The following is a 136,080-nucleotide window of genomic DNA, read 5'->3' on the forward strand; positions in this document are numbered from 1 at the left end:
TTTTGGCAGACATTCACAAATCTATTAAAACACTAATCTGGTTCAGAATTACATAATAAAACAATTATATTCACATATTATGTCCAATTTTCATTCATAAATTGAATAATCTATTTTCTTTTTTACTTTTTCTTTGGATTTAGAAAAAAAGAGTACTTCTGATTTCACACACAGGACTGTTTATTGTGAAAAGTTTTCAACCAAAGTGTAATTTTTGACATTCTGTTTTCTGAAAAAGTTATGCAAAAAAACATTAAAACAGAGTTAAAGCACCATGCCTCCAGATTTATGCAAATTTTGAAAAAGTATTATTTTAAAAGTAAAAATATCATGAAGCGAACAAAGAAAGTAATTTCCACATTGCAAAAAACGACACTTACATTCCACATAAATTACCAAAATGTTGCCAAAATATGCAAAAATAGCAAAACTAACTATGTTAGTAACGCAATAGAAATATGGTACTGAAAATAAGGCAAAATCAATAATTAATTGTATAATAAACATGTAAACAATTACTTCTATCTTAAATCTTTTCATTTTTCTTAATAGTACGTTTTTCACAAGTTTGATTTTCTTGAAATATTTTTGGCTTATCTGGCGGCTTGCGGCTTAAGATTTTATATGCACAGCAAATTTCTGCACATTTCTACAGAGAAAAAAAACTCGACTTATTTTATTTATTTACATACACTACAATAACAATTTCTGCACATTTCTATAGAGAAGGGAAAAACAAACTTTCCTTATGTTATTTATTTACATAGCATATGTTGAAATAGAGGAGCTAGTCTAGGAGAAAGTCCAAATGGGAGACAAACAAGCTAGTCTATGAGAAAATGGATTGCAATGTCCCATTGGGAGACAAACGATAGGTCAGATGCGTAATCTGTTTGTCTTGCTGTAACAACATGATGTTGTTACAGCAGGAAAGAATGTAATGGACTTTCTCTTTGTACTGGTATCACATTTTCATTACACTGATGTCAAAACTAAAAGCAGATTCTCCAAAAGCTCTTTTATTCGCATTGCTATATCTATTTCATTTAAAAGCTTTGTTGTCGCAAAAAGATGTGTATTTAAGAAAACTGATTTAAAGCCATTCAAAAGGGTGAGATTTGCCATTCAAAGGTCAGGTGGCATGAAGAAAACATATGTGTAATGATCCCAGGTGGCCAGTGGTGGTACTAAAATAATTAAAAATTTTAGAATCCCATCCTTAAGTGTTATTTGGAACCAGCAATATGCTAGTGAAAGTCATGGTAAACCTTTTTAAGGGTACATTATGCCACAGAAACAAATAAGTTTTTCATTCTTTAGAAAGGGCATGTACGAGTTTTTATTAAACGTTTAATGGTTTTAGAGCATTTTAGATGCTTATCACCTGAGGAAAGTAGCACTGAATGAGAAATTATTTGTTATAAAGTAGCAAAATTAAGAATCAGCAATCTTAATCAGGCATCAAAAAAATATTTTCAGAGTCACTTGTACTAGTAGCTTCTAAATACAATGTGAAGGCAACGTTTTCTCCATGTCCTGCATCAAATTCTCTCAAATTCTACCCGTAATTACTAGCGGAGGAGTGGAAATTTTCGATCTCTGTTATTCCAGTTTATAATCTAAGTAATGAAACTATTATTGTATTGTTATAATATATCACAGACCTATCTGTATCAGCAATTAATTATCCCACACTAAGTTCACATTTTTCATGAGATTTCCAGAAACCATATTCCGCCATCTTGAATTTGAATGATAATTAAGAAATTTTCTTTAAAGAAAAAAAAAGCAAAAAACAAATTAACAGATCTATACTACTATAATTAGTGTTTGCAAATAAGCTAAATTCAGATCAACTAATAATAAAATGGAAACTGATCGAGACTTAATAAACAACATAAACATTCTGTACCATAAAACAAAATGGCGGAAATCAACCAACTTCAAGGGCCAAAGGATTGTAGGTCTGGATAGAAGAATATTCTATTTTTAGAGCTTCTTATCCCTCTGTATTATGTGTCCGAAATACATATGAAATCTATTTCTGGCAACAAGGAAACTATTTCATAAATTCATCAATATTCTGACTGTAAGTAGTTCATTGTAAATAATCATGCAGCCAAAAAAAAATTGACTGACAAAAACCTCTTAAATTGAAACTCAGTACTGTATGTCTGAGAAAATGTCAGTCAATCAAGTGGTAAAACCCTACTGGATTTCATTAAAAGCTCTCCAGTCACACATGGGATTCAATTTCACCCCTCCTAATTGAAGAGTACAGACTTCTTTCCTTCCTGTTTGAAGACTACAATACTAGCCTTCCTGATAGAAGAGTTTCATGTACATTAGTAAAGGGATGTGTCATTATTATTGGATTAATGACTAGTCCCCTGAAAAATAATGAGCATAAGGCATGTAAGAAAAACTCGTCAATAAAACTCCTCAGATGATGGATAGAAATTTCAAAAATTATCACAGCCTTTATACCTAGTAACAAGAATTTAAAGAAGTTTCCTTATAACAGCTGAGAGCAAAAGAGTTGCCAAATAAGCAATCACAAACATTAGGGTCATCAGTCAGAAACCTCGCAAAAATTGATTATACAATGATCAATTGGACTTCTTGACATAACTATCTTTGATCTTTGATGTTTAGGTAGTTTCTGTTTGCCAAAAAAACGTTGACTTGACAATGGCTTGGGCTGACGATCGACAAACACAGGACAAACAGAATAGCTTACCTTGACACTTTTCTTAAGCAGAAAATCAAGCACTTGATAATTCTGAAAAATTACATGTGTTTTAAAGTTGAGTTACAATCCAGCAATGCCAATTTTTACGAAAATATATTTTGCTATAAGTTTGCACAGCAAGAGTGATTCAAGTTTAAATAGCAAGTGTTGCTCAAATATGCAGAATCAAGGAGAATGCCTTTATCAAAGAAGCTGGAGTACCTTTACATTTAATGAATGGCTTTAACCATGTACAAATCAAACAGAAAAGGTCTAAAAGACATATTACCAGGATCATCTTTGATGTTTTCTATCATAAATGCTTGTAATGATCAGAGACATGATTAAATGACAAATGATCTTGCATATCAACCACAGTGTCATGGTCAATCAGAATGCCACAATTTAACAATATTTTCTAGCCTTAATTTACCATAAGAACTTCAAACGAAATTTTTCATTTCATTTCAACCAGAATTGCAGAAGCATGTGCATTAATTTGTTGTTCTCTCTTCTCTTATACTGGAATTTCCTCTGTGTCGTGGAATAATACAACACCCGCAGGAATTATCGGAATCACTTAATATGACTGCCGGAAGTCTTTTTCTATTGCTTTTATGCACTTTTGTGGTGATGTCAAATTGGAATTTGAAACATTAATGCACAGATAGGACAGCACTGCAAGTTTTATGACCCTGCCGATAATGGAAATTTTGTTACTCAATATGCAAGCTAAAAGGATGACACCAACAATAAAACTGAAGACAAGAGACAAAATAACATTTCTATCAGAAGTAGCTGTTCTGTTAAAGTTTCTAGGTATTTATTGTACAGTACGTAAAAAACAACATAACATTTCTATCACAAATGGCCTTTCTATTAAGCCTTCAGAGTATTTATTATACTGTATCAAGCAAATCAAGGATTCCATTATAAAAATTTCCCAAATTAAAAGTCATGCTTCGCTCTGAAGAAATCCTGCCTCTTCTGAAACTTCTGCAAAACTATATTATCAAAATATTATCTACAAAGCAACTATCAAATATTATCTACACAGAAACCAGCACCTTGTGCTGAACATATGAGCCCAAGTTTTATGCTGTAAAAAGAGAAGTTCGTAAGACAGCATTGGCTCGACTATTATAAGACTTAAGTACTTGATGGTAGAATAAAAACAGATCCTTAAAATCTCCATTGGATAGGGTAATAAGAGAAAGCCTTTATAAATGGTCCTTGAATGTGGAAAAAGGCAGTTCTATTGATTAAGTCAGGTGAATATGTTGGAATTAAAAAGGACCATGAGGTTAAATGTTACAAAGCACCAACACAAAAGATGTCATACGGCAACTTTCCAGCTTTACTGGTGGAGGAAGGCCTCAACTGGTGGAGGAAGGCCTCAGGTGCCCCTAAATGAATTAATTCAGGCACATAAGTAGAACCATTGGAATAAAAATCCACAGTTTTGAGGGGCAAGTGGTTTGAAGTCAAAGACTTTAACCACTCAGTCACGGATTTTGTAAAAACTTTGAAGCCTATACTCTATATTATTAAATGTAGAAACCATTCTCATACAATGCAATGTCACAAGCAAATAAGCCCATCTATTTTAATATCCATTTCCTTTAATTTCAAGATTCTGAACATGTTTAAAACATGCTTAGAAGAGAATTGCAGTATCTGGAAACTGCATGTACAAGAATTAGCCTGATCAGACCATACTCGTAAAACATTTATAATCAATGAACTGGTCATAAATTCCTGTTAGAAGTTTCTACTGTTCAAGATCAAACCATTTAATATCCTCATTACAATACTCATGTTACACTCTTTTATTATTTTTTTTCCAGTGATACATTGGGGCATTATAAAATGTTACATCACACCACCATAACATATAAAATTAATGAGTACTGATCGGTAGCGTTTAAAAGGTCATGATCAGACCATATTTCATATGGTAAAGGAGTGTCGAGTTGGATACCTATATGTAGTCAACAAAATAAATAAGTTCAATTAACATTCACCATACAGTGGAGGATATAATAAGTGGTTATTAACTTCTGTATTTAAAATAAAGAAAATCAGAAACTCCAAAGAACGCCCAAAACAACAAATTTGAAAAGGTTGCAGGCGAGGTTTGACTGAGCCTGTTCATGGACGGTACTGGAAAGTTCAAGCTACCGTCCACGCCACCTAGCACTGATTTATGCAGAATCCAACATTAAACCATGAAAATCGTGAAATTTTGAAACATCCTTGATCAATGATGTTTCACTGAGGCCTCAGAAATTAACTCTGCTAGCATCAGAGCAACAAAAACCAAGAGTTAACAAGAGGGCCATGATGACCCTTATACTGCTCACCTAACTATTAAGGCTCTAAAAGACAAAGGACTATAAAAGTGGATAGGACTGGTCTTCACTTATAGACCAATTCACTTTAATATCGGTAACTACACATAAAAAGCATATATTTGGTCAAAATTTAGGTCAGCTGATACATAGTATCAAAGTTCAATTATCTGCATCTAAAAATTGTGCAATAAGTTTTAATTTCCTGTCATAATCAACAAAACCAGCTTGTCCAAATAATTATATCAGTTTATAATTTTCCTGTAAGTTTTGCAAAGGACCTGTGACATAAGGGTCATTCCATACAAGTTTTGGAAAAAAATACCTATTTACAATGAGGTCTTAGAATTGATTTTCTAGAATTTTTTTTCTTTTTTTAATATGGATAGCAAATTACTGTATACATCTTTCTACCACAAATTCTCACCAATCTGAGCGATATCTCTTTCAAATAAATTGAGGATAAACATTGAATCATGCACAATACACATTATACAAGCATAAAAAACCATAATAATTAAAAATTATCAAAGATAACATTAATTGGTCCTTATGCAATTCCAGAATGATGATTATAAAAAATTTATTTGTGTATGTGTGGAAAAAAAGATCTACAAACTTTATAGTACATCACCTCAGTTCAACTGACAATTTTTACAGGAGGAGAAAAACCTATGTGAAGATTAACTTAAGAGAAAGACCTAGATATTAACTAGAAATGTTTGTGAAACATGTATTTGTTTTTTTTCTTCTCCAATTACAATGTTTAAGGTTTATCTGTTTGTCATGACCAACCTATTTTTAGGACAGGAGGCCGCAGCATTTCTAGTTACTGGACAAGCTTTTTGTGCTCAAGGCCACCACAGTGACCGTTACCTTTTACAGACTGACCGAAACACCAAATGGAGTCATCTACTAGCCATTATAACAAACTTCCTCTTTAAATCTATGACCTCTAAGCCAAAGGCATTCACTAAGGTCCTTAAAAACAAATGACCCTAAAGTCAATAAGAGTCATTCACTAGTTTTGCCCAACCTCAACACCAAATCTTAAAACTGGAGTCCAAAGCATTCTATAGTTACTGTCTGGACAACGTACCCTCTACATATTTGGACAATGGGCCCTCTACATACATATCAAAAATGCTGTACAATGTAATAACCCCTCTTCTTTGAAATTGGGAACATATTTACATCATGATCAATAACACTGTAATGATTGCGAGACTCAAACCTATGTCAAGCCTGTCTAACTGATACCGCACCTTAACCGTAAGGAAAACCACTATTTTGTTACATATTCATGATGTAAGTCACAAGTACTTTCTATCTGAATACAGGTTATTATTGAAAACGTTGTAAATTTAATAAATTTATTCACAAAATTCACCAAAATCTAAATGCACGTTATAATAAATCTACCATGCATGGTTAACTCAGATAAACACAAATATAAAGTGCGTAATATGTGAATATAATGTAATGGTTTTCATCAAATACATGACAATGAGTCAACAAATATACTATTATTTAACAAAGATCAACAAGATGGCATATTCTATAAAGTGTAGCCACCAACACATCCCAGCAACGACAAACCAACAGCAAGAAGCCCAGCAGGACTTTTTTCTTGTTATGTTCCAAGACAACCCAGAATGTGTTATATTTTGCGTGCAAATTGTATATTACTTAATCAAAACCTATACAATATTTCTGATAAAATTTATTTGGAGGGGGAAAACACTGCAATTGTCCCTTCATTCTTAATTCCAGGCACCTGAGTGGAATCTTTGATGTTCCTAATGCTAGTTAGATAGCTTCCTTACTTGTATGAAAGAATCCTGGACAACTCATTTAAACTTTCTTGTATGAAAGAATCCTCCCTTACATGAAAGTATAATGTATACCTTTCCTGCATGGAATAATCCTGGATAACTTAATTGCATGGGAGCATTCAAAGTCCTTGGCATAATTTCAAGGCAAAGTGGTGACCAGCAAGTGGTTTTAAGTCAACAACCTTAACAACATGGACATTCCCTTGCAAAGTCATAAATTCTTTACATAAGCTGTATTTAGGCAAGTAATGTGACTAAAACTGCACTCCGGGCCAGGGAAAAAGACAGGAAAATGACCATATCTATAGGGGCTTCCCAAAAACTGCTGGTGATAAATTAGAGTTTGAAACAATAAAAAGAATAATAATTTACACCTAAAGACACTGCGCTCTCGCAGTGGTTTTATAATCTGTCTACTGAAAAAGCAAATCCTTTTACGAACTGTTTAAGCGCTGAAGCAGACAAATAAATCTATGGCCATGGAGATGCATAATAGATAACTCACTTTACCGGGCAACAATTTTCAGACTTTTGTAACAATATTGCAATTACGGAGTTCCTGCTATCACATAATAATGCAGTAGAATAATACCAGACAGGCATTGATCGCGACTTGTAACTTACACCATATCATTTGTATACCCGTCTTTCTTGTAAACAATACAAGCTTATGTCATTAAAGGTTTTTACAAAAGCATCAGAATTATAGGCCTTCAGAGACCGTTCATGTAATACAGAATGATCTTTAACATCTAGTCTCTTATACTTTATTTAAAGGAACACATATATTTCAAGACTTACTTCAGTACAAGAGAAACATAGAATCCCTTCAGAACGCCCAAAATGTCAAAATTGAAAGTGCCATTTAACTAAGCCTGTTCATAGATGTTAGTGATTAATATAATGCTTTGAGCTTGGAAATTAGTCTCTAGAACAGTAAATTTAGCATAATTATGGTGAAATAGAAAGAAACGGAAACCCAATGCCCGAATTGACAAAATTGAATATTAGTTACAGGCTTGGTTAGATTATGCTTGTTCATATTGTCAAAAGTGAAAAGAGCAAACTACAGTCAATACCTGCTAGCACTTCAGATGTACATGTATGCAATATTTATATAAGACTATTATGGAATTTCGAAGTAGGAAACATCTCCCAGAGATGTATTCATATGGCAGTGATAAAGTCTTTTAACAGAATAGACTTGTCCACAGATGGAATGGATGGTTTCAAGAGGGATGTGTTTCATCTGACGACCATAGGCGGCAAAACCAATTGCACCAAACTCATGTACAGACTCAATCAAGCAGAGTCTGCAATTTTCATGTAATTCTGCTGATGTTAATGCTTCCGAGCTATCACTTTTTTCCATATACATGTATCAATATGGATATTTTATAATACATTTGTTTTGTCCATAATATTATGTATACTGACTTTATTTGTTGAATTGTTCCACCAAATCAAGTTATAAAAATACAGTGATCACCCTTTTTACCTCAATATTAATACTGAAATGACTAAAAAATCTACAGAAGAAAAAAAACAAGAATTAAACAAAAATCAATATTAAAAGGATGAAACTCTCAAAAAGTAGTTTGGTGGTTAATTACTTACTCGGCTGGTAAATGTTAAATAAAAACATAATAGAAAAACAGCAGTTTTATGACTTCAGTCTTGCTGTTTTAAGAGAAAAGCAATCAGTTCCTAGACAGGAAATATCATATATCAAGCCTTACTCCCTTATATGGCAGTGTGTCTAATTACAGAAAACAAATCGCAGGAAAACAGTTTATCTACTTTTGTTTAATTATGAAAAATTGACAAAAATTCCTTAATGTTTAAGGGTGGTGGGGTTTGGTGTTCACATCAAACCTACACTATTTGTATAAACTTAACAGTTACGGTATTTTCCAGGAGGACTATGAAATTTCCCCTTCAATCATAATTTATTGCACCCTTTTAGAACCAGCGATCATGCTTCCTTTTTTATATTCATAGCTAAAAATTTCTGTATATTCCTTAATGAATGCTCCCAGTAGCATTACATATTCAAAACAAAGCGTCACTAAGGGTGGAAAAATTTACTGTATCAAACTTAGAGTTTATTTTCTTGGCAACCTAGATTTCTTTTTCTATGTGGAAAATAAAAGTGTTTGTGGGGGCGGAAGGGGCTTTGATAAGGGATGGGGCGTTTATTAAATAACATACAGTAACCTGTCAAAGTTTCAAAATCAAAGCACTGGAAGCACTACAGTTTCCTTGGTCTTTGGTTAACGATTGCTCAACTTGAATTTGACTAAGCTGAAATAACTTCACCTTCTGCAGACATGTTTATAAATGGCAGGAATTACCAGCTGTCTCCGCTACTTAATCTTTCATTGGCTAGCATCAGGGTAAGTAGAGACCATGACATTTTTTTGTGTAATTAATACTGCAGACAAAATCTTTCTTCTTATCTTAAAACAAATGACGTCTCACATATTTTGTCAGACCTCAGAATGGACATGCAAGAAACTTATACCGTAGGAATCCTTCTACAAGAAAAAATCAATTACTGAGTTCCCCGATAACCATTGACAGACAGAAAAATGTGATACTTTTTTCTATTTACCAACTCAGTATGACTTCCAAATGATATGTCCAATCTCAAAAAAATACATGCCAGTTATACATGTATTTCTAAAATAAATTCCAAATAAAAGACGCTTTATAAATAACAGAAAATAATTGTTTTTGAGGGACTTAATAATGTAAATTCTTTGTCTAGTAATATGGCTAATTGTTACAAATAGAGACAAGATTGCCATTCTCATAAAACATGTCCATCAAATATTCTTAGTCTCTTGATCATAAGATTCCCATGACAACTAAATATTCAATACACAGACATTTTCATTTTTTTTAAACCTGACCTCTGTAAATGAAACCCTGAGCAACAAAAAGTCAAGACTTCAAATGGTCCAAACAGGCTCAAAACATTTCATCCCAATTACTGGTAAATTTGTATTCAGGAAGCTTAAATTTATGTCTTAGAAGCCTACATTTGTGCTTAGGAAGCCTAAATATGTGTTCAGAAAGCCTAACTTTGTGTTTCGGAAACCTTTATATGAGTTCAGGAAGCCTAAACATGTGTTCAAGAAGCCTAAATATATGTTCAGGAAGCCTAAATATATGTCCAAGAAGCCTACATTTTGTGTTAAGAAAGCCTAATATGTTATATAAAAAAACAACATTAAATAAAAATATAAGCATACATTTATCATTTTATAATACAACTTGATGTGGTTTTTTTTCCACCAGAGAAGCATCATTTCAGATAATTATTTTTGAATGATTGTAAATTTGTGGAATTTTTTATATCTAAGGGTAGAGAATTTGAAATTTTGTGCCTGAATATGATAAAGATTTTCTGAAAAACTCAGGTCTAGGTTTTGGTATTCAAAGCTATTTTTTTGTTCATTTCATAGGATCTTAATTGTATATTTTATAAACTCCTAACCCACTACAGAAAAAAAAAATGTCCAAAAGAAGAAAAAAAATTCTGAAAATGACAAACATAAGTGATTATTACCACATGGAGAACTTGCAACATAAAAATTTACATTGATGAAATGGAAATAATTGGATAAAGAAGAAATTTACAGGGAAGACTTCTCAATTTACCGAGAACAATATCTGAAATATCAGAATTAGAATTACGGCACTGGCGACTGTCATGAAATGTTTCCGTATTCCCTGCCATATACAATTAGCATTGAAATTGGATTACAAAGGTACAACTAGAGGGCTCTAGTGGGCTTAACATGTGTGCTAAATATTACACTCGGTAAAGCAAGAGGGATATTCCGAGACAAATATCCATATAAATACGAGCAGAGACATGCCGAGGATCAATACGTTTTGGAGATACGTTTATTTTCTTTTATGCCTTGAATCAATACGCTACCAAAGAAACTGTTGTTGAACAATGATGCCTCTATGATCAAACATTATGTATATAAAAAATGTACAAAATCCGAGAAAGATTTTAAAACCATTTAAAGTAGGGCTGTCATTGAAAATCGCAATATCGAAAAAAAATAATTTCTGTTAGTGAATATACCTCTATATTTTGCCTAATATTGAGAGAAGTCACTTTTTTTCTAGTTTTCTTGGCTAACTTGAACTTTAAACTCCTTTATCAAATTTCAGTGACAAAAATAACAGAAAAAACAAACTTTCTGCATGTTTGTAGTATTTGTAATCACTAATGTCTAATACAAGCATGCATACCACCATGATCCCAATTTAAAACACATATTAAATTGTTTTTTTATTGTACCTACTGTCAAAGTCAATAATATTGTCAATATTTGTCTCTCAATATATATATATATATATATACAAAATTTTCCATCAATGACAGCCCTAACTTAAAGTCACATTATGTCTCAGAAATGATTATTTTTCCTTCTTTAGAAACAGAACATGTACATGAGATTTACACCACCACCCAATTAAACATCTTTAAAGGGACATTATGCCTCGGAAACAAATAATAACATTTTAATTCTTTAGAAAAAGGAAACACGAGTTTTATAACATTTTAATAATGATTTAAGAACATGTTTGATGTTCGTTTCTTGAAGAAAATAGCGTGTAATGTGAAATAATTTGTCATAAATGAAGCAAAATGTTAAACAAAGTAGTATTCTATTTAACTTCCATACAAAATACTAAATCTAGTAAATCAGTCTATCTCACTGTAGTAACTGCTAGAATACAACAGAAGCAAAAGAAGGTTCAGATAAATGGCTTATCAGTAATTTTTTGGAAACTTTAACAGGACACCAAAAATTATTTTTTTACGATATAAAAATAAAGGAATTTGAGGGCATAATGGGCCTTTAAAACAATTTAAAACAAACATATTCAAAGTGTAAATTATTACAATCATGTAAACCATGTCAGTGTGCTAGGAACTACATGATACATCATGTACTAGAATTTCTGCAACTATTTTCTTTTGGCATGAAGCTGTTCACACTGACTTTCACGTTAAAAGTAAAATATTCCGCAGCTTTGTAAGCAGTGAATATAATTATCTATAGTGATGATCCGTAATCATTGCCTACGGCCATAATGTACAATATCGTAGAAAGATAATAATGGAACCAACATCATAATGTCATGTCAAATTGTTATAATGTTTTGCACTATAATAACAGAAAAACACGTTATTTCGTGTTCATCTTTTCAAATGACTTTATACGGGCATGTTCCTGCAGTAAATTTGCATCAGTTTGACAGGAGAAAATGAAGTATGCAGAATAGTTACAGTTACAACCTTGGCGGTTTTAATTATGGTAGAAAAAAAAAGAAGAGCGGAATCATGGGACTGACTAAAGTATGACAGGCTTTAAATTTATAATAATAAAAAATGTTATTTCGAAACTGAAGTTCGTGGTTTCTACAAAGAAGGAGAATAAATCCAGGCTTTTTTTCTTCCTCTGTAACAGAGGCCATTTAAGGGTGGTTTCCAAATCCTCCAGGAAAATTCTTTCAAACCATCCAGTTATCCTCTGATATTCAATTTAAATCAAATTTTTTTTCTTCCGGTTTTGCAAGAAGACTTTGTTACTGTAGTTTTTTGCCAAATTTTAGGGTAGGGCTCCTTCCCGTAACATCATGGTCTGCACTGTTAGCTTATAATTCAGTCACTACATAATTTTGAAAATATTCCCTATAAATGATGAAAGGTTTTGTCCAGATTGAAAGACGGACGGACAAGTCCATTAAGACATTTAATATGATCAACGTATCGATGGTCAACGTAAAAAAAGAAACCAGTCAAAATTATTTCAAGCTAAACTTTAGTAAGGCCAGCTACGATTGTTATACAATGTTTATGATAATATTATAATGTTTATGGCAAGTTTAGTCTATGGATTATTTATTGTCTGGGTCATAATATTACATTGACATTAGCGGTTCAATGTGCTATTATAATCCATTATAAGATTAGACTACCAGTCAACTGTTAAAGTATTGTAATAACATAAAATATCGCCATTTCCTGCTTGCAGGTAATGGTCAGTCCCTGGACTTACACATTTTAAATACAAAGTATGACACTGATTTTTTTTTATATGATTTCTAGTAACATGATAACATAATTATATTGACAAAATCGTTTGGAAAAAAAAATTTAAATAAAAAAAAAATTTAAATAATTTTTTTTTAAGTTTGAGAAGTGAGTAATTTCTTAAAGTTGGAACATTGATGGACCGATTGTTCCTAACAAATTAACAAGCTGGAACCAAAAGTGATAAGCCTTAGCTGCATGGCAAGATTGCAATTTATGCAGTACGTATTTTAGCCAGGTATGTCAAATTGGTGCAGACAAAAATAAAAATGAAGGTAGATTACATGAAAATATGACAAATGGCTGCCGACAGAAACAAAATTTCAGGTAGATAACATGAAATTATTACAAATGGCTGCCGACAAAAGCAAAATTGAAGGTAGATAACATGAAATTATTACAAATGGCTGCTGACATAAGCAAAATTGAAGGTAGATAACATGAAATTATGATAAATGGCTGCCAACAAAAAGCAAAAGTGAAGGTAGATAACATGAAATTATGATAAATGGCTGCCGACAAAAACAAAAGTGAAGGTAGATAACATGAAATTATGACAAATGGCTGCCTACAAAAGCAAAATTTCAGGTAGATAACATGAAATTACGACAAATGGCTGCCGACAAAAGCATAAGTGAAGGCAGATAACATGAAATTATGACAAATGGCTGCCAACGGAAACAAGTGAAGGTAGATAACATGAAAATATGACAAATGGCTGCCTACAAAAGCAAAAGTGAAGGTAGATAACATGAAATTATGACAAATGGCTGCCGATGGAAACAAAAGTGAAGGTAGATAACATGAAAATATGACAAGTGGCTGCCTACAAAAGCAAAAGTGAAGGTAGATAACATGAAATAATGACAAATGGCTGCCGACAAAAGCAAAATTGAAGGTAGATAACATGAAAATATGACAAGTGGCTGCCTACAAAAGCAAAAGTGAAGGTAGATAACATGAAATTATGACAAATGGCTGCCGATGGAAACAAAAGTGAAGGTAGATAACATGAAAATATGACAAGTGGCTGCCGACGGAAACAAAAGTGAAGGTAGATAACATGAAAATATGACAAATGGCTACAACAGAAGCAAAAGTGAAGGTAGATGACATGAAAATATGACAAATGGCTGCCAGCAGAAGCAAAAGTGAAGGTAGATTTCATGAAAATATGACAAATGGCTGCCGACAGAAGCAAAAAGTAAAGGTAGATAACATGAAATTATCACAAAAGGGAAGAAATCTGTAAATTTTTCAATCAATTTTTCTTTAGTAACCGATTATAAGACGGACTCCCCACTCTGTTTTTGAAATTTGAGTCTAAAAATTGCTGTCTTATAACAGAAAACGGACAGTAACGCCGGTCATTTCTAAACAAAATAGCTACTATGTTTATCCTTTACAACATTCAACTGTCTGTGGCAGCACAGACAAAAATCTCACTTTAAGTAGAGATCAATAAATGTGCATTCACATACAGTATAGAAGGCATCTTTCTCAAAAATTGATTTAGGAAGTATATACTGCCTGCTGAATAATCCAACAGAGGAAAATCACACATACACATCAAAACCAATTTAATTTACCAATCCCAAATCTAAACCAAGAAAATTCACATCAAGAAAATTCAGGGTAGGACTATGTGAAGTGGGGAAGATATATTTTTGTACATTGACAACCTCCCTCCCTCCTGTGACTCCCCCTGTCTGAAATGTGGTGAACTTTGGTATAACAAGAGGGCCATGATGGCCCTAAGGTCGCTCACCTGTATATAGGCCCCCCGGAGCGGGGCCAGTTTAAACCCCAGGGCTTTTATTTGAACAAACTCGGAAGACACCCATTAGAAGATGTTTCATGATGTTAAGTTTTTACTACACACATATAATGAAAAAAATGATCTCCCCCCATCCCCCCGCCGGGCAGGGCCAATTTTAACCCAAGGGCTTTTATTTGAACAAACTTGGTAGACACCCATAAGATGTTTCATGCTAAACATCTAAGCTCTAGCTCATTGGGTTTTTTAAAAGAAGATTTTTAAGTTTTTACTGTACACATATAGTTAAAAAAAATGACACCCCTGGGGCGGGGCCAGTTTTGACCCCAGGGCTTTACTTGGAACAAACTTTGTAGACACTTACTAGAAGATGTTTCATGCTAAATATCTAAACTCTAGCTAGGTATTTGGGTTTTTTCAAAAGATTTTTAAGTTTTTGCTATACACATATATGGAAAATTAATGACCCCCGGGCAGGGCCAATTTTGACCCAAGGGCTTTTATCTGCACAAACTTTGTAGACACTTACTAGAAGATGTTTCATGCTTAATATCTAAACTCTAGCTATTTGGTTTTTCTTAAAGAAGATATTTTAAGTTTTTACTATATGCATATAGGAAAAATCAATGACCCCCTGGGGCGGGGCCAACTTGACCCCAGGGCTTTTATTTGAACAAACTTGGTTGACACCCATAAGAACATGTTTCATGCTAAATATCTTAGCTCTAGCTCTTTGAGCTCTTTAAAAGAAGTTTTTTAAGTTTTTACTATATGCATATAGGGAAAATCAATGACCCCCTGGGGCGGGGCCAATTTTGACCCCAGGGCTTTTATTTGAACAAAATTGGTAGACACTCACTAGAAGATGTTTCATGCCAAATATCTAAGCTCTAGCTCTTTGGGTTTTTTAAAAAGAAGATATTTAAAGTTTTTTCTTTCGGTTGCCATGGCAACCAGAGTTCTCCATGGAATTAAATTCTTTGAACAATTTTTAAAGGTGACCACCAAAGGAACATTCCTGTGAAGTTTGGATGAAATTGGCTTAGTGGTTTATGAGGAGATGTCATTTAAAGTAAAAGTTTACGGACGGACGACGGACGGACGACAGACGGACGCTGGACGAAAAGCGATCACAAAAGCTCACCCTGTCACTTTGTGACAGATGAGCTAAAAATGTCATTGGCCTGTCACCTTACTCTTGACATCTGTATCAGTATGACTGTCACAGTAAAAGAGATGTTTGAGTTTCTTTCTTTTAAACTAAATCATAATGGACAATATATTATTTTCTGTCATACATATAGACATATACAAGCTGTTCTGTTCCCTTCTTCTTGGTTATATTGTTAACATTTTGAAATGTATGTACATGTAAGAATTAAACACATCGAAACCCCTGCTTTACACCATCGCTCATTTAAACATCTTTAAAGGGAATACTAAACATGTGATTAATAGAAGATATTGAGTGTAACTTTACTGAATTTATTGAACAATATTAAGGATATTGAATGAATGCACTTAGTTCAATACTGAATTTATTGAACATGTTGAATAAAATAATGTTAAATGCTAGCCACTGAATTTCTTGAACAAGCTGAACAAAATTATATTATAGAAGCCTCTGGCGAGCATATTATTATTTTATTCAACAAGTTCAATAACTTCAGTAATGAACCTACATGAATATAATATTCTAATTATCATATACCAAAATGGAAAGTGTTTAAAGTGTAAAAGAATCATTTTTCCATTGACATGCCTATAGCCTGTAACACTAACAATTTAGGGCATCTTAACACTATGTTTATATAACTTAAATGATGTCATGTTAAAATATATGCACGGCCGTGCAATACCGCATTTTTACAGAGTCGTAAAAGCTGCACAGGTATGTGATAAATAACAATAATTAACCGTAAGCCAGCCGTCGGAAACAGATTTTACCCATGCAACAAGTGCAGACCAGAAGACCAGTCTGCACATGACTGTGTCTTCTGATCATGACCTGTACTGTATGCTATTCGGTCAGATATTTGAAAAAATTTCCCTTAAATTGATAAATGATTATGTTATAAATAGTTTATAATGTTCAGATTGAATGATGGACATGATATTAAGTAGCATGGTTAAGGTTTATTGCTTAGTGCATGGGTGCGAGTTAAAAAATACCAGAAAAACCTAACAAGAGGGCCATGATGGCCCTGAGGTCGCTCACCTGTATATAGGCCCCCTAACCCCCACCACCAACGTTGCAGGGCCAATTTAACCCAAGGGCTTTTATTTGCACAAACTTGGTAGACACCCATAAGAAGATGTTTCATGCTAAACGTCTAAGCTTTAGCTCATTGGGCTGTTTAGAAGAAGATTTTTTATAAGTTTTTACTATACTCATACAGTAAAAAACAATGACACCCATGGGGCTGGGCCAGTTTTGACCCCAGGGCTTTTATTTGAACAAACTTTGTAGACACTTACAAGAAGATGTTTCATGCTTAATATCTAAACTCTAGCTATTTGGGTTTTTTCAAGGAAGATTTTAAGTTTTTACTATACACATATAAAGAAAATCAATGACCCCCGGGGCGGGGCCAATTTTGACCCCAGGTCTTTTATTTGAACAAACTTTGTAGACACTCACTAAAAGATGTTTCATGCTTAATATCTTAACTCTAGCTATTTGGGTTTTTTCAAAGAAGATTTTTTAAGTTTTTGCTAAACACATACAAGGAAAATCAATGACCCCCCGGGCCAGTGCCAATTTTGACCCCAGGGCTTTTATTTGAACAAACTTGATAGACACCTATTCAAACATTTTTGATGATAAATATCTTAACCATAGCTCTTTGAGTTCTTTAAAAGAAGATTTTTTAAGTTTTTACTATATGCATATAGGGAAAATCAATGACCGCCCATGGCTGGGCCAATTTTGACCCCGGGGCTTTTATTTTAACAAACTTGGTAGACACTTATTAGAACATGTTTCATGCTAAATATCTTAGCTTTAACTCTTTTGGTTCTTTAAAAGAAAATTTTTGAAGTTTTTACTATATGCATATAGGGAATATCAATGACCCCCCCGGGGCGGGGCCAATTTTGACCCCAGGGCTTTTATTAGAACAAACTTGGTAGACACCCATTAGAACATGTTTCATGCTAAATATCTTAGCTCTAGCTCTTTGAGTTCTTTAAAAGAAGATTTTTTAAGTTTTCACTATATGCATAAAGGGAAAATCAATGACCCCCCGGGGCAGGGCCAATTTTGACCCCAGGGCTTTTATTTGAACAAACTTGGTAGACACCCATTAGAACATGTTTCATGCTAAATATCTTAGCTCTAGCTCTTTGAGTTGTTTAAAAGAAGATTTTTTAAGTTTTTACTATATGCATAAAGGGAAAATCAATGACCCCCCGGGGCAGGGTCAATTTTGACCCCAGGGCTTTTATTTGAACAAACTTGGTAGACATTCACTAGAAGATGTTTCATGCCAAATATCTAAGCTCTAGCTCTTATGGTTCTTTAAAAGAAGATTTTTTAAGTTTTTACCATATGCATATAGGGAAAATCAATGACCCCAGGGGCGGGGCCAATTTTGACCCCAGGGCTTTAATTTGAACAAACTTGGTAGACACTCACTAGAAGATGTTTCATGCTTAATATCTTAGCTCTAGCTCTTTGGGTTCTTTAAAAGAAAATTTTTTAAGTTTTTACTATATGCATAATTTTATAGGGAAAATATATGACCCCCTGGGGCGGGGTCAATTTTGTTCCCAGGGCTTTTATTTGAACAAACTTGGTAGACATTCACTAGAAGATGTTTCATGCCAAATATCTAAGCTCTAGCTCTTATGGTTCTTTAAAAGAAGATTTTTTAAGTTTTTACTATATGCATATAGGGAAAATCAATGACCCCCGGGGTGGGGCCAATTTTGACCCCAGGGCTTTTATTTGAACAAACTTGGTAGACACTCACTAGAAGATGTTTCATGCTTAATATCTTAGCTCTAGCTCTTTGGGTTCTTTAAAAGAAGATTTTTTAAGTTTTTACTATATGCATATAGGGAAAATCAATGACCCCCTGGGTCGGGGCCAATTTTGACCCCAGGGCTTTTATTTGAACAAACTTGGTAAACATTCACTAGAAGATGTTTCATGCCAAATATCTAAGCTCTAGCTCTTACGGTTCTTTAAAAGAAGATTTTTTAAGTTTTTACTATATGCATATAGGGAAAATCAACGACCCCCAGGGGCGGGGCCAATTTTGACCCCAGGGCTTTTATTTGAACAAACTTGGTAGACACTCACTAGAAGATGTTTCATGCCAAATATCTAAGCTCTAGCTCTTATGGTTTTTTAAAAGAAGATATTTAAAGTTTTTTCTTTTGGTTGCCATGGCAACCAGAGTTCTGCATGGAATTAAATTCTTTGAACAATTTTTAAAGGTGACCACCAAAGGAACATTCCTGTGAAGTTTGGATGAAATTGGCTCAGTGGTTTATGAGGAGATGTCATTTAAAGCAAAAGTTTACGGACGGACGGACGGACGTACCAAAATTTGATGTTTATGAGGCAAATGAGCTCATAAACACCACCTGGACCAACGTCCATAAGCAAAATAAGCTCATAAAAACAAAAAAAAACTCTTAATTTTATATTTTATGAGTTTATGTTCTTTATTTAACTACGGAATGAAGCTCATAATAATCAAATGTTGGCTCGGACGGACGCCGGACGGACGGACGACGGACGGACGCCGGACGAAAAGCGATCACAAAAGCTCACCCTGTCACTTTGTGACAGGTGAGCTTATAAAAACACTGAATTTAGTATTTTTTCAGTTAGTTTTATATAGAAAAGGAGAGCTCTCTCAAGCGTAGAAAAAAACCTGAACTTCAGGCAAATATGCCTGACTTGTACCCATGAAAGTGAGATTGGAGTTAGCTAGCTTTTACCTAAGGTTACCATCACTTCATAATAGTGAATGTGTAAAAACGACAATATTTGTATTTTTATATTTGCAGATGAATTATCAATTTATCATCGTGTCCCTCAGCTCTTAAAATCTGTCTTAACATACTTTAGATAAATCAACCATGTACATGAAAATCAATATTGTTTATTCATGGAAAAAAATATATATGAAAAACATCTTGGAAGATTCAAGAAGCTCCTTTTATATGTGAACAATGTAATTCTTGAAATGACCATATCCCTTACCATTGTAAATTTGAATTATTTGTTGCTTTCCCATTAACGTAATTAGGCCGTATTCAGCTATTCACAAGAAATGGGAAAAGCTATCAGAAAATACAATATTGTAAATTGTGTCTATATCTTTTTAATAAACTTAATGTTCAGTGGTAGCTTCCTATAAGACGATTTCTAATTCAACATATGAAGAAAGTTTCACAGAAAAACTTAAACTTTAAAGCTTTTTTATACACATACCTACACATAGATATGAGACTTTTATATGCAATACATATATACCAACACATACTCTCTTATACAATACATTTTTATCATCATTGTTGCTTACCCTTAATTTCATTTCTACACTTCGGACAAAATTTAATGGAACTTAAAATCTGGCATGTCAACTCTCTAAAGATTACATAATTCTAAACAATCTGAGTAACATTTTCATTTCATAGTATATTATTATTAAATTTTCTTTCCACAGAAAAATGGGGGATAAAAAGTTATTCTTGTATGGGAAATAAAGATATATTCCTGTATACTGTCCAAGTAAATTGTTTTGTTTGCGCATCCTTGCCATATATATCTAAACAAAAAAAAAACAATATGGAAAAGTGGTTCAAAAATTTCAACCAACCTGTCTTGTGGATGATACAGAATGGTCTGGTTCCCTTCCATGTCAATAACACATTTGGTACCCAGGTCAGATTCTGTAATATAGGAAAATCTATCATTTGCATTGAACTAAAGCATGGTCTTTAAATATTAACAATACATGTACAATGTGATGCCAAAAAGAAAATATACAGATATCAGCAAAAACATTTTTTTCCCAAATTCCACCTGCATAAGAAAATAAGTTAATGACGTATTCAAATTGAGGTTCATGTATTTCTAAGTTTTTCCAAATTACAAGAAAATAAGGTCTGAATTACTCAAATCGGGGTACTTAATTTTTATACAATGCAATTTTTTAGGGGGGAAGAAAATAAAATGTTTCCTTTTGAAGGATTATATAATTGCTGCTAAATAAATACTCTACAGGCTCCAAGAATATTTTGGCAGTATTTGGACAGCTTTTTTTCTACATGCACCATTTATGTAAAGGTTCAATCAATAACAGTGTTTCATATCACTAGTCTGTTGATTCTTTATAGATTTTCCGTTTTCCAAATATCCAATTTTTGGATGGCCTAAAGGAGTGCTATGACAATAAGTTGTTTTAGGCTGAGAGTAAATCTGAAATACATGTATTTTGCCATTTTTCATTATTTTGGATTGAGAAATAATAATATGCAATAATATAAGAACACTTATAAAACATCAAATACTAGATGTTAATTTGAAGATGGTTAGTTTATTAATCCCAAAGATTTTTACCAGCTATAATAGAAAGTACCTGATAATTGGTAAATATTTCAATTTATTCATTAATAATTTGGAAAAAGAAATGGGGGAAAAGTCACAATTAACATGTTAACATTATACTAAGATATCAGAATTAATCATTAAATATTAGTATAATTCTGTTAAATTAATTCATAATCTTTATTATTACCGGATACCTTGTATAAATGTAATTTGGTATTTTTTACTGTTTTCTGAAATTCTAAAAACGTCAATGTTCACAAACTGTTGACCGGTCAATAGTTTTGACTGTTTACCTCGCGTGCTCTGAGTCCTCTGACGTCATAGAGGATTCCCCCTTGAAGCATTAACATATTAGCAAAACTATTTTCTAGTTCCTTTTTCTTTTGACAGTAATTGATCAGGTAATAAAACAGTTATTTCATATGTTATTTAGGAACAGTCAAACAGTTGCCCCTCGATGTCAGGGATAGTCTTTTGAACTGTTGCCATTGGCCTACCGTCTTTGGGCAACAGTTCAAAACACTATCCCCTCCACCTCGGGCCAACAGTTTGACTGTTCCAAAATAACATATGAAATAACTGTATACAGAATAATTGTGAATTTAATTTAAATTCAAACAAGTTCACAAAATCACTGTCCGTAATGCATGCTATTGAGAAACTCTCAACTTCAATACAAAATAAATATACAAAATATATTATATATACAATAATTATGTTTTGTTGGCAAATGGTTCATTGTACCTATCCCAAAAATGAGAGATAACTTATAAAATTATTAAACAAACCCATATTGCAGCACTTCAGAGTATAGTTACTGTATATTAAGTGAAAAACTTCATAAATAAAAACGTAATTTAATTCATGAGAAAAATACTTGAATTAATGATATCTACGTTCTACTATTAAACAATGATTGGTTCTACAATCTAAAATAAGCTTGCTGCCAATTCTTGAACTAATATACAAATGTTATTGCTGCCCAAGGGCCGTCAAAATCTAATTTTGACTTACTTGTCGTTTTTATTTGAAGCTTTTTATTTTTACTTGTTTATATGATATTTATATAGTAAAATTCAGGGGAAAAAGGTCATGACAAGCTTATTAACATTACTCTTTTGATACTATTCTTTTTAATAAATTCTTTTGCTGCAAATTCTTGAAATAATATAAATGCTACTGCATGGGCCCAAAAAATCTGGTTTTGACTTGCTTGTTTGTTTTTTTTGAAGCATTTTTTTACTTGTCTGTATAATATTAATAGAGCTGTCATTGATTCAGTGCAAAGCATATCAACGATATATCGATATCAAGTGACTAAAATCAACGATACACCGATATATCGATTATATCCTGTACTCACTTGTCTGTCATTCACTTTCATACCTGTTTCAATCATTTCAGTCAAAAACATGTTCTGTACAGTGTCTTGTCCACTGCATGATTTTTTCAAGACAATATTTTTTGTCACCATTGCTATGAAATAATTCCACTATATAACAAAAGCATAACAATAGATATAAATAACTGCTTCTGTATATATTTTGGGTGAATTTTATAATTTCTAGACATTTAATTTATAAGTTAAAAGTATCGATTTTTTAAAATGTGTATCGATTATTGATCGGCAAAAAAATATCAACGATACATCGATATTGTCGATATCGATGACAGCTCTAAATATTAATAAAGTAAATTCAGGACAGTGTTCCCTTATTCGTACAATACAAGACAATTCTTGTACAGTAAATAAGACTGCTTTTATGAGATGTTTTATGAATGGATAAAGTTGTGTTTCTTGATACTAGGCCATCGGTGAGTGACCTGATGGGTCAAGTACCTTTTTTATCAGCTAGGAGGGTTACAATTCATGTGATATAAAAATAATTATCTTACAATAATTATGAAAGAATCATAACATTCTTGGTTTTTTTTCGGGTTTTTTTGGGGGTTTTTTTTCAAAAAATAAAAAAAATGTTTATGTTTGTAAAATTCTTGTCAAGCATTGAAATAAATTTTTATTTAAACATGTTTACTGTCTATGTCACTCTAATTATACAAATATTGCAAACAACATATCAAAATATAGAGAAAAATAGACCTTTCTCTGCTTACTCTTGTTTTCTTTTTATGAAGAGAAGCAATTTTGTATCGCAAAATATATAACCCAATATAATTATATCATTATACCAGATCATTATTATATTTAAGACATTATATCTGTTCCACATAACCATTGAAGAAACCATTTAAGGCATTTATCCTATGTGGTACAGAATAAACAGTGTTACTTAACACTGGTAAATTGCCCAGTAAAATGTTATCCCAATGCATTTACAATTTGCAATCAAGTACTTGTATGCATGGAGTTCTTCTCAGCAATTTAGGAACATGATCAACACAACCCCCAGAACTGGGAAATTGTACACACAACCCCCAGAACTGGGAAATTTTACAATGTTTTAGACAAATTGGGAAAAACTGACAACAAATTGTATATTGTCATCCTAGTGCAGTAACAGGTTAAGTCCATCTAAATTTAAAAGGAGTTAACCAGTTTTTGCACTAAGGGGACGATATATCATATAAGGCAAAGAAAATCATTCAATTTTTGGTTAAATACTTCCTTTAATATTTCACTCTTAAGCACATATTACAATTTTGAATGAAAGACTATAATAATTTTCTATGGCAAAGAAGTTTAATGTAACGAAATGACAATAAAATCACTTATTCAATTTTTGTTCCTTGAAAAATAAACCTGAAAATCCTCTGGAAGTGTGCAGCTTTTACATATACATCTGGTCATAAATAGTCTGGGTGTATCTATTTTTCAATTTTCTCTTTATGCAAATGCAGGGAAAATTTCATAAAAATGAATAAGTAGACAATTATTTGTGCAGATTTCACAGATGATTTATATATCATTTAATAAAAACAGGAATGTTAAATGCCTTAAATTATCAATTCATTTCAACCTTTATTTCCTTTTTGTTTATTTTACTAGATCTACCCCAGTAACTTATTCTGTCACTACAAAAAGTGAGAAAACTTTATGTAATGATGATGAATGCTGAAGTTATCTCCCCAACCTGGTAACTGTAACATAAAGCATACTACTTTATTTCATAATTATTTTTGTTGCATTTTTGTGTGTTTAATATGCATGTTGATTTTATGTGACAATATTGTATGCAATATTGTATGTGTATATATATAAATATGATATACAGTAAATCCCTGAATACACCGATACAAACCTAGATTGGACTAAAAGCTGGACATTTTCATTTAAAAATTATCTCCCATTTATTCTATATCATCTAGATAATTTATACTAATTATTAAAAAAGCACAATTCAACAAACATTATTGAAACAAAACTAATAAAAAATCTTAATTACAGAAATATAGAATCAATAGTTTAATGTAAACTGAAAGTGGCAAATGACAATATTTCAGGTCCAAGAATAATAAATAGGACTTGTTTAGTTGTTATGCAGGTACGTGTATATTTGGGTTTACTTCAATTTCAAATCTAGAAATGATGAAATGCATATTAATGAATCATTTTTTACAAAACATTCAATTACAGAAGCTGACAATTTCTTAATGAGCATCTATCTTTGAAAATAACAACACACTGACGCACCTCTCCTATTGATAGGCCGTACTCTCACGGCAACCTGTACCTTGTCCGTCGTCATGACGAGTTTTAATCAATCCAAAAATCCGCCACACAGTATGAAAACACAAATTTACATACGGTAGAAATGACTACAATACTTATCACTAGCAATGGAAGACAAAAATACAATAATTTCCACTATGACACTGTCACACACACCACTGGGGCGCCATTTTGCATTTATTTTGCTTATACATTGGACGGGGCACCAGCCAGTTATGAGTCATATCAACTTCCGTTTCTCGCGTTACAGTTGTGTTCGAAAGTTCTCGCACGTTTAATTTTACATTGTAGCTACAGGTTTACGCAAAATTATTTTGTTGCGCACGAATTCATGAAAGAGAATTTTGGCTCCTCGATAAACAGTACTTGTTATGTCTTCTACTAATCAACTCTAATTCATGATTATCAAGTTTATTTAACTGATCTAAATACATATAAGACAAAGATAACGTCGTCCCCAAGTGACGTCGTCGACGTCAAGTAAAGCTATATGATTTAACAAGTAAAGCTAGCATTAATTTGTTAATATCACAGTACTGTACAGTTAAGATCACACTACAATAAAAGGTTACTCTACACAAAGTGCACTTCTAGTGCACTTTAATGTGCACATCAAGTCCACCTCTAGGCCTAATCAGACTAGTTTGTACACTATCTAGACCCTTTGCCTTTGAACACTGTACAGTGCTTCAGTTTGTATAGCAGTAACATTTTCAACAAATATCTTTAATTTATGTCTCAGAAAACAGAAAAATGTAGGGAATTTTTTTTTTCAGATTTTCTTACAATTACCTATTTTTTTATTGATATCAGTGGGTCTTTTTTTCTATTTGATATGAATATTATATGGTGCTCCTTTTTTAAGGAATGTTTACAATGTATTAGCATCAGGATCTGTAAGCAAAATTTAATGATATTGCTTAATCTAATGTTAAAGATATAATAATAATAAATAATAATAATAATAATTGTGATGATGATTATTATTTTTATTATTATTATTATTATTATACAATTAGTTTGCGCTGTTAGTTTCTTTCAATTAATTTGAATCATCTGGGAAGACTTAGAAGGGAAATAATTTTGATTTCAATTTTTCTTTATTTTTGAAACATACAATATCATTATTAAATTGCTTGTTAATTAAATAAACGGTTCATATGGCATCCAACAGAGACGTAGCTAGCTTATAAGTCAACTAAATTTAGAAAATTTAGGAAACATTGGTTTAATTTGGTGCAATTTGGAGGGTTTGAGATGCTTTATTTGAGGGTTCATGGTGCGCTTTTCATTGACCTGGAAATCCAAAGTTGAAGCAGCCTGAAACAAAACACACAATTTAATGAGCAAAGCTGTATTATTCAACAAATAAACAATTTAAACAACATAATATTCTCCTGAAACAGCATTGCCTATGAATCAACTCCAACTCTAACACAAGTCAAAATATGCCTCAATGGCCCAATGATAAGATAACTACAGCTGTACCATTACGTCATTATTACGTCATTTAAATCTATACTTTATATTTCGCGAAGTTGGCGACGAGGACCGTGATTTCCATGATTTATTATTTTAAAACCGTTACGCGCTTCCGTAGTTTTTTTTTCAAAACAGCGTGAAAGTCGATCGGCTTAAATTTATTTCGTTTTTAATGCTTGGTTTACCTTGTTAAATAATAATGAATAATTTAACAGTTCTTACTTTAAAATAAAATAAGGAACCTTTTTGTGTTGTTTTGTTGTTGTTCTTTTAGTTTATATTCAACCCATTTTCCCGCGAAAGCAGATCATGCTTCTGAAACCTTTGCTTGTCTTACTCTCAACTCAAATACATCAATCACACAACAACAACAAAAATGCGTGCACGTTGATATTTTGTGAGACATGTGAAGTAAATCAGTAAAAAATAAGATTTACCTCTCTGACTTTGACGATGCGATGGATACCGTGTCTCCCTGTATCAGGTTGTTATAGGACAAGCATTTTTTTCCATAATAAATCTTACATCAAACATTGACAATAAACATTTTTTGTTAATAATGGAACCATTAATATATTGAAAAACACTTCATTTTCGAAATTTATTACATTATTTATTAATAACAGGGTTAAGTTCAATTAGAAACTCAAACCTAAAATTCTTTGAGAGGTTGACATACTTTTTAAGATCGATTTTTCTCACAGATGTGCATATTTTCTAAACATATATTACATGAAAAAAGAATTACGAATTCCGGACTGAAAGATTGGGGCATGCGCAATTGCGTTTCATTTTTATCTTTAAAGCTTTCCTTACTGATCATTAAACTATGTTTATAATTCTTCATCTAGAAACAATATGTTATATCGACACGAAATTGTTTACGTGCTACTACTATTACTATAACAGCAATATTTTGTATCTGTTAAAAAAAAAATAACAACCAATAATTTATATTTTGTTTTTGAAGTAGGTGTTAGTCAATGCACGAATTTTCGTCAACTACGTTAACGAAAAAAGCCTAATAAACGAAGTGTGCCCATTTACCCAAGAAATGTTTTATTTCTATTTCTCTGAAAAAAATTTGTTGTATCAAAAAGCTACTCATTGTTCAATTACCTGAACCATCTTTTTCTTCTGTTACTTTGTACTTGACAATTATTATAGTGATTTAGTATTAGTCAAAATAGTACTTTGTGGACATTGTTCTACTTTTATGACAAATGTTTACACATTAAGCGCTTCTTTCTAGAGGTGACAAGCATCTCACACGCTCTATAGTCAAAATTTAAACGAAATAAAATTTATTTTTGCACTTTCTAAAGAAGTAAATAAATATCGTTTCCGATTTTTATGGTTTTCAGGAAATGTAACAATTCGTTTTTATTGTTGGGGGAGGGGTATCTGAGATTTTTTCTTTGGTCATTATATTACAAATTTATGAAATCTGGAAATCTCATTGGTCATTTTAATTTAATGGAACATTCTGAAACGTACATACAAATCTAAATTTTTGATTAACATAAGGAGCTTTCTAAATACTTGTCAATGAGTTCTGTCATCTCAAAAAATATTTTACACCGTTTTAATTATTTTATGAAGTTGCGTCTTGAGGGAGAAGCGAGACAAAGTATGTAAATGCAACAGGAAAGATATATTTGGTTGGTTTTCTCCCTTGTCATGGTTCATTATCAGATGGCCGAATATAGTTATGTCTATCTCATATGGCGTATTTAAAGATATCTTTCTATTTATACGAATTATTTTACTGAGATATTTGATTAAAAGTATAGCTTACTTTGCCATTTTAGGCCGGCTGTATAGGTTAAGTAGAATTGTCCAATGTCGTAAGCGACACGAAACCAAACATAAATCGAAAATAGGACCAAATCAGTAGCTAGGCTTGTCCTGTAACCGATGCATACCGAAAGTATTTTTGTTAACAGACCTTTTTACATTACGACATTTCCATAGAAACGAAAGTAGCATTTCGCGCATTCACATTCTGCGTAGGGCAAAAAAGCAATAATTAAAGAATAAATTTTATCAGAATTTAACAACTCCATTAACAATTTGATATACATGTTTTTTTGAAGAATGTAAAAGGACTTTTGTGACGTGAATAGGACTAAAACTGTTACTGACACATTTCAGAAAGGAATAAAACACACAGGTAAAACTCAAAACGATGTTAGAGGTACTTAATAATGTAAAAGGAATTATTTATAAAAATACAGACATTAAGTGATGGATAGCAAGAGCAAAGCTCGTTTCAAATAGTATCAACCTTTGTTATGAAAAGATGATAATTATTAGAAATATTCTATAATTTTTTTACCATCTATTGATTTTTGATTTAGCTGAAAACAGTGTTTTAAAATATGTTTTTCTTACTTGTAAATTGCTTGCGCAATGGACATAGAATAAAGAAAACTAACAACAACCAAAGAAGACAAAAAAACAACAACAAAAAAACATTGTGCTAATAAAGTCCGGTAGACAAATGTCCGGTGATCACAAATTCATTCTAACGTTGCATCAACATTGTCATCGGATTTCTTTTGTATAGCTACCATAAATTCTGTAACAGTAAAGTAGAAGGGACGAAACACAGAGGCAAGTATCAATAAACGTTAGTCATATTCCGAACAGTTCGTTGGTAAAGTCATTTGGACTTGAGTGGAGATGGGGTGAAGGACAAGACAACAAACTACAAGAATAATAGCTCTCTAGGACGATATTCCACAAGAACAAGATCTCTTTGGACAATATTGACCTTGTCTTTCAGATCTGGTGCAAGCCGACATCCTATATGTATACCTTTTACACATTATGCATGCAAGGGGTGTAGATCTGGATCAGAAGGTATCCCTTTGTAAACCCCTGTTTCTCATTACCTTAATGTACAACTAGTTTATAAACCAAATAAATGCAGACGCTCAGAGTTTGCAAATGACACACAGTTGATGGTGCAGTTGAAAATCATACTGGATAAAAATATGATCACATCACATGACATTCTGCTAGATATAGAGAGACAGGATGGGAACATTAAGGTAGATATGTTCGGAGTACATAAGTTGGAGTGATGGTTGAAATGCTAATTCGGGACAATGCAGATGAGTCAGTACATTATATAATTAGTAGAATGAAACTGAAGGCCATTTCGGATTGGTTAGAATATTGTTTCAAGTTTGGCTGATAATAAGTGTCAAATATAACACAAACATAATTATGTTTGAACTTAAAAATATATTAAGAGAGATATAGTTAGTAAAATGAATATCTGTTTTAGCTTATACATATGTATACATAACTTCTGTTTTATAAGAAATAAATATTGTTTGTGTATGTATCTTTTTTATTTCTCACTCTCTCTCTCTCCTTTTTCTTTACTTCTTCCTTTTCTCCTCATCTTCTTCATTTTCTTATCTTTCTAATCCTTCTCATCCCCTTTCTTATCCTCCCTCTTTTCTTTCTTCTTTTTTTCTCCTTCTTTCTCAATAATGTGATTTATGATCTGTAAATTTGCTGTTAAAATTGAGAAGAAACAAAATTTCAAGAAGATCCAGATTACCGTCAATTCGCAAGTACATGTACATTTAATAAGAAAAGTAAGGCGTTGAAGGAATCTTTATATAAAATAAAGTTTTTATTTTAAGAGAAAACATTCTGGTTTTATTTAAATTGAAACAACACTTTTCCTTGTAGGACCAGATGGTTTTCTTCAAAAGTTTTGTTTCAGTTAAATGATAGCCTAATTTCTTTAACTATTTCATTGTTTGTTTTCTTATCTGGTATACGTATATACACGTTAAAGATAAAAGGTTAGATACAAATATGTCACACTTCAAGATATATTTTGTATGTGTAATTGCCTCCTGTCTCATCCTAGGTAAGTCAAATATTTTTTTCTATTTATTTTCCGGTATAAAACATGTAAACTGTGGCGCAAAACCTATGTACGATTTGTTTGTAGCCTATTTTCGGTTTAATATCAGCTTAAATACGGTCTGCTATTAGCCTCTGCACTGCCTGATATTGGCATTTCTACGTGTGCGATTTGTTCTTTCTGATATTGGCATTTGCTCGGTCTGATATTGGCATTTGTTCGGTCTGATATTGGTACTTGTACATGTCTGATATTGGCATTTGTTCGGTCTGATATTGGCATTTGTTCGGTCTGATATTGGCATTTGTACGGTATATCAATGTCATCAGTGTTTGTACGGTCCGATGGGTCGATGTTAGCCTGGGTATGGTTTGATAGTACTGTTATGTGATATTATAATCGTTCTAATAATTGTTTTATCTAGGCAAAGTGAATGGATCATGCTGTCCAGATGGGTGGACGACTTTTAATGGCTCGTGTTATTTCTTCGGCCACCATGACCTAGATTTCCAGGAAGCTGAGGTAAGATTAAATGCGCAGATGATTTGTTGGACTGCTTGATTATCAGAGATGAACATGCGCATGTTGGTCTTGTCTTTTTTTTATGAGACGGCCTGTTTAAAAAAAATACCTCTTAAAATCGGAAAACATTTTATTTTCCACAATGACAGATTAACCTTTTCCCTTATATAAGCGTGTTTCGACGGCTTTTTGCCCCCCCCCCCCCCTTTTTTGAGGCCTCAAACAGTGAAAAAATGCCCTATTTAGGCCCCAAACACTGTCTTTCGTTTGAGAAATGTTGTTAAAAAAAGTGACCATTTTTTCGGCGCCGCCCCCATCCAAATATTACATCAGGGGGTTGCCAGAAGGGGGATGTGCCCCCTTCTGTTTGGGGGGTTTGAAGGGGGGCGGAGTCCCCCTCATCGCCAAGAAAATTTTGGACTTGTGAGAGGCTTAAAATGACCCCAGGTCGATCATAAGGTAACGTGTAACCAACGCTGAAAAGCCTTTGACTCTATCTCAATCCCTTTAGAAGTTGCAGCACTTTGAAATAAATTTTGATGGAAAAAATCGAGGCAAAATAGTGATTTTTGGCAATTTTGAGATGTCCCCTCGTTGCCATGGTAACAGGAAATTTAAGACTGAGCATGTCGTTACAAAGGCAATGGTCCAGTCAACATTTGTGCCAAGTTTGATTAGTATTGAAGCATTTTTCATAGTTTCATAGCAGTTTGAACTTGTAACAGGAGGCTTTTCAGTGAAAATGGCCATTTTTCACAATATGCTCATGGGGGAAAGGGTTAATTATAGCACTAATTCATATTATGTATTTGCAGTTAAATTAGATTCACTATCGTTATTCTAAATAATATGCATTTTGCTGTGGATTAAATTTGTACAGCAATTTTGAAAGGTTTCAAAATAGCACAAGTATGAGTTCAACCATCCATCCAACCAACCAACCAAAAAAAAAAAAAAAAAAAAAAAAAAACAAGAAAAAAACAACACATTCAACCTCTACATTAGTGTATAGTTTTTAAAGATAATTTGTAATATCTAAACAACGTACACGTAATGGCATTTGCTATTACATTGTATTTCAAATTTAAGATTACACTGTCGATTTTCATCTCTTTAACTTCAGAATATAACACTTGACTTTCCTTTGGTTTGAACTCCTAGTCACTTCTTAAATTTACGCTGCGTGCTTCTTTGGCCTGGGACAAAAGATAATATAGAAAACATTATGTTTTACATCGTCACCTTAGTGCATTAACGGTTTAAGTCCTCCTAAATTGAAAAGGAGATAACCAGTCATTGCACTAAGGTGAAAGCATGATCATGTTTTATTTTGAAACCTTCAGAGATTCTGCACCCACTATGACGCCAATTTAGTTGTTATTGAGACGTCATCCGAAAACACTTTCATTAAAAGTCATCTTCAAACTTTAAAAGGTAAAAGTATATTTACTAAATATTATCACGGCTTTAATAACGTAAATATCAATTTAACGACGTAACGTCTATAGATTCTTCGTGTTTTTTTACAATAGACGAAGAAGAAGAAGCTAGGGAACATATTTTTTCTTCTAAATTTTGCATGATCAAAGAATAGCTTCATTAAAACAAATTTAAGGAAAAAAAACAGATTCAGAGTCTATAGTTTTTTTAGGTTATCTGTCCCAGAAAGTCAGGTTTTTTACTCTTTCAGGTCATTTTCGTGAGCAGATAACTCAAAACCAACCATACCAACATTTTATTTTATATTATTCTTTTTAACTTATGTTAAATCATTATGAAAAGTTAAAAACAACTAGAACTGCCACTATCATGGCGTGAATACCCCCGCATACCACTTTGTCAGAATCAACTGTGGCCATTTAGAGCTCAAGGACAACCTCCCTGCCAAATCTGAGGTTACTAAGCCAGTGCATTGCTAAGTTATGTATTCTACATGCTTCAAATGTGAAAATGTCAAAATCAATACATTGCGGACAGGACATACTTTAGCAATTGAGAAGAAAAGCTTCAATAGGGGTCACCTTATAGTCATGACCAACATCCATGCCAAATATGAAGACTGTGGGTCAAAGGAATCTAAAGTTATTGGGCAGACAAACTTTTTGAAGTCAAAGTCCCTGTGACCTTGACCTTTGACCTGGTGACCTCAAAATAAATAGGGGTCATCTACTAATCATGACTAACCTCCATTCCAAATATGAAGACTGTGGGTCAAAGGAATCTTAAGTTATTGGGCGGACAAGCTTTTTGAAATCAAGGCCCCTGTGACCTTGACCTTTGACCTGATGACCTCAAAATCAATAGGGGTCATCTACTAATCATGACTAACCTCCATGCCAAATATAAAGACTGTGGGTCAAAGGAATCTTAAGTTATTGGGCGGACAAGCTTTTTGAAGTCAATGCCCCTGTGACCTTGACCTTTGACCTGGTGACCTCAAAATCACTAGGGGTCATCTACTACTCATGACTTACCTCCATGCCAAATATGAAGACTGTAGGTCAAAGGAATCTTAAGTTATTGGGCGGACAAGCTTTTTGAAGTCAAGGCCCCTGTGACCTTGACCTTTGACCTAGTGACCTCAAAATCAATAGGGGTCATCTACTAATCATGACTAACCTCCATGCCAAATATGAAGACTAAGGGTCAAAGGAATCTTAAGTTATTGGGCGGACAAGCTTTTTGAAGTCAAGGCCCCTGTGACCTTGACCTTTGACATAGTGACCTCAAAATCAATAGGGGTCATCTACTAATCATGACTAACCTCCATGCCAAATATGAAGACTGTGGGTCAAAGGAATCTTAAGTTATTGGGCGGACAAGCTTTTTGAAGTCAAGGCCCCTGTGACCTTGACCTTTGACCTAGTAACCTCAAAATCAATAGGGGTCATCTACTAATCATGACTAACCTCCATGCCAAATATGAAGACTAAGGGTCAAAGGAATCTTAAGTTATTGGGCGGACAAGAAAAAACCGACGGACAGCCGGACGGACGGCCGGACGGACGGACGGACGGACAAGCTGATTCCAGTATACCCCCCTTACAGCTTTGTTGTGCGGGGTATAATTATATGCCACATTCACTTTTGCTTTGCATCAATGAATAAGCCTTCTGCCATTTCCTCACAAAAGGGGCGTAACTTGCAGAGAAGTCAACAACTATAGAATAAAATCAGTTACATATAACTTTGGCAAATTTTGCACAATGTCAGGGATTAAAAATTATAAACACAAATTTTCAATCAAATTAGGTGTTGCTGCTTCAGTTTCGAGGTATCTTCTCATAAAAATTGCTTAAAACAAGGAAAAACAAGGGAGAGATAACTCAAAAACTTTGACCCGGAGCTAACCCCAATCTTTTTATGTATTTGTTTGAATTATGATAAACAATGTCAGGGATTAAAAAATAAAAACTCAAATCTTAAATAAAATTAGGGGTTGCGGTTTCAGTTTCGAGTTACCTTCTCATAAAAAATTGCTTAAAACAAGGGAAAATGGAAGAGATAACTCAAAAACTTTGACCGTGAGCCCCAATCTTTTCATACATTTGTTTCGATTATGGTAATCTTTAACCTTGCAAAGCTTCGAAAAATTATGTTTCCTAGTTTCGTTTCTACTTCAGGAAAAAAACCTATACGAACCGCCTTTGATTAATTAAAGTATTGGCCAATTATTGCTTTATAATGAATTCCCATCTACAAGAACAGACAGTGTACGTGTTGATTCATCTTACTAATTGAATAAGTATTCATTTACATGTACTAGTATGTTATTGGCATCGAATTGAATGTCCTTATTTTGATATTGACTTTAATTCTTATGCATTCGTTGAATCCCGCCCTTCCTTGTTGAACTTTTGTTTTCATATTTTATCATTAAAACACGAATATGCAGATGCTCGACACTGGATTGGCCTGACCGATGAGATTATAGAAGGAGCGTGGACATGGTACAAAAGCTCTAGCATTGCAAGCTTTACAGACTGGGGAGCAGGTCAACCCAACGAGGGTAGCGTCGGAAACTGTGCTGCCATATGGGCCGGCTTCAAGTACCAATGGGTCGATGAAGCATGCACACATCTTTTTAAACCGCTATGTGAGAGAAGGTTAACAACATTTTTTTTACTCTTGAGCATTTATATACATGTATAAGACTATTTTTTTCCAAATTTATATATTTTAAAACATACTTGTATATACAAATCAAGCAAAAACTCACTTTCAGGGGCAGATAACTCAAAAGCTAGGATTGTGACAAGGAATGAAAAAGTAAGGACCGTGAATAGAGAAAAGAATTAGTTATACAATTACGCCATTTTGAAAGGTTTCAATATAGCACAAGTATGAGTTATCTGCCCCTGAAACTGAGTATTTTTATTTGATTAACTAATATGACTTTGATTGCTTCAAGTAAAAACAATAGTTTGGACTTTTTTAGCGTTATTCTAAATAAGAATATTTGTGTTACTAACATTAATATAAAATTATTCAAAGAATTACGCTAGTTTCAACTGTTCCAGACAGAAATAATTGTTGAAAGTACACCGTTTTTCTTCAAGGTTCAACAAATGATTCAAATAAGCAATTTTGTGACATTGAAATCGCTTTATTAAGCAACTATCATTAGTAAATGGGTCAAGTTATGTGCCGATTAAAGTCGGCGGCGTCTTCGATGTTCAGCAGTGGCACGTATACGGGGGATACTAATCGACGGTCTCCGGTCTCCGGTCTTCGACGGTCCCCGGTCTCCAAAGACCGTCGAAGGCCGTCAATTGTAGGAGACCGTCGATTAGTCGGTTATAACACAAATCGACGGTCTCCAGATTATATACGAAATTAGACAGAATGACCAATAGGCAATAACACTTTTCAGTGATTTATGTCAATAGTTTAGAGTGATTAACGGATATTTTTGATGAAAAAATAGAGTAATAATAAAAAAAATTGAAATTTTCAATGGTTATTAATATATTTATAGAATTTAGATGTTGTGTTTGTTCAGTTGTAATTCAACAATGATCAGTTAATTGTCTTAATGAAATAAATACATTTTTGACTTAAGATATGTAAAAATATTCACAACAAAAGACCGTCAACGGTAGAACCGTCCATTATTAGGTTATTATACGAGATTTATTACATAATTGGAATTGCGAAATAGGTAAAATGTGGTCAATAAGCATTTTTTCTAAAAATAAAATAATCTTTAACATAAAAATGTTTTTTGTTTTTCTCCGTGGAAATATAATTTGTTGAGAGCGTTCAGTTATTACATTTCGTCAATTATGAAATCAATTTATGGAATAATGAAAAAAGAGAGAATATTTTATAATAAATTTGGCAACTTTGCACCAGAAAAAGTAGACAAGTTACAAAAAAAATATTTCAGAAATTTATGAGAATCGATTTCTTAATAGCACAATTTTGGTTTTAAAAATCTGTCTGGAATAAAATTTTAAAACTAAAATAGCTGTTAATAAAATGGCCTACTTTTTAATGAATGCAAAAAAAACGAGTTTAAAATAATAAAACCTGTTAAATTAACAAATAAAAAAGGCAAAAATAATGGTTTTGGTAATATACAAAATGCAAATATAAACAACAACAAAAATGCACTTAAATGCAATGTAAAATAAAACCAGCTAATGTGAAGAAAATAAACATTACGCCGCCTGTCAATCAAGCTGTCAGGGGTCACAGAAATAATTAAGCTAATCAGCGATCGTTATCAGTTTCACGCCAAGATGCCTGCGAAGTCCACCATTTTCCTTTCTAAGACAATGGTGCATGAATTGAAAGTATTTTAATTTGCTGTCAATCTAAAGCTATAAATCGGTATATTTATTCAGGTATCAAATATAATGATAGATAGAGTAAGTTAGTTTATAAACAAAAGTCAATAATTATCTACAAATGGAAATAATAAGTTCTGTTGCAGGTACGAAACATTTATCCTGGCTATAACACAATGCTTTGAAAAGGGAAAAAGGTTAAAACAAATCCACTTATTTTCATTACCGGTCTATCTGTTCATAATCACATTAAATATTATAAGGTCCCAGAATATCCAGAACATATGACATTTTTTCGTTTATAATTTTTAGCGTCAATAAAAACGCAGCCGTAAAAAATGTAAATTTAATGAGTAAATAAATAAACAAATGGGTGAAACTATCATGCCTGAATATTTCTATAAAAGTTCAAATAAAAATTAAGAATAAATATTCAAATAGATCTGCTTACTACGAAACTAATACCAATAACATCATGTCTGATGTATGTGAAGGTTATTTTAAAAAGAATAACGTTAAGTTTTGTCGTGAATCATATCAAATACACGTATGTAAACAATACATAATGACATATAATGCAACGTTGTGCAATGGCATGCAATTTTCTCAATCAGTCTTAACAATTCATGAACAAATTTATATATTATAAAAAATGAATTACCACTTGCCTCTCACCGCTGTGGGTTCGAATCCCGACAGGGACTTCGGATTCTTTCACGTGAGGAAGCTATACAGCTAGATTAAGGAACCGAATCAAACAAACAAACAAAAAATCTGAATTTCGCACATAAAACCCGAAGAATGATTTAAGATTTCATTGTCACTAACATAATTTTCTGTTTTTGTTTCGCTACTCAATTTCAAAATCTAAGGATCCTTACATAATCATATAATTTTCTACATATAATCTCTATTTGAATTTTTAGATATGATGATATTTTGTCAGTTTATGTATAGGTTAAAGTTTATAAGTACGTATTTACAAAATTGAATGTTCAGGAGCGACATAGCCGCGCGACCAATTTAATTTTGTAAACACGTACTTATGAATTTTAACCGGCTGAGTGTTTTAGATAATTTTTATGAACAGTCGATTTACTAGACTGATTAACAGTTGGCCGATTTACCAAAGTAAATGTGTTATGATTCCTTTTAAAATACTATCGGACAAAAAATAATTTCAAACACTGAGATGTTCATCGAAGTCAACAAAAAAATACCATAATACACCTATACATTGAATAATACTATTCAGTAAATCCATTAAAAGCATCAAAAGTTTATTTATACAAAATATATAAGTAACATTAGTGGCATAACATCGAAACATTGGAACCGTATTTTGTCTAATGTTCTAACTGACCAAGTCACGTAAATCAGTGGATCAAAGGATCGATCCTTTCTCTGGCAAAGTACATAAGTGAAAATACAACATGAACATTGTAGACATTTATGCAATCAATTATGGAATAATGTTAATAGCAAAGAATTATGTATACAGATCAAATATTGCATGGAAAAATATCAATACTACATGTATTTCCTGAAAGGTCTTATGTTTATTAGACAATTTGCACAAAAAAGTATTTTATAAATAACACATGATCCATATGTTGTCTCTCCGGATTAGTTAAATACTTCAAAAGATTAGTTATTTAAGAATTGTAATAAACATATACATGAATATCACATTTTTACAATATTACATATAAAAATAATAAAGAAGAAGAAGAACATTTTGATTTTCGTAATATACATATACACAAATATACAGTACATATTCAATTTAATGTTTATTTGGTTTAATGATATAATTGTTGAATGTTATAAATGAAGATGAAAGTAATCATTCTTGTGACACATTTGATTCAAATGTAATTTGATTATCAATGCTGAAAATAAACAAGCTTAAAAGCCCATTATGCACCAGAAATGTTTTCATTTATATTTTCCAGAATCATGACATTTTTGCCGTACTTTTATAGTTTCCAATATGTTACTCTTTCGCCAATTACCTGACCTGTCGTCTTCATCGGCTCCTTTTTGGCAGTAAGTGAATTTATATAGTGTCGTAATTAGTATTTCGTATTTTGTATGGAATTCAAAATATAACTTTTTTACATTTTGCTACTTTTATAACATTTTACATTTAGCGCTATTTTCTTCAGATTACAAACATTGTGCATGCTCTAGAACTACTATTTAAACGATAAACTAATGTTTGACCTTTCTAAAGAAGTATTTTTTTTTTCATTTCTGAAGTATAGTGTGCAAAAGCTAACACGGTTTTGTGCCATACCAGCGTGCCTGCCAATCGCCATGCATATGTTTGTCGGGCAGTTGGTAACATATGTTACCTCTGCTATTTCCTCAATCATATACATAGCATGAATATTTCAAACATTAGTCCTCAAAGTGGCAATACGAATTTCAGCTGAATTGTGAATATTTATATATTTTTTAAAGTAAACATTCAACGTTACTTATTTCATGTGACATAAACTAAAGCCATAAATTAAACTCTGCCCTTTCTAAGCCAGGAAAAAATTTAATGATCGTTAAATGTAAATATTAATTTAAGCAGGACTATAATATTGCTATATTACTAAAAAGCTTTCAAATGACCAATAAAATGTTACGGGTAATATAATTTGGTAACGCACACATGCTAATTGATTGGCTAATTCTCGATAATTAACTAATACTCCGCCCACAGAGATTGCGACAATTAGTGTAATAAATAGATGGCTACAATATATTCAAGTTACAAATCTCTTATCAGTTTTCGATTATTTGCCCTTATTACAAATTAACAATCCGCTCCAACAGATTGATTCAAACAGGGTCTTTCAAATAGAATTCTATTTGAAAGACCCTGATTCAAACGATTATTTTTTACCACTTTTAAATAAATACAATCTGCTTTCCACCTCGAATACATAAACACTAAAACAAAAATACATATAATTAATTAGACTATTTATGATCAAGATGATACCCATACTAAATATCTATGTTGCTTTCCTTTCACGTGTTATTGCCTGAAACATGTTAACTGTATATTATGTAATCTATGACAATTTAAAATAAAGTGGTTTGTATTTGGGTTGTATTGGACATGGATTTTGTGTATTATATTTGTACATGCGAGGAGGAGACTTCATTAAATTATATAAAGGGTAACGACCTTAATTTCTGTAATAAAACCTTGTTAATTTTTGGTTGATTTGAAAAAGAAAAGAAGTTGTCTTAAAGTGTGAAACAATGTTTAATAAATCTGTCTTCTCAAAAGACAGAATTGGTTCTTATCAGTTAAACTATATAACAAAACTTTTTACGTTTAAAACCGTTTTCGGTATCATCAAACATCTTTCTATCCACTGAAAACATATCCTGTTATTTACTTATAAACTGAACCATAGTTCATTTTAAATGTTCTTTTTGTTGTTGGTCAATTTCCCTCCTTTAATGTCATATGTCAAACAGAACTAGGTCTGGCTACCGCCCCCCCCCCCCCCCATCCCCGACTGTAAGCGCATGATATCAAGTAGGTGTTGAATTTTGAAGCCTTAAAAGGCCAATGCACATGACATCTGTTTATGTGTAGATTTTTTTCCTGATGATATGTCTGCTATGTAAACATGTGTATTTAATTATGTTTAAAACAGTTTATCCTCAACACTATAATATAAATATTTGTTAATTTGAAATAATATTCTAGAATAATTACTAAAGTAACGTGGCATTGGGTTTTATTATGGAGAAAGTTATTGAATGAAAACATTAGTACAAAGTTTGTTACTGCAATCAAGTCAATGTGTGGTATTTACTATTAAGACTACATAGAGCAGTCTTGCTTGTTTAATATGTGGAAAAATCAATTCACCATGCATAGGCAATTTTAACGACGGTATTAATATTTTGATACTTAATAACATAAATTAATAACACGAGACCGTCGATTCGTATAGTAACCTACTAATCGACGGTCTCCTACAATCAACGGTCTTTGGAGACATAACCATACCACGAGACCGTCGATATTTATGAAACTACTAATCCACGGTCTCTCTCCATTGACGGTCTTTGACAGTCTTTAGAATATATACAATTGTGCGTAAACTAACACATTTTTATAGATTTTTAAATTAAAAATATCGGGATTATACTACTACTTATAATAATAATATAGAGAGAGTTCATGTAACATAAAATCTTTGACCTTAAACAAGAAAAAAAAGAAAAAGGAAAAGAATAAAGAGAGAAAAAACAATGTTTTGCTTATTGATCGGCTAACTTAATTAATAACTATATAATATCCATTAAATTCATGTATAATCACGAGACCGTCGATTTGTGTAGTAACCTACTAATCGACGGTCTCCACGAGACCGTCAATATTTATCAAACTACTGTAGACTATAATCGACGGTCTCCCTGTTGACGGTCTTCGACGGTTTTAGACAATTGTGTGCAAACTTACAAATTAACATTTTTTCTGTTTAAATTATTCTGACTATACTATTATTACTAGTATCGTTCAGCGACCCTTTTGTCACAGACATTATCATGGATAAGGCATACCTTCTGAAAAATTCATCATATGGTATATCTCGTGATTACCCCAGGGAAATTAGGGAGGCCCGTCAAGAGCTTTGGCCGGACTTTAAAAATGCTAGGGATAAATATGGCAAAGAAAACGTTAAATTGAAATTTCCAGCTGCACTTGTTATCAATGGAAAAACTGTTAAAAATCTTTTCCCCGATTGGTATGAAATTTTACGAGGTTCTCGCAATTCAAATATCATGGAACGAATTCAAGAGAAATTCAAGCGAACTGTCGAGGCTTCACTTGCAAGCTCCTTTTCTCATGAACCTGATATCATGGAGGGGAACCCCAGCGACAGCGAACAGGAGCCCAATGTTGCTACGGTTGGCAAAGCCAATATAGATTTGACTACATCAAACCAAGGCAACCATCGTCGTCACGACAGTGTATACACAGGAGAACCAAAGGCCTCTTCACAAGGGGGCTATCTGTTGAATGTGCACCCACCACTCAATCAGCTCGAAACAAATAATCGCACCGAGGACGGGCCTTCACCGACGGACAAAGATAAATAGCGTGGTGCGGGTATTGTATACCTTTGTGACGAATGTATTAATCTACCAAGTTGTTCTACCTATGTTGTTTGTAAACATTTAAAATCTAAGCAGAGTAATTATATGAATAAAACTTCCTTTAATAGCCGCGGGAGCTTAACAAGTGGTAATGTGAATTATACTAAAGAATATACTGTGGATTTAAAACCTAGTGAAAATATTAGTGCCAGTTTTCTTCCTGACATAAGCGACGGCGAAAACTTGTCTATTAGTCAAATCTATAATGTGGATTTTACGGGTGAAAATTCTGATAATAATCATCAATTCAATGTGGATTTGAATATCAGTGAAAAAAATTGTGTCAATTCAAATTATAATATAAGTGATAGTGATAACTCAAATATTTATCAAATAAATAACATGAATATACAAGACGTCCTAAACCTGAATACATGTACTATTGATCAACAAGTTCAGAACTTAGATATTTTGCATGATTTTGACTTTAAAGATTCGAATATGAGCTTAAAAATAGGTACCTTAAACGTATGTGGATTAAAAACTAGAACTAACTACCCTGAGTTTGCTAAAATGGTAGAGGAATTTTCAATATTGTGTTTATCAGAGACTAAAGTTGATGAATATGATGTAATTGACATACCAAATTATACTTTTTTGTCAAAACCAAGATCAGAAAATTTAAACGCAAATCTGGTGGTATTGGTTTTTTTGTAAATAATTTATTAAAGGATAAATTCAGTATATTAGAATCTAACTGCGAGTACATTTTTTGGATAAAAATTAGTAACTTTATACAGAATAACGATCTTGTAATCGGGTCAATGTATATACCGCCAGAGCATTCTAGATTTTTTAATGAAGACGAATTTTTTGTGCTCGAAAATGAAATATCTGTTAAACGTAGCCAATATGATTATTTGTTGATTACTGGTGATGCGAATGCCCATACATCTAACTTACAGGATTTTGTCGAGTTTGATGATTTTTTGTCGCATTTCTTAGATTTTGACGAAGAAACGCTTAGCTCATTAAATGAAATTGATAGTTTTCAAAATTTTGATATCCCGCGAAATCGTACGTCGCAGTGCAAAAAAGTTAATAAAACGGGACGAAAATTACTAGATATATGTAAAAATAATAATATTTATATTATGAACGGTAGAGTTGGAAAAGATAAGTCTATCGGTAAATTGACATTCAGGAAGAGTTCGGTTATTGATTACTCTATATGTTCACTAAATTTATTCCCTTTAATATCTAATTTTGATGTTCTGGAAGTAGATTCTTTATTCTCAGATGGCCACTCACTTCTCTCCATGACAGTTTCTGCCCCACAATGTCCTAAAGAACCCATACAGGAACAATATTCTGTACAGCGTCAGCTTCCTTCTAAACCCCCAAAATGGAATGAAAATATGAAAGAAGCATTTGTAAATAATTTAGATATCCAACGGGTTAATGAAATCAAAACAGCGCTCGATACCCCACGAGAGTGTGATGTTAAATCTTATATTAATGATATAAATAAACAAATTTCTGACGTTTTTTCCCTGTCTGCAAATTTAAGTTTCCCGACTCACAAAAACATATCCTCATCCAAACCTATCTCTCAAAACGGAAAATATCCATGGTACGGGCCTCACTGTAGAAAAGCACGTCATAAATATTATACTGCTCGTAAAACATATCAATTACACAAAAATAACATAAATAAAGCGAGATTGAAAACGGCTAGTAGTTACTATAAAAAGACTATGAATACGTATCTAAATAAACATCACTTTAAAAATGAACGAAAATTGCGTGCGATGTGTTCAAATAAGCCGAAGGATTACTGGAGGTTTCTTAATAGGTTTTCACAAGCTAAATCGGAGAAAAAACCGAGTATTTCAGAATTCTTTGACTTTTTTAAAACCTCGAATTCGTCCAAATATGATGATAGTGACGGAGAAGATTATTTAAATTTTCAAAATACATTTAGTAACCTAGATAGCTCTTATCTTAACATACCAATTACCGAAACAGAAATAAATAAAGCTATTATGAAGTCTAACAATGGTAAAGCTGTCTCGCATTTTGATTTTATAAGTAACGAGTATTTAAAGTCTACTCGAACTTTAATGGTCCCAATATATTGTTCATTGTTTAACGTTATTCTTGATACGGGTATTTTACCAGATACTTGGTTGATAGGTTGCATTAAGCCAATTTTCAAAAATAAGGGCTCTCCTGTTGATCCGGGAAACTACAGACCCATTACAATTCTCAGTTGCCTAGGAAAGATTTTTACAGCTGTCCTAAACGAAAGAATAACCAAATTTTTATCTGACAATAAATTATTACAGGAAAATCAGGCTGGTTTTAGAGCAAAATACTCTACAAATGATCATATTTTCACCCTTCATTTTCTCATAGAAAAATTACGCTCTAAAAAGAAAAAGTTATTTTGTTCTTTTATTGATTTTTCTTCGGCCTTTGATTCGTTATGGCGTGTTGGTCTTTGGAGGAAACTTTTTGGCATCGGTGTAAATAGTAAAATTTTTAACGTCATTAAAAGTATGTACTCAGACATAAAGTCTTGTGTATCAGTAAACGACCAAACATCAGCATTTTTCTCGAGCTTCTCGGGGGTACGTCAAGGGGAAAATTTATCTCCCATACTTTTTTCCATTTATTTAAACGATCTGGAACGTTTTCTCGAAAGACCTAATAACGGTATATTAATTGATTTTCATGAAGATGACGCGGTCCGATTTTTAAAGATTCTTGTCTTACTATACGCTGACGATACAGTTATTCTTGGTGAAAACGAACACTCATTTCAGTTATGCCTAGATGATTTTTACAAATACTGCCAAACATGGAAACTCAATATAAATTTTTCTAAGACTAAAGTAATTGTTTTTGGCACCAATAAACAAAGTAGATATTCCTTTTTCATAAATAACCGTGTTGTAGAGGTAGTGAAAGAATATAAATATTTAGGTGTTATATTTTCTTCTTCAGGTAGTTTTTTGTCTTGCAGGAAAAATATTGTCATTCAGGCAAATAAAGCCATGCACCAATTATATATGAGGATAAATAACCTTGACCTCCCTATTGATCTCCAGATTAAGCTTTTTGACCAAACTATTCTACCTATCCTTACTTACGGAGGTGAAATTTGGGGTTATGAAAATTTAGACCTTATTGAACAAGTACATGTTAATTTCCTACGCAAAATAACTAAGACTAGAAAGAGTACTCCCCGATACATGTTGTACGCAGAGCTAGGACGTTACCCCATAAATATTACTATAAAATCTCGAATTGTTAAATTCTGGAATAAGTTAATCCTGTCAAATGAATCGAAAATATCACATATGTGCTATAGTTACATGATACAGTCTGATCATAATTATAAGTGGATAAATTTTGTTAAAAATATTTTAGATAATACAGGTAATTCATATTTTTGGCAAACCCAACATAATATACGTGGCTATAACGTCCACAAACTGATCAAGTCAACGCTAATAGATCAGTTTAAACAGGAATGGTCCTCAAAATTAGAAACTTCTAATAAAGGCAGAATGTACAGCTGTTATAAAGATTCTATTAACCTTGAGAAATATCTTCTTTCCCTACCAAGTTTATTAAGATTGTCCCTATTCCATTTTCGCACCGGTAACCATAGGTTTCCCATTGAAATAGGCCGCTGGACTCAGTCATTTATTCCGCATGAACAGCGCAAGTGCCGGTTATGCCAAACTAATAGTCTTGGTGACGAGATGCATTATTTACTAGAGTGCCCTTTCTTCAGTGAAAAAAGGTCAAAGCTTATCCCAAAAAGATTCTATCAAAGGCCTAATATTGTCAAATTTAAAGCTCTTCTTTCATGTACGTTCGGAACTACTTTAAAAAATTTATCATATTTCGTCAAACACTTGATTGAACATTTCAAAAGATAAGAGGAAAGTGTAAGTTTTTTTTTTATTTTTTTTTTTATTGTTTTTTTTTTATTTTTTTGTTTCTTTTTTCCTCAATGACGTACAGACAGTCATGGCTCAATAGTTTTGTTTGTGTTTTTATCATGAATTAAATAGCAATGCGACGCAAATCATGATTTTCGTTATCCAATAAAACCGCGCGGCTGTATTACACATTCATCAAGAAAATGAAATTTTCGTGCAAATCTCTATACCTGTTTTCTTATGCTTTTACAGTTTGATAAAACTATTTACTGCAATACCCATATAACAAAAATACCTTCAAAGATTATTTGCATTACATAATATTACTGTCATTTCTTCATACCCATTTGATTTGATTTTGTCTACTGACTTTGTTCACATGTTATTACATTATACTTGTATATTGTAATCTGTGTCATTCTAAATAAAGTATATGTTACTTATACAAATGATATTATCGATGAAGTTAATATTTAAAAAAATACAAATCAAAACCACTCATAAATACAAAAAGGGGAAATCTGGAAAAATAACAATGATCTATCAATTAATTGACAGTCATTAAAAAAATCATATTAATTATATTATATCCTTTTTTAAAGGAATATCGTATTTGCTTTTTTTTACAAATCACCAAAAAAATTGAAACAAATAAACTATCGTCTTAGAGAAAATGCTTATTGGCTGGCTACATAAATTAATAACACGAGACCGTCGATTCGTTTTATTACATACTAATCGACGGTCTCCTACAATCAACGGTCTTTGAAGACATCCACATAACCATACCACGAGACCGTCTATATTTATAATACTACTAATCGACGGTCTCTCTCAATTGACGGTCTTCAAGGGTCTTTAGAATATTTACAATTGTGCGTAAACTAACACATTTTTATAGATTTTTAAATTAAAAATATCGAGATTATACTACTACTAATAATAATAATATAGAGGGAGTTCATGTAACATAAAATCTGAGACCTTAAACAAGAAAATAAAAAAAAAATATAAAAAAAAATGAAAAGAAAAAAAAAGAGAGAAAAAAAATAGTTTTGCTTATTGACCGGCTAAATTAATTAATAACTATATAATATCCATTAAATACATGTATAATCACGAGACCGTCGATTTGTGTAGTAACCTACTAATCGACGGCCTCCACGAGGCCGTCAATATTTATCAAACTACTGTAGACTATAATTGACGGTCTCTCCCTGTGCACACTTACAATTAATATTTTTTCTGTTTAAATTATTCTGACTATACTATTATTACTTATACAAATGATAATATTATCGATGAAGTTGATATTAAAAAAATACAAATAAAAACCACTCATAAATACAAAAGGGGAAATCTGGAAAAATAACAATGATCTATCGATTAATTGACAGTCATCAAAAAGTCATATTAATTGTATTATATCCTTTTTTAGGAATATCTTACTTTCTTTTTTTACAAATCATCAAAAAAGTTTGACACAAAAAAACTATCGTCTTAGAAAAAATGCTTATTGGCTGGCAACATTGATTAACACGAGACCGTCGATTCGTATAGTAACCTACTAATCGACGGTCTCCTACAATCAACGGTCTATAAACTACAAATCGACGGTCTCTCCCCATTGACGGTCTTCGACGTTCTTTAGAATATATACAAATGTGCATAAACTCACAAATTTATGTATGTATTTTTTAAGCTAAAACATCGAAATAATACTACTGCTACTAATTACTACTATTACTTATGATATAAATAAAAATATTAGACATTGATATTTTCTAATAAATTTAATAGCATTTTTATATTCCAATATATTTCATTGTCTTAAAATAATAATAATAATAAAATAAAATAATGGCATGTTAATTATGTTTTATCTTATTCATTTTTAAATCGTATTTGTTATTTTACAAATTATAAAAAAATACTGAAATCAATAAATCATTATCTTAGAGAATTTGCTTATTGACCGGCTAAACTAATTAATAACTATGTAATATCCATCAAATTAATGTATAATCACGAGACCGTCGATTTGTATAGTAACCTGCTAATCAACCGTCTACTACAATCGACGGCCTTTGTAGACATAAAACTATACCATGAGAACGCGTCTATAAACTACAAATCGACGGTCTCTCCCCATTGACGGTCTTCGACGGTCTTTAGAATATATGCAAATATGCATAAACTCACAAATTTATATTGATACTACTACTACTACTACTACTACTACTACTACTACTACTACTACTACTACTAACTACTACTAACTACTACTAACAATAATTATATAGATCAAAATAAAAATATAAGACCTTGATATTTATTAATAAATTCAATAACATTTTTCAATATATTTCATTGTTAATTTGTTTATCTAATTTGCTGCATAACAATATCTTATTTCCCCATATTTTTTTATATTTTTCCCTTTTTTATCTAATCATTTCTTTCCCCATTAAAATCCTTAAATATTGACATAAATAAAGTATCGTCGTAAAAGAAAAATGTTAATTGACCTATTATTAATTATTTCTAAATCATTCTTATCAATTCATCGCAAGACCGTCGATTTGTGTGTTAACCTACTAATCGACGGTCTCCTACAATAGACGGTCTTCGACGGTCTTTGGAGACCGTCAAAGACCGTCGATTTTGCGGAGACCGTCGATTAGTATCCCCCCACGTATACAGATTAAGAGTCTGACCATTTATTTAACTCGATCAAAATTAGCGCATTTAAGAAAAAAAAATGTCACATTCTTTCAGTGCGATTTTTTTTAGTAACTTATTATGAATTTTTAATCGTGTATAAACAAATCTAGATAATCAGTCTTTATTATTATTATTGTCTTATTGAACATTTTTAATCAAACATTATCTATTTCAGGGCAAATGTTGAGGTTGAAATTATCGGGAAATAGGACAGGACATTAACCTTCTGAAGATATTTTTATTGTCTAACTTGATTTCTGTGCATTCAGTTTTCATTACTATGCTTTGAAAAATAAAGTTTGAATATCATTTAAGTGAGACGTGTTTAAATCACTCAGATGAAAAAAATTGTTAATTAAAAAAACAGAAACTTTCAAAACGAACACCTCCCCCCATCCAACACTACTGAAATACCTTTATCCCCAGATAAATGGTAGATGTCCATGACGAAAAAACATCCTGTCAACTGTCCCAAAGTGATAAATGTGCCTCGCGTGTTTTTTTTCTTTTATTACTTTTTAAATGTAAGACATTCCAAGGCGTAAAGCTACAGTCTCACATCCCGGCAGAGCCCTGGTAGACGTCCGGGGATGATCCGGGAACGACCGGGGTACACCCGTAACTCTGCCGGCAACGTCCTGGATGATCCGGGAACATCCGGCATTCGACCCCGGATGAAATAAAATATTTAATATCACCGGGTGGTCCGGGAAGTATAGCTTTGCCGGCTTCATCCTTAGCTCTGCCGGGAACGACTTGGGTTACACCGGGGAAGTACCGTAGCTCTGCCGGCACAAACCGTGGATGATCCGGGGTATGATATAGCCGGTAGAGCTACGGTAGAGCCCCGGTGAATGTTGGCAGAGCCCCGGAGGATGCCGGCAGAGCCCCGGAGGATGCCGGCAGAGCTCCGGAGGATGACGATGGAGCTACGGTTGATCCCGGTAGAGCTCCGGCAAAGCACGGTTCATTTCAAAAGAATCACGACAATTTGCGATGATTGCACTTGTTTGTATTAAAACCCTTCCCATTTCCCTTCTATCCAGTCTTGCATAAGGATTTATTTAGAAAATCATCATGAATTACTATTCTGGAACAATAGATATTATATTAAATTAAAATTATGTATCAATGTAATCATTTTCAATCCACCGGGGCTCTGCCTGGATAGTCCTGGGCTCTGCTAGGGCTCTGCCTGGATCGAACGGGGCTCTGCCTGGGTCAACCGGGGCTCTTCCGGCGTCATCCGGGAACGGCTGGGGAAGCACCGGCATGAACCGTTGCTTCACCTGGGCTCTGCCTGGATGATCCGGAGCGCATCCTGGGTGGTTAGTTGGGAACTACCGTAACTTACCGGATGGTCCTGATCTCTGCCGGGAGTAAGTGAGACCGCAGCTTAAAGAACACTCAACAAGTCCTGAACTGCTGGTTTTCATTTTGTTCATGGTTACAAATTTATGGAACAAAGTAACTACTATCAAATGATATTCCAAGAAAAAGAACCCCTGACAACCACGAGTGAAAAAGCAAAAGAAAAACCTTGGCGTGCATGAAAAAAGTAACACGAAAAAAGTAACAGGTGGTTAGAGTTAGCATTATTTTACTTGTTTACATATTGAAAACAAACAAATTAACAAATGTTATAATTCCAATAAAACACGAAATCATATGGCACTTTATTAAAGTACCTTCATAACATACAATCACATAAGTTTTCCATAGCTTTGTAAGCTTTCAAATTTGAGCTCTTTTAAAATACATCTGCTATATATTTCAATGATTTATTTATCCTGGTTTGACACAATAAAAACTCACTGTAAACATCAAATGAGGATTAGGAAATGGCTAAATTCAGAGTTGTTTTACTACAATAAAAATAAAAGAAATTTTCTTTAAAGTGTGCCACTTTTCACATTAATTTAAACGAACACCTGAAACCGACTAACAAGCTTTATGTCAAATGCTTCACTTTAATTCGGCAATACTGCCTATAGGTTTAGCCAATCCCAGTGCTGCAAGTGAAATACACGCTTTCCATTGGTCAATATTATCACAATGTTTATCCAATCATAGTGCTGCAAGTAAAATACATCCTTTCCATTGGTCGATACTTTCACAAGGTTTAGCTAATCCCAGTGCTGCAAGTGAAATACAGCCTTTCAATTGGTCAATACTATCACGGGGTATGACTTATCAGAATTCTGCATCATAAACCTTGTAATAGTATTAATTCAAAATAAAAAAGTATACATGTACATGTATTTATACTTTGTCAATAGCACTTTGGCTATTACTTTACAATTTTGATATACTTTATGTACCAAGATCAATCATATCATGATTTCTTTGTGTATTTGGAAATATTTTCTCAAATAAGAAAAGTTCTGTTTTTCTCAAGCAACATCACACCCAAACTTGGCACATAATGAATCAAATATAAAATCAAGAAGTTGGATTTCAACTTTAATCCTTTAAAACAAGAAAGAAGTTAAAAACTTACAGAAAATGATGAATGTGTTTTTGATATTTTTTCAAAAGCTACATGCTTGATCCTTGGCAAGACCTTGAAATACAATTTTTTTATTCCTTAGGAAAGTACAAAAATGCAAATTAAAAGCAAAAAAAAGAGCACTCAGTTGCCCTAGGGATGAAAAGATTTCATAAAAATACCGATGGTGAACTTTTAGAGCAGTTTTCATCATAAATGTTGTTTGTTAACAGTAAATAAAAAAACAACAACAAGATACCCATAATGGCCCTAGGTCTCTTGTCTGCTGTTTAAAAAGCACAATAAGTTGTTCCCAGGTGAGCTAAAAAAACACCATGTATTTCTTACATTTCTTGATGCATTGAAAGACATAATTTAAAACAATTTCTCTCTACAAATGACCATTACATTACGGTGAAAATCTTCTACATCATATATGTAGTCCACAACTTCATTGATAGACATTCTTTGTACAAGGTGTTCATGAATTTGTTTTCCCTAGGTGAATTTATTTTCATGACTTGTGATATAAAGATTTCGAAATAAACCAATTTTTACATTAAACATTTTCAAAAATAACAAGAAATAAGGAGAGCACGTCTTGCAACCTGGACGTATTTCCATGTACTATATTCAACTGTCTTCCAAAGTTCACTTCTACACAGTATTATCACATGATCATAAAATTTCATTGCTCAAAATTTTACCATCACATTTTATTAGTGACACAGCACCAACAAAGTATTTTTTATTTGTGTGTGTCTGTGTGTCCATTTAGAATGACTGATGTACCTTTGCTGAAACACAAATGTATTCTCATTGTAATTAAAATATTAATTCATCTACAAAAAAGGTCCTTTTTGAACCCCTTCTCATAAGTACTTAATTGTTATATGATAATTCAAAATGTGCTTGCTTTATTTCAGTAGCCAATATAGAAAATATAGTATATACACTGAACTTAATTATTAAAATCTATTTTTTTTTACTGTCCAACTTATTTATATATTCTCGAAAGGAGTCTTTAGCACTTTTTTTCCCTATAAAACTTGAGAATACACAAACTTATTATCTTACGCACTTTTTATTTTAGTTTTGCATACTGTAATGTTACAAGCACTTCATCGATACAGATGTCTTCATTCTCATTTGAAGTGTCGATAAGTCTACAATCAACAACGGCACCCGTACTTTCATCTTTTCCTTGAATCAGAGCAATTAAGTCCCTCTCGCGGGCAAGTTCGATAAACTTGTATTTTGCCGCTTCAAACCAATCCCCGGATTCTGGCATTATGCCTGAAATATACAATGTATACATAGTTTAAATCTATTTTTCATGTATTAGCTGCAACACATAAACTGTAAAGTGAACTACCAATTTTTGTTTTTTAGTTTAGGATTTTTTTTTGTTTTCTGTCACACCAACACAGTAGAGGTCATATGGCGACTTTCCAGCTTTACAGGTAGAGGAAGACCTCAAATGCTTGTTTGTTTGTTTTTTGGGGTTTTACGTCACACCGGCACATTATAGGTTATATGGTGACTTTCAAACTTTACTGGTGAAGGAAGACCTCAGTTCTCTTCTGTGCATTATTTTAGGCTTAAATGGGTTCCAGAGTAGAACAACTGATGTTCTATAAGCTAGCTGGATAGTTTCCTCACATGAAAGAGTTCAAAGTCCCTGGCAAGATTCAAAGCCACAGCCTTGAGGTGCAAGTGTTAATTACCCTACCTGTATATTTGTTCTAAAGGGATTGCCTCTTTATTTGTCCTGAAGGGCCTACCTCTAAATTTGTCATGAAAGACATACCTCCATATTTATTCTAAAGGGCCAACCTCTAAATTTTTCCTGAGTGACACTCCTCTATATTTGTCTTAAAGGGTCTAATTTTACTTGTCCTAAGGACCTACAATGTAGTACATCTTTACCTGTCTTAAAGAGCCTTACTCTAAATTTGTCCTTAATGGGCTACCTCAATTCTTGTCCTAAAGAACATACTGGTACATCTTTAGTTATCCCAAAGGCTTGTTATTATCACTAATAGAACTCAAAAAGAAAAACTTTTCAAAACTTACTGCCAAGTGTTGCGTTGAAGGCCATAAGTGGAAGTTTGCAGAATTGTGGGACGAGAGGTTGAAGTTCTGAAATCATCATTACAGTGTACTCCCCTAAATCTGCTAAATACACTGACACCTATAAGATAAAACATATTACATTTAAAGTTTATTAATTTTGTTTAGTATTAATTCTTATCACATACCCATGTTGATTGTACGACTCCGTTAAAAACGGTATTGCACGGTCATGCATATATTTTCACGTGATGTCATTTGCGTTATACCTATAGATAAGAAATATTTTTAAACAAGCATTACTTTAACTTGAAAGTGTTTCATTTTAAAACTTCTCTTTAGATACCGCATAAAAAATGATTTAAATTATCTCTGAAGGTAATGTAGCCAGAGTATAACTTTACTGAAGAGAAAGACTAAAAATACCTCTGGGCATTATTTCAGATTTACTTTTTAAAGGAATTACTACCTCTGTGAATTATTTCAAGCAAGGGTGAGAAAATGTTTAAAACTAAAAACCTTCCAAAAGCTTGCTGCAATTGCTTTCCCACATCATAAAAACCATCAACCCATGCAGGAAAAAGACGAAATAAATTATTTGTTTCTGTGGCATTATCATCACCTTAGTGCAATAACTGATTAACTCCTATTAAATCAAGAAGGACTTATTTCGTTAATGCACTAAAGTGACATAATGTACCTTTAAGTAAATTGAAATCAGCTGCTATTACCAGATAAGATGAACGGTAAAAGGAACTGGAAATACTCACTAAATCTGTTCCGACTATACTGCACACTTTAGCTCTATACCAGATGCCATCTTTATGTCCGGAATACACTTTTCCTATTTCTATTTCTGACTCAGTCATCTGCAAAAATAAAACACAGAAATGATATAAGCACTGAATAATATATGATTGAAGTTTAAGTAAAACACATCTTGTAAAATACACCTTCTGTTAAACTGAAACAAGCCTTTCTCCTCATAGAAATAAAACTCAAAATTTCATTTTTGTATGCTTTGATGTTACCTCAACATTATAATATAGCAATAACAAGCCTTACCTTTGGTCAACTACTTCTTTTATTTATTTACATAAGTTCTGGAAAATTCAACAAAGGTAGAACCAATGACCTTTGCTATAGTTTGCTAAATTGCTTTCACATGAAAGAATTCAAAGAGGTCCACTTAACAACCCTACATGACAAGCATGTAAGTTCTAGGTCTTATGGTTTGGGACAAGATTTTACAAAGATTGCAATTATAAAATCTATTTTTAGCTTCTGTGGACCCAGATATGCAATGTATAAGAACCATTCAAACAATTTTGCTATAACTTCATTCAAGGAACATGGCAGACAAGTTTGATCAAATTTGAGACAAGTTTAATCAAAAGACGTCATATGAAAAATTGCGGTTGAATCACAAACAACTCACAGCAATCATTCTGAAACCTTCACCATGAGCTCATAATTCAAAATCCTTAAAAGGCTATGAAAGTAAAAATCCAATTTTAAGGGACATATATGAAAATGAAAATCTTATCTAAAAGGATGCAAAAATAAAAATCCAATTTTAAGGGATATGAAAATAAAATCCAATTTTAAGGGATATGAAAATAAAAATTCATTTTTAATTGATATGTAAATAAATAATCGAATTTTAAGGAATATAAAAATAAAATACAATTTTAAGGGATATTAAAATGACAATCAAACAGATGTAAAACTTACAGTTGCTGTCTGCACTGAATAATAAGCCCTCATGTCCAGTAGTAATGTGTTGAGTTTCGCCATCTCATTGTACGGAATGCACTACAAAATGTTGTAATAAAAAACAATCTGTAACATTTTTATTCAATCAAATATACTTGACACCAATGTTATCCTTTAATGAAACATAAATAGTATAGTTTATTACCAGTTACTTTTATTCTGAAAGTTGTATGTAAATGTAACACACAATGAAATCTATTTTGTGATGGAAGTAGAAATCTTACAAAAATAGCTCTCTCCTTCTGAATGTTTGTGGTATATACTTTTATAGCCTAGATTTCTACCCTAGTTGGTACAATAAAGTTTTTAATCAAGATATTAATAACTAGTGAACTAAGTAATATTGTTATATATTTTTCTAGTCCTTGGGGGACATTGAGTCTGGCACTTAAAGTGTTGAAAATTAAGTATCCCTCAAGACGGTGCTAGGGAACATGGGGGATGTTTCCCTTTTTCATTATCCCTCATATACACACTCAATCAAACCGAGTCCGCAGTTTTCATGTTATTTATTTTTTTATTAATGCTTCCTAGGGATAATCCTTTTTCCAATTTTATAAAGTATATTTCAAAATAAGGACAAAGTTGTTAACCTCGAAACAGTGAGTCTAAATACCCAAGACATATAACTCTTATTCTTTCCTTCAGCACTTTGTGCACAAATGATTTAAAGCTGCAGAACGGTAAGCAAATTTCATATCACAAAGGACTTAAAAATATGATCTTGAGTTTTTTAGGTCAAAGATAAAGGTCAAACTAAGATGAGAAAATGATTTGAGCCGCGTCAAGACAAAACCAACAGTCTGATCAGGATCCATGCTGTTCGCTATCAGCTTCTCTATTTGTTATAGGGTTTGTAAGCGAACAGCATGGATCCTGATCAGACTGCGCGGATGCGCAGGCTGGTCTGGGTCCATGCTGGTCGCAAATCCATTATGTTGGTTTTGTCATGATGCGGCTCATTTTTCATAACAGTGTGTTGATGGCCATGTCTGCTCAACAAATTTGTCATTCCTAGATGGATTTTAAAATAACTTGACATTAATGGATTAGACATGATGATCATGTGTCACAAGCAAGATTCAGAACTCCTACTCAACAAATCAATGTAAATCAATATACAAATGTTAATCAATATACAAATGTAAATCAATATACAAATGTAAATCAATATACAAATGTTAATCAATATACAAATGTTAATCAATATACAAATGTTAATCAATATACAAATGTTAATCAATATACAAATGTTAATCAAGATACAAATGTTAATCAATATAAAAGTTACCAGAATATTCAATCAACTTTGATTTAGAAACTTATCAAAATTTAATACTGTAAAATCATTATCATTCGTGGGGCATGAATTTTCATGGTTTTCGTGGGTAGGTCAATCGACGAATTTAAGATCCTACGAATTTTTATCCCAACAAATACTTCTTACCCTGTGTCTGTTCTATATATTACAAACATGCGTCGGCTCATTTCCGGCCGATTTTCGTGAAATGGATGTATATACATACAGTACAAATAATCAGGTTAGTGACAGATTAAATCTGTTTGCAATATTTAAGAAACTTGAAAAATAAACTTGATTATATGTTCTCAATTTACTTTCACAAATGTCGGTAGCATATACACACTTGATCGTTGTTGATTGTGTTAACAAGAATACTTGACATAATCGAGTTAATATGGGAACCCAGGCAATCCAATAATTATGGCTTATAAAAATGTCAGTTTGCTCTTATTAATTAAACAAGAGGGCCATGATGGCCCTGATGCCCCCCCCCCCCCCGGCAGGGTCAATTTTAGTCCAAGGGCTTTTATTTGTACAGACTTGGTAGACACCCGTAAAGAAGATGTTTCATGCTAAACATCTTAAGCTCATTGGGTTTTTTCAAAGAAGATTTGTTTAAGGTTTTTACTTTACACATATATAGTTAAAAACAATGACACCCCTAAGGGCGGGGCCAGATTTTGACCCCAGGGCTTTTTTTGGAACAAACTTTGTATGACACTTACTAGAAGATGTTTCCATGCTTAATATCTAAACTCTAGCCATTTGGGGGTTTTTCACAGAAGAGTTTTTTCAAATTTTTGCTATACACATATAAGGAAAATCAATGACCCCCAGGGCGGGGCAATTTTGATCCCACGGGCGTTTTATTTGAACAAACTTTGTAGACACTCACACTAGAAGATGTTTCATGCTTAAATATCTAAACTCTAGCTATTTGGGTTTTTTCAAAGAAGATTTTTTTAAGTTTTTGCTATACACATATAAGGAAAATCAATGACCCCCGGGGGAGGGCCAATTTTGACCCCAGGGCTTTTATTTGAACAAACTTGGTAGACACTCATTAGAAGATGTTTCATGCTAAATGTCTTAGCTCTAGCTCTTTGGGTTCTTTAAAAGAAGATTTTTTAAGTTTTTACTATATGCATATAGGGAAAATCAATGACCCCCTGGGGCGGGGCCAATTTTGACCCCGGGGCTTTTATTTGAACAAACTTGGTAGACACTCATTAGAAGATGTTTCATGCAAAATATCTTAGCTCTAGCTCTTTGGGTTCTTTAAAAGAAGATTTTTTAAGTTTTTACTATATGCATATAGGGAAAATCAATGACCCCCTGGGGCGGGGCCAATTTTGACCCCAGGGCTTTTATTTGAACAAACTTGGTAGACACTCACTAGAAGATGTTTCATGCCAAATATCTAAGCTCTAGCTCTTAGGTTTTTTTTTAGAGAAGATATTTAAAGTTTTTTCTTTCGGTTGCCATGGCAACCAGAGTTCTGCATGGAATTAAATTCTTTGAACAATTTTTAAAGGTGACCACCAAAGGAACATTCCTGTGAAGTTTGGATGAAATTGGCTTAGTGGTTTATGAGGAGATGTCATATAAAGTAAAAGTTTACGGACGGACAGACGCCGGCCGGACGCCGGACGAAAAGCGATCACAAAAGCTCACCCTGTCACTTTGTGACAGGTGAGCTAAAAAAGTCTTTGAAACCGAGCCTGCAACATTTTCAATTTTGTTGGCCCTTCTATAGGAATTCTTATTTTTCTATTTGATATTAATGTCGTAAATACACAAAACTATGACAAATACAATCGCTAAATCAGATGAATTGTACATTCTTTTGTCGTTTTTAATTGATTCAGTTTAAATGAATTTTAATCTGTATTTGTGCGAATGCTATAACATAAACATGAAAGACGCCGACGACTTTTTCTAGATCCACACATACAGTACTCGTGTTATTAACTCAGATTAATTTATATGCATGTAAATTTACACAGTCGCTGTGACGTTGCGTGTAGTTACTGTTAAATATGGTAAGACCAATTCAGGGTTTAAACTTTTTAAACTGGTTAAAACATGTCAGGTGTCGATTAAATTATGCGAAGTTTACATCGGCGAATTACAAGGGCAGTCTAATGGAGGTGCATATCATGTCACATAAATGTGTTAATTGCAGCCAATTATTGGCAGTAACTGTGCTATATTAAGAGTTATGCCCAGAGGCAAGGATTAAATTTATTGACAAGCGCTGTGTGACACGTTAAGAAATGTACATGCTGTAAGTAAAAATGTTCGCGATTAAGTTTAAGATTACTTTGCAAAAGGTTACTAAAGTTTTTTTTAAGAAAAAAAAATCCACGAATTTAAGAACCCATGAAAATGCCCATTTTGATAAAACCACGAAATTTCATGCCCACGAATATAAGTGAATTCGCAGTACTTTGGGTCAAGAAAATCATCAAAACTTTTATACTCACAACAAAGTTGGATGGATCATGTACGAAGGCCACATGTACATCTAGATATTCACCCACTTCTGGAATCTGGAATGGTCTCGGAACAGACTCATTGTCGTTGGAATTTTTCTGGCCCCCCGGACTTCGACCCAAAATTGGTCGACTCACATTTTGACTATTATCGAGAAACTCACTTGATTTTGATTTCATCGAAATGTCAGAATTTACACTAGCGTCTGAATTCTGAGATAGTTCCGAACTTTGTGACACATTCGGAGAAACTTGCTGACTAGAAACACTTGATGTAAAACCATTTGTTTGATTAGTTTGAATGACCGGATTGGAATTTGTATCAAGTTTTTTAACTGGAATAGAATCTTCTGTGGTATCGACAGGTCTGGGTAACGGAGAGAGAACTCGCTGGGGTGTGGATGAAGCAGAATTTGCCGGACTCGGTGATTCGGTTCTCGGTGTACCGATACCACCTCCTTCAGCTTCTATTGTACGTAGGATAGTGTCATTAATGTTAATATCATTGTCTTCGGATGTGTCGTATAGAATCACGCTCGGTCGACCTTCCCTGAAAAAAAAACCAAGCATGTATCATTTTCAGTCTTTCCTTTTAACACATTTTTCTGAACTTGATAATTCAACTTTCGGTTTAAATCCTAATAATCATGTTTGTCTATTCTGAAACTATACAGCACTACTGTCATATAACAAAATATAGTTGTGACCCTCGTCATGGCCGCACAGAATTAAACGGCCGGGAAAAAGATGCATTCACACTCGATCACACAATACATGAATAATATGTCCAGCTACTGGATGAATAACATATTCTCACTCTTAACTTAATCTTTACTTTTCATTTTGTATATGTATAATACACTTCAAATTCCAATATAATTCAAGTATTTTGAAACCTTTTTCAGACTGCACACTTTGACTTGATGTTATTTGTGCTATATACAAAAATAGCTTTGAAGTGTGCTAATGTTAGCTTTACACTATAGGCGTGTCAATGAAAAAAATTTCTTTTTTTTGGATATGTGATAAATAGAATATTATATCTGTGTAAATTCAATACCAAATTTATCGAACTCGAATAAAATAATAAATTAATATTACGCTTACCAAAGGTTTGCATTATATGATTTTTATTCAACTCCTTCAATAAATTTAGTATTAATCTACAATATCCTCTATGTACAATGTTAAAAACTGACATGTAATCTATGCAGCCTAGGTAGGCTGAATATTTAATAATGAAAATGACATCCTTTTCAAAAAAAAATTTTTTTTTTCTTCTTAGAAATGAGAAGATACCCTTATCATACATTAACATGCTTTGTCAAATGTCAAGTAATTCCACAAAACACTTAAACCTTTAAAAAGACTGAAAGTATACCTAATACATTCCCAAAAAGTTGTGTATTTAGTAATACATTTCAAATTGAGATTCAAGGTCAAAGGTCATGCAAAGGTCATGAATTACCTGTCAACAACCTCGGCAACACAAGTTTTACCAAGGGCAATGTCACAGATTTTCTCCAGTGCAGTAATGTTAGTAGACACTTCTTCTAGACCGTATAAGCACACTTCAACTGCCTAAAGAAAAAGAATTGATAATAAGATGTTATTAATATAGGATGTCACACGAGTTGAAATTAATAGATGTTATCTTTGATTAGGAATATTTTGTTTTTTCCCCAGCTAATCCGGGGCTACAAACAAACAAACTTTTACAGCTACAACTTCAAAAATTAAGCGAAAAGATTGACTAATCTATTGTGAACAACAGCTTGCCACTCAACTTTATTTGTTTTGAAGACACTGTTGGCTGACTAACTTTAAATTTTTATTGTGACATCCCAAGATTTGATAATGGTCAGTCCCAAAAAATTAATCATGGAATGTCCCAAAAAATTGATCATGGAATGTCCCAAAAATGTAGGCTGGGACAAATTCATTAAAGAAATTCAGCAAGTTATGTCCATGAAAGGCTCCATCAAATGAAGCCTGTAACATTGTCAACTTTGTTGTCTTGAACGTTCTTCAGGAATTCTTTATTCTCTATTTTAATGGTTAAACAGAATGACTCGAGTTTGATATTTGGTATATTCACCTGATATGGGAGCATTTTGTTTATCTGGGGGTCTATTGGATGCAGTTGCTCTGGAATCAGCTCATCTGTATCACCATGATCCAAGAAATAACACTGAATCTGAATAATACAACAAATAATCATCATTTAAATAAAATTATAGTACTTCCTTCAACAAACATAAGAAAATAAAATTAAAGTATTTCCTGTGACAAACATAAGAAGTTCAACTACAACATGTATTTTATATCTTTTAATTCTAAAGAAGCAAATTGCTAGATAGCTTCATCAGTACTTTGGGTTTTATGTCACACCAACACATAGGTCATATGGCGACTTTCCAGCTTAACAGGTGGAGGAAGACCTCAAGTGGCCTCGTGTGCATTATTTTAGGCAATAATGTGTATCGGAGTATAATGACCGACATTCCTTAAGCTAGCTGAATAGCTTTCTTAATAAAATAATCCAAAGTTCCTGGCGGAATTCGAACCTATAGCAGTGAGAGGCAAGCAGTTTGAAGTCAACAACCTTTACCACTTGGCCACTGATTAATCATGACAAATATTTTCAAATGCGAGACTTAATTTAATAATACGCAACTCTAAACACTAAATTTTAGCAAGAGCACTGAAAAAGGCAGCAATTACATTTTTGGTCTGAACAATACTAAAAATAGGAAGTCAAGCCTGAAGCTTATTTCCACAACTATCGATTTCATTTTCTGGTTGTGACCCCAAAGGGACTTGAACACTTGACTTAGACTCGAACCCTAGATTAAGTGGTTGTAGCACAGTAGGGTCTTGAACACTAAACTGATATCTAAACCTTAGACTGAAAGGCCGACATCTTAACCACTAAAACCTTTACCTTTTTTCCATCCTGTACTGACATAACTCGCACCCTGTGATACAAGCCGTCGTCGTATGCAATATAGGTATGACCCTCGGTGATAGGAGTTTCTGGAGAACTGTTCCTGAAAGCTTCTTGTAACTTAGACTGGTAACTGTCCAGCTTATCACTGTAGTTTTCACCAACCAGTCTGAGCATCACGGACTCCGTAGATGAGCTTATGTACGTAACATGTACATCCCACTCTTTGTCTTCCGGTAGCTTAAGATCAACTGAAAAACACGGAAAATAAGTTGTTGTAAATTAATAATTTTTTCTTGAAAACCCTTTATCTTATTTCTATCTTGTACTGAATCATTAATGATTCATTTTTATTCATGTACCAGCTTTATTTATAGCATAAATATTTGTCTCTACAGGTTATCATATTTTTTTGCCGCTAAACGCCAGAACGATGTGTTTTGCACCTTAAAAGCATGTTCCGTAGTGATGTGGCTTCCTGTAATTTTATTATGTTTTGCACTTATGAAGGCATTTAGCTGAAACGTATGCAATGAATAATTACTGAATGTTCGTGCTTGTGTGGATTGTTTGTTAATTTCATTTATTTTAATAAGAGCTGTCAGTAGAGCAGTGTGGCTTGACTTATCCTCTGTGCTTGATTGTAAAACAAAGAGCCAGGAATATTAAAGTTAAAAAAGGGCCATAATTCTGTCAATATCCATGTTTAGAATTATCGGCCTTAAAAAGTGACCTCCTACTATGCTTTCAAATATGTGTGTTAAGTTTCAACCCATTCCCTTAAGTAGTAGTGGAGATACCAGCCCTCTCACAAAAACTTAACCAAGTGCGACACAACACTTGGGGTATTACAGTAGCTTTCCTTATTCTTCCAATAGTTGGACTAGAATAATCAAATAATGTGGTGTTTAATGGTTCACATACTTAACAATGAAACACTGACCCAATTAAATCAGAGAATTCAAGTTCAAGTATAAGTCTAGGCCTAGACATTAAGAAGTTGGATTTCATAACTTTCAGGCTCTGAAGACCAAAGAATATCATATTTTTGCACTATTACTTGCATTAACTGAATGGATAAGCATAATTTATTTACCAGGATGTAGTGAGTCTTCATCGGCTTTTGTTGCCATGACAACACCAGCTTGTATGAGCTTCTCGTTTATGCTAAGTTTCTCGTCACTTTTTAAATATATCACAACTTCTAACATATCATCTGCAATACAAAAACATTCCATATCATACTAGTGTTACAGGAGGGGTGTTCAATAGTATATATAATCAGTTCAATAAAACAAAGACATTTCTTTAGTTTTCGACCTTTTGTCTCCTTCAGAAAAAATTGATGTTTATAAAACAACAAATGATGCAACGTCCATTTAACTATATGCTAAACAAAAATAAAAACTTTGTCAAATTAAAAACGGATTAAATGTTGGAGGCTTTTATTTATTTTTTTTAATAAAAAAGGATGTTAAAAAAATTATGTTTTATTCAAACATGATGTGTTCTGATCAAATTTTCAATTGACCATTGTATACTTCATTTTTTTTATGTTTATAAAATTCTGTATGTTAATATTCATGTAAGTTGCCTAAGTCAATATCTACATGTACATGCATGTGGAATGTATGGAAATATTCATGTAAGTGCCTTATTCATGTCGAAAACCACAGAAATATAAAATTCATGTAAAAGCTGTCAAAAAATTCATGTAAAAGACAGTGAGTAAATGTTAAAGAAAGTAATTTCCTACCACAAGCACTTTGTGGAATGGCAATCAGTGCTTGTTCTTGTACTTCATCAGCAAACAATGTGGAAGCAGTTTCTCCCCATTCTGACTCACCCTGGAATTACAAATTTTATACACGCACCCTGAAATACTGTTTGACATTTTGATATTATTTTCGGCCATCGATATATCAATGTAAGGATCTTACACTGGCTACTAGTACAGACCAGCATATCTAGCTGGTGGGTAATTGTTTATGGCAGTAATGAGGCTCTGTTGAGTTTCCGCTAGACATTTACATGAGAGCTAGATATTTGTGTCTGAGACGACAGCCGGTGTTTGGTTCTTTTCATGCATAATAAAAATGAATCATATTTCTGGAAGAAATTACGAGATCTGATATTTTCATATCACACTTTTTTCTTGTAAAGGCATTAGGATTTACAACTTCATTCAATAATGGCAAAACGTTGCCATCCTAAGAATGCAATTCATTCATAAAGATGCACTGTGCATGTATGAGTTTACAGTTTAACTCTGTCACATTTTCAACAGAAAGGCCTCTGAACTATGAAACTATAAACCTTTTATAGGTCACCAAACTATAAAACAATCTATTATCATACCTGTAATGGCTGTATACCATACAGACTACAGCTGATGGCCTGGCACGGATATTTAGCCAGTTCCGGAGACAACCAGCGTATATCGTCCTCCTTAACTGATTCAACATTACCGTAATCTACAAACAGCAGTTCCACTGTACCCTGTAATACAAAATATTTTATTACTTAAAAGAAATCAACTGAGGTCAAAAAGCTTAAATACATCAAATATAAATTTCTTACATCAATCAGCATTGACACTTAAAAGTGAAAAATATGCAAATGATAATTTAAGATAGATACTCAGTAATAAATTGTAAATAATATTTTTTTAAGCTATTCTTAGCCCAGTTTGAATGAAAATTGCAATGTTTTTCAACTTAAGTAATTTTTCTTTTTTCAAATTTAAATTCTGGAAAAAAACGTGAAAATGAATGATGTGAAATTTTGCACACAAGTTATTGGCCTATTCCTACATCAAATGGAATATTTACATGTATTTTAAAAAATATTTCCAGTCCTGTCATGTCGAAAAACGTCAGTGGAGTCCCTTTAATATTGCATTTCCACAGACAAATGATAATTTACATATAGTACAGTGTAATTGTGAACACCTGTGATACCATTATAGGTCAAAAAGTTCAAAGTTTGGAAGTATTCACAATTCAGAAATTTTGAATGCAATGAATCAGACTGAACATTAAACAAAAGTTTTAAGGTTTGAAAATATAGAAAAAATTTACAGCTTTAACTTGATAGCCTTTGTTACAATGACATGATTAATCCATTAATCCTTTATACTGCTGTATGTGTGTAATTAATTTATCAGAATTCCGATTTGAAACAGTCCAATCAGAGTTTTAGGGGTTCCAATATCAAAATACAAAGAAAAATTTTTTTTTCTATTGATACGCCTATAACACTTATCAATAGACGAGATACTTTGTTTACTTTTTCTCTCTCCCTCATGTCCTTTTTTAATTTTTTGCTTGAGTTTAAAGCCACATCAACTTTGCAAAGGTCATATGAAACTTTTCCTGTTGTATTGAAACATAAATAAATGAAGCTGCAATGCTCATCATCATCATTTCAAGCATGAGTGGAGAACCTTTATTTATGATAATTGGACAACTTCCTCACATGAATGAATGGACTTACTCCAGAACTAAAAATACCGAGCTAATCCAGGGGTAGAAATAAACTTTTTTACAATTACAGCTTAGAAAATAAGTGCAACAGGTTGAATAATCTATTGTGACTGGTAGTGCACCATGAATATATAAACTAGTAAAAGTATGTTTGTACCCGGGGATTAGCTTGGAAAAAACGCACATTTGCCGAGTTTCTGGATAACATTCATTCAACATCTATGACATTGAGATTCATACTGACTTACATCTGGTCTATGTTGAAGAATCTGAGCTCTCGTCCACGCACCATCTCCACTAAATAACGCCGCACAATATCTCCCCTTCTCCAAATCTTTACTCGGTGGACTGCTTGTTGACTATAGAGAAACAGAAATCAAACAGTGAGCAATAGAATAACATACCATTACAGCAACATTATCCACGGATGACCGTGATTTGTTATCTTAAGCATTTTACAGTGCTAGTTTGATTCACTATATTTTCTATTGATCCAAGCATTCTATGATGAAGAAATTTTGCAGATATATCAAATTTACATTTGATATTTAAAAAATATTCAACTATTTTCTTTCTTAACGGATATTTGTTGAGACTATATAACATACACAGTAATGGTGTTGACTCTTGGACAAGGACAAATTTAGGGCATCAAACAATACATAATTTAGCTCTCATATCTGCATAAACAATAAACATCAAACCAATGGTTGCATGCATTTTAAAAGGTTCCCCCTTACTTCACTTCAATGTTGTAACATTTTTCTGGTTCTTCGAGAACACTTACTCAAGCACATGTAATCCTGAAGATTGTATTGTGCTTAAGCCAGTGCTAGGGAGCATAATAGATGTTGCACTTTTACATTATCTCTCATGAGAAAACATAATCTTGAGTTTGTTATCTTCATTTGTTGTTTTCATTGCTTCAGAGGGATCTCCCATTTCCCATACTGTTTTGTCAATATTGCAATTTTAACATACAGGTCAACAGATTTAATTTAGCTTTATAAGTGACTGTAAGGGAAGTCTCAGGACTCCAGTCCATGATGCTTAGCATAAGGTTGCAACTCTTAAGGAGATACTTTTATACAAATTAAATGCTTCAGCAGTACACATTTCACTAACACTTTGTTCACAGGTCACACTCTATTCTTATTCACATTTCATTCACAAATTCTAGAACTTTGTACTAAGCTTCACACTCTGTTCACAGTTTCAAACTTTCTTCCACATTGTCACACTTTCTTCCCCAGTTTCACACTTTATTCAGTTTCACACTTTCTTCCATAGTATTACACTTTGGTCTTAGATTCACACGTTGTTTTTTAGTTTCACACTTTAAACAGTGCACTAACTATTCATTTACTTTCATTCATATTAAAGATAAAATCTCTGATTTGTCGTATATAATCAAAAACTCTAATTTGAATTTGCTGTAGCTTTTGGCCTTTCGGCTTTCTTCACCGGCATTTATTATACATACAAATATATTCAGACAAACCATTACCTCACTTCCCTTGTTTATATAATATATTAGTACATATCTAACCTGACAATGGGTCTGTAGCTGTTCAGCAATTGTATCTATAATACTGTCTTCTCTTTGTACACAGAAATAACCAGGGTTGTATATAAATGTCATATAGACTGTGACAGGATCATTACTCGAGATCTGTAGGTCCTTTGGTATCTCTAAATTCTGAAAACATATATCAATACAGTGAAGAATTATAGCAAATATCTTCCATTCTTTAATTAGCAATGTTAGTTTGTTTGTATGTTTGATTGGGTTTTTAAAAGTCCAACTGGGGCACAGGGAAAGGTCAATTTTTGGCGGGCGGTTTTCCGCTTTTTCTGGTTTGGGGGAAAAACCCCAGGGGCCGTTCCAGCATTATTTCAGGCATCCTGAGTAGAACCACCAACGTTCTGTAAGCCAGCTGGATAGCTTCCTCATATGAAAGAATCCAAAGTCCCTGTTGGTATTCATACGCACAGCGGTGAGGGGCAAGTGGTTTGAAGTTAACAACCTTAACCACTCTGCCAATGGTGCCTCAGCAATGTTAGTTCTTTATTCTGAAACAAACTTCAATACAGTGACTGATTATTGTAAACATAATGCATTCTTAAATTAGCCTTATTAGTAGTAATAGTAATTGCATAATTACTCAGAATTACTTTTTAAGATTGTGGATGGAACTAACTACTGAATGTTAGCGGTAAGTTAGTGTAATGAGTAATTGTAATACCAAATTGAAAAATTAATAGTAAGTACATGTATATTATATTGCTATTTGACCACACAATAAGATTCAAAACAAGCTTTCTACATTAGTATACAAGTAATAGTAACTAATTCTTCTATCTAACTTTACTTGATATGCAATCATCATTCACCAATGTATTACAGTAATTGTAAATAGTTGTGTGTTAAAAGCATTTGTGGTTATTGCTACAGTTACAAACAAGTGAAGCTATTACTAGTTATTGTGAAGTTAAGCTGGGTCCAGCAACTGTAAGGTAAAGCTGTTATGTAAAGTTGTACCTAGTAATTGTATGGTTAAACTGTACCTAGTAATTGTAAGGAAAAGCTGTAACTAGTAATTGTAAGATAATTCAGCTGTTACTAGTAATTGCAAGGTAGTAATAGTAAGGTAAAGCTATTACTAGTAACTGCAAAGCAAAGTTATTACTAGTAATGGTAAAGTAAAGGAGTTAAGACAAAGCTGTTATAGGCAGTTTAAAGATGCAGTGTAGCTGTAACTAGAAATGGTAATTTGTAGCTGTTACTAGTAATTAAAATGTAAAGCTGTAAATAGTAATACTGTAATGCAAATATGAGACAAGCTAATACTAATAATTGTAATGCAAAGCTGTGAATGGTACATTTACTTGTAATAAAGAAATTGTAAGGTTAAGTGTAGTTGTAATTAGAAATGGTAATTTGAGCTGTTACTAGTAATTTTAAGGCAGAACTGTTTCTAGAAGTTGTAGCAATTTTAAAGTAAAGTGTAGTTGTACTCTTGCACTGTTACCAGTAATTAAATAGTGTAGTGTTGTTGTTTATTGTAACTGTTCAGTGTAGCATGAGTTATTGTTATGTGAATATTAACAAGTTTGAATTGCATAGAACAAACAAATATGTTATTAGAATACTGTATTGGTGCATATAGTCATTATTGTACATAGCTCAGAGTCAGTTCACATTATTGGCATAGGCAAGTATTATGCCCTTGCTCTTTTATTTAGATAGCTTCTTTAAATACTTTCTGACTTTACAAGAAAAAGAACACATAAAGATCTGGGTGCTTTAAGGTAACATTATTTATATACCTTTAAAACAGAATTCTGTTTATCTTTTGTTTCAACATACAGACCATACAAATCTTTCACTTCTGATTTACATGGTGATTCTAGAGCTGATTTATTTTCAGCTTTTACAGCAGAGTTATCTGGAGTGTTCTGTTTTTCTTGATTTTCACTTCCATTCACCTTAAGGTGAAATGCATAAATTTTATTCAAATCAAAGCAAAATAGCAACAAAAATAGTTTTAGTCACATTTAATTCTTAAAAGAAATAAGGTTAACACACTGCAAAACCTATAAAGTTGTGGAAAATGTGTACATTTACAAGATTTATGAATATATGTCTTCCTGTGGAAAGTAGCAGCACACCGTTATTATCAGTATAAACAGAAACAAGAGCTGTCCGTAAGACAGCGCGCTCGACTTTTTTATTGCTTGCCAATAAAAAAAGTTTTTGCAGTAAAAGGCAATACAAGAATCTCTGTATTTTTAAAGTGAACTAGTTGTTTGATACCCTTGAATATTACAGCAATGTTTATATGACATAATTTATGGTAAAGTGAACAAGTGGATAGGAATGAATTTTTTTAGATTTTTTAAGTTTTTTAGTGCTTGCCTATAATACAAAACATTGACAGTTAAGGGCCATAATTCAAATAAAATCTTTGACAGAATTACCTTCTCCTGGACATGTTTGGGAATCATGATTGTAAACAAGTATTCCAACTTTCAAATTAATATCTCAAACAGTTCAGTCAAAAAGTGGACTGGTACTAAAAACTTAAACCAAGATTCTAAGTCGATAAAAGGCCTTAATTTTTAAAACAAATCCTTGACAGAGTTACCTTCTCTTGCGTACAGATGGGGGTAATGATGTGAAATAGCATTAAAAGTTTCAAAGCAATATCTCAAAGGGTTAAGGCAATAAGTGGATTTTACCCATATTCAATGTATTTTCTAAGTCAAAAAGGGGCATAATTCTGTCAAAAACCTTGACAGAGTTATGTCCTCTTGTCTGTTGATGAAGGTCGTGATGGTAAACAAGTATGGTCAGTTTCAAAGCAATACCTCCAATGGTTTTGAAATAAAGTGAGGTGGTACAAAAAACTTAACCAAGCTCAATACACTTTCTAAGTCAAAAAAGGGCCATAATTCTGTCAAAAACCTTGACAGAGTTATGTACTCTTGTCTGTAGATGGAGGTTATGATGGTGAACAAGTATGGTAAGTTTCAAAGCCATACTTGTAATACTTCTGAAATAAAGTGGGGTGGTACGAAAAACTTAACCAAGGTGTGACGCCAACGCCGACGCCGGGGCGAGTAGGATAGCTCCCCTTTTCATAGAAAAGTCGAGCTAAAAAGCATGACTAAACACATGATTATACTGCATATTCCTACAACTATATATAATATATATACCATATACACTAGAGAATTGTTTTCTACGTGAAAATGAATTGAAGTATATACCGTACTAGACCCAAACCATTTGCTAAACAATAACAGCATATTTTTTTATTATAGCTAACAACCATTACACCTTAGAAATATGAAAAATTTAGTCTCAGTACAGAAATAAATAGGGCCAGAAAAGGGGATGCTATGAACAATTTACAGGAGTTCATTTACTGGTCTTTCACTGAACAAAGCAATTTTTAATAATTATCTGTCATAATAAGGCCAATAATAAACATTGTTTGGTTGTCACAACATTCTTTTTGCATCCTCTGATCTGATATGATTCTCTTAAAGTGACATCATGCCTGTCCAAGTGTATATAGTGAGTGAACAGGTGAAAGTCAAAATAAGTTTACATTTTGCCATAATTCCATATAATATTATAATTAGCTGCGCATGAATGATAAATAACTCAAGTGGCCAAAAAAGGTTTCTGTAAATATCCATTGGAATTTACCTGTAATGTTCAATTTATATACCCCCCAGCCCTTTTATATTTTAGGCAGATTAATATTTCATCCTTAACATTTCCAATATCAACTGTTGGCCAATTACCATTTAAACAGTCAATTTTTTTAAATATAAAGTCAATTCAGTACAACTTGACAATGCAAAAATGGGCATAATTTCACTTAAATGAAATGAGTACATAAGCATCTCTAAGAATAATTTATTTCAAAGAATCATTTATTTACAAAGTGACTTTATCACCAAATATTTTTTATTTTTATACAGGTTCAAAAAGGGAAAACATCAAGAAAGTCATCCTGTCTAGCATATGGTCTGAATCCAGTACAGTACACATATGTATGTACCCATGTCCCAAGGTTACATGTTACTCAAACTATCAGACTAGATATTAAAACTAAAACTATAATTTAATTTATGCATGCTGTTAGAATATGATAACAGAAACATTTTAAGCAAGGTATACAATAACTTATATTTTTTCTTGTTTTCATGTAGCTTACTTCCGATTGAATAAAAAAGCAAAGTTTTGCTAAATATACATGTATTTCTGTCATCATATTCTAACAACCCATCACCAGACTGATACAATTGACAAAAACATTGTGGACTGTACATACAGTGCTACTTCATTTAGAAATAAGAAAAACTCATACATAACAAAAAAAAAAATTTCTGTCTTATGCTTAGTTAATGGATATTTTCCAAAGTGGTAGATTTTCACAGAATAAAAGCAAACATGTACAGTCAAGAATATTTATTAATATTTGCAAGATGCAAAGAGCTTTATTTCATGATTTTTTTTTAATATAAAACATTATCTGCAAAGCTATTTCCTGAGAATAACAAATGACTATAAATATACATAATAATTATATATATGTATAACGTTCAAGTTGTATAATACATACCATATTTGGATCTTCAATAACTGGATATACTAATTCTCTATCTGTATTTGGTACACTGAAAATAACAAGAGCTGTAAGTAGGACAGTGTGCTCCACTATTCTCCGAGCTTGATAGTAAAACAAGAGCTTGGAAAATAACAAGAGGTGTAAGTAGGACAGTGAGCTCCACTATTCTCTGAGCTTGATAGTAAAAACAAGAAGCTTGGATAATAACAAGAGCTGTAAGTAGGACAGTGAGCACCACTATTCTCTGAGCTTGATAGTAAAACAAGAGCTTGGAAAATAACAAGAGCTGTAAGTAGGACAGTGAGCACCACTATTCTCTGAGCTTGATAGTAAAACAAGAGCTTGGAAAATAACAAGAGGTGTAAGTAGGACAGTGTGCTCCACTATTCTCTGAGCTTGACAGTAAAACAAGAGCTTGGAAAATAACAAGAGCTGTAAGTAGGACAGTGAGCTCCACTAATCTCTGAGCTTGATAGTAAAACAAGAGCTTGGAAAATAACAAGAGCTGTAAGTAGGACAGTGTGCTCCACTATTCTCCGAGCTTGATAGTGAAACAAGAGCTTGGAAAATAACAAGAGCTGTAAGTAGGACAGTGTGCTCCACTAATCTCTGAGCTTGATAGTAAAACAAGAGCTTGGAAAATAACAAGAGCTGTAAGTAGGACAGTGTGCTCCACTAATCTCCGAGCTTGATAGTAAAACAAGAGCTTGGAAATAACAAAAGCTGTAAGTAGGACAGTGAGCTCCACTATTCTCTGAGCTTGATAGTAAAACAAGAGCTTGGATAATAACAAGAGCTGTAAGTAGGACAGTGAGCACCACTATTCTCTGAGCTTGATAGTAAAACAAGAGCTTGGAAAATAACAAGAGCTGTAAGTAGGACAGTGTGCTCCACTAATCTCCGAGCTTGATAGTAAAACAAGAGCTTGGAAAATAACAAGAGCTGTAAGTAGGACAGTGTGCTCCACTAATCTCCGAGCTTGATTGTAAAACAGGAGCTTGGAAAATAACAAGAGCTGTAAGTAGGACAGTGTGCTCCACTAATCTCCGAGCTTGATAGTAAAACAAAACCCTTGGTACTGTAAAAATTTTTTGTAAGTTCAAAAAGGGCCATAAATCTGTCAAAATATATGTAAGTGTTAAAGGCCTTGGATAGTGACCTCCTATTATGCTCTCAAATAGGTGTGTGAAGTTTTAACTCATTTCCTTCAGTAGTTTTGGAGATACCAACTTGCATGCAAAATCTTAACCCAAGTATGATGGCAACACCAGTCATGACACTGGGATGAGTACAATGACTCTCCCATTTCTTTGAATAGTCGAGCTAAAACTGGAAAAGAAATATCTACTTCTGTCTTTCTTTGCATGAAACTTTTATTTAGCATCACATGAACTGTCAACATCGACAAATTTCATAACTAAACACATGGCCTGCTCTAAACACATGGCCTGCTGGCAGCAACAGATTCAAGCCATGCAACCAGTTCAAGACCAACATCAACTGGCATGTCTGTGCTGCCACATCCGGGTCTACAGTATAACTATTAAATTAAATTATTTTGAAAGATAGACAAGTCCATTTAAGATATGTAGTGAGGTAAGGCTGAACATATTTTTCATGAGCTTAGTTTTTCTTTTATTTTCCCTGAAAAACTATGTTAATTCATCTTGAGGTGGAATGCTGCTGCAGCAGTTAAGCCGGGTCAAGGTAAAATAATTTTAACAGTCTTACGTCTCAAATATTTTGAAAGATGGACAAGTCCATGTAAGAGATTTAGTGTGGTAAGTCTTAGCATATTTTCATAAGCTTAGTTTTTCTTTTATTTTTGCTGAAAAACTATGTTTTTTCATCCACAGGCAGAATGCCGCTACAACAGTTAAGCCAGATCAAGGTTTAATAATTTTAACAGTCTTACGCCTCAACTTTGGCAATATCCCTCCATGATTTTACAAGCTTCATTAGTTCTGCCGGCGGGTCCTCGTTGTACTTTTCCTTATATTCATGTGGTATACGAGTTCCCCATAATCCATTCTTCTTCTTCTCTAGCATCTGCAAAGAAAATTTAACTTTGTGCAAGAATTAAGTTTTATGCTCACTATGCCTAATTACCATGTGGCTTTTTGTGATCAGCATAGGGCAGAAAATCAATATAAATAACAGTCCAGGTAGAATTAGCAGGAATGAGTCATCTTCACCTTATGTGAAGAACAGGTATTCAAAATCCGTGGCAGGATTCAAACTTCAAGCTGTGATGGCAAAGCAATAGGTGGTCAGTGACCCTAACCACTTGGCCATATAAAAGGCCACTCTATTTTTAGACACATAAATTATCACCATGATTACGTCTAATATTGAGAGACACAAACCAGATTACATTCTTGAATTGATAAGCATTTAATTATACTAAGTATTTCACATTATCCTCATATTTTGGTAAACAGCATCACATCAATGCTATTAAGAACACTTTAATCAAATTAAATAAACCACGAAACAAATGACAAGACCTTCAGAACAAGATATGTTTGTAAAACATGTATGCCCCCTATCAGCAGCCAATTAGTCATGTGATAAGGTTATTATGCATGACTTCTGACCCAGTGATCAAACAATTAATAAGGGTTATCAAATATCTACTGGTCATGACCTCAACCTTTAACCCCTTGACCCAAAACTCAATAGGGGTCATCTGCTGGTCACGACCAATCATCATACAAAGTTTGAAGTTCCTAGGCCTAAGCGTTTTTAGTTAATTGATCGGAAACCGTTTTAACATACAAGGTCAATGTGAACTTGACCTTTGACCCCAAAATCAATAGGGGTCATCTGCTGGTCATGACCAATCACCATGCCAAGTTTGAAGTTCCTAGGCCGAAGCGTTCTTTAGTTATTGATCAGAAACCGTTTTTACATACAATGTCAATGTGACCTTGACCTTTGACCCCTTGATCCCAAAATCAATAGGGGTAATCTGCTGGTCATGACAAATCACCATACCATGTTTGAAGTTCCTAGGCCTAAGCTTTCTTAAGTTATTGATCAGAAACCGTTTTTACTTACAAGGTCAATGTGACCTTGACCTTTGACCCCTTGACCCAAAACTCAAACGGGGTCATCTGCTGGTCACCACCAATCATCATACAAAGTTTGAAGTTCCTAGGCCTAAGCGTTTTTTAGTTAATTGATCGGAAACCGTTTTAACATACAAGGTCAATGTGATCTTGACCTTTGACACCTTGACCCCAAAATCAATAGGTCATCTGCTGGTCATGACCAATCACCATACCAAGTTTGAAGTTCCTAGGTCTAAGGGTTCTTAAGTTATTGATTGGAAAGCATTTTTACCTAAGAGGTCAATGTGACCTTGACCTTTGACCCCTTGACCCCAAAATCATAGGGGTCATCTGCTGATCATGACCAATCCCCATATCAAGTTTGAAGTCCCTAGGCCTAAGGGTTCTTTCGTTATTGATCGGAAACCGTTTTTACCTACAAGGTCAATGTGACCTTGACCTTTGACCCCTTAACCCCAAAATCAATAGGGGTCATCTGCTGGTCATGACAAATCACCATACCAAGTTTGAAGTTCCTAGGTCTAAGGGTTCTTTTGTTATTGATCGGAAACCGTTTTTACCCAAGAGGTCAATGTGACCTTGACCTTTGACCCCTTGACCCCAAAATCAATAGGGGTCATCTGCTGATCATGACCAATCACCATACCAAGTTTGAAGTTCCTAGGCCTTAAAGTTCTTTAGTTATTGATCGGAAACCGTTTTTGCTTACAAGGTCAATGTGACCTTGACCTTTGACCCCTTGACCCCAAAATCAATAGGGGTCATCTACTGATCATGACCAATCACCATACCAAGTTTGAAGTTCCTAGGCCTTAAAGTTCTTTAGTTATTGATCGTAAACCATTTTTGCTTACAAGGTCAATGTGACCTTGACCTTTGACCCCTTGACCCCAAAATCAATAGGGTCATCTACTGATCATGACCAATCACCATACCAAGTTTGAAGTTCCTAGGCCTTAAAGTTCTTAAGTTATTGATCGGAAACCGTTTTTGCTTACAAGGTCAATGTGACCTTGACCTTTGACCCCAAAATCAATAGGGGTCATCTACTGATCATGACCAATCACCATACCAAGTTTGAAGTTCCTAGGCTTTAAAGTTCTTTAGATATTGATTGGAAACTGTTTTTGCTTACAAGGTCATTGTGACCTTGACCTTTGACCCCTTGACCCCAAAATCAATAGGGGTCATCTACTGATCATGACCAATCACCATACCAAGTTTGAAGTTCCTAGGCCTTAAAGTTCTTTAGTTATTGATCGGAAACCGTTTTTGCTTACAAGGTCAATGTGACCTTGACCTTTGACCCCTTGACCCCAAAATCAATAGGGGTCATCTACTGATCATGACCAATCACCATACAAAGTTTGAAGTTCCTAGGCTTTAAAGTTCTTTATTTATTGATCGGAAACCGTTTTTGCTTACAAGGTCAATGTGACCTTGACCTTTGACCCCTTGACCCCAAAATCAATAGGGGTCATCTACTGATCATGACCAATCACCATACCAAGTTTGAAGTTCCTAGGCCTTAAGTTCTTTAGTTATTGATCGGAAACCGTTTTTTGCTTACAAGGTCAATGTGACCTTGACCTTTGACCCCAAAATCAATAGGGGTCATCTACTGGTCATGACCAATCACCATACCAAGTTTGAAGTTCCTAGGCCTAAGGGTTCTTTAGTTATCACTCGGAAACCATTTGGTCTACGGACCGACGGACCGACAAGTGCAAAGCAATATACCCCCTTTTCTTCGAAATGGGGGCATAATGATTACATGATACATATACATGTTAAAACCATTAAGTCTGGTGTAGCCCGAGCCAGTATGTCTCCTTCTTTCTTGGTATTGGCTTATGAACCTAATCCCCAAAAGAACATGGATGATAGCAAAGCGTTTGCAACCATCCAGTGTTTATGCCCAAGAAAGAAGGGCACCTTGAAGAGCAATACAAGTGTATGTTAACATAAAATACTGAAATGTTCAAGAAAATATAACATTTATACATTATATGTTATAAGAGGTTGAACATCTATATTCCTTACACTAAAATTAAATACATAACAAATTAACAATTAAAAACAATTAACTGTTACCTCTTTCACTCTTGATTTAACTTTAGCAAGCTGTTCTCTTGATAACGAGGTCCCTACAGTCTCCTCCTTGGCTGAAATATCATTATAGGTTGGTAAGAAAATATATAACTAAGCTTGTAAGGTATAGCAGAAAATAAGATACTCCTACATTGTCATGTATGATACCTTATACCCAACGTAAACATATGAAAATATATAAAAAGAATAAGGAAAGTGAAACACACGAAATAAAGTGGGTCAGGTTTCTATAATTTTATTAAAGTCCTACGTTTTGGCTATTCAATAGCCTTCATCAGGGTGAATGAAAATATAGTATATTTTCTTACTGTTTGAGACTTATACAGATCTAATGAACATTTTATGTGACCAGTAATTTCTGAATACTTTCTTATTGAGTCTAAATATTATACATGTAGATCTATGTGACAAGGAATTACAGAGAATATTGTCAACTTGCCACTTTCCAATTAAATGATAAAGAAGAAAAGAAATTTAGGACCCAATGAAGGTTTGAATACCATTAAAATTAAAAATGAGTACAGAAACTTTTTTAAAACTGCAATCATGTTTAAAAAAAAAAGTAAATAAAACTTGTGCAAAAACACCACCTGTTATTTTGAAAGCACTTTTGCAAAAAAGCATACAACATTTCTTGGCATGTTAGATTTAATTAAAAATCTTCCTCTCACAATGGTAACCTTAAAACACTGTACATAAATATGTGGTTTATTACATGAACAATAAAAACTTAATGCAAATAAGTAACTATTCGATAAAAAAAAATCAGAATCTGACTGAACATATGATTGGATAGTGAGAAAAAATGATGTCATATTCACATTACTAGGACTTGGACTATGAACCTATTAAGTTAGGTCAATTTTGAGGGAATAATATTATTACAGAACTTATTTTTTACAGAACCCATTGCTAGAAAAAACTAGAAATGTGTCTATAGGACACGGATGCACCCACACGCCACTGTTCTATCAATCTTATGACTCTAGGTCAAATATTTTTTGGACTACATGTGCCACAAGTTGAAAACTAAAAATCAACAAAGGGCCATAATTCTGTTAAATTTGGTCCCAGCAAAAATTCCTCCCTTTACTACCATCTACACATTAAGGTTATACATCCCTGGAAGTTTAAGCAAAATCTGCCATCCGGTTTAAGAGGAGTTGTGTTCACAAAATTTCTACATAGTATACAGTGAAAAAATCAACAAAGGGCCATAATTCTGGTAAATTTGGTCGCAGCGAAAATTCCTTCCTTTACTACCATCTTCATATTAAGGTTGTTCATCCCTGGAAGTTTAAGCAAAATCTGCCATCCGGTTTAAGAGGAGTTGCGTTCACAAAATTTCTACATAGTATATAGTGAAAAAATCAACAAAGGGCCATAATTCTGTTAAATTTTGTCGCAGCGAAAATTCCTTCCTTTACTACCATCTACACATTAAGGTTGTTCATCCCTGGAAGTTTAAGCAAAATCTGCAATCCGGTTTAAGAGGAGTTGCGTTCACAAGATTTCGGGATGTACATACGTACGGACGGACAGACAGACAAGTGCAACGCTATATGCTCCCACTTTGTGGGGGCATAAAAATCTATAATTCTTGATTCCATTGCTAAAAATTAGAAAATAAAATCTATAATTCTTTATTCCATTGCTAGAAATTAGAAAATAAAATCTATAATTTTTTAATCAATAATTGCCAGAAAATAAAACAATTATGATGACTGTATATATCTACAAGAAGTTATCTACAATAAATGTACTAAACATAAAACGAAAGCTGTAGAGAAATGACGTCTAAACATATAGCAGCAGGACTAAATAATATAACTAAGCTAGTGTAACATTATACAATAAAAGCTGCATGATTAAAACCCTTAACTTGCTGGAACTTACAAGTGACACTTGCAACAGTATAGATACAGTCAGGACAACCACCAGCACATTTGTGCAGTCTCACCAGGCTTTATACTGGTATCTGACTAACTTTAACTTTTCATCTGGACATTCCCAAAAGTTGATAATGGACAGTTCTGGATAGTTCCATTTGAAAAATTCATCAGGTTAAGGGATTATACTTAAAGCTTTCTATACTTCAGAGCCTTCAATAGTAGTAAATATGTTTTCAATTTGCAAAACTATAATAAATGTTCAGCTTCATAGTTATATGAAAGTATCAGTCGTCCAATGTCCATGCAATACCTTGCTCTAATATAATAGAAATATCATTCTTATAAAGGAACTTGCACGATTTGTCATAGCATAGATTTTATAGTTCTATTTTTACTGAGTCTAGGAAAGTGAAGTAAGTTCTGCAAGGCTTTTTTCATTCTATAGCAGGTGCTGTTTAAGGGCGGCTTCCCCCCAAAGAAAGGAACATAAAGATGAGGTCAACCTTTCTTTCAGCACAACAATAATCCTAAATAGTTACAACACTTCGAAACTTTCAAGTTAAAATGAGCTTTTGAAATATGTGATGTTGGTGGCAAGAAATAACACAAGATGATCAGAGTATTATACAACAACAATGACTAGCAAATCTTTAATATACTTCATAAATACAAATGCAGAATGACTAAAGAACAGAATTACACTGTTTTCTGTACTAAAACAAAATCATGAATGGAAGTTTGTTGTGTAAAAGCAAAAAAAAAATTTTCTTCCACGGATAATTCCTCAATCATATATTCCTACTGATTTCCATTACCCTTGACAAATTTCCATCTTGCTGAAAGTTTGAGTAGAGTATTGTCTACCCTATCAAAACTACTTATTCCATTAATTTAGCATGAATTTGTCTAGGGTAAAAAAAATCTTTTGAAATATATCAATTGGACATTGTCTGGAAAAGAATTGACCAGGTCTAAAAGCAAGTATGAAAAGCAGACTATTCTATACAATATAGACTTGTCTATTCCTACTGTTTGATCTACACTTTTCACCCCAAGCTTCTCTTCGTAAGTCAAAAAGAGATTTTTCCTCTTTTAATCTGTAATGTAATGTAGTATTCAGGCCAAAACATCATTAAGGATGCTAAGCTGAGCTTCTTAAGCCGATTTGGTAGACATGACTCTAGACTTGCCACTTCAGAGACAGCTATGAGTTACAAGGAATTCTGGGAAACAGTCCCTAGCTCTTATTGAAAAGACCCTTTGGTTCTTTTACATGCCCGGTGTATAGCACTGATACATGCGAGGATTACCTGCATTTCTTACCAGTACACCTCTTAATAGGTGGGAAACAACTGAAAGTGTCCCTGAAAAATCCAAGAGGGTGTTACCCAGGATCGAACCCAGAACTTCGGTCTAACCAGCCAGTGGTCTAACCTAACTAACCCACTGAGCTATCAAGCAAAACCATTCATCATTTTTGGGGGAAATTTCAAAATATGAAGCAAATGAATAGAAAACAGTGTTGACCACAATCAGATGGTGCAGTTTTGACAGCTAAGCTTGGTCTACATTGGTCCAATAGGTAGAGTCTATTGGCACTGAGCAGCTAACAGTAATTATGACTTAAAGTAACTTCACTTCTGTTCAGTTTGACCAGACTTTTAACTTTATGCTGATAACTACAGAAATTCTAATATTTTAATAAAAAAAAATCCTTTAAAAAAGAGCCACCACTGGGCGGGGCAACACACAACTTTTTCGGCTTTTTCTAAAGTTAAACAAATCAATGATTTAAGTAAATCTTTAAAAAGAAAATTGAAGGAAAAAAAAAAGTTTTTTATTTTTTTATTTTGTCTGTCTAGTCACACTTGTTGTTTTGTCCAAATAGAAATCATTTCCATAAATAAATGACAAATTAATAGTAGAGCTATATATCATTGAACTGTTCAGAAACAAAAGCAAAGCCAGTTCCTTTTTAACAAATTAAGCAAAGTAACATTTCGTGCTTACGCTACGAAAAATGTTGGATAATCATTGATAATAATGTGCTTTTTCCCCCCTCAAATAATTGTAGGTAAGCTTGAAACTGTAAAAAATTTAGATCAAACAGTAGAATAAATGGAGCCTGAAATCATATGACCGTCAGATGACCAGGAGAATAAAATAAAAAGTCAATATTCAATCCATTAAGATCTCTTCTGTATTAAACTCAGTCTTATACATATATTTATACATGGATTTTATAAATTTCTTATTTAACAAGTGTAAAAGTATTTTTACCAGACACACACCAACTATTGTCATATATAAATAAATTTTGTTTTCTTTTTAAATAATGAAGAATACAGCATGCTTTTTTACATTCAATAACATGGAGAGTCATTTGCCAATAGTATCTCTTAACTTAATTTTAAAGATAACATGTAAAGGATTTGTAATGTTTTCCATTAATAAAAACTATTAAATTTTTCTGTGTGAAAATAATTTTAAGTTTTGTTTCTTTTTGTCCTTCGTTTGAAAATCATCTCAGGTCATGTGACTGTTCAGGTCATGTGACAGGTCATGAGACAACATTATATACACATCTAGAAGCTGTCTTTTTTATATTTTTTAATACAAAAGTAAAGCAAGTGAGAGACATAGATATACAAGATGTTACTGTGAAACGACAGCTACCAGTGCTTTTTTTCCATTTAAATTTTGTGATATAAATTGATACCCCATTGTCCTTTCCATAAGGTGCATTATATATCCCCACCAATCTTTAACCCCCCAACCCCCACCAAAAAAGAATTACACTAACTAATCGTAGTTTGACTGTGTTGGAAGCTATAAGCTTAATTGAAACACTTTTGAATCTGTTGCTGGAACCAAACAGTACTAAGCAATGAGTGTAAAGTTTTTTGCTCAGAGAAAAAATGCCTTGCCCCTGATGAGGTTTAAACCTAGCTACCAGTGATCCTTAGGTTACTAGTCTCACACCTCATCTTATAAAAAAAAGTAATAATAACTTTAATTGTAAAGAACAAGATCATTTTTCTACCATGTCAACAATATTTAACATTTACTGGGATGAAACAATTTAAAAATTCATTCTTTTCCTAATATTAATAAAAAGATTTTTTCGATCCCAAAGAGTCAACCCACCATCTATTAAGAATCCCTACATTAACAGATTTTCCAACACCTCAAAGAGCTACCCCACCATTAAATTCTTTGCCCTGTAAAAACAAAGTAAAGAAAAAAAGCACTGACTGCACAAAAAAGAAGACACACATTATAGACTGTGAGAGAAAAACCACTATGTCAAATAAAGCACTGACTGCACGTAAAGTAGACATACACTATAGACTGTGAGAGAAAAACCACTATGTCAAAAACTTACTCATCTCATCTGCCCAGTTTAACACTGGGTTATAACTGCCTGCCAAAGAATTGTATTCAAACACAAGTATCATACACTGATGTTACTAAAATTCCAATTTAATATCGCTAACTACAGTCAAATCTGTGTTAAAAGACAACCTCTGAATAAGGACCAACCTGTAAATAATGACCCATTTGTCAACAAACTCTCATTGATTTAATAGGATAGAGTAACCCTCAAATAAAGAACACTTGTCTGTAAAGTTCATCCAACTAACCCTCAAATAAAGACCACTTGTTAATAAACCTAATGTTTAGTCACTCCTTTATGTGAACTTTGTCCACAGGTTTGACTGTACATAAACAAAAGACTTTCTGTTCAACATTATCTTGAAGTAAGTATATTTAAATCAAGGTATATATAGAAAATATGTTTAGGATACTGTCACCTGTATCATCTCCCATACATACAAACAGCAAGTTAGTGAGGTGGTTTGGTTGAGGAGAAAGCCTTTCAACCTAGGAATTATGGGTTGAGACCTACACAAACAACAAGTTTCACACCAGTACCTTTCAGTTTCAGGACAGAAACTTCGGAGCAGTTAAGCTATGTTATACTTAAAGCTTTCACCAAAATCTAGCTTAAATAATTGTTAACTTCATATATAATTAATTTTCGCTCAACTGTGCAGGAAGCTATAAGCTTACAGACACACTCTTAAATAGGTTCCTGGAACCAACAAGTACTGAGCAATGAGTGTTTAGTTTCTTGCTAAGGGAAACAACTGCTTGACCCTGATGATGTTTAACCCAATGCAGCTAGCTGTCCTTAGACTACTAGTATGAAACGTTCATCACTCTGCCATGTCAGTACATGAAAATACCTGTTTTTACAATCTCAAATGAGTCTCAACTTTAGTTAAAGGTAATAAATTTCAGCTGAACCAGTGTATCATATTTAATTTGAGACCATACAATTACTGATAAACCTGTTTATGTTGTCCATCACTCCATACTTTACAGATTTGACAAATTTTGTTCAATAAATTCTGTTTTGCCAACTAAGACACATGTATATGAACAAATCCATAAGATGTAACCTGTCTTTACAGACAACCTTGCTTTAACAGACCAACTTGCTTTTAAGGCATTTATTTAAAATCTGGTCTTCGTTAACAAGTGTGACTGTATGCGAATACAGTGAAACCTGTGAACAAAGGCTACCCAAAGGAGAAACAAACATGAACTTTACAGACAAGTGGTCTATATTTGGAGGTTTTTATGTTCTATTTAATCAATAAAGAGTTGTCTCAGAGTGGTCTTTATTTAGAGGATGGTCTTTATTTGGAGTTGGTCTTTAACTTTAACACAGGTTTAACTGTATATAGAATACTGTATTATTTCCATATGTATATGTATAAATGATTACACAATGTTAGTTATTCAAGATGTAGACTAAATGTACCATTTAGTTATATAATAATACAGGTTATGATTACATATTTTAATGATATTTTTATCATGATATAATGTAAATAAATAACAATTGATATAAAATATGCATATTAGTAATAAAATTTAATGTCTTAAAGTGGCATGCCTCCAGATTCAAAATGAAAATTTACCTTCACCACACTAAATATCTTAAATGGACTTGCCCATCTTTTAATCTGGACAAAACTATTTATCATTTTTAGGGAAAATATCAAAATATGTACTTAGTGAGTAGGAAGCAGTGCAGACCATGATCAGATGGCACAAATGTGTCGGCTGATCTTGGACTGCACAAGTTGCATGTGGTAGAATCAGTTACCATCAGCAGGGTAAAGCAAAAGTCCATGACATTTAAAATGCACCAATGTGTCAAATATGTTAAATATCCATAACTTTGAAGCAGGGCATACTGCAAAATCATTATTACTCGTGGGGCATAATTTTTTGTGGTTTTCTTGGATAGGCCAATACATGTGGATAGGTCAATCCACCAATTTAAGATTCAACGAAAATGTCCTTTTTGTTTGCTGTAAGATTGTTTTGCATCACATTATTTACATTTCATATTTTGGATTAATAAACAGTCCATGTATTTTTAAAAACCCACAAAAAAATTTTTTTTGTGACAAAACCACGAAATTTCATGCCCACGAAAAATTAAATGAATTCACAGTAATTATTGACCTTGAAAACAAAGTGAATATTTAAATGTTTCTTTTACTCTATATTAACTTAATAATTACTTATGTTTGCATTTTTTGAAGAAAAAAAATTGTTTACCTTTCAACTAATTTAATTGATTATCTTATGATTACTTCTTTTTTAAAGAAAAATAAACAAAGTGTTTACACATCTAGTGGCATGCACCTTTTAATTAAAACCTGATTAATAAAATGATGATAAAATGAATAATATTAAAACATACCTGATTCATTCCAGTCTATTGGTTGTAGAGAAGTGTCTATATATGGAAATAAATGAAATCATACAAAACATTTAATGAGAACAAGAGCACCGCATGTGGGGATAACGCTCATCTGTTAAGGGCAACCACTATCAATAACCAAATATTCCAAGTTAAAAAGGGGTTCACAATTACCTCCCTTTGGTTTCCAGTGGTCATGTTAACAAATAGGCTGACAAGACAATTTATGCTTTTTGAGAAAATTCAATTCAGATGTGGGATTTTCTTGCACATGTTTACAAAAGGTGCGCAATCTTTGGAATAGTGTGAATCAAGCAATAGACATTGCATAATTTCAAAAATATAGCTTTCAGAATAATGCCCCCTTTGACTAACAACTGCGCCATGATAGCATGTATTCTAAGTTACATGTTGATAACTTTTAAAATGTTTGAATAATGGGCTACATAAAATTTTTTGCACAAGGACAATTACAATAACCCAACAATCATAACAGCTTCGCTTTTTCTTTGAAACAGACAAGCTAAAAAATGACATGTGACTGCATTAATGTGATAAAATGAAAAACAATATTCACTGACACCCCATCCCACTCCTTGGAATATAAATAAATGAATTCATGTTTAATGAACAACTGATGTATATGATATTCATTGATAATGGAAAAGCTGTTAAATAGAAAAATGGGTTTCTATGACAATGAAGAAAATCTTCCATGACTATTAGAAAATCTGGTAAATTTTCTAATTCATATTGAACTTGAACATATAAATTTCCTTACTGTACAATTGACAACTGATGTAAAACTAATACAACTGTCAAATGAAGTAAAAACATAATCAACGTAAATAAAGCCTTTGATATTGCTCGCAGCAGAAGTGACAGGCTCATGCAATCAGCAGGTCAGGCCAGCATGCCTTTTGCATTCTATGTATTCTATAAATAACTGGCTAATAATGTAAATATTTCAGGACATTTTTGTAAGGTGACTAAGGTCTTGAGGACACCTATAGCAAAGTGACTAAAGACTTGTTGCTAAGTGACTCAGGCCACTGTTAGCTAAGTGACTCAATACTTGGAAAAACCTTAAGACAAGTTTCTAAGGACTTGAGGACATCTTTAGCAAAGTGACTAGGGGCTTGAGGACAGCATTTAGCAACTTGACTGAGGACTTCATGACATCTTTAGCTAAGTGTCTATGGACTTGAGGGCACCTTTGGGTAAGTGACCAAGGATTTGAGGACACTGTTTTGAAAAGTGACTAAGGACTTGAGGACACCTTAAGACAAGTAACTATCCACTAAAATTTTGAGGTAACTTGACTTTAACCGCTTCCCAGAGACTAATGTTATGTTTTGTGAAAAAATTATCCAGCATACACAAAAGGGAAGTTCCTACTCAGGTATCTGTAATAATGTATACTGGGCAACAACAATGTGTTTCTCAACCAGTAAAAGCAAGGAAATCTCCTTATGACTGTAACAGTATAAGTAAGACCCAAGCCAAGACTAATTTAGAAAAAGTTAGCCTATAAATATTGGAATCTTTAAAGTCAAAATTAAAATGATATCAAATTCAAAGCAGGGCTAGGCCATTGCACACATTTAGCATGAGCTTAGCTAAAAAAACTTATAAACACTTATTCATGCTAAGCACATTCTGTTTATTAAAGTATCTATAAAGATAAGGAGGCTTATTAAAAAAATACCTTGTTGTTTTTGATGAAGATTCAGATGTAATACAGCATTCTTTGCAGCCGCAGCTTCTGCCTCTGCAGCCGACCTATAAATATCTGAAATGTATAAGTTTATGCAAGTTTAGAAACCAAAAACACCCCTCAACTCTTAGCGCAAAGTTTAAATATTTAGACTGTGTTAAATACAGTAAAAATCTCAACAGAAACAAATAATGACTAGTTATTTTGTACTTCAGGTCTTATGACGGTTAATTGACTCCACACTCTGTTTATTCTACTGTTTGATTTATATATTTTTTGTTTGTTTCAAGTTTGCCTACAATTATTTGAGGTGGTGAAGAACAACTTATAATCATTCAAGTGTAGAACCCACTCTCCTAGCCTGTAACACATAGACATAGAACTTTTAAAATCTTTTTTTACATTAAAGTGAAAAAGCGTGTTGATTTGTGCTATAGGAAATTAGCCGAATAGGGAAAGACATGTCTTTCAATGAAGCGCTACCTCCAAGCGCTGATTTGGGTCTATATATGTCAAATAAGGGGAAACAGACAACATGTTAAAACATAATTTCTAAATATCTAGAGAATAGTAACATATATTAGCAGCATATAAAATATCCAATGAAAGATGAGGTCCGTTTATGATAAACTATTATAAATCATGTCACAAATACTGTATTTACTGGCTTATAAGACAGATCCCTAATAAGACAAGGGTCCAAATTTTGACACAAAAATGGCAATTTTTGCTTACACCCTCTTATAAGACAGGAAGAAATTTTTTCTTAAGTAAAAAAATAGTAATGGCTTTCTACCTTCACTCCCGTATGTTTCTTTGTTGATCTTTACCAGACTCACATAGCCCCCTGCGGCAGGCGTTGTGTAAAACTCCAATGTTTCATTCATTTCTTGGAAATAGTTCATAAGTACCTTCATATAGTCTCCACCTTCCAACACTAAAATATACAAGTAATGTCCAAATACAATCGTGCTTGGAAATAACTAATTTTCAATTATTTTTACATAATTGCCACCTTATGACACTTAAATATACAAGAAATTTTCAAATGTTATTGTGTTTAGAAATAATTTTCAAACATCTTCACATATATTGATTGCACTGTCAGACACTAAATATTCAACTGTATTTGACATTTTGCCTATTTTGTGTTTGATATTTTACCTATGTCAAACACTGTGTCTTTGTCAAACACTGTGCATATGTCAAATATTTTGCCTATATCAAACATTGTGTCAATGTTTTTCTAGCTATTAATATCTCAGAACTGTCATACTTTATTGACACATTCAGCAACGTTACCTATACTGATGGCTTATTAACTTTAGATTTTCATCCCGATATACCCAAATGTGATAATAGACAGTTCTAAAACTAGAATCTGGACAAGTCCATGTAAGAAATTCAGCAGTTTAAGGGTTAATCTAGTTACAGGTACATTAACTCTATACAAAGAAATGGACAAGATTCCAATTTTTTCTGAAAATTATAATTACTAGCTGCAGGTGGAAGCTTCGACTGTTGTGGGCGTCGTATGGGAGTAGATTGATGCTGTTGTTGTTGTTGTTGGGGTGGAGAGGCTCCTCCGATCCTTTTCCGGAACCGTGGTGGAACCTCAAATCTTGATGCCTGCTGTCCTGGTCTCTGGGATAGAAAGTTTTGATTGTGTGTAATTTGTTGTTCTTGTTTTTTTTCATGTTGTATTTAACAAATTTTAGTCATATATATCAGCACCAACTAACTTGCTGGCCACATGGGTTCAAATCCCTGCCAAGGGCAAGCTGTTGTTTCAGTGAGCAAGAAACTTTACACTCATTGCTTAATACTGGTTGGTTCCAGGAAGGGATTCAAGAGTATTTCGATAATATTATAGCTTCCAACACAATCAAACTAAAATAAATTTGTATAATCTATAACTGGCTTTCCTTGATAACTAGCAAGTAATTACCAATTTCTCTGCAAGTGACTAATTACTAATTCCACGATTACTAAATCTGCAGCTGCAGTGAGAGACTCCATGCCTGAGATCAACTGTCAAAGAAAAATTTCCACCTCATATGAGGGTCCCCTGAATTGCCTACCTAATGCTCTCCCTACTGAGCTAAACCAGTGGACCAATAGCAGGCAGAACTCATTCATTCCATTTGGGTTTTAGATTGTAAAAATAGCTTGCTTTAAAGTTAAATTTGTGATATTAAAAATTTTGTCAAGGAGAAAATAAAATTTGTTTTGTACTTAATACTACTCTTGCTCTCTATTAGGGCAAAAAGAAAAGATTTCAGGTAAAGTTATGTTTAGCTTTGCCCATGCTATATACATGCAACTACATATCTGTAGATATATATCAATTGATTGTTACAAATTTTTTAATAGAACTGTTGTGAAATATTTAATAGGATTTTTCTAATCCTTTTGGAAACTGGTACAAATGATTCCTAATTGGAACTTTTTAAGCCAGGAAATTTAGTTTTTAGATTCTTCACAAATTCAAATCATGTAAATTTTACAAAATAAAGTAGAACCATGCCTTTTACAATTTTTAATAGAAATGATTTTTTTTCTTCATATTTCAATTTGCCCATAAAGAAATTAATCTGTTGATAAAGAGTAACTGGAAAGTTTTTTCTTGTACATTAAAAAATCATATTCTTTGCGTAGTAAAGGAAGAAAAAAAAACACACAAAAAAATTTACTCTGAAAGAAAAAGTTCAATAGAAGTAAGGATAAAAGTTTCATCTTACATTGATGATTCTATCATTGTTGGCCTCTGACATTGCTTTATTGAACATGGGGTTAGCACCCACTCTGATAGTTCTGTTACCACTACCCACAGATATTGTTACCGGAGTCAGAGACCTGAAAAACATCAAATTTTCATCCATTTAGCTGGGTCGGCAAAATCAATTGTCCGTATTGCCCCAGGTTGTCCCACAGTCTTTACGGACAAGTGAAAATTTTCCTGAATTTACTGTATAAATTTATCATATGGACAAGTAAAAACATGTTTTAGATATAAAGGACACGTAAATCAAAATCATATTTTGCCGACCCTGATTTAGATTCTAAAAAAATACTTTGAAAAGCAATTATAATCACTTGATGTTACCTTTAATTTTATAAGGCAAATATATATTAAATCAGTTCTATAACAAGAGCACCGCTAGACGGAGCATTATATGCCCGAAAGTACTCTTTCTTTTAGTGAGGAAGACATTGGAATTAAATACAGTATTACCTCCTTCAAAAAGCAATCCTCCTTTATAGCTGAAGAACATTCATGTATATATGCAGTTGCTGTTTTCAAAGCACCACCATCAAGTTGTTATCTTGTAAGTAAAAATGCTAAAACGGATGGACACCAAGACGTCAGGGGTATAAAGCTGTTAATCCTATAAAATTTTACAGCTGTAGTTCGATTAATACTTGATTTATTGAGCGAAAACTGTTTCCAGTTTAAAGGTGATAGTAATCCCTTGATCTTTGACCTTGTGACCCCAAAATCAATAGCGGTCTTCTACCCAATATGAACAATCATCCTATGAAGTTTGAATACTGTGGGCCAAATGGAACTTAGGTTATGCTCCGGAAACCATTTTCAGTATTAAGCTAATAGTGACCTTGACCTTTGGCCTTGTGACCCCAAAATCAATAGGGGTCTTCTACCCAATATGGACAATCATCCTATGAAGTTTGAAAACTGTGGGTCAAATGGAACTTAAGTTATGCTTCGGAAACCATTTTACGTATTTAGCTAATAGTGACCTTGACCTTTAACCTTGTGACCCTAAAATCAATAGGGGTCTTCTACCCAATATGGACAATCATCCTATGAAGTTTGAATACTGTGGGCCAAATGGAACTTAAGTTATGCTCCGGAAACCATTTTCAGTATTAAGCTAATAGTGACCTTGACCTTTGACCTTGTGACCCCAAAATCAATAGGGGTCTTCTACCCAATATGGACAATCATCCTATGAAGTTTGAATACTGTGGGCCAAATGGAACTTAAGTTATGGTCCGGAAACCATTTTCAGTATTAAGCTAATAGTGACCTTGACCTTTGACCTTGTGACCCCAAAATCAATAGGGGTCTTCTACCCAATATGGACAATCATCCTATGAAGTTTGAATACTGTGGGCCAAATGGAACTTAAGTTATGCTCCGGAAACCATTTTCAGTTTTAAGGTAATAGTGACCTTGACCTTTGACCTTGTGACCCCAAAATCAATAGGGGTCTTCTACCAAATATGGACAATCATCCTATGAAGTTTAAATACTGTGGGCCAAATGGAACTTAAGTTATGCTCCGGAAACCAAATTGCTAACGAAAGGGCGGACATCTGGCCGAAATTGAATAAGGGGCCATTTCTATTGTTATTTTCTATTGTTTAACAGAGGGCCAATGGCCCCTACTCTATTGTTACGGAATGAACTCTATTGTTCTCTTTTGTTCTGTTTACAGTTAGATGGCCCCCTATCCCTTTTCGGTAGTGCGGACGGACGGACGGACAGACGGACGCCAGGGGGTATAACATAATATGCCCGAAATTCTTTCGGGCATATAAAAACAAACAATTTTCTTTAGCTTTAGACGTTTCATCCTTTTCAGAAAAAATTGATGTTTATATAATAACAAAAAATGCAATGTCCTTTTTAAACATATTGCAATAATATTTTTTTAACAATACTATGACAAGCATTCTATTTGTCATAAAATAATTCAAGTAAATGAAACTTTACATATGTAGTTTTAACAAACTAACATATAGCAAGAAATTACCATTAATTTGTGACCTAATACTTGGCAAGGATTCTATTTGTCATTAATAATTAAGGTAATTAAAACTTTAGTTAACTGAAACAAACTATTACAAGAAATTACAATTAATTTGTGACTAAAAACTTGGCAAGGATTCTATTTGTCATAAAAATAATTCAGGTAAATGAAACTTTACACTTGTAACTTAAACAAACCATTACAAGAACTTACAATTAATTTGTAAATACTGGTAAGTACTTGGGCAACGTTCCTGTGTGCCTGCAGGTATAGTACATTACAGACGATAACCAGGTTCGAACCTAGTACCCGGTACCAGTCTATCCAATCCAGTAAAAGATAATACAATAACGTATAAAATCAAAATAGTTTTCCAAAGATATATATAAGATCGCCATCTTAGTGCAGTAACATATTAACTCCTATTTAATTATATTATGAGTTAATCTGTTATTGCACTAAGGAAACAATATATGACGTTTCAGCTGAATTGATAAAGTTGCACAAAAAATGTAAACTAAGAATAAGTCACAACATGATGTAATTGGCAAGGGAAGTAAGCAACTTTTTTCCTAGAAAAAGTCAATAGCATTAGTGGATTCCCTTTTTTAGTAATGTTGGAATCGAAAGAATACTGGATTGAGCAGTGTTTATCAGGCATTTAACACAGGTTTGTCATTTTGATATGAAAAAATAAATAACTCTGACCTTCGTGGTAAATTCCTATGCATCAAAACTCCAGAGTTAAATAGCGGATCAACACAGCTTAGACCAATATCATTTCTTTACTAACCGATATCATTTCTTTACTAACCAATATTATTTTTTTAACTAACCAATATTATTTCTTAACTATATAATGCAAGAACCTACTGCTGAAATGGTGGTGAAACAAAGCTTGGTAAAGTTGTTCGTGGCATGTGATGAATAGGTGTTCTAGGTGGTCTGTACTGACTTGAGCCCCGTGGGGGTAGAAATCGTGACCCGCCCCCACCTCTTGGCCTCCGCACTGGTTTCTGAAGACATGAGAAAAAACACTTTATGAAAATATGGTATCAGATCAATATTCTTATTTAGAAGTTCTATATATAGATTATGAATATTAAAACTAAGTCAGCCAAGAGCAAGGAGCCTGTGCAGACTGGAAGGCTTATCAGTTTTGGCTCCAGCAGGATGAAATTTATTGTTTATGACAAATAAAGACCAAGTGTCAAAATGGTAACAAAACATTTAAAACATTAAAACTTTGAACCCTTTTAAGAGTGAAAAACCAGATTTGTTTGAAATTATTTTTTGTTCAACAGGATTGCAGTATTTCAAATGAATCGTAACACATTCACTATGATAAATCGGCAAATTATTAATCAGTCTTATAAATCAACTGTTTACAGAAATAATTTAAAACGCTAAGCTGGTTAAAATTTGTAAGTATGTCTTTACAAAATTAAATTGGCTATGCCGCACCTGACCAATTTCATTTTGTAAATATGTGCTAATAAACTTTAACCTATACTTAATTTGGCATAAATAAATTATCAAAATAAAAAGCTTACATTAACTCTTTTGCTCCTCTGTTTACTAACGAGGGCCTGGATGTGTGAAGTGGACTTATCTGCCACGGCTTTTATCATAATATCTCCACCACGTCTGTAAATATATAATTTTAATAAAAAATATATTCATCTAAGATATACATTCATGCTTAACTAAAACTACATGTTGTTTTTTTTCTCTCCAAAAACAATTTACACATTATAAATGAGTAATGTGGCCAATTATTTTATTTTTGTTAGGTTTTATGTCGCACCAACACAGTATAGGTAGTATTGGTAAAATAGCTAAAAATAGATTATTTTCTGGCATAATAGGGGTGTTAAAAGTTATTTCATTATCATTTAACTAACACATTTATCATTTATTCTTACATGACCCACATTTTTCCGTATTGAACATAGAAGGAACAAAAGTGTGTGCTATCAATTCTGCTATAAAATCACTGTTGACGGTCTGTATTAGACATGTAACCATTATATACATGTGACGTAACCACTAAAAATGTGGCCCACTGAGAACAAGCATGGTAACAAATCAGGCTCAATTTAGCTTGATATCAGATACAGCAGCATTTATTTGTTGATGTTGTGTTAGAATCGAAATAATTTATCCCAATCAGTGATTTTAGCGCCTGATAAAATCATCGTTTGTTGTAGCCCTCGGGACTAAATCACTGTTTGGGATAAATTATTTCTTAGACTAACACTACTAGTATAAGCAAAAAAAACACATTGAAAACACACCTTTTTAGGTGAGCTGAATGGGACCAACTTGATAATAAGACCACTTCTTACTGGTTCCAAATGTGGTCTTATTAGTTAGACTGAACTATACAAATACAGTACATACCTGTCAATTCTGGCAACATCTGGCATTGACAGAATGAACTTCTCAAATGATGGGAACCCCATCTTCAGATATGGTATGTTTTCTCCAACTATTTCTTTGTACTCCTCTATAAAAGTAAAGAAAAAGGGATAAAAATATTTAACTATATAAACTTTATACATATTCAAATGAAGGAAATCAAATATAATAAGAAATTCAATTTAATTTTTTTTAGATATATCAAAATTCAAGAAACTTACATACAGGTATTACAAAGGTGCTTGCAATGCAGCAGTGGATGTAAATGAGTCAAAGTTAGTTAAGAAAATGATTTTCAATAGGAAATTTGAACCTTTAACAGGTTTAAACCACACTTCCAGAATCGAAAGGCAGACTGTTAAACCACTAGGCTACTACTACTTGAAGCTGCATGCCTCTAATGAGCCAAAATATTTCCAGAAAATCAAACTTGAGAAAAAAGTACATGTAATAAAAATTGAAAGAAAAGTAAAATTATTCAAGATTCAAGTAATAATTTACATATTATGTGTGATTAGGGACTGATTTTGCAGTGTTTATAACCATAACTCTACTGCATGACTTACACAGTAAGGGCTACTTTTGCATATTTTTTCCTCCTTTTTGGTAAATTTCCTTGATTGTAAGTGCTGATTGCAATGCATCAATTACTTTTAATCTGTTCACTTCACAAAACTTAACTTTTAAACACAATTTCAAAATTTTCATGAAATTAGCATGAATCTACTTTAATGTCAGTAGAAACCTAAAAAGAATGACTAAAATCTGTTAATACCACTATAATAAATGTCTTAACGAAAACATAAACTTCTATTTGAACAGTAAACTCACTTTGAAGTCTTGTAGCCAAAACCCCTTCCTTTACACCAATTAAAACACTCCGCAGCAGAGACTTTACTTTCTTGATCTCTTCTTCTTCCATCTTTAACACCTGGAAAAAAAAGATCCCAAAGTAATATTTCTCATAATTGATCATACAATGTACATGTATCTCTTAGCTCACATTAAATTTTGTATACAGTGTTTCCCTCAAGTTTGTATTGGAAAAAGGGGTTAAAATTGGTGTTTAACAATGGTGTTAAAAATTGGTGTTTTTCTTTTAATGTTATTATTTTACCCATTATACAGAGATGATTTATAAAATCTTACATGCCTAATTACAAGTCTTTTCAATTTTTGGGAAATATTAAAGATTAAATCAGAAATTTTCAGCCCCTATTCTATGATAAATACACATAAAACCTTTGTTGTGTGATTGATCATGAAATCTTTTTTACAGTAATTTGCACTGTATCTCTGCTCTGGCATATACCAATGTTATCAGTCCCTTGTAAAAGTGAAGGCATTCAGTACTGGTAAACTGCTTGACAGTCTGCCCAGAAATAATGCATGACTGAAATGCGCTTTGATTTATTTGATGTGATCCGGAGTAAAACCATTAACACCACCACCATTTTAACATCAAATAACATACAATTTTTATTCATGCAATTAATAATTATTCTTTAAATTATTCATGCAATTATTCCAACATTTTTTATTTGTATAGAATGATAAATCACGAGGTTTATGAAACAGATTCTTATATCTTGTAGAATTATGAAGATAGTTTTTATAATTAACATCATAGCGTTTATGAATTTATCTTGCTAAAACATTTCATTTCTTAAGTAATGATATTTGAGACATTGCTAATGCTTAAAGTCATCAGTGTTCGCGTTTACTGAGTAAACATATCAATTTACTCGCTAAAATTGCCAGGGAGGAAAGAAAAAAAAGGACCGTTAAGTCCCTGGGACAAAACTATTTTCCCCTGATAATTGGTTAATTCCCGCTTAAGTTTTTTTGCTCTGATTGAAAACGATTTTCTATTTGCTTTATTAATTTATAAGAACTTGACTTTCACCTCATTTTGATTTCTTCCCTTGTCATTAGCAATGCAGATGCGGCCTCCTTTTGGGCCAACCTACCAATGGCATCCGCAAACATCAACAGTCACAAATTTGATTGTATTATGAAGTTATGCAAATACTGACATTTTTGTAATTGAGGACTTGTCCCATTTGAATTGGGATGTAACAGATCTATTAGCACTGAGTCCCAGGTATTCGGTAATGATATTATCATACAGTTGCATACATAACTAACTAACAATATTGACACCCAACCAAATTGGTGTTCACAGTAAAAGCATAGGATTGACTTTTCTTTCACAGGTGTTCATGAACGGTCATGCCATTGATGTTGTTTTCAATTAACGCTGAAAATAGCTGGGTTATTAAACCAATCCTATTGTGTACTAAGTGGTGATCTACCACCAGACTGTTCCCAGCAGGGTCAGATTGAATCAGTGCAGAGCTTGTCCCAAGTCAAAGTCCCAAATACATGATAGTGGGTACCCCATCAAATTACGCGCTACAGCTTTTTCTTAGATTGACCGACATCTATGTAATATCTTTTTGTAAATTTGGTCGGTCTTACAGTCGAAATATTGAGACTGGATTGAAGGGACCAGGTAAAAAATGGAACTGGTTTGCCCAGCTTAAAAAAATGACTGCATGGCACAAACGGAAAATCTTTACACCTGTGGGTTTTTTTTGTTTTATTTATTTCGTTTTGTTAATCCTACTTGTCTTTCTTTTTTTTTTTACTAAAATGAATTAAACATAAAAATCATGATAGACTGACTTATCATAATCATTTTATACCAATGATAAGTCATTTAGTCAAAGACTATTGCAAAAAGTAAACAGTTGTACAAGAGCATGGTGTTGAATGTATATCTGTGACAAGAGACAATAAAATAATCAGATATATTGAAGATTGCATATTGAACTGTTGAAAATGAAAATAGATTTTTCAGAAAAAAAAAACACCTGAACAAAACTTACAAACGTCCCTTCCCCGTACGAAAAGCTAGTTAACAGTAGGTGGTAGCAAAAGTTTTAAAGCTAGATCAATATAATAATACACAAATTCTTAATTTATATTATAAAATAAAGACAATAAAATCGAATAAAGATTGTTTTTGCTTCCTCTGAGAAGTAGAAAGTACGAATGCAGCCTCTTTTCGAACGACTTCGGATTTTATCGTAAATGTGACATCCGAATATCCAACATGGAAGACGACAATCAAGCTATCGAGCAAAGTTGTATCGACCACAAAAACGGTGCAGTGTGTAAAAATTCTATTTATACTTTTTTTATGAACGGTGTATATATATGTTTTGTCGTCGTGACATGAGCTTTTTTAATGAAACTGAAAGTATGAGCTTTTTTAATGAAACTGAAAGTAAGATACCGCCCAATTAAGGTAAAAATATATTTTATGTACATGTTGATAGATAAATAGATTGTAATACAGTCGATCTAATATGCAATATTTTTTTTGTTTTTGTTTATTGTTGTTTTTCTTTGGGGGTGGGGGTGTGGGGCTATAAAACACTTATGTTATTTTTTTATTTTGGAGGGGGGGGGAGAGATGGAAGGGTGTGGGGGTCCTTCTACACTGTTCTAAACACTGCTAAGGACTACTAGGGAGGCACGACTTCAAGGGACCTTAAAATACCTCCTACCGCACTCGTATGACTTATTTCAGTATATTTAGAGATTAAAAATATATTATTTTAAGAAAAAATATGATTTGGGTGATAGAATTTATGCTTTCTATGAGTTGCAGGACTGCTAATGTCGGCTTAGAGGCACAAAGGACTGCTAGGAAGGTACATAGGACCTTAAAATATTTCCTAGGGCATTCTTATGACTAATTTCAGTATGTGTAGAGGTAAAAAATATATTATTTTAAGAAAAAATATAATTTTGGTGGTAGAATCTATGCTTTCAATGAGTTGCAGCACTGCTAAGGACTGCTTAGAGGCACAAAGGACTGCTATGGAGGTACAAAGGATCTTAATATACCTCCTAGGGCATTCTTATGACTTATTTCAGTACAAATGTATGTTTAGATGTAAAAAATATATTATTTTAAGAAAAAAATATTTTTGGGTGATAGAAATTATGCTTTCGGTGAGTTGCAGGACTGCTAAGGACCTCTGAGAGGCACAAAAGACTGCTAGGGAGGCACAAAGGACCTTAAAATATCCTAGGGCATTCTTATAATACTTTTCTGTATATTCAGTGAGAAAAAATTTATTATTTTTAGAAAAAATTAAATTCTTTAATGTCATAGATTATTAGAAATATTAGAATTTATGCTTTGCAAATTTATTTATGCTTTTATTCTAGAAGTTGCAGCACGGCTAAAGACTGCTAAGGAGGCACAAAGGACCTTTAAATACCTGCTAAGGCATTTTTATAACATATTTCAGTAAGTTTAGTGATAAAAATTGCATTATTTTAGAAAAAATATAATTTTGGTGATAGAATTTATGCTTTCGATGAGTTGCAGGTCCCCTAAGGACTGATACCTCCTTAGGGAATTATAATATATTTTAGTATGTTTAGAGGTAAAAAATATATTATTTTAAGAAAAAATATTATTTGGGTGATATAATTTATGATTTTGATGAGTTGCAGGCCTGCTAAGGACTTCTGAGAGGCACAAAGGACTGCGAGGGAAGTACAATGGACCCTAAAATACCTCCTAGGGCATTCTTATAATATATTTCAGTATGTTTAGAGATAAAATATATTATTTAAAAAAAAAAATATATGGTGGTGGTGTTGGTAGTTGTATGTCACTCCGGATCACGATAGTAAGTCACATTGAATTCATTAGAGCACAGTTCAACCACTGTATCGTTCCTGGGCAGGCTGTCAAGCAGTTACCAGTATTATGTTGCCTTCACTTTCGCAAGGAACTGAAACTTCTGTACATGCCAGAGCAGAGGTACAGTGCAAATGACCGTAAGAAGGATTTCATGATTATTCACAATGAAAGTGACCTGCGCTGTCCAGGAATAAGATATGTTGAGTATTTATTACAGTCAGACTTAGTTTAAGAACAAATTTTAAATCATGTAATTACTTTTGTTTTGTGGGAATTTTATACTTTTTTCAATTTTATGCTTTTAGCAAAAAAAATTTAAATGTTTTTATTTTTTTTTCTTGAATTTTTTTATGATTTCTTGGGGGTTTTATGGGTTATATTTATACTTTCTTTATCCACTCTTTAAAATTTGTTTTTTGGGGCATTTTAGGAAATATTTTAACTTAACATGTTTATTAAATTAATAATTTTTTTTCATGGGGTTTGATCCCCGGAGATGCTTTGGTAGTAAATTCCGAGAAGGGAGTCTAGTTTTGGTGTAAATTCCTGTAAAAATGGTAGGAAAAACCCCCTTTTTGACTGAAATATTTGGGGAAAAAGGGTAAAAAAAAAAAATTTTTTATTAATTGTTTTAAAAAATTTTTGCTATTTTTTTTATTTTAAACGAATTTTTACACAGGTTAAAACACCCTACTGTTTTGGATTCCCCCGCACCCCAATTCCGTTTCCCAAACCCAAAACCCCTTTGGGTTTTTAACAAATTCCTTGATTTCCAAACACCAAGCCTTTTATTCCCCAAACCCAAATTTCCCAATTTAAAGATGACATAATAATTTACATGATAAAGGGGAAACTTATAAAACAAGAAAAAGGGTAGGTATGGGGGTTCTTTTTTAAATTAAACATAAAAAAAAACCATTCTTTATATCCAAACTTAATGATAACTGGTAAGATATTAACTTGAACAAAGCATTTTACCTGCATTTTCCCCCTTTGGCAAAGGACAGCGCTTTTGGGTGTTGTCGAAAACTTTTCTTTTAAAAAATCTTCTAATAAAATGTAAACCAATTTCATCCAAATTTCACAGGAATGTTCCTTTGGTAGTCAACTTTAAAATTTTTTCAAAGAATTTAATTCCATGTAGAACTCTGGTTGCCATGGCAACCGAAAGAAAAAACCTAAAAAATCTTCTTTTAAAAAACAAAAGAGCTAGATATTTAAGCTAGAGCTTAAATAATTGGCATGAAACATTGTCTAGTTAGTGTCTACCAAGTTTGTTCAAATAAAAGCCCTGGGGTCAAAATTGGCCCCGCCCCGGGGGGTCATAATGATTTTCCTTATTAAATTTTGTATATAGTAAAAACTTAAAAAATCTTCTTTTAAAAAATCCAAATAGCAAGAGCTTAGATATTAAGCATGAAACATCATCTAGTGGGTGTGTACCAAATTTATTCAAATAAAAGCCCAGGGGTGATTAATTTTGACCGGGTCATTATTGGCCCCGCCCGGGTGTCATTGTTTTTCCCTATATGTGTAAAGTAAAATCTTAAAAGTCTTCTTTTAAAAATCCCATAGAGCTAGAGCTTAGATATTTATCATGAAACATCTTCTAATGGGTGTCTACCAAGTTTGTTCAAATAAAAGCCCCTGGGTTGAATTGGCCCTCCCTGGGTGAGCGATTTCAGGGCCATCATGGCCCTCTTGTTTACCTTTAATAATAGTTTTTGTTAGTTATGAAGATTTTTTTTTAACTTGTATAAGTGTGTCATTAAATACTGAGAGAAAAAAAACACTTTTTTAGGCTATTTTAAAATAAAATAAACAAATATGTTTCATAATCTTTCTTACAAATTTATTTTCTGATTAGCTAGCAAATATGTGGAGATGAAGTTGTGGATAGTCTGAAGCTTAGTAAACACTGGAGTACCCAGTTTGTTATATCTGCACTGTAAAACAAAATGATGAGGAAAATGTTCGTTCTGATGTTAAGTGGGCAAATGGTAGGTAATTGCTTCTTTTTTGGTACTAAAATTGAGAGGGGATACTAAGTGTTTGATAATTCAAAATGAGTTTATAGTTGGGAAAACCTTTGGTCTGTTTTATCCAGATTTGGTCAATATTTTTGTGTGCTTTAAGATATTTATTAGGAATACCTCCAAGATAAGGTCACACTTGGAGGTCATATTTATTATATCTGGAAATTACATATTGTGGTGACATTGTCTGTCCGTCAGTCTGTACTGACTTGATTGAGTTTATTTCTTATGTGAAAAAAATTACCTTAGTATGTCAACTCAGAGAATGTTTATCTGTCTGTCTTTCTGTCTGTAGACAATATGTTTATATCAAAATTCAGGTCAAGGACAATGGCTGCAATCAGCTCATTATTGTCCCCCCACCTTTTCGAAGAAAAAATGGGGGATGTAGAAATAAGCTCGGTACGTCTATCGGTCCGTCTGTCGGCTCTCACGGGACAGTAATAATGTTGCTAGAGGGACAATAGGTAACTGTTCTTTCTCTTTGATGTCATTCATTCCATAATGCTTTTATGTGGCTATTTTTTGTGTGGCTAAAAACAACAATAGTGAGAACAATAGAGTAGCCACATTATTACTGTCTAGTTAGAAGGAACGTCCGTGTGTCTGTCCGTCACACTTCCGTGTCATGTCCATAACTTTGTCATTTATTAAAGGAATTTGAAACAACTTGGCACAAATGCTTGTCCAAATAAGACGATGTGTCATGCACAACAACTAGACCCCTACCTCCAGGGTCAAGGATGCACTCACTCACTTTAAGGTCAATCCAGGGTCAAGGTTGCACTTGCTGACTTCAAGGTCAATATTGTCTATTTGAGGGTATATGTCGTGTCTTGTCCATAATCTTTGAAGGGATTTTGTAAATATTTGCTAGAATTGTTGACAATATGACGATGTGTCATACATAACAACGGGTCACCTACCTCCAAGATCAACATCACGCTTGGAGGTCAAAGATTAACATAGTCTGTTATAAGGTATATTTTGTGTCCGGTCCATAACTGTTTCATAGATCAAAGGATTTTGAAAATACTTGACACAAATAGTCACTATAATAAGATGATGTGTCATGAGCAACACCTGCATCCCTACCTCCAAGGTCAAGGTCTCTCTTAGAGGTCAAATATTAAATAGTTTGTTATAGGGTATATTTTGTGTCTGATCTAGAACTTCTTCATAGTTCAAGGGATTTTGAAATAACTTGGCACAAATAGTCTCAATAATAAGATGATATGTCAAGTACAACACCTTGCACCCTATCTCCAAGGTCAAGGTTACTCTTACAGGTCAAAGGTTAACAGAGTCTGTTATATGGTTTATTTTGTGTCCGGTCCATAACTTCTTCATAAATCAAGGAATTTTGAAAATGTTTGGCACATTATATGTCATACATAACACATGTGTCCCTACCTCCTAAGGTCAAACCTTGACAAGGTCACACTTACAAGTCAAAGACTACATAGTCTATTATAGGGTATATTTTGTATCCAGTCCATAACTTTTTCATAGATCAAGTGATTTTAAAAATACTTTGCACAAATAACTAAGAATAACTAATAAATTAGAGGATATGTCAGGCAAAAAAATGGGTCCCTACCTCAAAGGTCACACTTAGAGGTTAAAGATTAACATAGTCTGTTATAGGTATATTTTGTGTCTGATCTGTAACTTCTTCATGGTTCAAGGGATTTTGAAAATACTTGGCACAAATAGTTAAAATATTCAGGTGATATGTCATGCACTTCTTTTGCACCCCTACCTCCAAGGTCAAGGTCACATTTAGAGGTAAAAAAATTAAAATGATAGATTTTTAAATTCCATGTTTCATTTTATGTCTTTAATAAATTTATTGTAGCATTTGCAGATCTAGCATTGATCATAATTTTGCACTGAAAGTCCTGAGCCCCATACCTCAATCTTTTGAAATAGCACAATTTTATGCTTTATCTAAAACTTCCCTGAGGCTGGGGACGTTGGTAACTCTGTTACAAATTCTTGTTAAGGGAGTTATGCCCCTTTTTAAGCAAATCTTTAAGTGAAATTATTGGTTTCTGCAGCAAACTTTTAATGGATTTCAGTGATAAGGCTTTTTGATTTGACATATAAGTGTGTCATATCAAAGAACAAGTTTTGTTATTATATTTTGCATGCAAGTATGTTATATCAAAAAGGCATACAACTCAATTTATGGCCCTTTTTGAACTTAGAATGTTCTTGGTTCAAGTTTGGCTTGCAACATCAGTCTTAAAAACTACTGAATATATTCACATGAATCTAAATAAAACTATTGGGATCATAATTGGAGGTCAATATTCAAGGGATGTAACAACAGCATGGATTTTGACTGAATTTTACCCTTTTTGTACTTAAAAATCCTTGGTTAAAGTTTTGCATGCAACATCAAACTTTAAAAGTACATGTATGATAAAATTTGAAAGACCCTGATCTAGCATCTTTATTTCAAGAGTTCCTCTTTAGTTTAAAAATTTTGCTTTAAAAAAATGTTAGATTCTGGTTACAACCAGGGATGTTTAAAGATTTGCCCTCTGTCAATCGGCCTCGCCATTCTAACCGTCCCTAAAAATTGTTTCCTGAGATTACTTATAAAGAACTTGGAACTTTTCCAACAAATTAACTTAAAATAGAGAAATGTTGAAACATTAATTATACATATTCATCCTGAGAAAATTGGATCTTTTGATGACCTTTTGTATAAACATAAATCCTTATTAGGCATGGGAACTTAACACATATCTGTGATACAGATAAACTAAGACATCCAAAGATTTAAGTTCAAACATGTCTTCCACAATGGCATAATTGTATGGCCAATGGCTCTTCAGAATGTTGCTGGGGTTCTTACTGGAAGGGGACTTTTGTATTGCTTGAAATTGCTTGTAAAAAAATTCCAAATATTAATGCATGACTTTGGGATTATAATTTAAAGTCACTGTCCTAAGTCAATTACTCTGACATGGATTTTGACTGAATTATGGCCCTTTTTAGCTCACCTGTCACAAAGTGACAGGGTGAGCTTTTGTGATTGCTTTTCGTCCGGCGCCTGTCCGTCCGGCCGTAAACTTTTACTTTAAATGTAATCTCCTCATAAACCACTAAGCCAATTTCATCCAAACTTCACAGGAATGTTCCTTTAGTGTTCACCTTTAAAAATTGTTCAAAGAATTTAATTCCATGCAGAACTCTGGTTGCCATGGCAACCGAAAGAAAAAACTAAAAATATCTTCTTTTAAAAAACCATAAAAGCTAGAGCTTAGATATTTGGCATGAAACATCTTCTAGTGAGTGTCTACCAAGTTTGTACAAATAAAAGCCCTGGGGTCAAAATTGGCCCCGCTCTGGGGGGTCATTGATTTTCCCTATATGTATACAGTCAAAACTTAAAAAAAATCTTCTTTTAAAGAACCCAATGAGCTAGAGCTAAGATATTTAGCATTAAATATTTTCTAATGGGTGTCTACCAAGTTTGTTCAAATAAAAGCCCTGGGGTCAAAATTGGCCCTGCCCCGGGGGGTAATTGATTTTCCCTATATGCATATAGTAAAAACTTAAAAAATCTTCTTTTAAAGAACTCAAAAAGCTATGGCTAAGATATTGAGCATCAAACATGTTGTAATAAGTGTCTTCCAAGTTTGTTCAAATAAAAGCCCTGGGGTCAAAATTGGCCCCGCCCCAGGGGGTCATTGATTTTCCCTATATGCATATAGTAAACACTTAAAAAATCTTCTTTTAAAGAACTCAAAGAGCTATGGCTCAGATATTTAACATCAGACATGTTCTAATAGATGTCTACCAAGTTTGTTCAAATAAAAGCCCTGGGGTCAAAATTGGCACCGCCCCGGGGGTCATTGATTTTCCTTATATGTGTATAGCAAAAAATTATAAAATCTTCTTTGAAAAAACCCAAATAGCTAGAGTTAAGATATTAAGCATGAAACATCTTTTAGTGAGTGTCTACAAAGTTTGTTCAAATAAAAGCCCTGGGGTCAAAATTGGCCCCGCCCCAGGGGTCATTGATTTTCTTTATATGTGTATAGCAAAAACTTAAAATCTTCTTTGAAAAAACCCAAATAGCTAGAGTTTAGATATTAAGCATGAAACATCTTCTAGTAAGTGTCTACAAAGTTTGTTCAAATAAAAGCCCTGGCCTGGCTCCCAGGGGTGTCATTGTTTTTAACTATATTGTTATAGTAAAAACTTTGAAAAAAAAAATCTTCTTTTAAAAAGTCCAATGAGCTAGAGCTTAGATGTTTAGCATAAAACATCTTCTTATGGGTGTCAACCAAGTTTGTGCAAATAAAAGCCCTTGGGTTAAATTGGCCCTGTAACGTTGGGGGGGGGGGGGGTTAGGGGGCCTATATACAGGTGAGCGACCTCAGGGCCATCATGGCCCTTTTGTTGAATTTAGGATATTTTTTGGTTTAAGTTGCTTGCAACATTAATCTTCATAAAACTGCTTTTTGAATAACAATTCATGGTCATTTTTGAAAACCCATAACTCTGGCATGGATTTTAATGAAATATTTATTAACATCCTTAAGTCAACATCCTAGACTCATATCATGTCATGTACATTATTATGCTCCCCGAAAAATTCGGGGGAGCATATAGTCGCCGCCTTGTCCGTCCGTCCGTCCGGCCGTCCGGCCGTCCGTCCGTCCGTCCGTCCGTCCGTCCGCTTTTCTTGTCCGGGACATAACTTTGAAACAACAAGAGGTATCAACATGAAACTTTGTAGGTAGATAGATCTCATTGAGTAGGTGTGCAGTGCACAAGAACCGTAACTCTGTCTTGCCTAATTTTGGAGTTATTGCCCTTTGTTTATTTTGACACTTTGAACTTTGTCCGGGACATAACTCTAAAACTATAAGAGGTATCAACATGAAACTTTGTAGGTAGATAGATCTCATTGAGTAGGTGTGCAGTGCTACAAGAACCGTAACTCTGTCTTGCCTAATTTTGGAGTTATTGCCCTTTGTTCATTTTGACACTTTGAACTTTGTCCGGGACATAACTCTAAAACTATAAGAGGTATCAACATGAAACTTTGTAGGTAGATAGATCTCATTGAGTAGGTGTGCAGTGCTAAAGAACCATAGCTCTGTCTTGCCTAATTTTGGAGTTATTGCCCTTTGTTTATTTTGACACTTTGAACTTTGTCCGGGACATTACTCTAAAACTATAAGAGGTATCAACATGAAACTTTGTAGGTAGATAGATATCATTGAGTAGGTGTGCAATGCACAAGAACCGTAACTCTGTCTTGCCTAATTTTGGAGTTATTGCCCTTTGTTCATTTTGACACTTTGAACTTTGTCCGGGACATTACTCTAAAACTATAAGAGATATCAACATGAAACTTTGTAAGTACATAGATCTCATTGAAAAGAAGTGCAGTGCAAAAGAACCATAACTCTGTCTTTCCTTATTTTTAAGTTATTGCCCTTTGTTCAATTTTACACTTTGAATTTTGTATGGGTTATAACTCTAAAACTATAAGAGAAATCAACATTAAACTTTGTAGGTACATAGATCTCATTAAGAAGAAGTGCAGTGCAAAGAACAATAACTCTGTCTTTCCTTATTTTTAAGTTATTGCCCTTTGTTTAATTTTACACTTTGAATTTGGTATGGGTTATAAATATAAAACTATAAGAGATATCAACATTAAACTTTGTAGGTACATAGATCTCATTAAGAAGAAGTGCAGTGCAAAGAACAATAACTCTGTCTTGCCTTATTTTGTAATTATTGCCCTTTGTTCATTTTAAAACTTGTAACTTTGTCCAGGACATAACTGTAAAACTATAAGAGATATAAACATGAAACTTTGTAGGTAGATAGATCTTATTGGGTAGATGTGCAGGGCACAAGAACCATAACTCTGCCATGCCTAATTTTGGAGAAATTGTCCTGTGTTTACTTTAAAACTTTACAATGCTAAAGGTAATATATTTAGCATACCAGTATAGCATTGCCTTATAAATGTATATATCTTTAGAGCATGGTGCACATCATTTGCCATTTAAGGTAGCATACCCCTAATGCATTACCTCTACGTTGAAGAGTATTTACATAGGCTAGAATCATTGTCAACTGCATTGAAACTGAGGGGCGTGGGTTCAAACCCCAGAGAGGGCAAATTTTTTTTCTTTATTTTTTCTTCTAACATTATTTATGTATAACTCTTGGATCCCTTATGGAAAGAAAAAGTGTTTGATTTAATTATATAATTATTGTTGGTATTTTTTTGCTAAATAATACCAAATTTAATAGAAAATATTATATCAGATATTTTAAAGCTTAATAAAATAAAAACAACACAGTAAAAGTATTTAATTTTTTGCAGGATCAACCAATATACATTTTAAAAAAAATTGTCTTAAATTTTAGGAATTATAATGTTGAATACGGCCTTTTACATAGGGAAATGGTCAAAAAAGTGTTTAAATTGGGTGGGGTAGGGTAACATTTTATGCATTTTAAAAACATTTTGTTTCTTTCTAGAATGTTATTATTTGTGTCTTAACAATAAGCATTATGAAAACATTGTTAGATTATTAACAGTTTGAAGAGCTTTTCTAAAAGCAAAGTTTTAGTTCAGAAATATATCTATAACCGATAAACCATGCAGTAAATTTTGTACAGGTGACCTTAAGGCATATAACTGTCCTATATTAATGTCAATTTTACAGTTCCTTATAGTGCCCATTAGGGATGATCTCCCTTAAGTCCACTGTGGCTGCTCTTCCTAATCTTTTTAAACAATAAAAAAAATATATATATTTTCGGTGTTTCTGGTGAAGATGGAAAAGCAGAGGACAAAATAAACAGGTAGGCAACTTTTGCATTTGTTGTTTCTACACATTAGACTACTACAAGTTACCATAATTCTGGTCTTTCTTATGTTTGTATTGGTAATGAAGGTAACATGTGAAGAAAAGAAACATTAGCTCTGTTAGACACTTCTCACACTAGTAATATCTCCTAGTAGTTTTTATGCCACAGCATTATCTGCGAAAGTGGCATAAAGCGATTTTGCTGGGTGTGAGTGTTAGTGTGTTGTTACTTGTATTTATTATATAGTAAACTTATTATCTGGAAATCATTTTTCCCGTCCTCCTGGGGTAAGATGCTCATTAAGGAAAGGAGAGGTCTTGGGTTCAAATCCCAGTTAAGCAAGGCAACAACTTTGTTTATTTTTTTTTTTTTTAAAGTGTTTTTAGCAATTTTTACATTCTTTCTTACTGAAAAAGCCACGATATGCAACAATATAGTGTCATAAAAAATGTAAATACAAGATTTCATTATGCAAAGTAGAAACAATAACTGTCTATGAGTGTATCTTCAAACATTTAAGCACTATTACAGTGAAGAAGCCCTTATTTGCAAAGATTTTAGAATTTTTATTCAATATTTTTATTTTGTAACTTTCAATTGGGAATTTTTTCCTGTGGATTGGGAAAATAATATACTATTTTCATTTGGGAATATGACCCAATAATGGCTATAAAATAAGCAAAAAAAATCCTTGAAAATACATACAGATTCTTGGCGATTTAGATTGCAAAGATCAGAAAATACCACATATCTTTCAGCCCTTTGATTCTTTTAAGTAATGGTGACCTTAACCTTGACCCCAGTGTCTAATTGCAATACCAAGCAGTGTCTTCATATAAGCATGCCAGATACAAAACTTGATTAAGCCTTTACCTCATACATACGCGAAACACCACACTTTCGACCCCCCCCTTTTTTTAGGCCTCAAATAGTGAAAAAATGTCCTATTTGGGCCCCAAACACATGCTTTCGTTTCAGAAATGTTGCTTAAAAAGATGAGCACTTTTTCGGCGCCGCCCCCCATCCAAAAGATAGGGGGGTTTGAAGGGGGGCGGAGTCCCCCTCATCGCCAAGAAAATTTTGGACTTGTGAGAGGCCTAAAATGACCCCCCCCCCCCCAAGGGTCGATTCATAAAATGTAAACGTGTAACCAACGCTGAAAAGCCTTTGACTTTATCTCAATCCCTTGAGAAGTTGCAGCCCTTTGAAATAAATTTTGATGGAAAAAATCGAGGGCAAAATAGTAATTTTTGGCAATTTTGAGATGTCCCCTCGTTGCCAATGGTAACAGGAAATTTAAGACTGAGCATGTCGTTACAAAGGCAATGGTCCAGTCAACATTTTGTGCCAAGTTTTGATTAGTATTGAAGCATTTTTTCATAGTTTCATAGCAGTTTGAACTTGTAACAGGAGGGCTTTTCAGTGAAAACGGCCATTTTTCACAATATGCTCATGGGGGAAAGGGTTAAAAGATCTCATTTGTAAATCTAGTTTTTTCAAGAAGCCATTTTTCTATCTTTAGTAATGGTGGCCTGGGCCTTGACCATAGGTGGTCAAAAAATTTTGATGCATTATCAACCAGGACCTTCTGTGGGGGGGGAGGGTGGATAAAAATATTCTGACACCACTGGAATAGCTCAACTGTCCTGTATATAAAACAGCAATTTATATAACAGTGTTTATAATTCAAGACAACTTTATTTCTTTGACATTGAAGGGAAACACTATACACATGTAAAAAGGAACAGATAACAGTACATAAATTAACCCATGTTTGTTCTATTTTTGAAACATATTAGTAGTTTTTTGTTCAAACACAATGTCTTTAATGCAGGTATATTGAATTGAGTGCTGGACTATCAAAACATTGACCAAGGTTTTTTTCTATTGAAATTAACGAGCTGTGACTCTTCAATTGTCACCTCCCACTTTCATTATAATCTTTTGGGATATACTGTTATATGACTTGAGTAACTACATTTAAGATATGCTTGAACAGTTTTTTGATTGACAAATGTACTATCCAAATTATGACCATGTGATCAAGAAATTTTTACATAATTGTTTTCATTGGTTTAGATTGAAAATGATGTCATTCTTATTGATATGTCAACTCCCACCAATTATAACTGTACAAGGGAATGTATTTTCTGATCCGCCCCTTCAATTCTTTAGAATGAAATGGTGAAAAACTGGTTTGACAAGTTTTGGCGCATGCTTTTGATTGACAGCTTGAATGCCAAAAAATTGATCATGTGACTTAAAGAATTTTTCACTGATTGATTTCATTGGTTTAGATAATAATCAGGACAATAGTTCTAACTATTGTTACAACCCATTTCAGGGAATAACTGTCTTCTATTGTGCTTGTCTCATATAAATAGGATTACCCTTGCAGTATTGCTCATTGTTAGTCTCCAGCTCTTTCCTGCAAAGAAGATTATTTTTGAACATTGAAAAGGTAGATATAAATTTATTTAATGAAAAATTACATTTCCATTTATTGGGTAAAAATATAGCTATGAATCAGGATATAACTTACAAAATATGTTGTTAATTTTCTGTTTTGCAGGGTCATTTTTTAAATTCATTTTCTTTTAATTATTATGCCCCCACTTCAAAGAAGAGGGGGTATATTGCTTTGCATTTGTCTGTCCGTCGGTCCGTAGACCAAATGGTTTCCGAGTGATAACTAATAAAAGCTTAGGCGTAGGAACTTCAAACTTGGTATGGTGATTGGTCATGACCAGTAGATGACCCCTATTGATTTTGGGGGTCAAGGGGTCAAAGTTCAAAGTCACATTGACCTTGTAGGTAAAAACGGTTTCCGATCAATAACTAAAGAACGCTTAGGCCTAGGAACTTCAAACTTGGTATGGTGATTGGTCATGACCAGTAGATGACCCCTATTGATTTTGGGGTCAAGGGGTCAAAGGTAAAGGTCACATTGACCTTGTAGGTAAAAACGGATTCCGATCAATAACTAAAGAATGCTTAGGCCTAGGAACTTCAAACTTGGTATGGTGATTGGTCATGACCAGTAGATGACCCCTATTGATTTTGGGGTCAAAGGTCAAGTACACATTGACCTTGTAGTTAAAAACAGTTTCCGTTCAATAACTTAAGAATGCTTAGGCCTAGGAACTTCAAACTTGGTATGGTGATTGGTCATGTACAGAAGATGACCCCTATTGATTTTGGGGTCAAGGGGTCAAAGGTCAAGGTCACATTGACCTTGTAAGTAAAAACTGTTTCCGATCAATAACTAAAGAACGCTTAGGCATACAAACTTCAAACTTGGTATGGTGATTGGTCATGACCAGTAGATGACCCCTATTGATTTGATTTTGGGGTCAAAGGTCAAGGTCACATTGACCTTTGTAGGTAAAAATGGTTTCCGATCAATAACTAAAGAATGCTTAGGCCTATGAACTTCAAACTTAGTATGGTGATTGGTTGGTCATGACCAGTAGATGACCCCTATTGATTTTGGGGTCAAGGGGTCAAAGGTCAAGGTCACATTGACCTTTGTAGGTAAAAATGGTTTCCGATCAATAACTAAAGAATGCTTAGGCCTACGAACTTCAAACTTGGTATGGTGATTGGTCATGACCTGTAGATGATTCTTGTTGATTTTAGGGTCAAGGGGTCAAAGGTCAAGGTCACATTGACCTTGTAGGTAAAAACGGTTTCCGATCAATTACTAAGGAACGCTTAGGCCTAGGAACTTCAAACTTGGTATGGTGATTGGTCATGACAAGTAGATGACCCCTATTGATTTTGGGGTCAAAGGTCAAGGTCACATTGACGTTTTAGGTAAAAACAGTTTCCAAACAATTACTTAAGAATGCTTAGGCCTAGGATCTTCAAACTTGGTATGGTGATTGGTCATGACCAGTAGATGACCCCTATTGATTTTGGGGTCAAAGGTCAAGGTCACATTTACCTTTTAGGTAAAAACAGTTTCCAATCAATTACTTAAGAACGCTTAGGCCTAGGAACTTCAAACTTGGTATGGTGATTGGTCATGAGCAGTAGATGACCCCTACTGATTTTGGGGTCAAGGGGTCAAAGGTCAAGGTCACATTTACTTGAAATTTAAAACGGTTTCCACTCTATACCTAAAGGACCCTTAGGCCTAGGAACTTGAAACTTGGTATGATGATTAGATGACCCCTATTGATTTTGGGTCAAGGGGTCAAAGGTCAAGGTCACATTAATTTTGAAGGTAAATACAGTTTCCGTTCAATAACTAAAGAATGCTTAGGCCTAGGAACTTCAAACTTGGTATGGTGATTGGTCATGACCAGTAGATGACCCCTATTGTATTTTGGGTCAAGGGTCAAAGGTCAAGGTCACATTGACCTTGAAGGTAAAAACGGTTTTTGATCAATAACTAAAGAACGCTTAGGCCTAGGAACTTCAAACTTGGTATGGTGATTGTTCATGACCAGTAGATGACCCCTATTGATTTGGGCTCAAGGGGTCAGTGTCAAATTGACCTTGTACTTTAAGATGGATTCTGACCAATAACTCAACAACTCAAGTTGCCTGGGTTGACATTTTTATATTAAACTAAAAATGCTTTTGGTATACACATATGAAGGTCTTATGTAATATAACAACTTGGCTGTCATTAAGAAGGCCTACATGATTCATAAAATTTATGCATATTTTTTGGGGGTAAGATTTGTAATAACTTAAAAATATGCACACAACCTATGGGGTCTCAATAATTATTTATTACCTTGTGACTGGTCATGACCAGTAGATAACCCTTATTAATTTTTTGTTCACTGGGTCAGAAGTCATACATAATAACCTGATCACATGACTAATTGGCTGCCCATAGGGGGCATACATATTTTACAAACATATCTTGTTTTCCTTATATGTATTACCCACATTATGTGTGACAAGATAAATAACTTAACTCTAGCACTAAGTTTTTGAGAAGAAATTGTTAAAGAAATGTTATTTTACTATAACTTCAAAACTTCAAATATTTTTTACTTATTATCAACCACATTATGTGTGACAAGATTCATAACTCCAGCATGAATATTTTCAGAATTATTTCACCTTGAACTGAAAAATTGTTATGTTAAGCTCGACTATTCGATAAGAATATGTAGAGCTATTTTAATCACCGAGCGTAGGCGTCTGTGTAGGTGTCGATGTAACCACTTATGTTAAAGTTTTTGTAATACCTCAAATATTTTCAAAGTCCATTGACATATGGCTTTGAAACTTTGCATACTTGTTCACCATCATGATCCCAACATATAGACAGGAGGAGGTAACTGTATCAAGCATTTTGACAGAATTATGCCCCTTTTTCGACTTAGAATTTATGTTAAAGTTTTTGTAATACCTCAAATATTTTGACATATGGCTTTGAAACTTTGCAAACTTGTTCACCATCATGACCCCAACCTGTAGACAGGGGGATGGGTAACTTTATGAAGCATTTTGACAGAAAAATGCCCCTTTTTCAACTACAAATTTACATTTAAGTTTGCATACAACCTCAGTTATTTTCATATTCTATTGCAATTTTGCTTTGAAACAAGTTGAAATTTTATACTCTTTTTTTTCTCCAAGGCCTTTAACTGTAACATGGATTTAAAAAAAAATTTGCCCTTTTATAAACAAATAAAATTTCAATTATCAAGGCTTTTTTAGTATCAAGCACTAAGAATAGTGAACATTGCTGTCGGTATGTTTGTCCAACTTCTTTATTGTGCCCCCACTTTAGAGGGGAGGGGCATTAAGATTTACTCTTGTCTGTCTGTCCTTCTGTCTGTCCGTCCGTTCTTTTTAGTATTGCATGTAACTCAAAATGTATTTGACCTAGAGTCATGAAACTTAATAGGAATGTTGATCAGCATGTGCAGTTGTGCACCTGGGTATTTTCATGTGGATTTTTAGAGTTATTGCCCTTGACTTAGTTAAATTTGCAGTTTTCAACTTGTGTAGCATGTAACTCAAAAATGAGTTGACATAGAGTCATGAAACCTTTCGGGAATGTTGCTCAGCATATGTAGTTGTGCATCTTGGGTTTCGCTTGTGGATTTATCCAGTATTGGTAGAGTTATTGCCCTTGACTTAGTAAAAAACGTTTCATTATGTTGTGTTATTTGTTCCTTGAGTGCTGGAGTTAGAAACAACCAACTTTACAGGAATAATGATCAACATCACTAAATTACAGGAATAATGATCCACATCAGTGTGAAGCTATGCACCTGGGACTTAGCATGTTGATTTTTTTAAACTTTTGTTAGAGTTACAGTAGTATAAATTTGCAATTTTCAACTTGTTCATGCATAGCTCGAAAAGTATTTGGACTTGTACACCTTGGGGTTTGCTTGTGGAATTATTCAGTATTTGTAAAGTTCTTGCCCTTTACTTTAAGTAAAAGATTTTTAGTTTTCAACTTGAGGCACATGTAGTCCAAAAAATATTTGACCTAGAGTCATAAGATCGACAGAACAGTGGCATGTGGGGGCACCCATGTCCTATGGACCCGTTTCTAGTTTTTTCAAAGGATTGAATTTAAACTTTAAATTTAAGTTTCATATCAACTCCCATTTAATTATAATACGAAAGGTTCATAATTAACTCTAGTGTCAATATTTTTCAGGAATTGCATATTATGTTCAATTGTATAGAAACAAAAAAATCTACTTCTGTTCTATCAATGCGGTCGCATAGCATTTTTATGCCCCGCCATTTAATGGCTGGGGCATATAGTGTTGCGCTGTTCGTCATTCCGTCCATCCTTCCCTCTGTCCTTCCATCCTAATGTCATCATCAGTTTCTGTTTATATCTTGGTAACAGTTGCACACATTCAACATGAATGTATCATTGAAAAATGCAGGTCAAATACCAATTTTGTGATGGTAATATGATTTTTAACCCTTTCACTTTGTGAAAAATAAGAAATTTTGACATATGGATACCTAAAAAACAATTTGCAGGTTAAGTTTGAATTTGGTCATGGTTCGATGATTTTTTGGCAGAGTTATGCCCCTTTAACTTAATTAAAAAAGGAAATTTTCAGTTCCCATTTATTATCTCCCCAACAGTTGTACATATTCAACTCAAATTATGGATATGTCATAAGAATGCATTGGTCAATTTTAAATTTGGTCATAGTTTGATGATAGCTGACAAGAGTTATCCCAGAAATTTTTAGTTTCTGTTCATTATGCCCCCAGTTGTTATACACATTCAACTCAAATTTGACATACAGATACATCTTAGGAATAAGTAGTTCAAGTTTGAATTTGGTCGTGGTTCAATGATTTTGGACAAAGTTATCTCTTGAATGTTGGAAAAATTTTGAATTTTCAGTTTCACTACTCATACTTTTGTGGAAATGTATGTAGCCATTATTTTGGCTACAAATATGCCATGTGCAATTTACAAAAGGTTAACACTGCATAGTTTCAGTGCCTTGAACTTTGTATAAAAATGGTTTGTGTCAACATTGAATAGTTTTAAGGGCTTTGAACTTAAAATGAAAAAAAATAGTTTGTGCAAACAAATTTCAAACTAAATATAATAACATCTGAAATTTTGGCTGCATGTGGGGGCATATGTGGTGTGACGACACATTTCTAGTTTTCTTTATGTATCAGTCGTGAATATAAGTTTACAGAACTATTGTTACTTTTTGTTTAAATAAATATCATTTTATAAGAAGAATATTTTCATTAACAAATACACAATAAAAATCTATATTGTTATCAAGTTATCACATTGAGGTTGTTCACTACTATTCCTGTTGATAAACTGTTTCCAGTTTGTTTGTGCAGACCAACATTGATGTTTAACACACCAGTCTAGAAACATTTTTGGAATTTCAAAACTGTTTACATTTTTGTGTCCCCACTATAGGGGGCATTTAGATTTACCCTTGTCCGTCTATGTGGCTAGAGTAATGCTATTATGTGGTTATTTTGTTTTGTGTGGCTAAAAAGAACAATAGAGAGAACATTTATTATAGAGTAGCCACATTATTACTGTTCTGTGAGAACGTCTGTCCATCCATCCATTCCCTTTTTGTGTCGCACGTAGCTCAGAAAGTAATTAACCTAGAGTCATGAAACCTTACAGGAATGTTGATCAGCATGTGAATTTGTGCACCTGGGTATTTTCGTGTGGATATTTTTAGTATTTTTAGAATTATTGCCCTTGACGTAGTAAAAGTTTACAATTTTCAACTTGTGTCGCACGTAACTCAAAAAATATTTGACTTAGAGTCATGAAACCTTACAGGACTGTTGATCAGCATGTGAAGTTGTGCACCTGGGTATTTTCGTGTGAATATTTTTAGTATTTTTAGAATTATTGCCGTTGACATAGTAAAAATTTACAATTTTCAACTTGTGTCGCACGTAACTCAAAAAATATTTGATTTAGAGTCATGAAACCTTACAGAAGTGTTGATCAGCATGTGTAGTTGTGCACCTGGGTATTTTTGTGTGGATATATTTAGTATTTTTAGAGTTATTGCCCTTAAATTAGTAAAAATTTCCAATTTTCAACTTGTGTCGTACATAGCTCAAAAAGTATTTGACCTAGAGTCATGAAACCTTACAGGAATGTTGCTCTGCATGTGTAGTTGTGCACCTGGGTATTTTCCTCTGGATTTTTTTTTATATTTTTAGAGTTATTGCCCTTGACTTAGTAAAAATTTACAATTATGATTTAACTTGTGTTGCATGTAACTCAAAAAGTTTATGACCTATAGTCATGAAACCTTACAGGAATGTTGCTCAGCATGTGTACTTATGCACATTGGGGTTTTCTTGTGGCTTTATTCAGTATTTGTAGTAATTGCCCTTTACTTAATAAAAGATTTTTAGTTTTCAACTTGGGCACATATAGCCAAAAAAAAAAATTGGACCTAGAGACATAAGATTGACAAATCGGTGGTGTGTGGGGGCACCCGTGTCCTATGGACACATTTCTAGTATCTATTTATTTAATTTTATGAAACAAATGAAACACTGCTTTATTTTCATAGTGAATTCAAATATAAAGTCATAAGAAACATGGAGTCCAGCGATCCTACCAATAGTGGAGAAATGGCAGCTCCAGTAACACCAGGCAGTATACAGCATGTAGTGATGTATTCCCCTGTACCTATACCACCACCAGTACCTGTGGAATGTTCTGATACTATGGACGCTCTAAATAAAATGTCAACATGTCTGAATGAACATTTTCAATTGTTTGAAAATCAGATAAAAATATCGCTATATCATCTCTCAAAAAATGAAGGCCGTGAGGCTATTGAGTATCTGGAGAAACTAAAGAAGAAGAATAAATGTGGCCAGCAACAGGTAGAGTTTCATTTTCAACGACTAAAGAAGAGTGCCAGTGCTCTCACGAGAAAGGTTGGCTCACTTCAAAATATTGAAGCACACCTGCGCCAAAAGATGGAGACCTTCAGCTCTATCTTTGGCGATGAGATGGAAGTGGCAGAAGCTGAGGAAGAGTCTACTTGTAAGGAACTGATGAATCAAAAACGTGAGGAAGACAATTTGGACTAATGGATAGCATTAGTGCCCATGTTGCATTAAGAATGCTCGAATGTTCATTCATCTTGATTTGATTTTTTATGACGTCTACAGAGTAGAGGCTACATAACATATATCAGATTATTTTTGTGTACAGCGAATTTTGCTGTTTTAGAAGTAATCTTAATTTTAGCGGATCTGATTTTGTTGTACATATTCTTTTTATGCTACCTCAGTATCTGCGATAGCATATAGCGATTTACCTGTGTGTGTGTGTGTGTGTGTTTATAGATTATAAATTTGTTGATAGATTATAAAGTTAACTTTAAAAATCGTCTTGTGAAAATCCTCTTGTCCAATTTCAACCAAACTTTGAGTGCTTTCAAAGTTGTTCATGGAATTTGATTACATGCAGAAATCTGGTTGCCATGGCAAAACCAAACGAATTGATCAGAATAAATTTAAAAAATCTTCTTGTAAAGACCCGCACGGCCTTGAGAGCTTAGATATTTTACATAAGACATTGTCTGGTAGACCTCTACCAAGATTGTTCAAATTAAAGCCCTTGGGTCAAAATTGGCCCGCCCTGGGAGTCATTGATTTTCACTATGTAAATATAGAAAAATCTTAAATCTTCTTGTCTGAAGGTACAAGGCTTAGAACTTTGATATTTGGTATATGATATCATCTATAGGTCTTCTACCAAAGTTGTTCAAATTTTGCCTTTAATGTCAAAATTGGTTTTACCACGGGGGGGGGGGGGGATCATAGGTTTTCCATATATGTATATATAGTAAATCTTAAAAAATCTTCTTCTCAAAATTGGCAAAGGTTAGAGGTTAGATATTTGGCATAAAACATTGTGTACTACACCTACCAAGATTGTTCAAAGTATAGCCCTTGGGTCATAATTAGCCCCACCCTGGGGGTCATTGATTTTCATAATGTACATATAGTAAAAATTTGAAAAGTCTTCTTGTCTGAAGGTACAAGGCTTAAAGCTTTGATATTTAGTGTATGGTATCACCTATAGGTCCTTTACCAAGGTAGTTGAAATTTTGCATCTTGTGTCAAAATTGGTCCGGCCCCAGAGTTCATAGGTTTTCCTTATGTGTATATAATAAAAACTTTAAAAAATTTCTTTGAATTGACATAGGCTGGAGGTTAGATATTTGTCATGAAACATTGTGTAGTGATATTAAATGAAACAATTTGAGCACATTATATAATTTTGAATCAATTATTGCACTTTGGCCTTTGTATCTTCACATCTGCATATGTGTCTAATGATTGGATATGCTGAAATATGACCTTGACCCCCAAAGTCACTAGACACTACTGCACTGTGGCAAAGTTTAATTGTATAGTTACAAAAGAATCTACTGCTGTCATATAAATGCGATGGCATAGCATTTTTTCACAAATGCATTCTTGTTTTTAAAGTTTTTCTGCTGACAAAGAGAGACCATTGTTTTTTTGAGATTTATTATTTTTAAAGGAAAGACTATGTTTTCAATTTTCCTATTGATGTATCGCTTACAAGTATGCATTTGGTATTTCACATCTATTGTCTTGAGTTACCTTATTGTTCACATGTTATTGTTAAGATATGAATTGGACAATCTGTTAAATAAGCAGTAACAAAAATACCTGTTTATTCACTGTGTCACTTAAGATTTTATGTGCTCTAAAATATATTTAATGCTTAATATAGAAAATTTAATGTTTGATATCAAGGTATCACAATGTAAAATACATACCACTTATTTGGATTACAAATCTAAAGGAAAAATCAAAAGTTCCAGAATGTCCAGAAATCCCCATATTTAATTCAAGGAAAACTATTTTTCGCGATATTGATTTCCCTTGAAAATAGCAATAATTAGATACTTGTGAAATAAATAGATATTCAGTATAGGGATCACTTCTCCGTCATATGTCTGTCTGTCATAAAACTTGTCTAAACTACTCCTCAGAAACTACTTGTGCAAGTTCACGAATAAGGAGTGCCAAGTTTAGTTGTGCATATTATCAGCATTTTCTGGTCCAATGATTTTTGTTAGAGTTATGGCTCTAAATGATTTTTGTGCCCCCATGTTAGTGGCGGGCATTTAGATTTACCCTTGTCCGTCCGTCCGTCCGTCTGTTCACTTTTGTGTCGCACGTAACTCAAAAAATATTTGACCTAGAGTCACGAAACTTTACAGGAATGTTGATCAGCATGTGTAGTTGTGCACCTGGGTATTTTGGTCTGGATATTTTTAGTATTTTCAGAGTTATTGCCCTTGACTTAGTAAAATTTTGCGATTTTCAACTTGTGTCGCATGTAACTCAAAAAGTATTTGATCTAGAGTCATGAAACTTTACAGGAATGTTGATCAGCATGTGTTGTTGTGCACCTGGGTATTTTCGTGTGGATATTTTTAGTATTTTCAGAGTTATTGCCCTTGACTTAGTAAAATTTTGCGATTTTCAACTTGTGTCGCATGTAACTCAAAAAGTATTTGACCTAGAGTCATGAAACTTTACAGGAATGTTGATCAGCATGTGTAGTTGTGCACCTGGGTATTTTCGTGTGGATATTTTTAGTATTTTCAGAGTTTTTGCCCTTGAATTAGTAAAATTTTGCGATTTTCAACTTGTGTCGCATGTAACTCAAAACATATTTGACCTAGTGTCATGAAACATTACAGGAATGTTGATCAGCATGTGTAGTTGTGCACCTTGGTATTTTCGTGTGGATATTTTTAGTATTTTCAGAGTTTATTGCCCTTGACTTAGTAAAATTTTTGCAATTTTCAACTTGTGTCGCATGTAACTCAAAAAGTATTTGACCTAGAGTCATGAAACTTTACAGGAATTTGATCAGCATGTGTTGTTGTGCACCTGGGTATTTTTCGTCTGGATATTTTTTAGTATTTTCAGAGTTATTGCCCTTGACTTAGTAAAATTTTTGCAATTTTCAACATGTGTCGCAAGTAACTCAAAAAGTATTTGACCTAGAGTCATGTAACTTTACAGGAATATTGATCAGCATGTGCAGTTGTGCACCAGGTATTTTCGTCTGGATTTATTTAGTATTTTTAGAGTTATTGCCCTTCACTTAGAAAAGTTTTGCAATTTTCAACTTGTGTAGCAAGTTACTCAAAAAGGATTTGACATAGTCATTAAACCTTATGGGCAGGTTGCTCAGCCCATTTAGATTTGCACCTGGGGTTTAGCTTGTGGATTTATCCAGTGTGTAGAGTTATTTCCCTTGACTTAGTAAAAAGATTGACAGAACAGTGGCGCGGTGGGGGCACCCGTGTCCTATGGACACATTTCTAGTTATTTTTAAAGTTTGTCTGGGCTACTCCACTTAAATACCACTAATGCAATTTCAATGACAGTTTACTGGATTGATCAAGAACTTGGGCATATTACATGTATTTTCTACTGCAATGAATGATTTTTAGCAGAGTTGAATAAAAAAGCATAATTTAAGGTTCAATAATTTTTGTCACAGTAATGGCTTTTCGATTATTTTTATTTTTTAAAGTTTTGTTTGGACTACTTCTCTATAGCATTTTTTCACAAATGCATTCTTGTTTACAATTGTATTTGTAATTTGAAAGAAATTATGAATTGAAAGAAATTAAAAAGTTTCAGGAAGATGTAACAAAATGAGCCGAGCACAGCGTGAAAGAGATAGGGAACGAAAACAACTTGCACGTGAAGCTTCCCGTGATCAGACATTTAGTCCTGTGAGCTCTGGCAGAAGCCGTTCAAAACTCCAAGAACGAGAAGTTTCCACTCCAGATCAACGTTTATATACAAAGGTAAGTGTATTTCCTTTCTACCTAATCAGAGCATGAAGTGCTGTTAGTATTTGTGATTTGATTATTTTTTATAGCATCCTAAATTAAGCTTAACATTAAAGAGTTTGTTACACATAAACTGACTAAAAAGTACTGTTTTGACCACAGGAAATTACTTTTTAGCTTGACTATACAAAATATATGAAGGGCTGTCCTACTCGCCCCGGCGTCTGTGTCCAGATTTCATATTAAAGTTTTGGTGCAGTAAAATATTTTTCACTTTAACTTTTTCATTTCTTAAGGTATCAACTTAAAACTTCAAATATATGTTCCTCATCATCAACAAGATTTTATGTGACAAGGTTCATAACTCCGGCACCAATACTTTCAGATTAATCTACCCTTGAACTTAGAAATTTTTTTTGAAAATATTTTTTTTCTGTTAATTATTTGTAAATTAAGGAATCAACTTCATACTTCAAATATATGTTCCTTATCATCAACCACATCTTATGTCACAAGTCACAAGGGTCAAACTCTAGCACCAAAAATATTTAGTTATTGCCCTTTGTTAATTTTCATACTTTAATTTTGTCCAGGCCATTTCTCTTCAACTATAAAAGCTATGGACTTGAAACTTCATAGCTGCTTTTCACTTCCTTTTTTTTTTTTAGTTATTGCCCTTTGTTTATTTTCATATTTCATTTTTGTCCTGGCCATTTCTTCTAAACTATATTGTTCACAAGGCGACACATCCGACTCACAAAGTTCTATTTTTTTTTAAAAAGCTATTTCCTCTTTGAAATTATAATTTTACTTTCAACACTTCAAATTCTTTTTGCTCCTATCATTTTGTTTTGAAAGGATTGACTTCAGATTTCAAATTGCTCTCTTTTCCCTTAAAGCGTAGAAATTTCTGTTTAACATTTATTGACAAGATCACACACATATTATGTTGTGCAGAAATATTTAAAATTTGAGTGCTTTTTTGATACTGATGAAGATAGATATTTATATCATAATAGGTATTTATATCATTATTGATTTTTATGCCCTCGCCATATAATGGCCGGGGCATATAGTGTTACCCTGTTACGTCATCCCGTCCTTCCGTCATTCGGTCATTCCGTCATCATTAGTTTCCATTCATTATCTTAGTAAGGGTTGCACACATTCGACTCAAATTTGACATATGGATATGTTGTGAGAAAATACAGCTCAAGTTCGAATTTGGTCATGGTTTGATGATTTTTGGCAGAGTTATGCCCCTTTTTCTTTGAAAAACATAGGAAATTTTCATTTTCCATTCGTTTTCTCCCCAAGGTACAACACATTCAACTCTAACTTTACATTTGGATATGTCATGAGAAAATACAGGTCAAGTTCAAATTTGGTCATGGTTTGATGATTTTTGGCATAGTTATGCCCCTTTTACTTTGGGAATAATATCAAATTTTCAGTTTCCATTCGTTATCTCCCTAACGGTACAACACATTCAACTCAAACTTGACATATGGATATGTCATGAGAAAATACAGGTCAAGTTCGAATTTGGTGATGGTTCGACGATTTTTGGCAGAGTTTAATGCCTCTTTTACTTGAAAATAATATGAAAATTTTAGTTTCTATTCATTATCTCCCCAACAGTACAACACATTCATTATCTCCCCAACGGTACAACACATTCAACTCAAACTTTACATATGGATATGTCATGAGAAAATACAGGTAAAGTTCTAATTTGGTCATGGTTCGATGATTTTTGGCAGAGTTATGCCCCTTTTACATTGAAAATAATATGAAATTTTCAGTTTCCGGTCATTATCTCCCAAACAGAATTACACATTCAACTCAAATTTAACATATAGATATGTCAAAGGAATGCACAGGTCAAGTTTGAATTTGGTCATGGTTTGATGATTTTGGGCAGAGTTATGTCCCTTTCACATTGAAAATAATATGAAATTTTCAGTTTCCATTCATTATCTCCTCTAGGGTATTACACATTCAACTCAAATTTGACATATGGATATGTCAAAGAAATGCACAGGTCAAGTTTAAATTTTGTCATGGTTCAATGATTTTTTGCAGAGTTATGCCCCTTTAACTTTGAAAAAAAGCAAATTTTCAATTCCCATTCATTATCTCCCCAACATATTCAACTCAATTTAATGATATGGATATTTCATAAGAATGCATTGGTCAATTTTGAATTTGGTCATGGTTTGATGATAGCTGACAGAGTTATTCCTCTTGAACTTTGAAAAAAAAATTAGAAATTTTAAGTTTCCGTTCATTATCTCCCCAATGGTTGTACACATTCAACTCAAAATTGACATATAGAGACATCTTAGGAATAAGCAGTTCAAGTTTGAATTTGGTTGTGGTTCAATGATTTTGGACAAACTTATCTTTCTTGAATGTTGGAACAATTTTGAATTTTCAGTTTCAGCACTCATACTTTTGTGGAAATGTATGTAGCCATTAATTTGGCTACAAATATGCAATATGCAATTTACAAAAGGTTAAAACTGAATAATTTCAGTGCCTTTATCATTGTATAAAAATGGTTTGTGTGAACATTGAATAGTTTTCAGGTCTGAACTTAAAATGAAAAAAATAATTTGTTGAAACAAATTTGGAACTAAATTTTATAACATCTGAAATTTTGGCTGCATGTGGGGGCATCTGTGGCATGATGACACATTTCTAGTTCTTTCATAGTTTTGTCTTCCTTATTGCATCCAGTATTTAATTAGTAGAGTTTCTCTGTCTCTTGTGACAGCTCTTGTTGTCTGCATGTGCAAAAAAATGGGATTACTCAAAAAGTAATAAAGCTAAGTTTATAAAACTTGTAGTAAAAAATACAATCCAAATTAATATTGCTTAAAACATAAAAGCCTACTAATGATTGAAATATTTCATTTAATATTTCATTATTTCAGACTTTACGATTAGATGATGTGCTATATTCTCCCTCTTCACTGGCTGATTTGATGGGAAACCGAGACACAGAAATACCAGATGACATCATTGTAGCTGCTCTCAACTTAATAAAGTCTATGTGTGATAATCCACTACAACAATACATAGGGTATTTCACACCGGCAGAGATTCTCTTTAGCCTGAACAGTACTACAACTGCAGTATCAACTGTTGTCAAACAAGCAGTGCCAGATGGACAATTCTCAGTAAATATTCATCCACTACCTGGTCACTGGGTAACTTCATGTTACGACCCTCAGAAAAATCGAGTAAGTGTATATGACTCATTAATATCTCAGACACACTATCGCCAAGTTGTTCCCCAACTGAAAATGGTTTATGGTGTAAAGAATGCATCAAATATACAATACTGTCAAGTTACACAACAAGGAAGTGAACCATTGTGTGGAGTAATGGCAATCTGTTTTGCTTTTTCCCTGTTCTTAGGCAAGGATCCCGAGTGTATAGAATATGACTGTGGAAAAGCGAGAAATCATCTGCGACTGGGTTTACTGCATGGTCAAATGAGTGAATTTCCTTAAATTACAAATAATCTTGAACATAATTCTTGTGTAAGAAATTTAACTGTTAACACTACAACAGTAACTGACAACTTACAGAAATATTTCGAAGATCAACACACACGTTATGATCAAAATCAATTAAAAAATCTCCAAACAAATAGTCAAAAGGAAGATAGAACAAATTGTTATAAGAAACATTTAGATATTTCCTCTGTTGATAAACAGAGCAACAAAAGAAAAAATGACAGATTACGAAAAACGTTAAGAAGGCAGTCAATGACTGAAACTGAAAAAATGCACATGAAATTGAAGGACCGAGTCCGAAAAAGGTTGATTAGAAGTCGAAAGAGTCCTACTGAAAAAGAAAATGATTTGGAGACAGACAAATTGCGAAAAGAGAAAGAAAGATGCCAAATGACTTGTTCTGATAAAGAAAGCATTTTACATAAGGACAAGGTGAGAAAAAACAGTCAAAGAAGCCAAATGACCTCTTCTGAAAAAAAAACTGCTTTAAACAAGGACAAAGTAAGAAAAGATAGACAGAGGAGTCAAATGACCTCTACACAAAAAGAAACTGCTTTAAACAAGGACAAAGTCAGAAAAGATAGGCATAGGAGCCAAATGACCTCTACACAAAAAGAAACTGCTTTAAACAAGGACAAAGTCAGAAAAGAAAGGCAGAGGAGCCAAATGACCTCTTCACAAAAAGAAACTGCTTTAAACAAGGACAAAGTCAGAAAAGATAGGCATAGGAGCCAAATGACCTCTACACAAAAAGAAACTGCTTTTAACAAGGACAAAGTCAGAAAAGATAGGCAGAAGAGCCAAATGACCTCTACACAAAAAGAAACTGCTTTAAACAAGGACAAAGTCAGAAAAGAAAGGCAGAGGAGCCAAATGACCTCAACACAAAAAGAAACTGCTTTAAACAAGGACAAAGTCAGAAAAGAAAGGCAGAGGAGCCAAATGACCTCAACACAAAAAGACCTGCTAAATACTGTCGATAGGTGCAGAAAACAATCCAAACGGCAAAGTACAGCTCTTGAAGAGAAAGTTCTAATTAGGGAAAGGGAATCTGGTTTACGCCAAAGTAAACGAACAAAAACTCAATCATTACATCAAGCAATAGAAGAGTTTCATCTTGCTTCATCACAGGGTCCAGTATATGTTTGTGCTTCTTGTCTGCGTATGCTATATAAACAGTCAGTCATCAAATACAAGCAAACTAAATACATGCAATCAGTAAGCAAAGTAATTTCAACTGATTACCCTTGTTTTGAAAACATATGGGTATGCAATACATGCCACAAACATCTTCTTAAAGGTAGAGTGCCACCACAGAATTTTTCAAATGACTTACAAGTTGATAGATTACCAGAAGAATTGATAGGTCTCACTTCATTAGAAGGACATCTAATTTCTCAGAGAATACCTTTCATGAAAATTATGTCAAGGCCACGTGGTGGTCAGAAAGCTATAAGTGGAGCTGTGGTGAATGTCCCTGTAGATTGTAGTGATACTTGCAAAAGTCTGCCTCGTCCTCCACCAAACTCTTCTTTCATAATGCTAAAATTAAAACGCAAAAAGGAGTACAGATCTACAGTAATTGATCAGGTGATAAGACCAGCAGCTGTTAATCGTGCTTTGAAATGTTTGATTAAGATTAATCCACTATACCAGGATGTAGAAGAAAATGAAGAAGCGTTCTTAATAGAATCTGATGATGAAGATAAGGAAATGTGGACTGATATACTCTGCAATCAAACTGCAGATAATACTGTTAATGTCGGTGAACGCAAAAATGAGACAGAAAATGTGCATAGTGATTTATTCCCTGATGAAAATGAGAGAGCATCGAATCAAACTGAACACAACAATGACGCCAGTGTAACGGAAAGCTTAAATCAAGCAGAAGACAATGACATTGTTTCTTATGAAAATAACACTTTGTTACTGACCACAAACAGTGATGAAACAAATGACTGTAGTTATGCCCAAGAACATGATAATGATGTTAGCGATGATGAAGATTTACATGAGCTGGACATACAAAAAGGAATTCCACTAGATACATGTTTACAGCCAACAGAGTGTCAAGGAAATGACATTATTTCCATCGCTCCCGCAGAAGGAAACCGGCCTTTAAGTTTATTGAACGACCCTCACGCAGAGTTGCTTGCATTTCCTGTTCTGTTTCCGTATGGTCGATTTGGTTACAATACAAACAGATGTACAAGGTTGCATTTTCGTAAATATCTTAACACCCGACTTCTTAATATAGACACAAGATTTGCAACAAATATTGATTACATATTTTTTATGCAGTTCCTTGCTGAAAAGAAGCAGATTGTGGAAAATGTTTACATTGCTTTAAGAAAGACACAGTGTTCAGAGTCAGTTACAGCAGCTACTCTACGATCTTCAGATATTTTAAAAACGTTTATTGCTAAGGACTTGGCTTACACAATATTGAAAAACATTCGTGGTTCACCGGCATATTGGCAAAAATGCATGTATGATTTGCTTGGAATGGTGAGACAACTGGGACAGTTCACATGGTTCTTGACTCTGTCATCTGCAGATCTTCGCTGGACTGATACAATCAGAATCATTGCTCAACAGTCAGGAGTCCTTCTAACTGACAAAGACATTGATAATATGCCTTGGGAGGAAAGGTGCAGGTGGATTCGGAATAACCCTGTTACAACTGCAAGGCATTTTGACTATAAGGTACAGCAGTTTTTCAAACTCATAATACAGAAAAACAAAGCCCTTGGAAATGTAACAGATTTTTTCATAAGAACAGAATTCCAGCAGCGTGGTTCCCCACATGTGCACTGTGTCTTGTGGGTCAAAGACGCACCAATGGCAGGAGAACAGTCTGAAGAGGAAGTCTGCTCATTTGTTGATCAATACATACACTGCACATTGCCACACAATGATGATCAACTACTAAACCTTGTGTCAACACTTCAAAAACATTCACATACTAGATCATGTAGAAAAGGATTGCAGTTCTGCAGATATCACTTTCCGAAACCACCTGTTCCTTACACTCTTCTAGTTACAGAAGAAGATAAAGTTACTAGCAAGCCTAATCCACCTACCAACGCTCCATCTAATCAGACTGCACAGCATGATGAACCAGATGATGATCCTCAGGTGAATTACAAGAATATATTCATACAAGTACAACAGTACATACAACAGTTTGAAAAAAACTACCCAGATGAAAAGTTATCCCTTTCACAAGTGCTCAATGCTTGTAATGTCAGTGAAGAACTGTATATAAAATGTTTGAGGAAGTTAGAGACAGGTGCAAAAAAAGTGCTTCACAAACGAGAGCCATGCGACAAATGCATCAATAACTATAACCCAACAGTACTCAAAGCTTGGCAAGCCAATATGGACCTTCAATTTGTGACTGATGTATACACCTGCATCATGTATATAGTGAGTTACATTACAAAAGATGAAAGGGAATTGAGCGATGTTCTCAGACAGGCATCAAAACAAGCGTGTGACCAAAACATCAAACAACAGTTAAGACAACTGGGTAATGTCTTTCTTAATCACAGGGAAATATCAGCACAGGAAGCAATATACAGAGCTCTCCCTTTACCCTTAAGACGAACTAGTCGTACTGTTATATTTGTGACAACAGATTTGCCAGAGGATAGAGTTAAACTAGTGAAGCCTTCAAATATTCTTGAGCAACTTGATGATGAAAGTGAAGAAGTGTTCTCAACCAGTGTAATTGATAGATATGTGGCACGACCAGACTCATTTAGTCAAATGACATTAGCAGAATTTGCCTCTTGGTTTACCGTGACAAGCAACTCAACTAAAGAAGATTTCCTTCCTGACATTATGGAAAATGAAGAGGAGTTGCAAGGAACAGTGATCAAACTCAAAAATGGCAAAGGTCGTATGAGGAAAAGAAAAACACAGGCTATTGTAAGAACTCATGTGTTTTCAAAAATGAAACAGTCAGAAAAGTTCTACCACTCTAAGTTAATGCTTTATTTTCCATGGCGAGATGAGAATGAGCTGAAACTTCACTTCAGTACTTTTCAAGACGCATACCAGAATTTAGAAGAACAAGTCAAAGAAAACATGAAGCAGTTTGAATACAACAGTGAAGCAGTGGATACAGCTTTGGAGGATTTAGAGGAAAATGGCCCAATGATTGATGTTTGGGATACTCTGAACAGTGAAGCTTTGCAGAGAAATGCAGATGATCTTATTGCTCCAAGAATAGTAGACACAGATTCAGCAATGATTAACCCTGATTTTTTCACAGGGATAAACTCACATGACATTCGAGGTGATATTGGTACCTCTGCAGCTACTTATTCGTTAAAAGATAATCTTTTAACCGATGAAGAAAACCGAACGCATATCCAACACCTAAACAAGGAACAGAGGGAAATATTTGATGAAATATTAAGATGGTGTAGAGAATACTCCTACAGTAAAAAGTGGGGTAGCCCACCCCCACCATTTCACCTGTTTGTCACAGGAGGTGCAGGGACAGGCAAAAGCTACTTGATTCGTGCAATTTATAACACAGCAGTTAGAGAGTTGCAAGGAGAGGGAGATTGTTCCTCTGATTGTACTGTGTTACTTACAGCACCAACAGGTACAGCTGCCTTTAATATAGATGGCATGACAATTCACTCCGCACTCAAGTTACCTATTAAGCAGCATAGCAAAGCAGGAGGAGAATATACACCATTATCACAGGAAAAATTACATGACTTACGATGTAAACTGAGTTATTTGACTATCCTAATTATAGATGAGATTTCAATGGTGAGTGCCCAGGACTTATACCATATTCATCGTAGACTCTGTGATATCAAGGGCACATCAGATCCAGGTACATACTTCGGAGGTGTTTCAATCCTAGCATTTGTTGACTTATACCAGCTTCCACCAATGGGAGCAAAACCTGTTTTTTCATTGCCTGAAAATGCTTTAGCAAGATTAGATGGTTCATTGTGGGAAAACCTTTTCACCATCCATCACCTTGAAACAATAATGCGTCAGAAAGATGATGTTGAATTTGCAAATATGTTAAATAGAATAAGAGTAGAATCTCATACTGAAAATGACATAAAGGTACTAGAAAGCAGAATTGTTCACCCTGGTGACCCAGATTATCCGCAAGATGCCCTGCATGTGTTCCCTTCAAATGAAGAGGTTGATAGCCATAATGCCAGGAAATTGTTGTCATTGAACATGCCATTGGTGACATTTACTGCTGTTGACATTAAATCTGACAATACTCCCTTACCTGAAACCCTTAATCTCCCTAAAAACCAGTCGCTCACTGGTGGTTTATGTGAAAAACTATCTCTCTGTAAAGGAGCAAGAGTTATGATCACAAAAAACATAGATGTGACTGAAGGACTAGTAAATGGTACACAGGGTATTGTAGAAGATTTCTGGTCAGCTCCAACCGGGGAAGTCACAGCTATAATTGTAAAATGTGATCAACAAAAATGTGGTCAACAAAGTCGCTTGAAATTCCCTCATATAGCCAGAAAATACCCAGGTGGAACTCCTATATTCAGAGATGAAGTACATATCCAAACTAAAACTTGTACAGTAATCAGACAGCAGTTCCCACTCCGTCTATGTTGGGCATGTACAATGCACAAAACTCAAGGTATGACATTGCCCAAGTGTGTTGTAAGTATAGCAGGCCGATTTAATGATGGACAATGTTATGTAGCTCTAAGTCGTGTTACTTCTCTCAGTGATCTCTTCATAACTAAATTTGATAAAAAGAAGATTAGAGCCAGCAAAGACAGTACTGATGCACTTCATAAGATGAACAAAAAAAAGTTTAAAATTTCACGAAATCCAGTCATCACAAAGCCATCAAATTTTTTTTCTATTGTGCTTCAAAATGTGCGATCAGTTGTAAAACATATACAGGATATAAGGACCAGTCACGACTTTAGCTTAGTTGATCTACTTTGTTTCACTGAGACATGGCTTAAGAGACACAAAACACCAGAGATACAAGGTATGCGTCCATTTCGACAGGACAGGTCACATAAACGAGCTGGAGGAGTTCTTGCCTATGTGAACACCAACTTCGAGTCAACCTGCCTCAAAGCTTCAACATCAATTCATGCTGACCTTCTATTGGTGAAGATTGACATTTTCCAACAAACACTGTATCTCGTGTTAGTTTACTGTGCACCAGATGGAAATAAGAATGCAATAATCAGTTGTATAGATGATATTTTAACTCATATTCCACCTGATCAACACCTGATCATTCTTGGGGACTTCAACCATGTTACTCTTCAAATAAAATCCTTACACAACATAGTGGACTCTCCAACCTGCAAGACTGGTTCTATTCTTGACCAAGCATATACAAACTGGAAGACAAAACCTCTGGTTTACCTGTCACCAGCCTACTTTAGTGACCATGACACTGTATGGATAGGATTGCCACTGTCTGACTTATTGTAGAATGATAAAGAATACAAGAACAAGTGGTCAGTGATCACATGTGCTGCCTCATGATTGTAAATTTCATGTTACAGCAACTGTTTAGCAGGAAACCCAAAAATCATTAACAGAGCAAAAGGCGTTTTTTATTCATTGGCCATAACTCGGCCAAAATCATATTGTGCAGAAAATCTTTGTAATATTCGCAAGTACTTGCTACCAATCAATCTTGTAAAGTTTCATTGAAATTGCATTGGTTGTATAAGATTTGTCCAAACAAACTTCAAAATGAAAATAATTAAAGGGCTGTAACTCTGACAAAAATCATTTAACCATGAAAAGCCCATGCATGATCTGTACATCTAGACTTGGAAAAGATCATTCCTGTAATTGCACCAGTAGTTTCTAAGAATGATTAATTCATAAGTACTTGAGCTACTTTATCCTGTAAATGTTTCATTTTAGTATCATTTACAAATTTTATCTATTCGGTTAGTGAGAATTTCATTAATGGTTTAAAGGAACTCCACTGAGGTTAAAAGCCTAAAAACATAAAATTTTAATTTTTTACATCGATAAATATGAGCATTTAAAACAGAAATATAAATAAAATATAATTAAGAAATATATAAGATAACGTTTAAACGCTTTTCAATTTTGGGTCATTTTTCACTATTATAATAATTATTCTGGAAAAACGGAGCGAGTTTATGATCTGAAATTTTGAACATAAGTTATTAGTCTAGATCTACATCAAATGGAGTAATAATCTCAAAAAATTATTTCCAGTCCCGTCATGTCAAAAAACCTCAGTGGAGTCCCTTTAAGAGGAGACCTTGCCACTTGCCACTTCTCTGTAAAGGCGACACATAAATAGTCAGTTTAAAATTTTATACTTTCTTTAATGCATATTTAAACAATTTTAAACATTTTCCAGCAAGTACCTTTAACATAATATCTTCATGCTTAATTTCGTACAAACTACTACTTTTTTTCCAAAACCTGTTTGGGGAGCATAAACCGGTTCAACCCGCTCTTGGTTTTATTGGTTTAATATTTTGATACCATTGTAATTCTATTGGACATGCATACCAAAATTCAAATTACAGCAAATTCTTTTAACAAGTTATAGACTTTATTCTATTTGCATTTGGAAATTTTTTTTTCTATTCATAAATTAATGGAATTGTTAGAAATCAATTAACGGTTCCAGATCGAATGAATATAAGTAATTTTATTATGTACATTTTCGACCAGTATTTCTAATATTGGACACAATTTTCTGTCCTTGAACATATTTGATAAGCATTGAACCAATATGGTTTTCAACCAATATGGCAATCATCGCACCAATATTTATAGCATTGGACCAATATGTCTGATATGATGAGACAATATTTTGAGCATTGAACCAATATTTCTAGCGTTTTATCAATATTCCACAATTGGACCAATATGTCTCACATAGGACAATATTTTTAGCATTGGACCAACACATGTATTTGTCAGGTATTTGACTAATATGTCTAGCATTGGATCTAAATGTTAAACATAAGCCCACTTTCTCTAGTATTTGAGAAATATATTTAGGATTTTGACTTGTTACATGTATGTTATAATTTCAATTTGTCAACTCAGATTTATGTTACGTAGATGAGTGCGTGTATCAAAGTATTTTTATGTGACACAGAATCATTTGTTATTCATAGCACATGTATGAATTTCTATGAATAAAATCATGTAAACTTGCAGTATTTTTTTTCTCAAAGACTTGGTAAATGAAGGTCTTTTGAAATAATGGTAACTTAATTCGGACCTTTGTTGACATAACAAGGCATTAAATGATAAATGAATAAACTGCACTTGAATGATAGTCAGTGGCTATTGAATTTTAGCTGAACTTTAAAAAAAATACAGGTATTGTTACAGGCACGTTGACGTCTGCAAACTTGTACCTTGATCATAACTTGGTTCTTTGTGTATTGTCTTGACACACTTGGGATAAGACCGTTAAGTAGACCAGACTAACCTTGATCGTCATTGATAGATCTCATTAGGCACATGTGCAATGCAAAAGAATCATAACTCTGCCTTGCCTTATTTTGGAGTTATTGCCCTTGTTTCCATTTTACACTCTGTGAACTTAGTCCGGAACCACAAGAGGTATCAAAAAGAAACTTTCTTGTAGATAGATCACATTGAGAAAAAGTGCAGTGCAAAAAAAATGACAGAACTTTGACTTGTCTTATTTTGGAGTTATTGCCCTTTGTTCATTTTTAGCTCGACTATAAGAAGTATATGGAGAGCTGTACATGTCCTACTCGCCCCGCGTCCAGATTTCAGATTAAAGTTTTGTGCAGTAAAATATTTTTCACTATAATTTTGTCATTTCTTAAGGTATCAACTTCAAACTTCAAATATATGTTCCTTATCATCAACCACATCTTATGTGACAAGGTTCATAACTCTAGCACCAATATTTTCAGATTTATCTCCCCTTGAACTTACAATTTTCCTTAAAAAAATACTATTTTTTACTGTAACTTCTTTATTTCTTAAGGGATCACCCTCATACTTCAAATAAATGTACCTTACCATCATCCCCATCTTATGTGACAAGGTTCATAACTCTAGCACCAATATTTTTAAGATTTATCTCCCCTTGAACTTAGAATTTTCCTTAAAAAAATATTATTTTTTACTGTAACTTATTTATTTCTAAAGGGATCAACTTCATACTTCAAATATATGTACCTTATCATCATCCATATCTTATGTGACAAGGTTCATAACTCTAGCACCAATATTGCAAGAATTATCTACCAATAAACTTAGATTTTTTTTACTAGGAAAATGTTATTTTTTACTATAACTTTTTAGCTCACCTGTCATTAAGTGACAGGGTGAGCTTTTGTGATCGTTTTTCGTCCGGCGCCCGTCCGTCCGTTGTCCGTAAACTTTTACTTTAAATGACATCTCCTCATAAACCACTAGGCCAATTTCATCCAAACTTCCCAGGAATGTTCCTTTGGTGGTCACCTTTAAAAATTGTTCAAAGAATTTAATTCCATGCAGAACTCTGGTTGCCATGGCAACCGATAGAAAAAACTTTAAATATCTTCTTTTAAAGAACCCAAAGAGCTAGAGCTGAGATATTTAGCATGAAACATGTTCTAATGAGTGTCTACCAAGTTTGTTCAAATTAAAGCCCTGGGGTCAAAATTGGCCCCGCCCCAGTGGGTCATTGATTTTCCCTATATGCATATAGTAAAAACTTAAAAAATCTTCTTTTAAAGAACTCAAAGAGCTAGAGCTAAGATATTTAGCATCAAACATGTTCTAATAGGTGTCTACCAAGTTTGTTCAAATAAAAGTCCTGGGGTCAAAATTGGCCCCGCCCCGGGGGTCATTGATTTTCCTTATATGTGTATAGCAAAAACTTAAAAAATCTCCTTTGAAAAAACCCAAATAGCTAGAGTTTAGATATTAAGCATGAAACATCTTCTAGACTGTGAGAATCAATAAGAATTAGTTTCTCTGTGTCCAAAACCTGTTCGGGGAGCATCACCCGGTTCAACCGGTTCTTGTTTGTAATTTAGTGAATGAAATGTTCCTCTTTGTTACATAATTCAGGCTCTTATTTACTGTCAAGCACTAAGAATGGTAGAGCACAACTCTTATTTCATATTTTGTCTTTCTTTACTGCTTAATTTAGTAGAGCATGCTGCCCTTTCTTACAGCTTTTGTAACATTTATTTACTCATTTCAGAGGTGTATGAATAACATGGTATTGTCAGTTTGATGCATGGGTGGATTTTAGACAGTTGATATTCAACCCGTTTCAACTACTTCAAGATAATCTAGTGACGGATTTACCAAATATGAAGTTCCCAGGAATAAGATTGAATATGTTTGAGTGTACAATACTGAAACTTATTGTGATACATTTGATTTTTGAACATGAGATATTTGATGTTTTGAATTGAGAAAGGAGAAAAATAACATTGAAATTGTGGAAAGAAAAAATGACAGCATAAATTAGCATAAATTTTGAATATGTAAATTGAAACCTTCTTGATTATTTGCAGTAAAAATGACATTCATATAGTGATTTAAACATGTGTTAATATAATTAATTTTTGATTAATAAAATTTGGAGGGAGAAAATGGCTAAGTTAAAAACACAAAGGCTCTGTTTAATATAACTTAATATGACAAATATCTTTAAAACATACATCTAATATTGAAATGAGAAATAGTTATACATAAACTGAGTTCAGAATTGAATGATAATAGGAAAAAGTAAATACACATGTACATGTATTAAAAACAACAATAGCAAACAGTTTTAAAAATGATGCATTTTTTGTTACAATAGTCGGGACCCATTTTGTAAAATATAGTAGGATATTTCTTATAAGCATTGCATTATGCTTTATGAGGAAAAGAATGGTTTGTATTTGTATGAATATTATTTTTGCTTACCTGAATTTAGCTTGTAATGAGTTGATAATAAATGATTATGACGTATTGTAATGATTGTAATTGTAATTACATTTTAAGTAATGTCAAGGTTTGTATTAGTTTATTGACTGTATGATTGTAAAACTAGAAGGTATAATGATGAAATTGTGACTGTACGATGGTAAAACAGGAAGGTAAAATGATGAAATTGCGACTGTATGATGGTATAACTAGAAGGTATAATGATGAAATTGCAACTGTACGATGGTAAAACTGGAAGGTGTAATGATGAAATTGAAACTGTATAATGGTAAAACTGGAATGTATAATGATGAAATTGCGCCTGTATGATGGTATTACTAGAAGGTATAATGATGAAATTGCAACTGTATTATGGTAAAACTGGAATGTATAATGATGAAATTGCAACTGTACGATGGTAAAACTGGAAGGTATAATGATGAAATTGCAACTGTATGATGGTAAAACTGTAAGGTATAATGATGAAATTGCAACTGTACGATGGTAAAACTGGAAGGTATAATGATGAAATTGCGACTGTACGATGGTAAAACTGGAATGTATAATGATGAAATTGCAACTGTATGATGGTAAAACTGTAAGGTATAATGATGAAATTGAGACTGTACGATAATAAAAATGTAAGGTATAATGATGAAATTGCAACTGTACGACGGTAAAACTTGAAGGTATAATGATGAAATTGCGACTGTACAATGGTAAAACTTGAAGGTATAATGATGTAATTGCGACTGTACAATGGTAAAACTGAAAGGTATAATGATGAAATTGCAACTGTATGATGGTAAAACTGAAAGGTATAATGATGAAATTGCAACTGTACGATGGTAAAACTGGAAGGTATAGTGATGAAATTGCAACTGTTCTACGGTAAAACTTGAAGGTATAATGATGAAATTGCGACTGCACTACGGTAAAACTGGAAGGTATAATGATAAAATTGCAACAGTACGATGGTAAAACTGGAAGGTATAATGATGAAATTGCGACTGCACGACGGTAAAACTGGAAGGTATAATGATGAAATTGCGACTGCACGACGGTAAAACTGGAATGTATAATGATGAAATTGCGACTGCATGACGGCAAAACTGGAAGGTATAATGATGAAATTGTGACTGTACGACGATAGAACTTGAATGTATAATGATGAAATTGCAACAGTACGATGGTAAAACTTAAAAGTATAATGATAAAATTGCACCTGTGCGATGGTAAAACTGGAAGGTTACTTAGGTATAATGATGCAATTGCAACTGTATGATGGTAAAACTTGACGCATGTTAAAATCAATAAGTACCATCTACGTACTGACCATGGGCAATGTCCCTTCTGAAATCTAAATCAAAATAGATCATCTTTCAGTCACGACCAACCTCTTCACCAAATCAATGGACTGTATGTGAAAGTTCTTATATTTATTTCTCAGTAGCCCATTTCAGGTGACATTGGCATGCTGGTCGGACAAGCTTTAATTCAGTGACCTGATCTACTGACCTGAAATCAATATTAGATCAACCTCGACATTCAAATCTTTAGTCGTTAGACCCAAAAGGTTCCATAGTTATTTGAA

The 136,080-nt window shown here is 33.5% G+C and overlaps 3 protein-coding genes across 9 annotated transcripts; 2 read left to right on the forward strand and 1 right to left on the reverse strand.

Moving 5' to 3' along the window:
* Positions 1 to 30,314: 30,314 nt before the first annotated feature.
* LOC132729948 (perlucin-like protein) lies at positions 30,315 to 48,879 on the forward strand. Its single transcript, XM_060715783.1, has 5 exons — positions 30,315 to 30,460; positions 30,882 to 30,979; positions 32,323 to 32,413; positions 34,875 to 35,085; positions 48,748 to 48,879. The coding sequence occupies exons 1-5, from the start codon at positions 30,406 to 30,408 to the stop codon at positions 48,779 to 48,781; spliced, it is 489 nt and encodes a 162-aa protein (XP_060571766.1). The 5' UTR covers positions 30,315 to 30,405; the 3' UTR covers positions 48,782 to 48,879.
* Positions 48,880 to 51,588: 2,709 nt separating this feature from the next.
* Positions 51,589 to 96,135, reverse strand: LOC132729949 (tudor domain-containing protein 7-like). 7 transcript variants are annotated; one of them, XM_060715785.1, is made up of 29 exons: positions 95,956 to 96,135; positions 93,896 to 93,995; positions 93,047 to 93,152; positions 92,197 to 92,290; positions 91,517 to 91,659; positions 88,607 to 88,721; positions 87,362 to 87,509; positions 86,662 to 86,802; positions 85,857 to 85,940; positions 84,149 to 84,184; positions 81,749 to 81,787; positions 76,454 to 76,524; positions 73,201 to 73,334; positions 71,280 to 71,334; positions 68,470 to 68,628; positions 66,689 to 66,838; positions 65,388 to 65,498; positions 64,013 to 64,153; positions 63,411 to 63,501; positions 62,751 to 62,870; positions 61,652 to 61,905; positions 60,806 to 60,904; positions 60,176 to 60,288; positions 58,699 to 59,257; positions 54,868 to 54,948; positions 53,904 to 54,002; positions 53,137 to 53,254; positions 52,142 to 52,356; positions 51,589 to 51,857 (listed from the first exon to the last, which is right to left on the reverse strand). In XM_060715785.1, the coding sequence occupies exons 2-28, from the start codon at positions 93,984 to 93,986 to the stop codon at positions 52,145 to 52,147; spliced, it is 3,564 nt and encodes a 1,187-aa protein (XP_060571768.1). In that variant the 5' UTR covers positions 93,987 to 93,995; positions 95,956 to 96,135; the 3' UTR covers positions 51,589 to 51,857; positions 52,142 to 52,144. The 7 variants fall into 7 exon arrangements, with proteins under 7 accessions (XP_060571768.1, XP_060571769.1, XP_060571767.1 ...); XM_060715784.1 differs by lacking the exon at positions 51,589 to 51,857 and having other exon boundaries at positions 51,899 to 52,356; XM_060715786.1 differs by lacking the exons at positions 51,589 to 51,857; positions 95,956 to 96,135 and having other exon boundaries at positions 51,898 to 52,356.
* A 27,531-nt stretch (positions 96,136 to 123,666) lies between these two features.
* Positions 123,667 to 130,022, forward strand: LOC132729947 (uncharacterized). Its single transcript, XM_060715782.1, has one exon. The coding sequence runs from the start codon at positions 123,804 to 123,806 to the stop codon at positions 130,020 to 130,022; it is 6,219 nt and encodes a 2,072-aa protein (XP_060571765.1). The 5' UTR covers positions 123,667 to 123,803.
* Positions 130,023 to 136,080: the final 6,058 nt, after the last annotated feature.

The sequence above is a fragment of the Ruditapes philippinarum genome, unplaced genomic scaffold, assembly GCF_026571515.1.
Source record: "Ruditapes philippinarum isolate M1 unplaced genomic scaffold, ASM2657151v2 ctg5778_1_1_1_1, whole genome shotgun sequence".
NCBI lineage: Eukaryota > Metazoa > Mollusca > Bivalvia > Venerida > Veneridae > Ruditapes > Ruditapes philippinarum.

What these genes read in the sequence shown, in the direction of transcription:
- LOC132729949 (XM_060715785.1), bottom strand. Translation starts at nt 93,986, where the DNA reads ATGGAAGAAGAAGAGATCAAGAAAGTAAAGTCTCTGCTGCGGAGTGTT. An exon ending in AGCTACAGACCCATTGTCAG is followed by an intron (nt 65,499 to 66,688) that starts GTTAGATATGTA and finishes GTTTCTCTATAG; the next exon opens with TCAACAAGCAGTCCACCGAG. An exon ending in ATTCAGTGCAGACAGCAACT is followed by an intron (nt 54,003 to 54,867) that starts GTAAGTTTTACA and finishes TTATTTTTGCAG; the next exon opens with ATGACTGAGTCAGAAATAGA.
- LOC132729948 (XM_060715783.1), top strand. Translation starts at nt 30,406, where the DNA reads ATGTCACACTTCAAGATATATTTTGTATGTGTAATTGCCTCCTGTCTC. An exon ending in TGCCTCCTGTCTCATCCTAG is followed by an intron (nt 30,461 to 30,881) that starts GTAAGTCAAATA and finishes TGTTTTATCTAG; the next exon opens with GCAAAGTGAATGGATCATGC. An exon ending in AAACCGCTATGTGAGAGAAG is followed by an intron (nt 35,086 to 48,747) that starts GTTAACAACATT and finishes TATCTATTTCAG; the next exon opens with GGCAAATGTTGAGGTTGAAA.
- LOC132729947 (XM_060715782.1), top strand. Translation starts at nt 123,804, where the DNA reads ATGACTGAAACTGAAAAAATGCACATGAAATTGAAGGACCGAGTCCGA.